General features: G+C 29.6%; 12 protein-coding genes across 23 annotated transcripts in view; 6 read left to right on the forward strand and 6 right to left on the reverse strand.

Annotated features, from left to right (window-relative positions):
- Nucleotides 1-13,394: 13,394 nt before the first annotated feature.
- Nucleotides 13,395-19,430, reverse strand: LOC109809104 (homeobox-leucine zipper protein GLABRA 2). The gene is made up of 11 exons (XM_020372332.3): nucleotides 19,206-19,430; nucleotides 18,739-19,004; nucleotides 17,961-18,078; nucleotides 17,648-17,839; nucleotides 16,827-17,204; nucleotides 16,578-16,679; nucleotides 15,552-15,761; nucleotides 15,169-15,343; nucleotides 14,810-15,081; nucleotides 14,275-14,361; nucleotides 13,395-14,152 (listed from the first exon to the last, which is right to left on the reverse strand). Exons 1-11 carry the CDS (start codon nucleotides 19,278-19,280, stop codon nucleotides 13,772-13,774), a joined length of 2,256 nt encoding a protein of 751 aa, XP_020227921.1. The 5' UTR covers nucleotides 19,281-19,430; the 3' UTR covers nucleotides 13,395-13,771.
- Nucleotides 19,431-34,279: 14,849 nt separating this feature from the next.
- LOC109807519 (CURVATURE THYLAKOID protein) lies at nucleotides 34,280-37,655 on the forward strand. Of its 2 annotated transcripts, XM_020370057.3 has the most exons (7): nucleotides 34,280-34,419; nucleotides 34,557-34,664; nucleotides 35,370-35,464; nucleotides 35,564-35,650; nucleotides 36,806-36,868; nucleotides 36,977-37,014; nucleotides 37,356-37,655. In XM_020370057.3, exons 2-7 carry the CDS (start codon nucleotides 34,565-34,567, stop codon nucleotides 37,405-37,407), a joined length of 435 nt encoding a protein of 144 aa, XP_020225646.1. In that variant the 5' UTR covers nucleotides 34,280-34,419; nucleotides 34,557-34,564; the 3' UTR covers nucleotides 37,408-37,655. The 2 variants fall into 2 exon arrangements, with proteins under 2 accessions (XP_020225646.1, XP_082930856.1); XM_083074730.1 differs by lacking the exon at nucleotides 34,280-34,419 and having other exon boundaries at nucleotides 34,443-34,664.
- Nucleotides 37,656-41,212: 3,557 nt separating this feature from the next.
- Nucleotides 41,213-50,656, forward strand: SGB1 (Major facilitator superfamily protein). Of its 4 annotated transcripts, none has more exons than XM_083074736.1 (15): nucleotides 41,213-41,370; nucleotides 41,781-41,904; nucleotides 43,104-43,203; nucleotides 43,296-43,363; nucleotides 43,459-43,591; nucleotides 44,925-45,024; nucleotides 45,128-45,240; nucleotides 45,378-45,471; nucleotides 46,719-46,872; nucleotides 47,031-47,174; nucleotides 47,265-47,338; nucleotides 48,347-48,435; nucleotides 48,894-49,008; nucleotides 49,736-49,951; nucleotides 50,388-50,656. In XM_083074736.1, exons 2-14 carry the CDS (start codon nucleotides 41,838-41,840, stop codon nucleotides 49,922-49,924), a joined length of 1,440 nt encoding a protein of 479 aa, XP_082930862.1. In that variant the 5' UTR covers nucleotides 41,213-41,370; nucleotides 41,781-41,837; the 3' UTR covers nucleotides 49,925-49,951; nucleotides 50,388-50,656. The 4 variants fall into 4 exon arrangements, with proteins under 4 accessions (XP_082930862.1, XP_082930864.1, XP_082930861.1 ...); XM_083074738.1 differs by having other exon boundaries at nucleotides 41,220-41,370; nucleotides 41,784-41,904; XM_083074735.1 differs by lacking the exon at nucleotides 41,213-41,370 and adding an exon at nucleotides 41,531-41,551 and having other exon boundaries at nucleotides 41,784-41,904.
- Nucleotides 50,657-52,739: 2,083 nt separating this feature from the next.
- CCMH (cytochrome c biogenesis protein family) lies at nucleotides 52,740-54,918 on the forward strand. The gene is made up of 4 exons (XM_083074740.1): nucleotides 52,740-52,896; nucleotides 53,269-53,418; nucleotides 54,236-54,367; nucleotides 54,459-54,918. The coding sequence occupies exons 2-4, from the start codon at nucleotides 53,275-53,277 to the stop codon at nucleotides 54,660-54,662; spliced, it is 480 nt and encodes a 159-aa protein (XP_082930866.1). The 5' UTR covers nucleotides 52,740-52,896; nucleotides 53,269-53,274; the 3' UTR covers nucleotides 54,663-54,918.
- Nucleotides 54,919-56,638: 1,720 nt separating this feature from the next.
- On the forward strand, nucleotides 56,639-64,859 carry AAE13 (AMP-dependent synthetase and ligase family protein). 5 transcript variants are annotated; one of them, XM_083074731.1, is made up of 17 exons: nucleotides 56,652-57,010; nucleotides 57,695-57,864; nucleotides 58,567-58,719; nucleotides 59,297-59,486; nucleotides 60,299-60,387; nucleotides 60,633-60,701; nucleotides 60,856-60,909; nucleotides 61,044-61,151; nucleotides 61,286-61,384; nucleotides 61,540-61,632; nucleotides 61,752-61,829; nucleotides 62,219-62,326; nucleotides 62,683-62,773; nucleotides 63,121-63,194; nucleotides 63,470-63,649; nucleotides 64,365-64,418; nucleotides 64,521-64,859. In XM_083074731.1, the coding sequence occupies exons 1-17, from the start codon at nucleotides 56,866-56,868 to the stop codon at nucleotides 64,554-64,556; spliced, it is 1,791 nt and encodes a 596-aa protein (XP_082930857.1). In that variant the 5' UTR covers nucleotides 56,652-56,865; the 3' UTR covers nucleotides 64,557-64,859. The 5 variants fall into 5 exon arrangements, 4 of the variants coding, with proteins under 4 accessions (XP_082930860.1, XP_082930859.1, XP_082930857.1 ...); XM_083074732.1 differs by lacking the exon at nucleotides 56,652-57,010 and adding an exon at nucleotides 57,019-57,156; XR_014433819.1 differs by lacking the exons at nucleotides 63,121-63,194; nucleotides 64,521-64,859 and having other exon boundaries at nucleotides 56,644-57,010; nucleotides 64,365-64,422.
- A 1,755-nt stretch (nucleotides 64,860-66,614) lies between these two features.
- RIN1 (P-loop containing nucleoside triphosphate hydrolases superfamily protein) lies at nucleotides 66,615-70,451 on the forward strand. The gene is made up of 12 exons (XM_020373394.3): nucleotides 66,615-66,792; nucleotides 66,871-67,059; nucleotides 67,145-67,276; nucleotides 67,383-67,532; nucleotides 67,691-67,846; nucleotides 68,424-68,558; nucleotides 68,848-68,913; nucleotides 68,996-69,102; nucleotides 69,509-69,608; nucleotides 69,704-69,795; nucleotides 69,866-69,935; nucleotides 70,039-70,451. The coding sequence occupies exons 1-12, from the start codon at nucleotides 66,703-66,705 to the stop codon at nucleotides 70,126-70,128; spliced, it is 1,377 nt and encodes a 458-aa protein (XP_020228983.2). The 5' UTR covers nucleotides 66,615-66,702; the 3' UTR covers nucleotides 70,129-70,451.
- Nucleotides 70,452-76,931: 6,480 nt separating this feature from the next.
- LOC145957708 (uncharacterized) lies at nucleotides 76,932-78,572 on the forward strand (the record flags this gene model as incomplete). The annotated part of the gene is made up of 3 exons (XM_083074127.1): nucleotides 76,932-77,147; nucleotides 77,259-77,401; nucleotides 77,529-78,572. Coding segments are annotated over 3 exons (522 nt in total), but the record flags the coding sequence as incomplete, so codon positions are not given.
- Nucleotides 78,573-82,150: 3,578 nt separating this feature from the next.
- LOC109808046 (protein NRT1/ PTR FAMILY 1.2) lies at nucleotides 82,151-85,769 on the reverse strand. Its single transcript, XM_020370861.3, has 5 exons — nucleotides 85,623-85,769; nucleotides 85,401-85,518; nucleotides 85,084-85,301; nucleotides 83,523-84,070; nucleotides 82,151-83,426 (listed from the first exon to the last, which is right to left on the reverse strand). Exons 1-5 carry the CDS (start codon nucleotides 85,677-85,679, stop codon nucleotides 82,469-82,471), a joined length of 1,899 nt encoding a protein of 632 aa, XP_020226450.2. The 5' UTR covers nucleotides 85,680-85,769; the 3' UTR covers nucleotides 82,151-82,468.
- Nucleotides 85,770-89,487: 3,718 nt separating this feature from the next.
- Nucleotides 89,488-93,046, reverse strand: LOC109807470 (protein NRT1/ PTR FAMILY 1.1). The gene is made up of 4 exons (XM_020369998.3): nucleotides 92,746-93,046; nucleotides 92,451-92,668; nucleotides 91,256-91,803; nucleotides 89,488-91,150 (listed from the first exon to the last, which is right to left on the reverse strand). Exons 1-4 carry the CDS (start codon nucleotides 92,855-92,857, stop codon nucleotides 90,193-90,195), a joined length of 1,836 nt encoding a protein of 611 aa, XP_020225587.1. The 5' UTR covers nucleotides 92,858-93,046; the 3' UTR covers nucleotides 89,488-90,192.
- Nucleotides 93,047-95,724: 2,678 nt separating this feature from the next.
- Nucleotides 95,725-98,646, reverse strand: LOC109808894 (Isochorismatase family protein). Its single transcript, XM_020372070.3, has 6 exons — nucleotides 98,430-98,646; nucleotides 98,206-98,344; nucleotides 98,009-98,122; nucleotides 97,175-97,409; nucleotides 96,980-97,096; nucleotides 95,725-96,115 (listed from the first exon to the last, which is right to left on the reverse strand). Exons 1-6 carry the CDS (start codon nucleotides 98,528-98,530, stop codon nucleotides 96,042-96,044), a joined length of 780 nt encoding a protein of 259 aa, XP_020227659.1. The 5' UTR covers nucleotides 98,531-98,646; the 3' UTR covers nucleotides 95,725-96,041.
- Nucleotides 98,647-115,343: 16,697 nt separating this feature from the next.
- LOC109808139 (transcription factor bHLH68) lies at nucleotides 115,344-118,624 on the reverse strand. Of its 4 annotated transcripts, none has more exons than XM_020371003.3 (10): nucleotides 118,419-118,624; nucleotides 118,175-118,325; nucleotides 117,677-118,010; nucleotides 117,472-117,546; nucleotides 117,195-117,260; nucleotides 116,874-116,939; nucleotides 116,669-116,725; nucleotides 116,458-116,508; nucleotides 116,171-116,215; nucleotides 115,344-115,819 (listed from the first exon to the last, which is right to left on the reverse strand). In XM_020371003.3, the coding sequence occupies exons 2-10, from the start codon at nucleotides 118,315-118,317 to the stop codon at nucleotides 115,691-115,693; spliced, it is 966 nt and encodes a 321-aa protein (XP_020226592.1). In that variant the 5' UTR covers nucleotides 118,318-118,325; nucleotides 118,419-118,624; the 3' UTR covers nucleotides 115,344-115,690. The 4 variants fall into 4 exon arrangements, with proteins under 4 accessions (XP_020226592.1, XP_020226591.1, XP_020226593.1 ...); XM_020371002.3 differs by having other exon boundaries at nucleotides 118,175-118,320; nucleotides 118,419-118,623; XM_020371004.3 differs by having other exon boundaries at nucleotides 116,458-116,502; nucleotides 118,175-118,620.
- A 20,859-nt stretch (nucleotides 118,625-139,483) lies between these two features.
- Nucleotides 139,484-144,179, reverse strand: part of TED3 (Pex2/Pex12 N-terminal domain-containing protein / zinc finger (C3HC4-type RING finger) family protein) — a 4,965-nt gene continuing 269 nt past the window's right edge. The window contains exons 2-8 of the mRNA XM_020369396.3: nucleotides 143,872-143,985; nucleotides 143,608-143,761; nucleotides 142,906-143,042; nucleotides 142,691-142,791; nucleotides 141,563-141,680; nucleotides 140,038-140,204; nucleotides 139,484-139,838 (exon numbers count right to left, since the gene is read on the reverse strand). Of these exons, the coding sequence (XP_020224985.1) occupies nucleotides 139,724-139,838; nucleotides 140,038-140,204; nucleotides 141,563-141,680; nucleotides 142,691-142,791; nucleotides 142,906-143,042; nucleotides 143,608-143,761; nucleotides 143,872-143,985 (906 nt within the window). The 3' untranslated portion in view covers nucleotides 139,484-139,723. The remainder of the gene's footprint in view (nucleotides 139,839-140,037; nucleotides 140,205-141,562; nucleotides 141,681-142,690; nucleotides 142,792-142,905; nucleotides 143,043-143,607; nucleotides 143,762-143,871; nucleotides 143,986-144,179) is intronic.

Genomic DNA, 144,179 nt, shown 5'->3' on the forward strand with positions numbered 1-144,179 from the left:
TTTTCACAGAAAATAGTAATTCCAAATATTAATCTTTTTACCTTTATTTTAATTTTTATTGATAAATTAAGAAAATGTTATCACCTTTTATCACTTTCATATTTCCTAATTATTTATTTTCTTTATAATTTAATACTTGTTGTAAAGTGTGCATGTGTATTCACTATACTCTATTGTACATTTGTACTGAGCAACTGTGAGGTTAAATTCTTATATGGTTAAACATTGTCCGTTGTATTCTGTTAGTGCCTACTTTCGTCGAAATAGTTTCCATTTTAATGTCTACGTAATTTGTGCGGTTGAAATGTACAAGATCTGTGATATTAATTAAGTGTTGAAATGTGTTGTAAAAAAAATTTTCTCGAAATTTACAAGAATAAGAATTACGCAGACATTAATTTGTACGGTTAATATTACAACATCTGTATATTTTACGTTTTTGTAAATATAATAACTTTTATTTTTAATTAGTTCCAATTAATTTTTTTTTCTGTGATTTCTTATTCTTGTAATATTTGTCATTACTTTATTGGAAAATTGTAAAACCCCATTTTTTTATATAAAATATGGTATAAGTATTTTATTAATAACTGATATTTTATTTTATTAATAGGGATCATTAAATATTTGTTTTAATTATGTAATATATTTTAGAATATATTACATGATTTTTATTAAAAATTGTAACGATCTATCATGATCCCTACACTAAACGGCATAACTATTAACTTAAAATCATATACTAGAATGAATACAACATCGCACGGCATAACTATTAACTTAAAATCATATACTAGAATGAATACAACAATAATCCTATAATCCTACATATGTAAATATATATATAACTTAAAATCATATACTAAAATGAATACAACATCGCACGGCATAACTATTAACTTAAAAATACTAGAATGAATACAACAATAATCCTACATATGTAAATATATATATAACTTAAAATCATATACTAGAATGAATACAACATCGCACGACATAACTATTAACTTAAAAATACTCGAATGAATACATCCTACATATGTAAATATATATATAACTTAAAATCATATACTAGAATGAATACAACATCGCACGACATAACTATTAACTTAAAAATACTCGAATGAATACAAGTGTGTGTGTATGTGTGTGTGTCACATATGTGTGACATATGTAAATATATATTTTGTGTGTGTGTGTGACATATATATGTAAATATATATTTTGTGTGTGTGTGTGTGTGACATATGTAAATATATATTTTGTGTGTGTGTGTGACATATATATGTAAATATATATTTTGTGTGTGTGTGTGTGTGTGTCCTCCACAGAAACATTCCAGTCATATCTCTGTCCTGCTCTCATATCATGTATGATTATTGTAGTCCAAATCACATGAAAATATGTAAGGGTAAGCTAGGAAAAAGAAACAACACAACACACACACACACATATATATATATACAATAATATTGGAACATCACATCATTATCTCATCTTCGACAACACAACAACAATAGTATCACAACATACAACACATATCAACATAAGACAACTTTGAATCAACACAATAATACATTTCATCACAGTTTAACACAACATATTAACAACACAATCATCTCAACACATCATATGCTCAACACAACAACAATATGCATCATCACACATTTCAACTAGGAGATCTCTTATAACACAGGGTGAGCGGTTTAAGTGGTTTGATCCTATCGAACCGACAACATAAGGTGATCTTTTTGGGCTTACTAGATCAACAGTAAATTGGATATAAATCCACAATACAACAATTCAGTTTCTCAGATGTTACCACTTAAACAAGGAAGTATAGTACTAATGTCAGGATAGAACAACTGTGTACCAGCCTATTACGACATTAGTTAGCTTAACCAAGCCTCCTATGGGATTAGCCCACTGACTATTTTTCAAATACTACAATCTTCCGATACTCGATTAGGAACTAAGTTTCCGACTTCGTACTTTACTCGGTTAATCACTTGTAATTAGTATAGCTTGACCTAATTCTTATATTGTGATCACTTCATATATGTGTCCCTCGGCTTTGCCCACACACGGTACCAACAAAGTCCTAGAGGAGAAACAACACAATATCCACTTCAAGGGTCAACTTCCCAAGAAAGGTTTTTCAAAAAATTGAGCTCTTGGAGCACCACAACACAATATCCACACAATAGGATATATAACTTTCAAAAATATCTTTTCTAGTCCTAAGTGATCAACACAACTCAACAACACAGATCAACAACACAACAACTCATTATAATCTTCAACACAACAACTCAATCAACACAAAACTTTTCAACTCATATAATTATCATCACAATTCATTTACACTATGATCAACATGCCTCTCAACAACATATCAACATTATTCATATAGAATCCTACCATAGCTACACAACTTCACATTATGTCAACTTACTGTTGAGATTTCCGTTGAAACACTTTTGTTAATATTTGTAAATTCGTTTAATTCTATCAACGGTCTCAAACACGGCAAGTATACCGGCCGTTCAAGTAGTAAAAATATCGTATCCACAGGGATTAGAAGGTAATATAAGCATTTATTGACTATTCGTGACTAAAGAATAATTCCAATTTCATAGTTTGTGCAGTGAATTCAAAGTTGTGACTATTGGAATGAAAGCTGTAAATAAATATTGTTTTGTGAGTGGAAAAGGTAAGGAATGGTATTGTGGTATTGTGAGGTTGTGGGGGTCAGATTTCACCAAACGTAACACTAATGTATCCTTAATCTCTTGTTGAATTTATTGCTTAGTCAACCCATAAGTTTACTCAAACCTAATCCCTTAGAGCAAGAGCCTAGATGTGGATATTGAATATCAATCCCTTGAGTACCCAATATCTACATCCGCATTACGGGCTAGGGTTTAAGACTACTAATGGGCTAAGCTCCATTCCTAGATACATTTCCCACTAGGCATTTGTTTCAGAGCTAGTTTCAAGGGTTATTTTCCAATACCCAATGGAACCTATATCATGCAATGAGATTAAATCCAAAGCAAGCATTAAGAATAGAAACAAACACAACAACGAATAAAACAACATGTATATATATCATTAAAACCGTAAAGATTACAATAGAGTACGTTGGTTACATCTAACCCCACAAAATGGGTGAAACCACTCAACAAAGAGGGCAAATACAAAATAGAGATGGAAGAGGAAGTGAAGAACCGAAGGAAAGATCCGCACACGGACGATCCCAAGCCCTGGGAATCCCTTCCGCAGCTCCTGGAGGCGCCCAATGTGTGAATGAGGGAGAAACCCTCGAAAATGGCTTCAAATACGAGCCTGGGAGGTCAGATTAGGGTTCTGCGCCCGGCGCATAAGTTGTCGCGCCCGGCGCAATTACTTTTTACGCCCCGGCGCAGTGTCTTCCAGAGACTTTCAAGCATTCTCTGCCTTAGAGCGAGCCCGGCGCAATTCTCTATTAAGCCCGGCGCAATTCGTTCCAGAGAGTATTTAGGTACTCTCTGCCTCGATCACGCCCGGCGTGGTGGAGTCTCGCGCCCGGCGCATGTACAACTTCCAAAAGTCCACTGCTCTGTTCTTCTCAAGCCCGGCGCAGCGTCATCTTACGCCCGGCGCAGACACTCTGCTCTGCTCCTTGGCTCCTTGTGTTTCCAATCCAAAAGATCTTCAATCCTCAAATCTCTAGCTCAATACCTGTACAAAAAATGAGGTGGATTAAGGTATTGTTAGATGAATTTGGGTTAGTTATATCTGCATACAAAATGAACCAAAAAGAGAACAATTATATTGCAATGGTTCAAAGGATGAGTGGAATTTGTTCAATAAGCCTCATCCAAAAAGAGGTAAAATTGAGACTTAACAACTCCCCCAAACTTAGAACCTTGCTTGTCCTCAAGCAAAAGGTAATTAATCTAGCAGATAACAACCAATGCAAGTGAGTCAATTTCTACATCCTAGTTCACTTGTATCTTCTTTTCGCAAGCATGAACCTCAGATGAATTTCCAATCACAATTATTGCAATAGAACATGACAAGGTGCAAACAAAGGTTTCAAAAGAGATCAAAGAGCTGAGAAGAGTAATGACTATCTGTGTATGCATCCTCACTAGGAAAATGTTTCTCTCTATGCACACTAGTGTATCAGGGTGAGTGTTTCTCTCTAGTCTACTACTCACGCCACATAATTCAACTTTGCTCTTCGTTTCCAAATGAAACCAGTGGTAAAACAAATGCAGACACTTATCACAAGGTCTTTATTAGGGCAATCTGGGTCAAGCAGGGTCAAGCGGTAGCAGTTTTATGGTTTTTCAAGGATTGAAGGTGCTATAGCTTAAGAGAGCAAATAAGATTTTACAATGATGTCCCTCTCCATACCCCATTACAACAAGTTGGCACATGCCCTTTACCTGATCCAAGCCATTAGCCTTTATGAGATGCATATTTACATTTTTGCATCTTAATATTTTTGTTTTTGTTTTGCTTTGTTTTTCTCTTTTTTTTTTTTTTATTATTTATTTTGTTTTGTAATGGCTGACCACATACTTTCTTCTTCCCAAAATTTCCCATTCTTCAACTCCCCCAAACTTATTTGATGTCATCAGTTTGCTCTCTTAACCAAAGCAAGGGTTATGGTTAATTTTTCATGGTTTGGGACAAGTGGAAGGTGTGGTGTTTAGGCTTAGAAAGGTATGGGTCAAGTGAAGAGTGGAGATGGCTTTTTGGCTTAGATGGTTAACAAAAGATGGAAATGTGAATGCCTTGATCATAAAAGTGCACAACATAAGCAAACCACCAGGGAAACTCAAGCAAAGTCTATCATGCAACCTAAGTGTAGTTCACTCATAGGTATTTAGGCTCACACCTCACCCGGCTATGCATGCACAACTATCAAACTCAACTCAGTTCTATGATCAACATTGAAACCTGTATGCAACTAGTTATGAACTAAAGATCTAATGTGACTTGAAAATGTCTAAGGTACACACACCATAAACATCAAGCAAACTATAATCCAGAATCGATCACAAGCAGAACAAGTATCAACAAGATTAAAAACCATGCTAAGGCAGACTATTCACAAAAAGAACCAACAGAGTAATCATCAAAAAGACTATATATAAAAACAGTTAAATACTGAAAATAAAAGACAGAAAAGTAAATTGCAATAACAAAGGTAAACTAAGGTAGGATCCATCTGCTTCCATCTATGGGGTCTGGTCATCATCATCTCCAAGAGCTGCTCCACCATCATCAACTCCATCAACCTCAGCAGCTCCACTCCCCCAAACTTAGGAGCCTGGTCCCCAGGCCAACCAGTATACGCCTGAAAGTCCTGGTAACCAGAAGTGATTGCAGAGTGTACTCATGAAAGAACATGGTGAGCACAAAATTTATACACAGTGATGACCAAGCAAATATAGCAAAAATGGAGAATATCCTTAGACCAAAATTAAGCACAACATGCATGCACACGGAAATGAACTATAACAATGCAACATAAAGCACACAAACATACAACATACAACAGAACATAAAGAAACATGATTGAAAACAGATAAATATAGGCTGTCAAGAATGTGGTGCGCCGGGCTTAACACAGATGCGCCGGGCTTAATATCAGTAAAAATCAACGAGGTTTCAAAATCTGATATCGCGCCGGGCGTGCGTTAAACGCGCCCGGCGTGGTGGGTTCCAGAGACCACAATTCGAGTCTTGTGCTGGGCGCGAGGTGAAGCGCGCCGGGCGCATAACCCTGATATGGTCAGTTTTGCCTAAATTTACTTTGAGATAAGGCCTGATTTCCACCTAGATACAGAGTTACCTCTTCCTCACACTCCCAACAAGATGTACCCTATATTTACCCACTCAAGCATGATTCTAACAATCAACATCTAACACAAAATAATACATACCACAAACCAACATATAACACAAACAACGTGTACACAAAACAATCATGCATAACAAACATTAACACTAAAATCTACAACAGAATGAAAGGACAAACACATAAACAAAGTCAGATCTCTGGGTTGCCTCCCAGGAAGCGCTTGTTTACTGTCCCGAGCCTGACGGTGACCAACTTGAAGTGCTCTGATTCTCCTTCTCCTCTTGTTGCTCTTGTTCCTTTTTGCCCCGTGTGCAATCTCATGATTGCTCAACAATCACTCAGAAGGATTGGTGAATCCAATTTGAGCAGTACCTTGCATACAAGAGAAAGCTGAAGACTAGAGTACACAGGTTAGCTCCAACAATTCATTGCTAACAAAGAATAACAAAAACAGTAAAGGATTAAATCACAAATAGCTATAAATACTAAATTGCCATTCTAATCCCCGGCAACGGCGCCAAAAACTTGTTGAGATTTCCGTTGAAACACTTTTGTTAATATTTGTAAATTCGTTTAATTCTATCAACGGTCTCAAACACGGCAAGTATACCGGCCGTTCAAGTAGTAAAAATATCGTATCCACAGGGATTAGAAGGTAATATAAGCATTTATTGACTATTCGTGACTAAAGAATAATTCCAATTTCATAGTTTGTGCAGTGAATTCAAAGTTGTGACTATTGGAATGAAAGCTGTAAATAAATATTGTTTTGTGAGTGGAAAAGGTAAGGAATGGTATTGTGGTATTGTGAGGTTGTGGGGGTCAGATTTCACCAAACGTAACACTAATGTATCCTTAATCTCTTGTTGAATTTATTGCTTAGTCAACCCATAAGTTTACTCAAACCTAATCCCTTAGAGCAAGAGCCTAGATGTGGATATTGAATATCAATCCCTTGAGTACCCAATATCTACATCCGCATTACGGGCTAGGGTTTAAGACTACTAATGGGCTAAGCTCCATTCCTAGATACATTTCCCACTAGGCATTTGTTTCAGAGCTAGTTTCAAGGGTTATTTTCCAATACCCAATGGAACCTATATCATGCAATGAGATTAAATCCAAAGCAAGCATTAAGAATAGAAACAAACACAACAACGAATAAAACAACATGTATATATATCATTAAAACCGTAAAGATTACAATAGAGTACGTTGGTTACATCTAACCCCACAAAATGGGTGAAACCACTCAACAAAGAGGGCAAATACAAAATAGAGATGGAAGAGGAAGTGAAGAACCGAAGGAAAGATCCGCACACGGACGATCCCAAGCCCTGGGAATCCCTTCCGCAGCTCCTGGAGGCGCCCAATGTGTGAATGAGGGAGAAACCCTCGAAAATGGCTTCAAATACGAGCCTGGGAGGTCAGATTAGGGTTCTGCGCCCGGCGCATAAGTTGTCGCGCCCGGCGCAATTACTTTTTACGCCCCGGCGCAGTGTCTTCCAGAGACTTTCAAGCATTCTCTGCCTTAGAGCGAGCCCGGCGCAATTCTCTATTAAGCCCGGCGCAATTCGTTCCAGAGAGTATTTAGGTACTCTCTGCCTCGATCACGCCCGGCGTGGTGGAGTCTCACGCCCGGCGCATGTACAACTTCCAAAAGTCCACTGCTCTGTTCTTCTCAAGCCCGGCGCAGCGTCATCTTACGCCCGGCGCAGACACTCTGCTCTGCTCCTTGGCTCCTTGTGTTTCCAATCCAAAAGATCTTCAATCCTCAAATCTCTAGCTCAATACCTGTACAAAAAATGAGGTGGATTAAGGTATTGTTAGATGAATTTGGGTTAGTTATATCTGCATACAAAATGAACCAAAAAGAGAACAATTATATTGCAATGGTTCAAAGGATGAGTGGAATTTGTTCAATAAGCCTCATCCAAAAAGAGGTAAAATTGAGACTTAACACTTACACAACATAAATAACATATATCTTTAACGCACTCACATCTTAAGAAAATAACATCATAAATCAACTTAAGCAACTAAAATAATTTTCAACTTAACCAAATCACTTATTGTGAAATGACAACCTTCATATAAAATAGTACATAGGAAGTTCTACTACTCATGTCATACTCATCCTTATCTTATATGAAAGACAAGAAGATTTTCTACAACTTTCATGAAAAACTCGGGTCCTAATTCCATCATCTACCATGTTAAAAATTGTAAAAACTGCAACAATTACATAAATGCTAACAACTTGACCTTTGCTCACTAAAAAGGTCATAACTGAAGTTCTAAACCTCCTTTTTAGGTGACTCTAACGCCATTGGAAAGCTAACTTTAAAGGATACAACTTTTATGAATCAAACTACATTTTCTTGCACCAATTCCATATAAAACAAGTCTAGCTTCCCTCACCTTGATTTCAAGCTCTTCAAGGAAGAAGAAGAAGAGAATGGAGAACTTCATGTTACTCCGAGGTGGAAGAAAATAAGGAAAAGGAAAGGGCTCCGAGCTCCAGCAACTCAAGTTTCACAACTACATTGCAGATTCAATTCCAAGTCTCAAAGATCTTCCCTTAAAAACCTGAGAAAAGAAAGAGAGAAATGTTTTGATTCTGGAAGTTCCTCTCCCCCTTAAGTCAAGACCTCACAAAAATAGTATAATATTTTGTTAAAAAAGGAAGAGATATTTACGATAATTTTGGTTAGTAAGTTTTAACTGTTAAAGGGAGGTTAGGTTTTTTTTAAGAGAAATTTTCTAACCAAATTCTTTTTACACTTCTATTTCATGTACGCACTTCAGAATTCGAGGAGAAGTAAAAGCATGAAGGAGATCACTTAAAGTCATGCACCCGTCGTCTAAAGTTTATCCAAGTAAGGCGGGGGTGAGGAACCTCACTCTGGGTGTGGGTTTGTATGTCGAGTAATACGGTTGAATCCTAATATTGTGTTTGTTGTATGCTTATGTATAAGGATTTTTTCCAATTGTATCTATTTTACTTCTTGTTCTCCTTGTATGTTCTAATCAATGTGAATTGTATGTATGTGTTAGTAATTTTCAAAATTGGATTATAAATTGTATGTTTTGATGTTCTTGTGGGTTCTTATGAGAACCCTGAAGGAATGCATTGCGAGTTGTATGAAGAGATTGTCTAAGTATGTAACTGTAAGCATAAATTATGTTGTTTAGAATGTTTATCACGTGGTTTGGAAAGCTTTTACGGATTAAATTGTGCATTTTGGTGAACTGGTGTGTGTCTCTTAATTTCTACATTTTCTTATGTGCATGTTGTTTCTGATACATTGTCGGGTGCCACTTGGGGCACGTTGGGCATTGTCGAGGTTGAGAGTAAAGTTTTTTCTTGAGGTCTCTCACGTTGGGCGTGGGATGAACCTCATCGGGTGCGAAAGCGGAAACTCCAAGGGTTTCTTGTGATGCTTTTGTCGAGCGTGAACCGGCTCATGCTGGATGTGGACACTTTAGAGAGATCTTAGTGGTGTTCTCGCTAGGCATGAACTCGATCATGTTGGGCGTGATTTAGACAGAGACCAGTGTGGTCCTCTAAAGGACTCGTACCAGGCGTGGGGCATGTGTCACTAGGTGTCGTCCTGCCTACAAATCCCTTGTTGAACTTTTGTTAAATTCAATGATATAATTCTTGTATTGTAATGAGGATGAGGATGTGAATGTATTGAATGAAGTCTATTTGTCATGCAACATATGCATAAAATATTTTTGAAGGGGCACGATATGGATAGAGATTAGTGTGGTCTTCTAAAGGACTCGCACCAAGCGTGGGGCGTGGGTCACTAGGCGTCATCCTGCCTACAAATCCCTTATTGAACTTTTGTTAAATTCAATGATATAATTCTTGTATTGTAATGAGGATGAGGATGTGAACGTATTGCATAGAGTCTATTTGTCATGCATCATATGCATAAAATATTTTTGAAAGGATAAAATATGGAATACACCGTCAACGAAGGTCCTTTGTGTAAAAACTTAGGAAACAACCTTGGGGATAACTTAGTTTGAAAGTCCTAGTCTTGTCCTTGTGAGCATGGGATGTCTTGTGTGGCTTAGTTATCCCAATCAGACCCTAGTAATATGTTCTTCTAGTGAGAGTGTATAGAGGGTGTGATCCGAAATATACTCCTAAACTACTGTAGTGTATTGTTAGCGACAATGCACAAGTATGATATTTTTATTAATGCCACATGCATGATAGCATATAGTCTATATCTATTGCATATGTATTATAATTATATTTGTTATTGTTTATGTTATGAATGAACTAACTATGAAGATAATGTGTAATTATGTATGTTATCTATTATTGTATGTGTTTGGCTAGCCAACTTGCATTTCTGCACTGTGAGTTAGAGTGAAATGTTTCTCATTCTCTTTTATTTTGTTGTTTCCTTGTGGTTGTCACAGGTGGTCATTAGCATGATGTTGAGAATGTTGGTGATGAGGTGTAGTCCTCAATGTTGGATTGCTCTGATAGGATATGTGACATCAGGGAGTAGTTAAGACTAGTTAATTAGGATTTGATTCTTGCCATTTACTAGAGTAATTTAGGGGGGTGTATTGGTTTAGGATTTCGTAGGATTTTAAAAGACTTTTTTTGAGTAAAAAAGTCCATTGGTATTCAATCAGGATTTTATGTCACTTAAAAACAATCCAGTGGTATTCAATCTGGATTTTCAAGATTTTTTAAAGAGTCCATTAAAATCTACTGGTATTCATTTGAGATTTTTTACAACTTAAAAACAATCCATTGGTATTCAAAAATATAAGGATTTTAAAGGATTGTTGTGTGAGAGGGATTTTGAAGGACTTTCTAGTGTTATCTATAAATACCAGATTCATAAAACAATCCCATCCAAACCCAATGGATTTTGAAGGATTGTTTGAAGTGATTTTTCAAGTGTTACAATAATTTTCAAGTGAGTTTTTCATCTTTTTTTTCTATGCTCCTGTCTTCTCCATTTTTTCTCAACTAATAATACTATACTATTATTCATTGCTCATATATAATATTGTAGTACTGTTCTCATCTCATTCTCCTATTTTGTGAAACTCTGATATGTAAATGATAGTGTCATTGACTTGCTCTATTTTTCTGTTCGTTCTCTTTAATTGACTTGCTTTATTTTATTCTATGTAGTTGAATTTGTTCCTTTATATAACAAAAAAAAATGCTTGAAATTTTAACTTTTAAGTGGTAATTTTTTTTATAACATACGTCAAGAAGAAAAAAAAGGTGAAAGATGAAATTGATATCATAATCTCTAAATATATATATATATATATATATATATAAGATGAATTTGTTAGGGTTTCTGTGAGTAGAATGAGATGAAAATGGATCTTAGTTGGGGGAAGAACCCTCTCAGCATAAAAATTGCGAACTCTCTCATTCCCTTGAATTTGTTACTCTTATCCCTCCTTTTATGACTCAACAATTATTTTATTTTTTTTACTATGAATTTTTCTTTTTATTTTTATATTGTGAATTTAAGATTTTTTTTATATTTTTAAAAAAGAAAATTAACATAAGACATTGCAGTATCTAATTTTTTAGGGTTTAGGATTTATGCCTTCATTAGCTTATTTTTAAAAAAATAAAATATTGTTAAAATATTTGTTAGAATAATTTACATTTATAAATATCGTTAAAAATTATCATATAATATATAACTAAAATAAATAAATAAATAAATAAATATATATATATATATATATATATATATATATTCTCTATATCTAAATACTCCCATTTATATAAAAAGATTATATATCTAAATATTTTCTCAGTATCGAATATACTAATTTTTTTTATATAAAAAATTATCTTTTGTTTCTATATTTTCGTTTTTTTTATAATGATTGAGATATTTGATCCATTTGGATAGCCAAAATATATTCGATCTTGTATAATTGGTGTGCTTCTAAAAATAATAATATAATTTTATTGATTCTGTCTCTTATCCATAATTATTTATATAACTGATTTTCAACATATATTATTTTAGTAATTCAAATGGGAGATTCACATGGAAATAATAAAGAAAAAGGAAAAGAGAAAGAAAACTATGAAGCTTGGACCAAGGAGGATTCCGATGAATTGTTACAATTGATAGTGGATGCTATAAAAAGATGATAGAATATTATGGAGAATTATTATTATTATTTATCTAGACATTATTGTTTTTTTTAATTATTTTATCTTTGACTCTTTTTAAATTTGAATATATGAATTTTTTTTTAAATCTTATCAAATGTCAAAACTCCACAAAATCCCACAGAATCCATTAAAATCCTGATTTAAAAGTCTTGTAGAATCCATTAAAATCCTGATTTTAAATCTTGTAGAATCCTGCAAAATCTTAAAAGTCATGAAAATCCTGCAAAGTCTTTTAAAATCCGCAAGATTTTTTTTCACTAAAAAAGTCCTTTAAAATCCTAATCCAATACACCCCCCTTAATTTCTATTTTCATTGTAATTTGTTATTTTTGCTAAGTTTAGTTTATGTTAAAATATTCTTTCTACATGTATAAATTTTGAGTTTTTTTTATATTTTTTATATTGAGGTATTTCAATTTTATATTACAATATATATTATGATCCATGCGAGATAGGGGGTATTACAAAAGTTATTATATTTTGCAAGACCTTCATAATATGAATTTGGTTAAATTATATTTTTAGTCTCTCTATATTTTTAAGATTTAATTTAGTCTCATTATTTTTAAATGGTTCAATTTGATCCTTTAATTTTTTAAAAATGTACAATGTTGTCTTTCCATCCAAATTAATACTAACAACGTTATTAAAATTAGGTGAAAGAATAATATTGAACAACCATTAATATCAATTTGGACGGAAAGAAAACATTAAAAATTTTATTAAAAAAAATAGATGATCAAATTGGACCATTTAAAAATGATTATACTAAATTGAATATTAAAATAAATAGAGGGACTAAAAATAAAATTTAGTCTATAAATTCTTAAAAGTAAAAATTCTTATATTTATAAGGACTAACAAAAATGTTATATTTTGCAAAGATGAAAACAAAAATGTTATATTTACATGAACGTGATGAACGTAAAACATGTTGCTATCGACAGGCCAGGTTTACATAAGAAACTAAACTGGTAACCACATAGATAAAAAAAAATAAAAATAAAAATAAAAATTCCGGAATTAAAATATAATCACTATATTTACACATATACCTCAAACATATTTAAGACTTATTTTTCAGGGCAAGACAGAAACTAATTGTTAGCAGTTAAAAAAAATTCTTTTAGAGGGGGAGTTAATTTATTGTTGGTTCAGGACGTATTTTCTCATTTCTTTTTCTTCGGTTTTCATCTTTGTTTGTAGAATTAAAATATCCTCTCTTTTTTTCTTATTATCCTATATGTCTTGTTTTGTTTAATTTTTAAAATATGTGAAACATAAAATATAACTCATATGATGTTTCATTTTTTTCAAGTAATAAGTTACCAAACTATATGAGCCAATAAAATCATCATATAGAAGGCCTTAATATTAATAAATTGTAACCTTGTACATAATGCTCGATTTCTAGGTTGCAAAACCTTTTTGTTTCTCTAAATGCAGGTATACATTTATTTAATTCCTGCAAATTCTATTTCCTATTGTAAATTATAAGTGATACTAATCCATAATAAGGGGTAGAAAAACATTCTATTTAGAGGTGATGAAAATTCACGGATGTGTTTTCCATGTAAAGCAAAGTCCATCCATGAATTTTGCCTCCTAATTTCAAAGGAACACAAAATTCATCCCAACTGTAAAAGGTGTAAAAAGCCTACAACTGTAGCAGCAAATCAAAGCCTGTATATCTATCTGATTACCTTTTATCTGGACTAATCATCCTCACACTGTAAACTAGTTCTAATATTTTTTAACGTACAAGAGATAAGATTATTGGCGGATTCGACAGACTCCACTATCAACTTGGTTGTTGTAGAAGGGTTGGCAAGGATCTGAAATGCCATTGTAAGTAAAGACCCTCCTTCTGTGTACTTTTCTTCTTGCCTTGATGTAATCACAAATGGCCTTGCCTCAATACCATCAGGAACAATTGAGAATCCTGAAGGCAATACAGTAAGATTGCTTGAATCACATCCTGTCAACACAGATTTGATACCAGCAATGTCCACAGGAGTATATACCACCATTGACTCATAAGCACTTGTGCAGCTATCTTGCAATATCCACACACTGTTCCCTTTTGATTGTATTTTCTGCCAAGTGAGAAGAATAAGCCACTTAACTAAGAACCATGTTTTAAATGCATTTTACACACAAATTGATTGAGTTTTGACTATTCAAACATTCAAAAAAGGGAGTTAGTAGAACAACTTACTTGTATATTTACAACATTGCCTCGGTCTTTTCCTTTAGCTAAATTAGCAATGGACTTCACTGACCCACCACTGGACTTGCTATCCCACTGTCACGAATATAATTGTCAACAGTTAACACATTGTCCCCATTCGCTATAAGTGCTCACCAAACTGGCTAAAGAGATGCCATATATAGATTCATGATTGTAAAGGGTTCAAGTTTTAATTAGATCTATCAACAAAGATTATTTCCTATTAATTTTTATATAGTAAAAAAGTTTTTATATCGACAAAAAAGGCCTCATATATTAAAAAAAAGACATTACATATATTTTGCATTTAAAAAAATCTCTCTCAAAATTTACAATAGGCCTTATTTATTATTGGACCAACTTTTTATAGATTCTTTAAATTCTATAGGGACGAGATGTATCTGTAGAATAGATGACACAAGGTGGTGGATCCACTTTGGTGGGACTTAGCAACTTTGTATCTTCCAATATGCTTATAGCTAAAGTAGCATTAATTAAACAAAGGGATGCAGAAGAGTTGTACCTTACTTCGATGAGCTTCATCTCTCAAGAAATCAAACAGAACATTGGGAGAAACAGGAAGCCACACAGAAGTAACGGCTGATAGGATAACCCCAAGAGGTTCACCAGGGTCATTCAAGTTCTTTCTAGAGCTAATTCTTATATCTTCTCCTGTTTTACTTGTGACCTTGGTCCATGTATGGAAACTTGATGCACCAACTGCATGGCAGAAACTCCACGTCATTCTTTGTGCCAACTTCAAAATGCTTTTCCTCCCAGCCATCGTGGCAACACCTAGCATGTCATCATAAATCATATATAAGAGGACTTTAACTCATCAAAGCCTCCAACAGATACCTTGGATTGGAATTCATTGCTCACCAGTTGAATCCTTCATGGGAACATTTGTTGCCATGTAAAAAACTAGACGTTCGCATTGAACTTGTAGTGTTGCCATCCAGTGCCTTGCCCCAAAAGCTAGACCGCTGTTGACAATGGCTCGATACAATGCGTGAATTGAGCTCTTTTGGCACTCAATGTGCTCCACCCATATCACCTAAAACCAAAAGCAATATCAATATATATTTATGCAAAACTTAAGGAAGGTACGGAAGAGATATGCATTAAATGTAAAATTTACGTTATCAAATACAATTTTAATTCGAATTAAATAGCGACACTAATTACATAAAATAAAGTTTTTATCATATATAGAGAGAGAGAGACTGGAATACACACAAAATGTTAAAAACTTTTGTTCATACCTTGCAATGGCCATTTGACTTATCCTCAATAATACAACCAGATGGGCGTTTTCTACATTTCACCAGGAATGCATCAATGTTGTCTTCTACCTTGTCTATGGATACATCAATAATTGCCCACTTTTCAGCACTCAACTGTTTGCAGCACCTCACAAAATACACTTCTCTTGTGGGCACCATAGGAGTGAGCATTTGCAGCTCAGCAAACATCTGCAGCAATAATTACACAGCTCATGGTTAGAGATTACTTGAGACTTTTCATGTCATACAAAAGCTCATGCCTTGTGTGTACTTTGATGGAGAAAGTCTCATTGTCCACATCTAATTACGGACTTGAACAGTGTCATGTTTGTCTTGCTATTTTTTTTTATTTTATGGAATTTGTTTTGCTATCTTAATGTAATGAATAGGGAACAAAGCATAATTCTACAACCAATGCAGTGGCAGGATATGCCTGCTGGGAGATGAAGATTTTTTTCTAGAGATAAAGAGATGGAGAGAGAGAGAATTCCAGCTGGGTACGTTGGATCCGGCATTGGGAAGTGTGGGGAAAGTGCCAAGAGTTGGTAAATGATGTTCGATCTTTTCTATGTATTCTTTTAAGCTTTTTTGAGTCCTTATCAACACTTTCTGAGATACAAATAAAAGGCTATGTTTAAAGGCACGGAAAAAGGCATCAATGCACTTACATTTCCACATTTCCCGAAGGAAGACTAATGCAGGGTTATAATAAAACCTTAATTTCTTTTAAGCAAGATTATTATCATAATCCAAATGCAGTGAAGTATTTTTGTTTTTTATCTTAAACTTCTGTATCAGTAATGTCACTTTAAAGAGAAAATGACATCTTTTTGTCGAGCTTAATTGTCAAGGTTGGTTGGACCACCTGAATGAATAAAAAAGATCCACGTTCTAACACGAGGCCAAAATATGAATATGTGGTTAAAGATAAACGAGACATTTCTTTTGTACGTATATGTAGTAGTGTGACTACCTAACACAGCGTAATATTCATCTTCCCCTTACCAATTGCACTGCACCGTTCCTGTTTGAGCCTTCTCCATTGCATATAACATCAACAGTTGCTGCCTTTGATATTAAGCACGGAAACATCTCCTTCCATTGATTCTGCAAGAACCAAGTTAAAAATTGTCACCCCCTTAGATATATAATAAGAGAATAAAATTTATATTTGAAGCAATCATCATGTGGTGCAAGATTTTAACCTATATATGAGACATAATTTATACACACTTGAACGTGTTTTACTCTTACCACATCAAGAAAACATTGGACAAGTCGTGAGAGATCCGCAAAAACAACCTCGGATTCTCTTGAGGCTTCGATAAATGTGTTTGGCCTTTCACTGCAAGAATTTTCAACTTCGAACTCCTTCACATATTCATCGTAGTTGAGTATTTCGCGACTTGTCTCAACGCTACGAAGCCATAATGGTTCCCCCATGTTTGCCATCTTTATGAGTTCTTCCGTTGCTCGGTTTACTGTATCCATTATCCTTGATTTCTCCAGCCCGAAAATTCCGTTATAGAAATCCAAAGAGCTTCTATTCTCTTCCTCGTCATGGCCAGCAGAAGATGAAGGAGACGTTGTCCTTGGTGAGTATTTCCCTAATGCTGTTCTCAGCTTCTCTACCTAAAAGGATCAATTAATTATAGTCATAGTGTACACACACAACTCTATTAAATATACTCTTATTTTTTTAATCTCCATTTTCCTTGTATTTACATTTAGTTCTATATAGCAAGTAGTAACACACTTTCTGATACAATTAAAATTTAGGAAAAAAATTTAAATACACTATTATAGTACTTTTATCCAATTATGATTGGATTTATATATATCTATAATACGTATTGATATATAATGTAATTATTTATTATGTGTATTACTGAAATTCTTAACAACATCTATGGTATTGAGTATAAGTTTTATCTTAAGATTTATCAAAATCCATATTATAATACAAGTGAGTTTCATTAAATATGAAGTGAGACTCACAAAATCAGGTGATTCTCAATAAACATTAACTAATAATAAAAAAAATGTTGAAAATAATGCATCAAAAGGATATTTACCTCAATTTTGAGTTTGGCATTTTCGATGAGAAGATGTTTTTCTGTGGACATGGAGCCATGTAGGTTAGCCGTTACGGTGCTACAATTGGGGCAGGAAGAGTTGTTTATGGTCTCCCGCATGGACTTATTTTCTGCCCTTAGGCTCTCTAATTCCGTCTTCAATAATGAATTTTCATGGCGCTCTTGTATTGTCTGCAAAAGGCAACAACAGTGTTGAATATATATTTTCTAAATTGCCAAGTGCCAGCAGAAATCAATGTTTATTTATAATTTATTTTGCAGGGCTAATAATTAGGGAAATAAATCTAGATACCTTGATTTGTGTTCGACGATTTTGGAACCAAAACTTAACTTGCCTCGAAGAAAGGCCAAGTTGCTTGCTGAGTTGTTGCCTCTGATTTTCATCAGGATGCGGTGATTCCTTGAAAAGCCTACCATAGTACATTATTCATGTCAGTCATCAGCTTTTTTGCTGTTTCATCTTCCACTACAAGCTTCATCTCAGAATGAGTGATCCAACCACAAATGGAGTTTAATGATGCAATGCAACAAACATCCTTAAATAACATAAAGTAATCAAGCGAAAGAGAGGGCAAAGTGCTTTGTATTAATTGGCATAAGATAACAAACTAATTAACCGACAAAGCAAGAGCAGTTAAAAATTTTAAGCTTTAGCTTTAATCTTCTTACATATGATATTGATCGTAAATTTTTCCTATGACAATTGCCAGTAGTACGGCATTCATACAAGTTATATAAATGCTTTAAACCCCACTTATAATTCGGCATGCAAATTATTTAACTTTGGAAAAAAACCATTTCGTTGGTTTATATATATCACCACAAATTAGTACTAATTAGTTAACACCTATTTCACCGAGGTGTGTCCATACATAAAATCATCTCACAAGTTATAGACTCAGTCTTGGTCGCTTTGATTGAAGCAAAAAAAAAAGTTATAATTAATAAGAAAAGCTGCATTTTAAAAAGAAAAAGTGAAAGAAAGTTATCATGCTCACCCTCACAAGTCACACCCATAATTGAATACCAAATTAATACGTAGATATGGCAAATAGAGAGAGTTTACGTACGCCTCCATTTCTCTGATCTGTTCAGGAGTGTGTCTGTTAAACTTCTTCCTCTTCTTCTTTCTTCTCTTATCATCATCTTTGTCGTCTTTGTCGTTATCTTCAATCTCATGAACACCTTCTCCATCAAAATCTTCTTCTGACCTGGATCTCACCGGTGCTGAGTTGTCGCTGCTAAACTCAACAGTGCCCTCTCGCCGGAGCTCATCGCCGACCACCTCCATGGCGGACGTCTCCGCCGCCGCCTCAGCATGCCGGAAAATTCCAGCCTTCGATACCCAATAAAAAAGAATAAGAAACACAGAATTCAATCATAACAAAGACAAACTAAAACCAAAAGGAATAAAAAAGAAGCATGTTTATTGATAGTATACATAGTATATAGTATATAGTATATTGTGGTACATATATGATATAATTAAGAAAGAGTAGTAGTGAATAATAAGGAGTTGATTGGTTAATATACTTACAAGGCTAAGAGAGAGAGCTGGAGAGGGAAAAAAGTCTTTGGTGTGAGGTGGTTTGTTGGACATGTTGACGGCCATTGACAACCACGTTTGCTGTTCTTGATGATGTTCTTTAAGGAGCGAAAATGGCGAAGGTTTTTTCTTGATTTTCTTTTTTAATTTTTTTGAAGAGTGAAAATGATGTTGTTTTAAGGACCCATTCTCATGTTGCACGCTCTGATTATTTTTTTTAAAAGTCTATGACTACAATTCATGGAAATAGAGATAAATATAAAGTGTTAAATGCTGGCATAATTTATTACAGTAATAGAAATAGTACTATTTGATGAAATATGTATTTATTGTATTGGATTATTCCTTGAATTATTAATACTTTCATTAATTCTATTGGTAATGTAAATAAAACTTAAATGTCATTACTAATTAATGTTAAATAACTTAAATTTTTTATTGCTATTAATGAGTTAATTAATATTTTTCTTATTCAAGAGATTACATATAGTGTTTTTTAAGAGTTTAATAAATATTCTTTTGTACTTTATTGTAAGAAGAAAAAAAATGATTTTATGCATAGAAAGGTTAAAATATTTTTTATTATTTTATTTTTTAGTCTAAATAATTTAAAATAGATATATTTAATTTTTATATTTGTATCAAGTGTGAGATTATACAATTGAAAATGACTTAAAGGAATTAATTTGTACAAATGTGATATTATACAATTGAGAATGAATTAAAAGAATTAATTTGTACTACTTATATCAATAAAATACATCTATTTTTCAATAACTTATTATAAAAGAACTTCATAATTAAATGTGTTTAACTTTGAGCAATTTAGGGATGGATGATTTTCTAGAAAAAATTTCAAAAAGTGTGTGAGTGGAGATAAAATACAGTAAAAAGTCTTAAGTCAATTTGTGGGAACAATCATTAATCCTAAAGATAGTCAAACATATAAAAAAGAACTATTCATATATGGTTATGACTGGTGGTAAAATGTTTTAACCAATAAATAGTTTTGTAAAGTATCGTGAAATAGAGCCGCTGAGATGTCAAATTTGAGGGATATTATAATGCTTATCTTTTTCAATCTTTTACAATTTCTATAGTTTAAGATAAATATTTTTAGTTCATATATTTGGAGGTTTTTAATCATTTTAGTCTCTATGGTTAATTTTTTTTGTAGTTATTTATTTTTTGTTGACATAATAGAAGTTTTCAATTTTAAGAGGGTAAAAAAACATGTTTCAACAATGGATGTTGTAGGTGAAGTACCTAATTTAGAGTAACTCCAATAAAATATATAAAATCAACATCAAGCACACAAAGTTGAATTAATATCTCTGTCATGTCAACACGAAAGAGACAACATTATAAAAATTAATGACAGAGACTAAAAAATTAAAAATTTGCAAGTATAGGGATTAAAAAGATCTATCTTAAACTATAATAACTAAAATGATTGAAAGAGGTAAATAAAGGGATTAAAAATGTCTATTTTAAACTATAAGAACTAAAAAGTAAAGTAAGTAAAATTATAAAAACTAAAAAAGTATTTTAGTCTTAAAGAAGTTAATGATCTGTATTAAATTTTATTAATCTCATAATATTTTTTTTAAACTATCTTCATTATATATATAAAAAAGAAGTAGTGCAACTAAAAAATGATGCATTAAATTAATAAGAGAAATTTTAGAAAAAATATCATCAAAGGAGATAAAAGTTGATAAAATTTACTTATATTTAAGAATAATTTTTTTTCTTATAATAGAAAATAAAATGAGTAGTTAGATCCTTAAACGTACCAAAGAAATTCAATTATCTAGTCATATATATAGAAAAAAAACCTTATCTAAAGAAATAAAATTCACTGCAACAATTTATGTACAAATAAATTAGTCTTTACCTATCAGGATATTCTTAATTTTAAAAAAATAATTAATATATTCTTATCTAATTTGATTTTTATTTATTATAATTATCTTTCAATTCAATTTTAATATTTTTAAAATTTTAAAATAATTATCAATGCATAAAAATAATATTATACTACAATATAAATTATTTTTCATAAATCTAAAATATAATTTATGTGTTTAAAATATTTATTTATATAATTTTAAATATAAATTATATATTAAAACATAATAATTACTAGTATTTTAGCATGTACAATGCATAAACATGTTTATTGTATATAAGTAGAATTTATAATAAAAAAATTATATATATATATATATATATATACAAAGATTATGTTTGAATATATAAATTATATTTAAAATTAGTAAATATAAATATTTTTTAACATATGAATTATATTTTAGATTTATGATAAATAATTTGTATTGTAAAAAAATATTTTATTTATTGATAATTTATTTTAAAATATTAATATTTAATTTATAAATAATTATTGAATATAAAAATTAAATTAGATAAGAAGTTAAAAAAATTCTACCAATCTTCTCGTTTAAGAAAAATCCTTAAAATCACTTTCATGCAAAATAGAAGTTCATGTTTAATATATAAGAATTAATTTAATATATAATTTATTATAAATTTTAGTTACATATAATAAATATTTAGAATGTGTACTCCCTATTGTTTATTGAAATAATAAATTTTAATTGATTCTATTACTAAATTTGGTGTGACTCGTTAAATGAATATAGAACTCAAAATTTGGATTTTTTTATTATAAACTTTAGTTAATAATGAAAAGTGTTAGAGATATAATCCCTAATATTCATACTAAAATTTTAGTAGACTTTACAAGTTAAGGTCTTTAATAAAAATTATGAATAAATATTAACGTAAAATTAACATGGAAATTCTGTTAAAAAATTTAGATTATAACTAAATATTTAAGACACTTAGTTAGTTGAAAAAAAAATTTGTGCAAGAATTTTTTTTAATAAATTTATTATTGGTGTGAAATATTTATTGACTTTATTAATTTTTAATATATATGATGAAATTTTGTTAATCACTTTTTTGTGTAATTTCTATTTCCAACTATTTTTTATATACATAAATCGAACTTGATATCTTATTTAAAGAATGAGAAATTAATACTATTTATACTAATAACTTGTTTCTCATTTCATTTGATTTTATTTAATATTTAAAATTTTATAAAAACGACAATCAAATTAAAACAAATAAAAATCACTAAAATGTCAAACAAAATAGAACAAATAAATATTAGGAAGAAAAACATTACATTAAAAATATAGAACTTATTTAATGCACTATCTAATTTATTAAAGTTTTCTAGTTTTATTTACAAACATGCATATGTAAAAATAAATTTTCTTAATTACATTTTCATTTCCTAAAGTATAATAGTTGTATAATTTAAATTTTAGTTTTCTTAATTTTAGTTCCTTGAATATTGTAGTTGTGCAACTTTGACCTCTCAATTTTTAATTTAATAATTTTAATTGTTAAAGTACTACAATTGTATAATTTATCTCTCAAGTATCACAATTATATAATATTTTACATATATTTAAGTTACATATTTTAGTAATAACAAATATATGTCATTTAATACACGAAGAATAAAAATTATAATAAATATAACTTAAATGAGTTAAAAATTGTATAATTAATTACGATATTTGAGTAACTAAAATCATATAATTACGATACTTGAGAGATAAAATTACTTAATTAAATTTTGGAGACTAAAATAACACAATTGTGTTATTAAAATTGATCAATTAAAATTTTAAGGATCAAAATCACACAATTAAAATAATAAAAAAATAAAGATATAATTAAGTGAAATAAATATTAAATGCATCTTATTAAACAATTTTACATACATTAAAATATATAACACTAAATAACCTTTTGTGTTAGAATAATGTTAGTATTAGGATAATGACGATAACAGTCAAAAACAAAAATTAACTCCTCGTCTTGAGTTTCATTGAGTATTGGATGAAACTTTATATCCATCTCAGACTTGCTTCATGAATATCAATTAAGTGAGTATTTACAAATTCTTAAAAAACTATAGAAACTAAGGGGGGTGTATTGGTTTAGGATTTCGTAGGATTTTAAAAGACTTTTTTTGAGTAAAAAAGTCCATTGGTATTCAATCAGGATTTTATGTCACTTAAAAACAATCCAGTGGTATTCAATCTGGATTTTCAAGATTTTTTAAAGAGTCCATTAAAATCCACTGGTATTCATTTGAGATTTTTTACAACTTAAAAACAATCCATTGGTATTCAAAAATATAAGGATTTTAAAGGATTCTTGTGTGAGAGGGATTTTGAAGGACTTTTTAGTGTTATCTATAAATACCAGATTCATAAAACAATCCCATCCAAACCCAACGGATTTTGAAGGATTGTTTGAAGTGATTTTTCAAGTGTTTCAATAATTTTCAAGTGAGTTTTTCATCTTTTTTTTTTTCTATGCTCCTGTCTTCTCCATTTTTTCTCTACTAATAATACTACACTATTGTTCATTGCTCATATATAATATTATAGTACTGTTCTCATCTCATTCTCCTATTTTGTGAAACTCTGTTATGTAAATGATAGTGTCATTGACTTGCTCTATTTTTCTGTTCGTTCTCTTTAATTGAGTTGCTTTATTTTATTCTATGTAGTTGAATTTGTTCCTTTATATAACAAAAAAAATGCTTGAAATTTCAACTTTTAAGTGATAATTTTTTTATAACACACGTCAAGAAAAGAAAAAGGTGAAAGATGAAATTGATATCATAATCTCTAAATATATATATATATATATATATATATATATATATATATAAGATGAATTTGTTAGGGTTTCTGTGAGTAGAATGAGATGAAAATGGATCTTAGTTGGGGGAAGAACCCTCTCAGCATAAAAACTGCGAACTCTCTCATTCCCTTGAATTTGTTACTCTTATCCCTCCTTTTATGACTCAACAATTATTTTATTTCTTTTACTATGAATTTTTATTTTTATTTTTATATTGTGAAATTAAGATTTTTTTTATATTTTTTTTAAAAAGAAAATTAACATAAGGCATTGAAGTATCTAATTTTTTAGGGTTTAGGATTTATGCCTTCATTAGCTTATTTTAAAAAAAATGAAATATTGTTAAAATATTTGTTAGAATAATTTACATTTATAAATATCGTTAAAAATTATCATATAATATATAACTAAAATAATATATATATATATATATATTTTTTTTTTTTCTTTTCTATATCTAAATACTTCCGTTTATATAAAAAGATTATATATCTAAATATTTTCTCAGTATTGAATATACTGATTTTTTTTTATATAAAAAATTATCTTTTGTTTCTATATTTTTGTTTTTACATTTTTTTTATAATGATTGAGATAGTTGATCCATTTGGATAGCCAAGATATATTCGATCTTGTATAATTGGTGTGCTTCTAAAAATAATAATATAATTTTATTGATTTTGTCTCTTTATATAACTAGTTTTCAACATATATTATTTTAGTAATTCAAATGGGAGATTCACATGGAAATAATAAAGAAAAAAGAAAAGAGAAAGAAAACTATGAAGCTTGAACCAAGGAGGATTCCGATGAATTGTTACAATTGATAGTGGATGCTATAAAAAGATGATAGAATATTATGGAGAATTATTATTATTATTTATCTAGACATTATTGTTTTTTTTTATTATTTTTATCTTTGACTCTTTTTAAATTTGAATGCATGAATTTTTTTTTAAATCTTATCAAATTTTAAAACTTCACAAAATCCCACAGAATCCATTAAAATCCTGATTTAAAAGTCTTGTAGAATCCATTAAAATCCTGATTTTAAATCTTGTAGAATCCTGCAAAATCTTAAAAGTCATGAAAATCCTGCAAAGTCTTTTAAAATCCGCAGGATTTTTTTTCACTAAAAAAGTCCTTTAAAATCCTAATCCAATACACCCTCCTAAGAAATATCCTTATAAGTATTTATTGATATTTCTTTAAAATATAATGTAAAATTTTAAATAAAAGATAAAAGCATTTATATATAATAAAAGTATTTAAGTAATTTTAAATTACTAGTATATGCAAGTTTCACATTAATAAGCAAAATATAGAAGAAAAATGTATTTATTTTACCTATACATAAATGTTCTGAGCTATATAGATTGATTGGGGGTAGAAATGAGATAAAACGAAGTAAAGAAATTAGGTAATAGAAGTGAAAGATGATGTGATACAAAAATAAATATAAACAAGTTGTATGTATGATGAATTTTTTTTTATTCCCACACACACATATATATATATATATATATAACTTTTTTAACTCTTTTATTCGTAAAATTATTATATAAATATTTGAAATTTCTCTTCCATTAATTGGTGTTTTGGAGAGTGAGGGGGTTGGGTGGGAAGAGAGATATAGGACAGTTGAATTTTCTCTCAAAAGAAAAATGGACAGGTGAATTTAAGAATATAAAAACAAAAAAGAGGAACTGGGCTAAGGAATTTTTAATCATCTACTTTTTGTTCTTGTTTTTGGTCTGTTTTTGTTGGCTAGTGAGACAGTTAAAGGAAATGGCTTGGCTGGTAGGATTGATGGTTAGATATGTGCCAACTAACCTTACCACTTGCTTGCTTGGTAGAGGGAGAGAAAGCAGAGGAATGGGAGGGGAATAATACATGGAAATTAATTTAATAAAAAATTAGGTAAAAAAATTGAGTGAAATAAAATAAAATTTATAATTAATTAGTAGAATAAAATTAAGTGAAAAATAGATCTCGATTGATATTTTAAAATTGAAATTTGTTAAGTTAGAATTTATGTATAAATAAATAATATATAAAATTATCATTTTAACCTTTGATGCATTAATATTTTTTTTTGTGTGTAGATAATGTATTAGAGTGATAGCTAATTGGAAATATAGTACTCATACACAACATATTTGAATATGAGGTGTCCATAATGAAAATATAATCTTGTGTATTAGAATATGATTTCTTTCATTTTCAAATATATGAGGTACCATAATGAAATATAATCTTGCATATTTGAATAAGAGGTACCATAATCGGGTAAAAATTAGTAAATATTAATGGATAATTGAACAAAAGAGAGGAACATTAATATTTATAAATTGAATTTCTCTCAAATCTTCTCATTTTTAAGGTAATTATTATTGGTCTCACATAAATTCCATTTAAATTTCTTTCTTTTCCTCTTATCAAGCAGGGTTAATGTTATCCTTTGCATAAAAATTCATACTAATAATAAAAAATAATATTTATTCTATATAATTTTCAATTATTTTATCTTTATAATTTATATTATATTTTGTTTTCTTTTTATAATTTTAAAGAATCACTTCCAATTATTAATAATTAACTATTAATTAATTTTAATTAATTTTATTGTTTAAAAATGTACAAAAATATAGTGCTGTTACAACAACAATAATTATTATTATTCTTAAAAATAATGGGAGAAACAAAAAAGTTGATGCTTAAGTAGTTGGATTGAATTTATGGGCGGTTTTGATAGAGTATCTAAAAGGATAGGGTTGTCTGGCTCAATCTCATTCCTCCACCCACCTTTGCTGCCTAATGACAAAGGATTTAAGGGTTGCTTGCTTTTAGCTTTCTTTAGTTAGGTGTAGTGGAAAATAGGTGCAAGGAGGAGGATAGAGGATGAAAGCGAAGAGAAGTTAACTTTTCAAGTATGTTCATAATAAAAGTGTATAAAAGTTTTGGTAAATTTTCATATTTTTTAATCCTTACAAATGTGAGAAGAATTAAGGAGAAAATCTCCTCTTATATATTTTTGTCCTTTCAAACATTTTTTTTTATTGAAGAACAATTGAGTAATTTAATTTATAATATTAATTTCATTTTTTTTATTTAATTTAATATAAATTAATTAAAAATTATTATTTTTTCTTTATTTCTCTCCTACTTTCTTCTTATTAAATAACTTTTAACTTTTAATTATTTTATTTTGTAAGGACTTTTTTTTTGTAAGTTTGTGAGTTTTATTAATAATTGTTGTTTTATTAAATTATATGTTGTTGTGCTTAGTTAATTAGTTGTTGAAGAACTCTAAAGATTTAATAATCTTAATGAGTTATGTTGTTTGGGGAGTTGCTTTAATTAGATGTCAAGTTGATAAGTCCTAAGAAAGTATATAAGGTTTTCTTTAAGACTTAAGTTTCATAAGTTCAATCTTAATAAAACTTAAAAAAAAAAAGTTAGAAAGAGGAACTCTGAAATTCTAAAATTCTGCTTTCTTCTTCCCAGCTTTCAAGACAGTGTAGAAGATATTGGTAGCATTGCCGAGTAAATATTCAATCTTGAAGAGCTTTGAATCAAAGACCTCGGGAGGATTGGTGCAAAGTTCTTTTGAGGGTCTTGACTTTCTTCTTCCTTCTTTTGTGTTCTCTTGAAAGTTTAAAGGTAAAGGAAGTTAGAACTCATTTCCTTGTTGATCTATGATGTGTGTGTTGCTTGAAATTCATTGAATTCATGATTGTGGTGATTTTTGAGATGGTAAATTGAAAGTTGTGAGTTTTGGTGTTTTGAGAGCATTGAGAAAATTTTTGGTGGATCTTGCTTTGCAATGGTTCCATATGGATTTTATTGTTATATTTTAATTTTGAATTTCCTACTGTGTCCATATGTGATGTTGTGTTTTGCATGCTTGAATTTTTCTGAGTTTCAAGTGGTTTAGGTCAAAATGTGAATCTACCAAGTGCAGAATTCATCATTGCATTGGGAGCAACTTCAAGGCATCAAATGTGATGTAGGTCAAAGACTCTTTATCTCGCTCTTGTTGGGCTTGGGTTTGGTAGCGTTAAACGTAAGTTTAAAGAGAGCTCTTTGACTTAGTCACACTGGGTGTGGGTTAAATGGCACCAAGCATGAATGTCATTGGAGCTTTCTGACTTGGTGAAACCAAATCCTAATTAAATGGTGTCAGACATGATCAAGACCGAAGCTCTCTACCTGAATGATGTTGGGCGTTAGTGGAGTGACGTCAAGTATGAGTCAAGTTGAGGCTCTCTACTTAAAAACAAGGTCAAGCATGGATTTAACCATGCCAAGTGTGATTGCCATAAGGCCTCTCTATCTCATTCACGTCAGGGACAAGTAGATTGGCATCAAGCATGGGTGAGTCAAAAACTCTTTATCTCATTCACATTTGGCGCAAGGAGAATGGCACTAGGTGTGGGTTGCCTATGTTGATTTTTGTTAAGCGTATAAACATCGTATGAGTAAGTAAAAGTGTTTACATGTTGTATGTTGTTGTATGATATTAGTTCTTTATAAATTGGTCAAGGATGATGTATAAATGATTAAACTATTGAAAGTTGTAAGTTGAGTTGCATGGTGGTGTTGAAAATGCTTAAGAAATTATGTTGAGTTATGTTGATTGACTTAAGAATAGAGGAGATGTTGGTTTTTAAAAGTTTATTATCTCATTATGAGGATATCTCTATGACTAGTTGTCGAAAACCTTTCTTAAGAAGTTGACTCTTGAAGTGAATTGTTGAATCTCCTCTATCACCATAGTTGATGTGGTATGGGTGTCAGGTCTACGTGATTGAATCACATGACAACCACCAAAATCAATCTTAGGGTAGGGAAAAGAAAAAGATTTAAGAAGTTGAAAAAGAAAATTGTCTTCCTCAGGTTTCAAAGTTTTTCTCTCTAGACTTTTTCTAACTTTCTCAAGAAAATGGATTTATGAGATCCACTTCTTTAGAAAAATCTTATATACCTTTCTATACAAATCAAACTTGATCTTTGCTTAGAGACATTCCTAAATGACTAAAACTTTTTAGGATTTTTTTCTTAGAATTCTCAACAAATAAACAATAATCACAACATATAAATCAATAAAATCTACAGTCATTAGTAAAAATGTAACGTGTTACAATAACTACCAAAATTGGAATGGATCAATCGATTCCATCAGTTTGATTGGAAATTAGCCTGTGTTGATCAATTCGATAACTTGAAAAAATCAATAAATTTCATAATTGGTCAAATCAATCTAGAATTTGTGTAAAAAATCATATTGAAATGGTACCATTCAAAAAGATATATATTTTTTAATTTTAAAATGTAATTAAAATATTTTATACTGAATAAAAACATATATGATAAAGATTATAAATTGAAATAAATTATTTTATCAATTTCCTTACAAAGAATAATTTAGTCATTTATTTAATTTTTAAAATTCTATATCTTGATATTTTTCAATTTTATTGTACATTAAGTTGGCATTTTTTATTTTAAATGTAAATATATTATTGTTAATGGGCATTATTATATTATATTAAATTTAAACTTATATACTATATTTGAAATTTTATGTTTATTTTGAATACAAAAATTTTATTTAAATTTGTAATTCTATTAAATCATAATATTATATTTATTTAATTATTTTTATTTTTTATTAATATTAATTTGACCATGTTTCAATCACAGTTGAATCATTGAACTTTAAACCAGTGCCTTGATTGGTTTAATTTTGAAAACATTGGTCCTTAGTATTATGTGATTATTTTTAACTACTATTGTGTTTATTATATGGTCCAATGATCATCTCTAGTGACATCTATATTTATATTTAATATCATCTTAGTATGCGATAATTATAAAAAAAATTAAAATAAATATTATTTATTCACCTTAAAATGAATATTAGATAAAAAATAAATATTTTAGGTTTTAGAGTGGTGAAAATAAAAAAAAAAATTATAGGAACTAAAATAAAAATTTACTCATTTTTTTTAAAGATTAAAAATAATGATTTCAAATTTTAGAAGAATGAAAAGTAAAGAAAAAATTTATAAGAACTAAAATTAAAACACAATCATTTTGATGGGGAAAAATATTTTATTTTATTTTTTTATATATGAGAATCTTATTCAAAGGGAATAAAATCAGATAAACAAAATTCTTATTCTATAACATAGTTATATATTATATAAAATGTAAATTTAAAATCACTAATCAAATTAAAATATTTTGTGTCATTTGTCCAATAATAAACTATTAAAATTTGGACTCACGTTACATGTGATTAAATTTACTTTAACATTCTTTTAGTCTTGCTGCAGATTATTTGATTTGATTTTACTCATTGTGGGATCGTTGTTTATCTTAAACCATTTATTATTTGTCCTCCGAATACTATTGCTGCAAGTGGGTTAAGACTTAAGTGTAACCAAGTGCGAAAATTAAAATTAGTATAAATTTTTATTATTAACTGAGATTTTTGCAAAACTTATAAAGATACTATTTTATATAGTTTATATTGAGTTTTTTTTTTCTCTTCTTATTACGATACGTCTCAAAAGGAAAAATCAGGCTAATACAATTTTGTAAAACTCTTAAAACTAAAACTAATTTTACAACATACAAAAATTGAGAAAACATTGTTTTGATTATATATGTTTTAAAGTGCTTTTACTTTTAAGGAAGATTAAAAACCTTGGAAAAAAATAGAGTAAATATTACCTACATAGAAAAATGATATGGGTGTTTGGATTCTATTTTTAAACGTAACTTTTTCTTGTCTAAATGTAAATTTACGTAAAAATTCTTATTTGTTACTTCCAGTTAAATGTAATTTTTCACGTCTTGACTCTAATACAAACACACACGAAATTTATACGAGTCACGTAAAATTTTATATAATAATAGAAAAATGCTTTAAAAATACATCAGAGAGTATGCTGTCAATCAAGAGGTTAAACTCATGGTTGAACAATGCACTTAAATTGTTTTAAATCTTCTAGTAAAAAAAAAATTTAATTTCTTTTATCCAAAATAGAAAGTGCATTAAAAGCATAATAGAGTATGTTGTTAATCAAGAGATTTAACTCAATTGGTAGATGAGTGTACATTGTTATATAGTACTATTTTTCCAATTAATGTTAAATAATATTTAATAATGTTAAATATTTTAATAAGTTGAAAATAATAGTAATATATTTTATGATTTAAGTATTTTTATATTCTTAAATATTTTATAAGGTAAAATTGATAAAGAGACAGTTCCGTATTTAAATTTTTGGTGTATTTGCAATTCAATTCAAACCGAAGTCGTTGTAGTAGTTGGGACTTGGCAACTGTAAGTAGATCACTGGAAGCATCATGTGATTCGCGCACAAACCTAATACTTCAGAGTTCAGATCAGTATTAACTTTTTTTTCATAATTAATTTTTGTTTGTTTGTGAAATTGGAAATCGATATCTAAGAACAACAATAGAATTATTTTTTCTATCATTTTTTCTATGTTATTAAAACTAGGCTTAAATATTTTTTTTCGCTTCCGTAAAATAGGAGACTTTTGCTTCTTGTCCTTTTTAATTATTTTCAGTAAAAAAAAATTATTTTATTTTTATCCTTGTCGTTAAATTGATCATTAAATGTCTTAAGAAAGAGGTACAACTGCTTCCATTTGTTTTTACTAATTTAGACTTTATAAAATCTGACTTCTCTTATATTTTATGTTCTCTTATTTGAATTTATATATGTTAAAGATAGATAAAAATTCATAATTTTACTGAAATCTTAAGAAAAGTTAGTGATTGATTTTAGTCTTATTCAAAATTATGTGTAACATCCTAATTTCTTTCACAACATTTGTTAATAAACCATAATGTTTTTTATTTAAATTTTCTATGCGTGTTAAGCTTATATTTTCTTATTTATTCTTAATTAAAATAAAATAAAATAAAATAAGTAATATTCTAACTTTGATTATAGAAATAAAAGGTATTTATATATATATATATATATATATTTTGATAAGTAAAATAAATTAAGGAGAATACAAGGGATACCCCAACCCATTACAAAATACAAAGTCACCTAAACAAAATCCAACGTAATCCATACAAAACGTATTTTTATATTCTAAATGTTTTATTTGACTTTTAAAAAAATATATATAAAAAATGTGAAATTTAAAATTTTTACAATGTAATATTCTTTGTATAAATTTACTGTTTTAAAATAAATAAATAATAATATAATGAAAAGAAATTAACAAGTGGTTTCAGGAACCTACCATTAGATCATCAAGCATCTCTTGGAACGATCACGTAAAATATATATATATATATATATATATATATTTTTTTTTTTCTTACCTGAACAATCAAATGACAGGTGATATAAGAATATAATCATTTCGTTGTAGATAATGATGTGGAGGAAAATTGTAAATTTAATGAAATCAATTGTATTTCACTTCGATGAATTAAAATTTAACTAAAACATAGTTAATATAATTAAATTTAAGTAAAAGTAATTATAACTTGAATTAAAAATAAATTAAAACTAAAATATTTGTGTCTATAAATAAGCACGGAACCTTCAAAGCAATAAAATGAAAAACTTACAAACTTCATATGGTATATAAGCGATGAATTGTACTTTTATCTTTCACTCGAGTATATCTTTTATTTTTAGAGAAATTACTTTTCTCTTCACTAAACCTCTTAAGATAGAAGGAGAAGATATCTATGATTTTTAAAAGAATATATATAATCATAATTATTTGATAAAATATTATAATTTTATTTTATTTGTTTATTTTATGTTATCTAACTATTATTAATATATTATTTAGTTATTTTTATTTTCTTTATTATCTTACATGTGTTGTTTGTAAATATTTTATTTAATTTTTTTCTAATTAAATAAAATAATTTTAAATTTATTTAAATTATTTCTTAAATAATATTATATTATATTAGTCGTATATACATTATAGATTATAAAAAAAAGCTAATTTTGTCTTTACTTATAATTATTCTTTTATTTAACTTTTTTCCTTTCTCTTCCATGTGACTGCTATAGAAAATGGAAAAGAAAAAATATATAGATTTATAATAATAATAATAATATAATCATGATGAATAATTAATTGTTATTGCTATTAATTAACTACTACAATAATGTTATGGGTAATAAACATTTGAATTCATGGATAAGACATGAGTTTGTAGATGAAAGTTTTGATTTTGAAAATTTAAATGAGTATATATATGATAAAGTGAGTGATCCTTGTATTATTATGACTATGGTAAAATTTATTTATCTTGACTTATCACTATAAAACTTTATTTAAATTCAATCATAAGATATATTTAAAAATTAAGTATATATTTATTATAAAAAAGATAATTTAGTGTATAATTATACAATTATTTTTTTTATCGACTTATATGATATTTGTTCTCACTTCTTTTATATTTCTTGTTTCCTTTAGTATACTTATATAAAAAATTAATTAAAATAAATAGTTGCTTCAAATCTTAAACCTTTCATGACATTTGTGCACCTTATATTTCTAGAACTACAATGGTCAGTGGATAAAAAAAAAAGAGACAAACAATACCGAAATACAGGTATCATCAAGATAAAAAAAAAAAAAAAAAAAAACAACATAGGATGGGGTACGAATTATCAAGCCTTAATTTAGGTAGAAATTAATTTGGTTTCAAACAAACTCTTGGATTTTAATATTGTGAATAAAAGATGTGATTAAAAAATAGCCTCTACTAAAGATAATTAACTATTTTTTTTAAAAAAAATTAGTTATTAATAAAATTAATAGATACTTCACTTCAAAATATATATAATTATAAAAGAAAACAGAATAGGAGTAGAGAAAACAATAAATAAAAGAGATAAATCCTCTAGTATTTATCAAATTGATTTTCTGTCCTTTTATAATTTTATTGTTTGAATTTGGTCTCTCAAAATACAAATATGATATATAGCTACGATTTGTATAATTATATTAATTATGTATAATATAAATATTTATATAAGCGACAAGGAATTTTTTAAAAAAGTATGTATAAAAATTTAAAAATTATTTTAAATTATATAAATGAAACTATCAGTAAAAAAGGTAATTAAGCCTTAATTAATTAAGGATTTCCAAACAAGTGCCTGATTCATGGTTTCTTATTGTATCTTTTTTTGATGTATAGTTTCTTAATGTATCCATGTATATTGCACAACGATATGGACCAACCTTACCTTTCTAGTTTGTATAGAAGTTTAGAAAATAAATAAATAAAAGGGAGTTAGTCTTATTTTAATTTTTGTGGCGCACACTCCTTGCATTGAAACATTCTGTGGCTCTGTGTGTCTCAGTCTCACTCATCCTTTGCATCAGTAGAGACTAGAGAGTAATACAAGGTAACATCAAACTTCTTTTTCTCAATCTCAGTTTTGATTTCTGTCATCCCATTATCATTGGAGAAAATCTTAACCCAAATTTAGTCTCTTTTATTATCATTTTAATTCAATTATTATTTCTGCTGCCACAACTTTAGGGCTGCAAATGGCTTCCACTGTTGCAAGCTTGCCTTCACCATTGTTGCTCCCTGCTAGAAAATCACAATCAGGGAACTTCTCAACTTTCCCTGTTTCTCTTCTTTCAGGTGACCCTTCTCTTTCCCCCCCTTTTTTTATGGTTTACTTTCAAAGTTGAGATTTTTGTTCCCATAGACACTGTATGAAATGAAACTATAGCATAAAAAAATGGTTTTTTGACTTCAGTAGCGTTTTTTTTTTTTTTTTTAAGTTTTTAAGCATTGTTGATTACTTGATTTAAGTCAAAGTGAGTAGTCTTGGAGACATTGAGCCGTCAGTTCAGTTTCAAAGTGAACATTTTGATATGTCGAAGGTAATCCTAACAACCGAAGAGAAAATAGTTATGTTGTCCTCTGCATAGTTGTTGTGCCGAAATGATGTAATTACGAATGTTGAACTTTAAAATCACCAGCATGGTATTTGGCACTTGTCTGTCTCTAGAAATTAAAAATTTAACAGAAGGTCTTAGTATATGTGATTTTTATGTACTTTTGGCATGATTTATGCACTCTGGCAGTATGTAAAATTCATGAGATTTTTGCACTAGGTTGGTTCTATTAAAAAAGTCGTTGTTGTATCATGGATGTGATTTGTATACTTTTCATCCACAAAAGCTAAATTTTGAGAACTACATTGGCTTACTATTATATGGGGCAATTGTGACTATATCCAGGGCCTTATAAAACCATTGCTATAACTTCTGCTGATTTGTGATAAAAGGTTTGTACCTCTTATGTTCCTGATTCTTGATTTTCATTCTGCTCACTTCACAGGGAGACGAAAGCATGTTTCATTTATTGTGAAGGCTTCTGGAGAAAGTTCTGAATCTTCAACTACCCTTACTGTTTTTAAGTCTGTTCAGAATGTTGTGAGTTTCTCTTCCCACTCCCATCATTCTTGTCATTCTTTCAAAGAGTCACAAAAAGGTACAGTATGTCTAATTTGCTGCTTGTTGATTTTAAAACAGTGGGAAACACCTGAGGACCGATTGGGACTTGTTGGTTTGGGATTTGCAGCCATAGCAGCGTTTTGGGCATCAACAAATTTTATTGCGGTAATCTTCGCTGCTTTCAGTGTTTTGGAAATGAATACTTGATAGTAGATTTTTTGCTGAACTATTGACGTATGGGCTATGAGCCTATGAGGATGCACAAATTTGATACATTGTATTGGATATGATACATATCTGATAGTTATATAACATTTCTTAAAATGTATAGAATATAGTAGCACTAGTATGTACAGGATACGTTTAAAATTTGATAAGGCATTATAAGGTTTAATTAATCATTTGGTCGCTAAACTTGTCCACACTTTGTGTTTAGTCCTTATACCTAGAAACTCTAAATTTTAATCCCTATACAAGTATTTTATTTTATTTTCATTTTTATGTTTTAGTTGTTATACCTCTACTTTGTGACAATTTTACACTGCTAGGAAACTAACAAGAAGGTCTAAACATAAAAAAAAACTGTCGAATGAGAACTTAAACATAGAATTTTTAGGTACAGGGACTAAAGTGCAAAGGTGAGACAAAGTTTAGTGTAGGGACCAAATGATTAATTAAACCAATATATAATTGTCAACATTACTAAAATAAAAATAAAAGTTATAGATCATTCTCATCATAAATCACTTGCTTATTGCTTACAAGTAAAAATAGTGTCAATCTCATTCCCTTCTTGAAGATCACATCCATAAAGAGAAGTAGAGAACAACATCCATTTTGGTTCATCAAGATTCAAGAGACAATGTTTCTATATTTCTATCTTCTGTACACTTTTATGTTTCATATTTTGCTGTATCAAAGTTTCATAACCTTTTTTAAAGACTTGGATGCTTCATAGATATTTATTGGTGAAGTGGCCTGAAGTATCAGTTTTGAATTATTCAGTACGGATATGTGAAGCAAATGCAAGTACAACTGTATAAGTGCTTCATAGTGTATGGCCTGACATGGCCACTGCCAGAAACAAATTGATCTGGTGGTAGAAGAACAAATCCATTGGGGCTATCACAGTTTGATCCATAAATAAATTGTTATTTATTAAGGATTTGGAAACTTCTTTTAAGTGAAAACTGCTTCAAAATGACATTCCTTCTTGCTTTCTTGATTTGGCTGTTGACTCTGCACATATTTTTGCTACGAATAAATTTTATCCCAATTCTTCCACCCTACTGATTTTGTTTTTTTCATTTTTGTATGTAGGCCATTGACAAATTGCCACTTTTCCCAACTGTACTGGAATTAATTGGAATATTTTACTCAGTGGTAAGTGCTGTACTGTGCTGCATACTTGATTTTTTTTTTTGTTTTTGGTGTAATTTCAAATATTTATTTTCAATTGGCGAATACTTCAAACTTCTCTTTCTATTTCAGTGGTTTACTTATCGCTATCTCGTATTCAAGCCTGACCGGTAAGCATTTTGGTCCCTTTTATTCTGATTTCCTTGAGTTTGTTTGATATTAACTACATCATACCTTTGATTTCACAATTGAAGTGAGGAAAGTAAAAGAAAATTTACGGTGAATGGTTAATTTACTTCAAAAGATCTATTAACCACTTGAATGATCTGTTGTAAAGTGGGTAATGATTAGCTACCTTGTAAAGAGATTAATCTTATGTAACTAATGAAACTTCTTTTTTCTTCATAAATAAGACCATTACTGATTCTTTTCAAGAAAAATCCCATTAAAAAGGTTTAGCTTTTAGTGCACTCAGTTTTCTAGCAACTTCACTTGAATTTTCTTATAACAGGGAAGAGCTTTTTCAAATCTTGAACAAGGCAGCATCAGATATCTTGGGCTAATAAGATGTGCAGCCAAAATGCTATTCTAGATTGTGATTTGAAGTACAGATTCTCTGCGGCAATAGTTCTTTTGTGTTGGGAGAAGTGGGTGAAAGAAGGGAGAGGGGAAAGGGGCTATGCTTGTCTTTACTCCTATCGTAAATGTAAGACTACTACATTACATCCATGAATTAAAGCTTACTTTTTTTGGGTTGACTTCTTTGTATACAATTATAATGAAGTTCCCTTGAGCATTTGGATGCAGTTAATAGCACATCTATTAAGAATAAATCTAGCCTAAGTAACTGATAACTTAGAAATGCCAGAAAACATAACTTCAGCTTTGTTGTGATATCAATGGCAAAGTTAAAGTAAATTGAAGAATAACATGCTCTTTCTCCGGATAATATTTCGCCAAGCTCGTCATTGAAATATGTTTATCTTGCCCTGGCAGTAGTTATCCAAAATCACCCTTGTTCGTTGTATTTGTATTCTTATAATGAAATAAGAGGAATACTGACGCTTTCTTTAATAATATATTTACTATTAGTTGAAATATATTAGAAATCATAAATTTGTGTTGAGTCTCACTTTGATTTAGTGGTGAAACTCATTGAAATTTGTGATTTTCAGTTAATAGTAAAAAGTGGTAGAGAGAGAATTAGTGAGTTTTATTAACAACAATCATAAAATAATTTGTATAATGCTTTGTGATATTTTGTTTAGTCAATCTCTTTAGTTCATATTCAAGCTTCATAAGGGCCCAGGAATGTTTTGATTGAGATCAACAAAGGAATCCATTCTCTTTTTTTTTTTCCCTCTTTTTTTTGTTTTATTTATTTATTTATTTTTGGGATTTTATCTGATGTCTTAAAGAAACATGAAAAGAGAAGGGTGCAAATATTGAATGTTCCATCTTATGTGTATCATTCTTTGAATCATTTATCATGTTGTACCTTTGTGGTATCGGACACGCTTCAAACTCTTTCCTGCATTTGTCAATATAAAAGCACAAAGTAGTCAATCAATTAACTACGCAAGCACAGATGGATGAATGGACTGCTTGACAGTCAATTGAGGTGTTGCCAATTTGCCAACCCATGTTCATAATTAAGCTAAAAATAAAATAAAATCGAATGTTCTTATTCACATATTGTCATCATCCACCGAGGTGATTTGGTTAAGGTGTGCTCTGCCTAAAAAAAATTGTCAATTGTCAATACCCACCCTCATCATGTCAAACCTGTTTCTTTAACCATTTTTTTAATTAATGCCGTTGTGCCTGATAAATGCTTATGTAATTTTCTCTTCGCACTAGTAAAATATACTTATATATATATATATATTTATTTATTTTTATTCATCAGAATTACAATGCTACACTAGAGTTTAAATTTAAAATTTTGTGCACACTATTTCAAAATTTCACCTCTAAGTTGAAATTAGTGGACCAGTGGTTCATTTATACTTTTATATACTAACAATCAGTCACGGATCTAAAAATTTAAAGTAGTGGGAATAATATTTATTTATATATTTATAGGGCTAAAAAGTTTATATATTACTTTTAAAAGTATAAATATATATTATAATTATTTTTTACAAGTTTTTATATCTATGGTTACGACTAAAACTAGGTTAAACTAGATTATTTATAATTTAGTAGGTGTGAATTTAACCTTAAATAAAAATACATGTCCTAAGTATGATTTATTTATCTATCATAAACATTTTTTTTAATGTTTGGTTAGAACTACAATATCAAATATCCACTTTATAATAATTTAACACTAATAAAAAATAAAATAAAAATGTTAAATTTTATAAAAATCAAATTTAATTTATTTATGATATAAACATGTTTTTAATATCTATTATAAACTTTTAAATGATAATTTTAAAAAAATATTTTATAATAAAAATTATAAATAGAACAGAAATCTTACGAATTTTACTAATTTGATTTTTTAATCAGTGTACAATAAATAGAAAGTACTAAAGATAAATATGCATGCTACAAATTTTATTTTATCAAAAATTAATTTTTTAATATATTATATTATATATGTGAGCATTAATATATATATATATATATATATATATATATTAATTAATTAAATTTTTAAAAAATTGATTCGTTATTAAGGAGTATTATTTGTCATATATAAGAACTAATCACCTTCAAAAATTTGAAAAATATCAAATAAATAGATATCTCCTCCAAATTTAAATTTTATATATATGATAATTTAAATATATATAAATTTATTTTATTAGAATATAAATTTTATTTTTTAAAATATATTATTTTTGAATAAAAAAATATTATATAAAATTGTAAAATGGTAGTGTGGATAAGTGTTCCCACGATACTGCACCTATCTCTGCTAACAATAAAGGAAATATATTTTTTTGGTATGTACAATTTATTTTATCCTTTTATCTTTGTAATTACTTGTTTTAATTTTTTAATGTAGTTTCTTTTTTTCTTCTTTTTACTTCATTATAAACATTCGCATGCACTCTTTTAAGAATCGATTCACAATAGTATTTATTTTAAACAGAGACAGACGTGTAATGTTTTTTCTCTCTAGTAAATAAATAAAAGGAGTTTAGGTGTAGTAAAATTGATAGATATTTCAAGATTTTATTTATTTTATTTTATAAATCACATGTATTTTTTTTTTCAAGAATAATTATGTTCAAAATTATTTAAATATATTCTTTTGAATATATAACATAATTACACATCTCAAACTCAAATTAGAGATAATTGACTAGTTTAGAACATTTTTTTTTTTTACGTGAGATAGAACAATCCTTGCTAATTGTTCTAACTTCTAGACGGTCGGTAGATACAAAATTCTTTTTAGGCACTTGAAGGAGATTTTGTTCGTGAAATAAAAATACACAACGAGGGACCTCGGTAGTTAAGTGGATCTGTTAGATTATACTGTAAGTTTGATTTTTAATTCTTACTAGTATCTAGCATCCGCATAGAAAATGTTTATTTTTATATAATTATAATTTATAATTTATAATAATTTTTTAAATATATAAATTGTATTATAATTATTATTTATAATCGATAAATATTTTATAATTAAGGCCAAAAAATAATTATAAAAATATTTGCATATTATCTATTAACAGTCTTTTATACGAGTAACATGAATCAAAGTGGCATCTTATTATATACGAGTCTATTCCTTGTTTAATTGGACCAACTTTTATTGGTATACACTTTCTCAATTCACAAGTCACAAACACTTATAATATATGGTAAATTTAGATAAATGGTTCATAAATCATGCTTATGTTATTATTTTTTTTAGTAAAACCCAAAGTAAAGGACACGGTATCAGTTATCATTTATTTTTGTCTTTCCTTTCAGAGTATATACTACAAGGAGTGTGATTATTTTTCCTAGTTGAAAATTGAAATGATAGTTAAATAGTTTAGTGTCATTTGTTTTTTTGATAAAATACTAGTTTAATGATATTAAAATGTCTTTGATAGACGAAGTTTGGTCTACAGTGTAGCATTGAGTAACATTAGGCATGCATACATTGATTAAAGTGGAAAAAGCTTCCCCACTTTTGAGAAAAAATAATAACATTTCCTTTGGTTTAGGGCTTAGGGGCTATACACATAAATGAAACGTAATTCAATGCTACCCAAATTTTCATTTCCTTTTAGATCTTCTGTGTAGTGCATTACAGCAGAAATTGGCACGTGTCAAAAAAAAAATAGAGAGATAGCATAACATACATAGCGTGTATATTTATTTATCATCATGTGTATGCGAAATCTATGGTAGGTTTATATTATATTGACCAAGACTGCGTCACGTACTGACACGTGCCTTGGTCTTCAACTGCCATATGACACACTTCACTCTCCTTTTCTCATTCATTCATTTGCATCTCTGCCAACCTCTGCTCTTCAAAAGCCATTCCAAATTCTTCATCTCTCGGCAACAAGGTACTCTCTCTCTCTCTCTCTTTTTATTATTTTTTATTTTTCCTGTGTCGTTTTGTGTATGATTGCATTTTGAGTTTCCAGTTTTCTTGTGATTGTGGTGGCGAGTGTGAGAGAGAAGCCTCTTGATTTCTGTGATTCCCTTCAAATAAATCCCTTTCATCGTCATTCAAAATTAATGAGGGTGAGATTTCGGTTCCCCCTATTTTACGGGAATGACAATGTGCATGGAAATATAATGTGCCATGCGATAGAAAACGAAGCTCCGGGGTTCTCACTTGTCAGATCTGAGAATTTATTTTCCCAATTTTTTGTTGCTGAGATTGGTGTCTTGATGTTGTTGCCAATGCCATGTGCTGCAATGCAAGTGATGAGTTCTTTGATCGGGTTTTGTTTTTGTTGTGATGATGCAGTAGTCTGTGAAAAGGTGCTCCCTGGCGAGCTTTGGAGAAGTTTTCTATCGTTTCGCCATGAGGGGAAGGCAGCGAGTAGCATCCAGAGAACAGATGCTTGGGCATGATAAAGATGAAAATTTAGGTACCTTCTTTTTTGTTGTATATGCCTTTTATTATTTTTTGGTTAATGTCAGGGACTAAAGCTTAACTTTTATACATGTCTAACGACTAAATCTTACAATTTTCCCATATAGGAACCAAATGAATGGTTTAACAATATTATTATTTTTATGATTAAACTAAGTAGTTTCATTTTATTATTTAAAATTTGGGTTTACTGATTTTGTATTTGAGTGATTCCACGACCATGAGTTATCAGAGATATAAAATGTACTATTGCCTATGGGAATTGGATATAGCACCTGAGACTGAACTCAACTCTGAATGGAAAAATGGAAATGACTACTTTAAATCGATTTATACCTTCTAAAGAATCTAAGTTAGTGTCAGGTGTATTTTATTTATTTATTTATTTTTTTGGAAAGGGAGTTTGTGAGAGTTGTTTATTTCAAAGAATAGACTGGATCCAACTAAACTGCACTTTTTCCATCAATAGTTTCTTCATTACATATATTACATAGTCATATATGTTTTCATGCGCATTTCTTGAATCTTTCTCGTGAATATGTATATTTTAAAGGGCAGTGCACATACTGAATGCCAAACCTCGAATATTGATTTCTGTAGCATATGCTTAAAAATAGAGTACACATTTTAAAAATCCATTTAATTTATGAGCTTGCGAAATATGGTTTGACATTGAGAGAATAATCTTGCATGTATATATGTTAGGATACTTGGTTTGGGCCTAAGCCCAATAAACTGTCTGAATAGGGAAGTTAGGGGGAATGGAGGGAAAAGGGTAATCATTCTGTTAATCTGTTCATTTGCTGTTAGAACCTTGAGAGGTTGGGCACAAAGAGAGTCACCTTTTCTCTAAGGAGCATTGGCTCTGAGATTAATGGGGCTGCTTCTGTAACAGCTTTTGTTTTTCAATCAATGATACAATTTTTTCTGTTTCTCTTGAATTGGGTTCCTATTGTACACTTATACACATTACAAAACATGGTCAATCATGCCTTGTATAATTGAGAAAGTTAAAAAGTCAACCAACAATGAGCTTGTCTCTTCTACTATATGTAGTTTCAAATTCTTATTTTTCTTTTGAAGGGAGAGAAAATGACAAAGAAGTGTTTTTTTTTTTAAATAATTTTTTTAATATCCAATTGGAGAAACGGGTTTGTAATGATATTACTAACAGAAGTATTGCACTCCTCACAGCTTCAGTGCGCCTACCGAATGTCAAACCTTCTTGGCAGCGCTCTTTGCGGCATGTAGCAGTGGCTTCTCTTTCTTCATTCTTGTATGGATACCATATTGGGTATGGTCTTCTACACTGTAGCTTGATCCACATTCATTCTTCTTGTGTATGTACGAAATTATCTAATTTTCTTATTGCTATTGCCAATGCAGAGTAGTCAATGAAACCTTAGAGAGCATTTCTATAGATCTTGGCTTTAGTGGAAATACAATGGCTGAAGGTACTTCATCTTAATATTATGAAAAATATTAATGTCTTTATTATGTCTTACATCTAAATATTTATTTACTTCCTTTTATTTTTATTTTGATGAAGGTCTTGTAGTAAGTATATGTTTAGGAGGTGCTTTTGTTGGATCTATGTTTAGTGGATGGATTGCAGATGGTGTTGGACGCAAAAGAAGTTTCCAGTTGTGCGCATTACCGATGATCATTGGGGCTGGAATGAGGTATCAGCTGCATAAATTTTAAATTAATCTCTCTTTCATTATTTGTATCACTTTGCATTCTTGTGCCATAAAATTTGCATATTATTTCTGTAAAGGATGTACAAAAGCTACGTTGTTCACTACAAATATATATATATATATATATATATATGTGTGTGTGTGTGTGTGTGTATAATGGAGTGAAGTAAGTCTTTGTAGACTTATTCCCCTCAATAATTCATGTTCTATATCAAATTTCCATGATATAATCATTGAGTTAAAAGTTATTTATACATAGATTAAGTTTGCAAATTTTTAAAAAATTTAAAAATCTTATGATACTTTGTTATATAGATTCAAATCAACATATAAATGTTTTTATGATTATCTGTTAATTTGAATTAATGAAATGAAGTATCATATAGTTTTCAAATTTTTTAATAATTTGCAGATTTGATCTATGCATAAATTTTTTTTAATTCAATGGTTAAATCACTAAAATTTGATGTAGAACATGAGTTATTAAGTGTAGTAAGTCTACCAAGAGTTACTCTTGGAGTAAGTGGGTCCCTTCTTATATATATATATAATGGTTGCTTTTTTGGAGGACAATAATTTCTTCTAACTGGTTTAGTTTTTATGAGTTTGGACTCCCTAGGTAGCAAGGATGAGGTGCCCAGGGGTTAAGATGGGAATTTAAGTTGTAATTACTCTACATCCATGGCAAGCAGGACATAGGAGTGTGGAAATAAGGTGTTAAATCTATTAAGGGGAATGATAAAAAGCTGTGAGTGGAAGAGGTGCACTAGGCAATCATTCAGTGGAATTGGGGCCTATGGGGTTAGGGCAGAGAGGATGCAGACCCTTGAAGTTCTGCAGTATTTTTTATCTTTGCTTTTCAGTTTTTTAGTGTGATCAAGAGGGATTTTTTTTCCCATTTTAAGGATTTATTATCCATAGTTTGTATTTTTAACATCAGTTCATATTATGAGGTTTCCTGTCTGTCTTAGTTTGAATTTTCATTTTCCAGTTACAGTTGGTAGACAATTTTTAAGTAGAACTCTGAACAAATCAGGAAAAGTAGAAAAAAATGAGAAATCACTTTTCAAGTTTCATAATCATCATTACAAAACAATGAAGTCCCTTTCTCATGCTTCTTTTTTGTGTTTATATTGTCCATGCCCTCATGCTAATTGTTTTTCAAATCAATGTAAACATATTTCCATGGTGTTTTCTATACAAAACAGAAGATAATGCAAGAGAAAAAGGGGGTTGAAATGAAAAAGAGTGGAAAAAAATCATCATACTAAAACAACAGATAGAGCTATAAACTTACTATTCACAACTTTTGCAGTGCAACGTCAAAATCCCTGTGGGGCATGCTTTTGGGAAGGTTATTTGTTGGTACTGGAATGGGACTTGGCCCACCTGTTGTAGCTCTTTATGTGGCTGAGGTATATCCGATGATATCATCATTGTTGTTTCTCTATAGTTTGAGATCATTATATTTTTCAATAGAGGTCTTTTCAGTTAACTTAAATTCACTAGCATTTATAGGTCTCACCTCCAGCTGTGCGGGGTGCTTTTGGGGGCCTCACTCAAATTGCAACGTGCCTTGGACTCATGGGTTCTCTCTTTATTGGAATCCCAGCCAAGGAAATAGTGGGTTGGTATGGAATGTTAAATAGGCTTGGTTAAGTTCATGAACATATGTTTATTGCAGCATTATAGGCCATTTCATTTTTCAGTTACTATTTTTACACTTATTTTTTTAAAGTAGTATTTTATGTTGATATTATGTGCACAGGTGGCGGATTTGTTTCTGGGTATCTATCATTCCTGCTACAATGCTTGCCATTTTTATGGAGATCTGTGCAGAGAGTCCTCATTGGCTTTTCAAGGTTATCTAATCTTTGTGTGATTAAAACTAATAAAAACCTTCAATTACTAACTAAAACTATATAATTTAATGTATTTACTTTCAACTATTCTGGATCCTTTTTAGAGGCTTATTGCTTGAGTATAAAATTTTTGTTCTTAATCATGGCTTATAGATATGTAAGTGTGGACTTGATCTTTGTTATGATATATAAAGTTTAATGCTGGTGAGATATACCTATACTTTAGAGGGAGACAGGTAATAGAACCTACCATGTATTATTTTATCTTTTTATTTTTTATTTTTTTAAATTTGATTATGAAGAATATTTTTGAAGTGCTGTTTCTTTTATGCCCCTTCTACAAACAATATTACAAAATGATGGAGAAATTAATAAGGATGTCACACACAAGATACAAGTGGTATTGTTAAAATGGAGAAAGACATTGGGGGTTATTTATGATCATAAAGTACCTATCAAGCTCAAAGGGAAGTTTTAACGTAATGCTATATGTCCAACTATATTCTATGATAGTTATTGATGGGCTTTAAAGGGACAAGAGAAAAAGTGGGAGTAGCAAACATGAGAATGTCAAGATGGATGTGTGACCATAGAAGAAAGGACATGATATGGAAGAACTATATATGAGGAGATATTGGTGTGACATCAATTGAGGAAAAGATGACAAAATATTAAGGTGGTTCAGACACAGACAAAGAGGGCTATTGGGAACATAAGGAGAGTAAATTGCATGGTTTTTAATCATGTGAAAAGGGGGGAAGTGAAAGACCAAAAAAGACATTGGAAGAAATTGTTAAGAGAGATCTCATGATGAATAATATATCTAAGGATTTGGTTTTTGACTAAGCTCAATGGCGTTTTGTGATCTATGTAATTGATTTCACCAAGTGGGATAAGGTTTTTGTTGATGGTGGTGCTACTGAAAGGCTCTATTGCTAAGTGCCTTTTGTTTGACTATGTTGTTTCATTTGCTTTATGACATAAAAAATGAGATTTCTCTTCCCTTATGACTAATACATGAAGATTTCTGAGTTGCTTTGTCCCAATGATTAATTCCCTTTTTAAAATAATAAATAGATATATTCTTCTTGATATCTATTTGAAACTTATTATTGACTTATTGAATATTTTATTTTATAAGAAGAATACCAAGGTTCTTATCCTTCCAAACTATATTTATTTCCTTTTTCTTATTGATTTAGGTTATATTTCCACACAGGCACTTATATTTCTTTGATTTTGTTCAGAGCGGAAGAACCATTGAAGCTGAAGCTGAATTTGAGAAGCTCTTGGGAGGAGTACATGTGAAACCTGCAATGACTGAACTGTCAAAGTCTGACAGAGGTGATGGGACTGATTCAGTAAAACTTTCAGAATTAATCTGTGGCCGCCATTTCAGAGGTACATAACTACATATCATAATTTTTATTCTTCGGAATAGTAGTGTATTGTTTAGATTATTGCTTAATCATATCATAATTTCTAAAATCATTTCTATTTCCAATTCTATATAATTGTGTCTTATTGATAGTTGCTAAATCACTAAATGCATTTTGCAGTGTTGTTCATTGGATCTACGCTTTTTGCGTTGCAGCAGCTATCTGGCATAAATGCTGTTTTCTATTTCTCTTCAACTGTCTTTGAAAGTTTTGGTGTACCATCTGATATTGCAAACACATGTGTGGGAATTTGCAATTTATTGGGTATCTGCTTGCTTAACTCTTGTTTTTGTTTATTTGTTGAATTGTAATTGCTGTTTATTTCACTCAATCTTGTTGTGTATGCCTCTTCAGGGTCAATTATTGCAATGATTCTGATGGATAAACTTGGAAGGAAAGTGCTTCTCCTGGGTAGCTTTTTGGGCATGGTAGGAATAAAAAATGAAAATTCTGACTTTGCGGAATTAACCTCTTTTAAACTTGAATATTACTTGAACAAAATTTCATTAGACATTTTGTTAGAAAGTTCGAACTAAACTGTAATTGTCTATTATTCAATAATTGTTTCCATTTACTGGGTGCCATAATGAATTAACTTCCACTGGATTTAGGAAGTCACCATAATCATTTAGCAGCCAAACAATGTTTTTGGACACCAGATTACTAAGTTTCAAACCTCCCTCCTTAGGCCTGCAACATACCTTCCATTTGACAAGGCTAGTAAAAGTGGATAGACAATAAACTGGAATGCTGGACCAAGAAGCCTGAATAAAAGCTACTTATGTTATGGGAAATGGAATCGTTTTTCTGATAGTTTTATGGGGTTTAGTTAGGGTGTGCTTGGTAGCCAATTAATGGGAAGGTAAAAGGTTAAAAGAGTGAAATTCTTTATTGTATTAGAATAGAATGACAAAATATATGCAAGAGGAGAGTATCTACATCATGATTTCAGCACTGAAATGCAGTACCCAGAAGTTAGTATTGATTCTATAATCTATATTTGCATAGCTAATAAAAGAAAGACCAGCAATCCTAGCTTAGTTAGACTGGTCAGGACAAATACACACATAAAATTCATATCAATTGCTATCAACAAGATTAGGGCTTAATTGTTTAACTGGATTCTCCTGTAAATTTCATTGAAAATTGACAATCCACCCAAAATTATTATGCTCAATATATAGCCATTTTCTGCCTATTCACTGGTCACTAGTTTATTTTCCCTTTTAGAAAGCTCACCTAGTGTATGGCTTCACTTTAGCACTTCCCTATCTTGGGTTTTCCTACAATCGTCAGGGAAGAAATATAAGCAATTTGATAGTAGGAACTTACCTATGATGCTGTTTAAGAATTGAATTTATTACATTGTCTACTAATTTTCATAAGTTACTTGACGAGAATTGTATTATCTGATCTTTACCTATTTTCTTGTTTAGGGGTTATCAATGGGTTTACAAGTCATTGCTGCAAGTTCTTTTGCATCAGGATTTGGAGCAATGTATCTATCTGTTGGTGGGATGTTACTGTAAGTGGTCAGAAAGCTTCAACTTGATTTTGTTGGGAGGGGTATTGTGGGGCATACACCCCTCTAATAATGGTATTCAGTCGATGGTTTTTTGAAATTCACTTGCGTCCTTGGTTTGCCACTGCATTGGATGTGCAAGTAAATATATGTATTAGCAAGTGGTTAACATGGATTTCAATCTCATTTATCTGGAGAATCACATGGCAATGAATCTAATATGACTTTTCAAATATTAATTAACTATATTTTGAAAATATTTGCATTCTTAACTTTGAAATGGACTGCAGACTGCTGCATAGATTGTTGGATACTGTACTTATGAATCTGAACTTCCTTCATTCCTTTGTATTCACTATTCACTGCCAAATTACTGAACAAATTACAAATCTTTACGAAATTGTTTGTTCATGTTTCATGAATCATGATATATGTTGCTAAATGTGAAATGGAGAACACAGGTTTGTGCTGTCATTTGCTCTTGGTGCTGGTCCAGTTCCTTGTCTCATCATTTCTGAAATACTACCTGGCAATATCAGAGCGAAGGCAATGGCAATTTGCCTGGCTGTGCATTGGGTAATGGCCTTTTCATTTTTTCATCTTTAATGCTTCCTTAAGTTATTCAATTTCATCTTAACTTTTCCAAATTATTTAACTCATTTTGGCACACTTATGAACTTGGAATATACTAAAATATTTGTTATTATTGCGAAATCTTTTACCATGTTTAACTCATAGTGCTGGTAAATATTTTATGATGTTCACATTTTAAAACTAATTTATGTTTCAATATTTGAATGATATATGTGCTTATATTCTAGGAAGGTTCCTTTAGGTCTGCAAGTTAACCTTAGGTAACAGTCAACAGATAACCAGTAACTTGACATGGTATCTGAGTCAGGTTATTAAGAAAGTTATTGATTTGAAAAATCTTGATAACCCCCTCAATAATCAATAATATTATTGCCGGTCTTTCATGGTGCTCATGCCAGATTGCTAGTACAGTTGGGGATGGCTGTGCGTGTTGGCTATATGCAGTTTAGTGTTTTATAACATTTATATTACACATGTTGATTGCGATGTATGAGATTAAAATTTGAGCTCTGAATATTATATATTCATTAGAATTAGTTAGATCTTTTCTCTAGTTATCTTGATATATGTTGAATAGTAGGCTCTACATCAAATAAAATATCCATGCTTGGAGGAAATTTTTGCCTTTCAAATCAAATCAGTGTCAATTAGTTTGTCTCCTTTTTCGATGTTATAATGTTCTCTGAGATTATAAACATTTCTTTAACAGGTGATAAACTTCTTCGTGGGTCTATTTTTTTTGCGCATGCTGGAGATAATTGGGGCACAACTCTTGTATAGTAGTTTTGGTATATTTTGTTTGATAGCTGTGATCTTTGTGAAGAAATATATTCTGGAAACAAAAGGGAAGTCACTTCAGGAAATTGAAATTGCACTTCTTGCGCAAGAAGCCACCTAAATGAACTGAAGCAATCATATGGACAAGGTATGGGCATGTTTTCATTTGTTGAATGAGTTATGGAAACATTTTCGGTCAGAAGTAAAAAAAAAAAAAAAAAAAAACCTTCTTTCACATACTATTTGCATTAACTTAAAAATTAAAAGTATATAAATGAAATTTCTTTCCCTCGGATTCTTCTCTGTGGTCTTTAAGTTGATCAACATGCTAATCAAAAGTTTTACATCCTTTTTTCATTCCCTTATACCCTTTCCCTTTTAAGGCTTACCATGAATCTCTCCTAGAATTTGTTTTTTCTAGAATCCATTATTTCTGGTTGAATTTTGTCATTAATCTTATGCTCAATCATGAGCAATCGAATTCTGGAAATAGTAGCGGAACAGAATATATAATTCAAATGATTTATATTGTTAATGTGGCTATATTAATCGACCTGTAATTTCCTTATCTTACTGATTTGCAGGAAAATCGTGCTCTGAAAGCATGTGATCAAGTTTTGAGAGCCTTTGATCATCTCATGCTAAACTTGGGGGTCTTTCTTCCACTGCTCGCTAAAAGGCATTTGTAAATTTTAGAGGCTTTTTATTTTTTTACTCAAAATTGGTGAACACATTATTGCCATTGATACTTTCTGGGCAATGTAATTGATAATTACATAATTGATATTACAGTTTTTGACTTCACAAGAATATGATATGATAAAAGTGGATCAAACTAATGGATTTTATTACAGGAAGAATCGCATGCACTCTGTTCAAGAGTCTCCTAATAACTTATAACTGTATTTTGATTAAACTCTCCTGCCTATTATAATATAATGATCAGATAAACATACAAGCTTTATCTATTTATCTTTCTAGATATGTAGCAGTGATAAATTTAAATAAATGTAGGCATTGAGTTATTAAAATGTAATAAAATGATAAAGCTGAGGGTATTGAGTTATTTGATTTGAATAAACGAATTTTTACTGACTTGTTTTGAAAAAAATGTCCCTATATTAATTGAAAAATTGAAACTAGAAAGTCACTATGAAAGAAAGTATCAATGAATTCAAGCAGTAATGTACGGATTCTTTTATATATAGTTTAAACTATAAGAAAAATAAAAAATGTATATAATTAATTCAAGTAAATGAATACAAAAAAAAAATAAGTAGTACTCTTTTTATACTTATATATAAATATAAAAATGCTTAATTTTTTTAATTGAAATATACAAATTTTAATCAATTTTATTTTATTTTATTTAATGTTCTTATCTCAAAAAATATCTTTAAGTTAATAAATGGAAATATTATCTATGATAATTGTGATTAAAATTATTTTAAAATATATAGTGTATGTTTTATATGAAATTATGAAAAATAAATAAATAAAATTAATTTTTTAATTTATGTGAAATTTTTTTGCTTCTGTATAAATTTTGAGGGAGTATAAATTTAAGAAGACCACAAGTAATGAGATGATTGAGAAAGGTTTCAAACTTTGGTTGAAGAAGGGTTTACTCCAACATTAGAACGAGTCTACTTAGGGATGATAAATAAACTCGTATTTATGGGTAATACCTGAATTCGTCCCAACTTTAATAAAAAATATTCGATTTGATTGGGTATGGGTACGGGGTAAAACTCAATATATTGACTATGAGTACGAGTACAGGTATATACTTACTGCCCCGTCTCCGTACCTGTTCCCGTTCCCATTCCCGTCTTCATTCCTGGTTTAATATCCACTCTCGACTTAATTGTATTAAAGAATTTTAATATTTAATTATGTGTGATTATTTATTATAATGTGAATCATTTATAGTTGTTTAATTATTATGAAGTCTTTTGACTAAAATATGAGATAAAGAAACAACTTAATTATAATAATGAAAAAATAATTTAAAAATATTATAATTTTTTTTGTAAATTTTTTTTTTGATGGGTATATGTACGGATATACCCGATACCTGACGGGAATGAAAATGAGATGAAAATTATAACCTAACAGGTACAGGTACAAGAATGAAGATGGATTTAAGCTGCGAGAACAGAGACAGGTATCATGAAACCCATACCCAACCCGTCATGTTGCTATCCCTAAACCTACCGGTTAATCTAATCATCTACGGATTAAGTTAAGTTGTCCAACTTTTTTTATTTTATTAATTTTAATTATAGGAAATTTTTTTTAACCCTTTTAGAACCCGACTCATCCTAATTGAAATCAATATTCACTGATTTGGTAACTGTAACTCTCACTTTTGTAAGTCACTAATTCGTTTTTACTTCACTCATTAAACTTAAAGTGTATTTGTTTCATTTTACAGTATTTTTGGTTATATATATATATATATATATATATATATATATATATATATATATATTTATATATATATTATGTTAATTGCATTACAAATTTCATTATGCTCATATAACATTCAGGAAAAGGAAAATTCTCATATATTTATGTTTAAGAAAGGAGGTGAGTAAGTTTAATTTTCATGATGTGATGGTTATTTTATTTTTATTTTTATTTTTATTCATTTGAATTTTCTATGCACCCACTTTTAAAAGATGAAATTATTAGAAAATTTGAACTTGGTTACTTAATTTTTTGAAAACGATGAAATGTTATTTTTTTTTTCTTCTTCTAATTTAGACTAACAAGATTATTATTTTTTTTTACAAGTGACACACATAAAAAAAAAAAAAGTAATGATCCGTGAACTAATTCAAACAATAATCATGTTGTGTACAAGAAAATATTAACATTGATGAGAGAATATCCTTTCAATAATAAAAAAATCAAATTAAATAAAAAAGAAAAGAATAATTTGGATCTGGTTGATGGATGGGTTCTCTATAATAAGTTGTGCCTGCGTGGCTTATTTTTGTAGAACTGAAAACGCCACCGCAAAATCTAATCGAAGCCTTGAATCGAAGGATCACAACTTGCGCTTTTTTTTTTTCATCAATTTTTTCTGTGAGTTTCTACGTTAAACCCATTTCACAGTTATCTATATGCAATCAATTCATATATTAAATAAAATTCACAGTCTAAATACTTTTTGCGAGTAACTGTTTTCTCCGACAAAATAAATGAATGAATGGAGGCTTGTCTTATTAGTTATGGTTTAGATTGATGTTAATTGCTTGTGTTCTTTTACTTTCATAATTGTTGGATGTTAAAGCTAAATCATCATGATTCGTTTTATGCTTGGTTGTTCTTGTCATGGTTTTGCCTCGCAGCTGTTTGATGAAATGTGTGATTGAAACAAAAGTTTCATTATCTCTACAGCTCTGCACACTATTTTTTTTTTCCTAAAAAATGTTTTAATGGTACTTGTCTGGGTAGGTTTGAATGGCGAGTGAGGATGATGCAGTGAAGAAGGCACTGATAGTAGATACTCGGGCGAGAAACATTAGTCACAATGTGAGGTGCACGGAGTGTGGGAGTCAATCCATTGAAGATTCTCAGACAGACATTGCCATTTTGCTCAGGAAGGTACCTTCCTGCACTCCACTTTTACTTTCTCACATGGCTGTTGTTATTACTTTTTCCCACACTGCTAACTCAAACATGATTTTGTTAATTTATTTATTTCTTGTTTCATTCAGCTACTTGTTTGGAATTCAAAATTTCAAATGGATTCTAGACTTGAAATAATTAAGAAAAGGGACTGAGATGAATTTTGCACGGGCGGGGGGCTCTAAATATTTAGATTGTTGTTTTATGTATGTGACTTAAAAAATAACATCCGAATCCTTTTTGATGTAGTTTCTAGTATGAGTTATCAAATATCAATGCATCATTTGGATATATTACTTGTTAATCCACTTTCCCTTGTAATTGAACTAAAATCTTTATGGAGTTATGCATATTCTTAGTTACTCATATAATTTATCTTCCTTCATGCCTATGTTGGCTTTCTGTAAATTAAACCCCCTCCCCCCCCCACATCTCTGAGTAGTGAGTACTGATTTGTGGTTTAATTGGATACACATTTTTTCGGTTTGTAAAGCTTCACTGGCTAAAATGAAAGCCTTTTGTTTTTTATACCATTCATTGTTGTTGATTTGAATTTCTGTCTTGTGGGGGGGTTTCCGGGTGTGTGAAATAACTTATTTTCGTATACTTGTAAAACATAGATTTTAAAATTTTTGAAGTTTCTTGCCTACTTTTATGCCTGTTTTCCATTCATTTCTGCTCAGAACTTCTTTAAATTTAAAAAATAACCATGTCTGCCAGCAGTTTCTGCCTTTCTGGAAGTGTGTTCCTTGGTGCTATTATGTAAATCCTAAACACACGTTCTGTTTTCCAGTTAATTCGTGATGAAATTCGATCTGGAAAGAGTGATAAGGAGATCTACAAAAAGCTTGAGGACGATTTTGGAGAGACTGTACTCTATACTCCCAAGTTTGACATGCAAACAGCAGCTTTGTGGTTATCACCGGTAAATTTTAGGATCGAAAACACTTGATTTGTATTTTTTGCTTGTGCAGTTTAAATTTGAGCTGATTCCATTTATATGTTCTTTCAAATAGATCCTATTTGCAGGTGCAGCTGCAGGGATATGGGCTTACAACAAGCATAAACAAAAGGCTAATGTCCATCTCATGGCTTTGAACCTTGTTAGAGGTGTTCCATTGACCCCAACAGAGAAGGAAACAATGCTTGATATTCTTACGCCACCTCCTTCACAGGGAGTTGCGACACCCTCCTGGTGGATGAGATGGCGAGGTCAATGATCACGTTGACTATCTACTATTATGGCTTTAAACCTTGTGGGAAACTCGGTCTTGGCTTCAATATACTACGAAGATAGTGAACTTGAAGAGAACCTTCCATATGGTACATGTTTGTGACTAGAAGTAGGTTTCATAAATTTTCAAGCCTGGTATTTTAGTACCTCTTTTAGATAGAATCGATTTTAAAACGATGAACATAATCGTAATCTGTATAAATTAATAACCTTTGGGTAAAACATGTTTTAGTTCTCTAAAATTTTTGAAATTCGGTTTTAATCTCTAAAAAAAACTTTATACTATTTTGTTTGTCCATTTAATTTGAAAATGTATCAGTTTAACTGGTCAAAGTGGTATATTTCTAGATTAGAACAATCATGCCCTTTTTTTTTCTCTGTTTTTTTTTTGTCGTCAACGCCTCAGCTGGGTACAGATACACATGCCAAGTAAAAATGAGCTGGATTTTATCGCTTAATTTCCAATTTTCCATACCAATCTATAAAGTCTTCCGTAATCGAGACTTGACATCCACGATTCTGGCATTAAGATATATTTCGAAGGTTAATATATGATGTCTTTTCAAAAGATTCTCCCCTTTTGAAGTTCAATTGATTGTGGAATCACAAGAAGATTTACGTCAAGAAGTTATTTTTCCACACGATTTCTTAAAGAAGATGGTTTGACACTGAGTTGGAGCATGACATGTTAATAGCAATCGACAAATAAACCCTATGACCTGCTTTCTAACATGGGATTATTTAATAATGATCATAGTATTATCCACCCTAACACTTGTACCATGACGTGGTGGATATGCATTGAAACAATATTTGGTACGCCATTGTTTTGGGGTCAGACATTTGATACCCTTCGAGTACTCGAGAAGTTACATTAGCAGGCTTGACAAATGTTTAAAAAAGGGTATCAAATATCGATTGTGCATGTTAAAATGTTTTTTAATTCTAAAAAAGGGTATCAAATATCAAACATGAGCCGAAGCTTCTCGTCACTATCTCGTAGTAGAAGTTGAGTAATCAAATACGGATATCGATTCAGCTGTCTAATCTGAAACTTTTTTGAGTGTTTGGAAAAAACAAACAAGAAAACACTAAATAAGTGGAACGTGTCAAAACTTGGAAAAATATGTTGAAAGTCCTACCGATATTAAAAAAATACAAGACCAAATCTTACGGGTCAAACAATACCTAGGTATGACCCACTGCTATTTTAATTATTTAATTCAATAAATGCCGTTGGGCTCGTTTCCGATTAAACGCGTCGGTATAATGAAATACGTATATGTGTCTTGTTTTATGCTCATCCTTATATATATTTTAATGGTATCTCCCTTTTATAACAAAGTGACGCCTTTTGAGATTATTAAAAGGAAGGACGATATATAAAGAAAGCACGAAACTTATATGCTTTTTAATAGCCACTGTTTCTATTGTTGTCAATTTTGATTTGAAGGAGTACTTTTGTAACAAGTACATTCTTGTTTTAAAGACTAAATACAAATATATAATTTTTAATTCTGATACAAATAATTCATGTAAAATTATATATAAGCTTTGTCTAAAAGAAAATTTACATTTTTTTTTGTTTTACTAAGTTTTTTTTTTGACGTAAAGTATATATTAATTTTATTGATGATTAATATTTGCTAAAAAAAATGTAGTTGATTTATTTTTAGTAGACTCTTTTCTTAATCATATATATATATATATATATATATATATATATATATATATATATATATATATTTTCTACGAATAAGGCTGGAATGCAAGACATTATTTAAAAAAAAAAATCAATTTGACTTGAACAAAAACTAAAAAATGCAGTAAGAAAAATCCTGCCACAGAAGAAAAAATCTTGTTTTTGTAGTTGTACTTATCCCTGCCACAAAATAAGCCTATCTTCAAAAAGGCGTAACATATGGAATAACGTTCACAACTAATAGCCTAATAACCAACCAATCATTCGTCTAGAACAGAACCCTCCTTATAGTTGAGTAATACTAATACTATTGGAATTGGAATTGAAGAGGGCATGCACAAGAACACACATACATTGACCGAGAGAAACAGAAGCAGACAAATTAATTAAGGTGAAAGAGAGGAACGTGCAAATTAGAAGCACGCAGTTTCCACCTAACTCCACCGCTGAATTGGTTGGTTTGGTTTGCAATATATCTGCCACCTAAATGAGTCGCTCATTCAAGGCTTTCAACAAACACCTCACTCTTCTTCCTCTCCATCATCAACGCACTCCTTCCCATGCCTTCCTAGCTTCTCTCCCTCTCCTTTCCTACCCCAAGTCCTCTTTCTCTCTGTTTCGTCCACTTTCATGTGAGTTTTACGCACCCTTCTCTCTCTTTAATCACTTTTCTGCTTTTTGGGCTCCTTTCTCCTCGGATCACCTTTTTATTTCATCTGGGTTATTCGGCTTGTCATAAAAATTCTATTTTGGGGTTCGCTTGCTGCCGCATGCACAAGTAAAGGCTGTGCTTTCTCTTTCTCTTTTATATTAATCGACTTTGACTGGAATGTAGTGTATTCTGGGTGTGAAGTAATTTTGTTGCCCGAAACTGTTCTTTGCTTGCTACTCTGTTTTCTTCTAGCTATTGGCTATCATCATGCATTTGCACACACAATTTGGAATTTTTTTAGAGATTACTATGATGCATCTAATTTAACTGTAGAGGTAGCGTTTGGGTTTTATAGCCCGTAATTTGCTGACATCATGCATTAGTACACTCGATTTGGAAATTTGTTTTAAGAAAATACCTAAGGATGGTGATTATTATGACAGTTTGTAAGAGATGTACTCTGTAAAAATGATGTTGTCATTGATTTGTTATGATGATCTTATGATAACCACATTGCTGGGCTGGGAAGTTTAGAAGGGCCATCTTGGTTCTGAGCAGTTATCTGTTTATTGGGTGATTACTAAGAAAAAAAACCAAATAGATATTCTGGTTTTTCAGTTTTCGTAATGTGAAAGTTATTTGACTGTTTCTTCCTTTTATTTAGCATCTGCACCTGCTACATTAATGGAGGTGGTCAAAGCAATTGCTAAGCAAGAACCTACAGTTCATGAAAGTGTTGCTATCAGAGCTGATCAGAAGAGTTATAGTTACAAGCAACTCATTTCGTCAGCACAGAAGATATCTAATCTTTTGTGTGGCGGTGATGTGCAAGTGGTGAGTTACTCCTTAGAATTCCCTTTCTATTGTTATTGCTAGATGAAATAGTGCATAACTATTAGGTAGCATCTGACCAATATGATGAGTTGAAGAAGCTCATAAAAACTTAATCTGTAAAAATAGCTATGCTATTTTTTTTTTTCAAATATAAAAGATATAAGTTTCAAGGAAAATACAACACAGTAAGGGGTACAGCATGCAGGAGCATAAAAGGTGAAAACTTTCTGAGAACAAAATGATTACTAAGAATGCAGCAATGCTGCTCTATCTCTCTGCATGTAAAAGTTAGCAACTAGCAACCCCATTGAAACAAGCAGGGACAGAAGCCTGAGAACATAAAAAAGAAGCCAAAATTACAACCATATTGCATGCATAAGAGCAAAGAGGCACTCTGAAAGATGCATTCTGGTTAAAGTAAATGCAATAAATAATAACATAAACTAAACACAGCAAAATAGTTAAGGCAATTTTGTTCTTGGCAAAACCTTCATGCTGAACCATAGAAAACAGCTTGAAAGTTGGAGACACTATATTCTCAGTAAGAAAACCCACTTTCTTTTAATTACATTTTGATCGCCTGCTAAGGATTGGAGATTAATAAAATTCTTAATCTGTTGCTTGGCATTCATACGTAGTACTGCATTCATGAATATGTTCGAAATAATCATTAAGTAAATTCTTAGTGGTATCAAAATCCAGGGAAATCTCAGTGGAGCTCGAATAGGAATTGTAGCCAAACCCTCTGCTGAATTTGTTGCTGGAATACTTGGGATTTGGCTTAGTGGAGGTGTTGCTGTTCCGCTTGCAATCAGCTATCCAGAAGTAGAGCTCCTATATGTGATTCATAATTCGGTATGCTTTGGAATCCCTTTTCTTGTGTTTGTTTAACATTTAGATGGCTTGCAAACTTCATGAATCTAGAACCTCCTAAATCTGCCCTCGACTTTGTCTCCGTATCTTTTATTTGAACTTTCAAATAGCTGATTTATCCATAGATGCTTACCTTTTGTGAAATGAAATGGCTGAAATACGCTATGTAAGTATACCTTATATATTATAAATTGCATTTTATTGGATGTTGAGTTCAACATCAATAAACTATTGAATGAGGAATCTGCTATTCATATGTCCCATGACAAAATAATCCATGATGCTTTTGGATTAGTTTTTATACTTCTGTGTCTATAATTTATTATGTCTCACTGGTTGCTTCTGCAAGTATGTCCATTCTCAAGGAACAAAATGCTTATTAGACAGGTTGGAAGAGTTGAGTATGATTATTGTGATATAGATTGAATCACATCTATCTTAGGAAAAATAGTTGGTTATATGTTAACTAGCAGATTAGTTAAACCATCATTACCTTTGTGCTTTACTTCTGCTTTGTGGATTAAATCTTAATAGAAATTTGATGATAATTTGGCTGTAGGATGTATCTGCAATACTGAGTACTGAAGATCATAGTGAATTAATGCAAAGCGTAGCCAATAAAAGCTCTTCTCAGTTTTTCCATCTTCCACCTGTTCTCAACAAGTCTTTAGAGAAAAGCAGAGATGAACATTCACAGAATGGGGAAAATGGCACTGACAGAATTTTCTTAGATAATATTGGAAAATTGAGTAAGAAAATCACTGTTTCAACTTTTATAAATGAATTATATATATACATAATGAAATAATTCATGTTTTACATCAAATTTCAACGATCCAATCGTTAAATTTAAAATTCTCAATGCATAGATCAAATTTGCAAATTTTTAAAAAATTCGAAAACTATTTGATACTTCATTTCATTAATTCAAATTGACGGATAATCATAAAATTATTTTATACATTAATTTGAATTTATGAAATGAAATTTCAAATGATTTTCAATTTTTTTTTTTAAATTTGCAGATTTGATTTATGTATTAAGAATTTTAAGTTCAACGGTTTGATCGTTGAAATTTGATGTAGAACATGAGTTATTGAACGAATTAAGTTTAGCTAGACTTACTCTTGAAGTAAACGGATACCTCCTCATATATATATATATATATATATAATTTGAAAACTATTTGATACTTTTTTATATAAATTCAAATTAATGTATAAAATTGCTTTTATAATTATCCGTCAATTTGAATTAATGAAATGAAATATCCATCAAATAGTTTTCAAATTTGTTAAAAATTTGCATACTTGATCTATACATTAAACTTTCAATTCAATAGTTGGATTGTTAAAATTTGATGTAAAATATGAGTTATTTAGTAAAGTATAGGTAGATTTACTCTTGGAGAAAGTGGATATCTTCTCCCTCTTTGTCTATCTATCTATATATATATATATATATATATGTATGTATGTATGTATATATATGGATATAGTTGAATCTTTTGCTAGCAATTTGTTGACATTTCTTTCTTTGTTTTCCATATCCATCAACATAGGTGAGGATCCAGCACTGATTTTATACACTAGTGGGACTACAGGTAAACCTAAGGGAGTTGTTCATACACACAAAAGCATCTTTTCCCAGGTATGCTCTATGATTACCTCTAGTTACATTTATTACTTTGAATTGACAGTTTCATTTCATCTAGTAAAATGAAATCCTCTTCCCGAACACTAGTTCTATATGACAGTGCAAATTGTTTTGGTGTGACCATCAAATCTTGCACAAATTATGATTTAATTTTAATCTAAATGCAATTTAATCCCCACTGACATGAGCATGTCAGTCCATTCCTATTCTAACTTTTGTCAATTTTGTCTTGATTTTAGGTCCAAACTTTGACAAAAGCGTGGGAGTACACATCTGCTGACCAGTTTCTGCATTGTCTACCACTACATCATATCCATGATTCATGAAAGCTTTTGTGTATACATTGTTCAATATTTTTCCAATAATGTACAACATACTAATATTATCATCTTTAGTATGTTTGCTGAAAATGTGATTTGGGATATCTCTTATTTTTTGTCAATCCTTGACATATATGATATACATGTTCACGGGCTTTTCAATGGTCTAATGGCCCCTCTCTATGCAGGTTCCACGGTAATACACTCTCTTCATTTATGCTTCCAAAGAAAAGACAACTAGAAAAAATGTTATGTTTAAGTGGCTTCAAAATAGATAGTATCCATTTTAAATAATTTTTTATGGCTAAGAATCTAATTATCTTGTTGAAGGTTGAGTTTTTGCCAAAATTTAGTGTGAGGGGAGTTTGGCAGAGATGGCGTGAGTCATATCCAACTGAGGGTTCTAAGGCTGACGATGCTATTACTGTGTTCACTGGAGTAAGTATTATTCTTAATTTCAGTTGTTCAGTTTGTTCATTTAAAATTAATTTGAAAACTATCAACAGTATTTTCCATGATTAAAAAACTCGTCTTAGTTGATCTGATTATGATTAATCCCTTTGTAAATGAAGGTTCCAACAATCTATGCCCGATTGATACAAGGTTATCATGCAATGGATCATGAGCTACAAGCTGCTTCGGCATCTGCTGCAAAGAACTTGCGACTTATGGTAAGGGAAAGAGGCACTATGGCATGAGAAAAAATGGGAATTTTCCATGCATGGACATGCCTGCAATTTATGTTGCGTGTTCTCCTGCATTAGTGCTTAATGTTGACTATTAATTCAATCTGGGAAATCTGATATATTGTCATGTTATCATCCAGATGTGTGGGTCCTCTGCGCTTCCTCAACCTGTTATGCAAGAATGGGAAGCCATCACTGGGCATCGCTTATTGGAACGATATGGCATGACTGAAGTAAGTAAACTTTAGTTTATGACCTTCAACTTTGCAGGGAATCATATATGTATTTTACTATTTTTCTTATTAAATTTATAATTATTTTTGTATGAATCTTATTATGTTAATGTTTCTAGTTTGTTATGGCATTGTCAAATCCATTGAAAGGTGAGCGCAAGCCAGGAACCGTTGGCAAACCATTTCCTGGTATACAGGTTAGTTGAGCTTGCACTTTTAAATGCTGCTTGTCATAGAATGTGGGATATTTTTTAATTCTCCCATTCCACTGTTGGCATAATCTGTTTACATGATCATATAGTCTAAACAACATTGTTGGAGATTTTAGTAACTAATGGTCTGGGCACAAGGTTCAATTTCTGGTTAAGGAAACCAATTTTTTTTCTTTTTTCTAACAACAGGCAATAAAGTGATATATGAATGAAACTTAAAGGACACATGTGAAAGAAGTTTTACCTTGACATACTAGGAACAGTTGTTTTACTATGAACCTTAAGGCAGGAGTTGTCTCAAGTGTAATGGACGCTCAGTTTGAAAGATAATATCACATGGAATTTTTACGGATGTATTTTTGTCTGCTTGACAGATCAAGATTATTGCAGATGAAGATGCCGGTGTGAATGAAAGTACTGGAACCGGTGAGCTTTGTGTAAAAAGCCCTTCATTGTTTAAAGAATATTGGAAGCTTCCTGAGGTACTTTCAAAATGTTAAATTCTTCTATTTAGTGATTCTGAAACCATCATTTAGTAATAATTATTATCTGTTGTTTTTGACTTTTTATGCACCAAACCGTTCATCATTGATTTATGATGCAATACATGATTGTGTACATCACGATACAATACCCTATTTCCCTGTTATTGTCCACCACTATCCAGAGGCTGCACTTCCTGTTATCTGAGAAACAGTTATTTGAGCAACTGCTAAAGATTGAGCACAATAAAAGGAGTAGAATATTATTTCAGTTACTGAAAGTCCAAGATTCCAAAGATAGAGAATGGTAAAAGAAATATAATATATAATTCTTAGAAATTACTATTTCCATGCAGGTGACGAAGGAATCATTTACTGATGATGGATTCTTTAAGACCGGAGATGCAGTTACTACAGATGAAGATGGATATTACATCATTCTAGGACGTAAGGAAATTTATACTTCTCTGTGCATGCTGTCATATGTTTCTAGGAATTATCCTTGAGCCAGGGCTTTCCATTTTCCAAAATGAATCTCAATACAAAAGATAAAAATGCTTAAATTGTTACAGCTGTTTGTCAGAAACGTTGTTCCTAAACTGCTGATAGCTTGGACATTTGGTTTTGCCCAATATTTGAACATGCATGAGAAGTCAACTATTTCGTCTTGATTAACTTAGTATAAACATAAGGATCCCTACACCTGAGCCTGAGCATATCAGTGTTAAAGTTAGATTGTGATGGCGATAAAACTAAAAGTAACATTGTGACATTCTCTATTTGTTGTTTATCAGGTACTAATGCTGATATAATCAAGGCTGGTGGCTATAAGCTGTCTGCATTAGAAATTGAATCAGTAATAATAGAGGCAAGTGACTACTGACTACCATTTTCTCATTGTGGTTGTTAGTTGTTGCTAGAACGACCCTCACAAATTGCAAATATTAATTTGTTAAAAATTAATTGGATTGAGACTATAGCATCATCATTAGCTGGAATTGAAATATCAGCTAGGTCGGGATCACAATTTGTATCGATTATACAAATTGTTGGAATTTTCAAAGTTATACATTTTGTTTCCATGGAAAGAGCTGAATATAAGGAATGGTATATGAATATTCACAATTAGAAAATTTTTTGCAGCATCCAGCTGTAGCGGAATGTTGCGTTTTAGGCTTACCAGACAAAGACTATGGAGAGATTGTTGGTGCAATCATTGTGCCACAGGTTGATGTTAAACGGAAGCGAGATCAAGAGTCAAAGCCTGTTTTAAGCCTAGAAGAATTGTCCACGTGGGCCAAAGACAGAATTGCACCTTACAAGGTATGGCACTATGACCATTGTTTATACCTCTGGTCTCTGCGTTTGTATAAGATAGATCGGGTAAGAGTTAGTGGTGAAAACAGCAAATCTTAACCCTTTATGTAAAAATTAGATGGTTAAGCTAAACTCTTTTCACTCTTACCACCCCTGTATATATGCATTCGTTTATGGGATTAACCTTTCACTTTTTTATACTCAAAACCATATATAAGCTGCCACTAAAAATGCAAGTGCGGAGTGCTAACCCGTGGAAAAAGTTCATCAACATGATATTTTGAGTCTTTCATGTACAAGTCCATGGCAGTCATGATAATTATTGGAGAGAAAAAAAATTAGGGGGAAAGAAGTAGAAGATAAGAAAAAATGATGACAAAAAGAGTAGATTTTAAAGTTATTTGAATTAAGAGGAGAATAAAAAAGAAAGTTTAGTTTTCTCTTCATTTTTTGACTAGATAGAAAAACTTGATTAGGAAATTATAAATTTTCTATCTTTCACTCTTCCATTTTCTTGGCTCATGAGATTACAAAATTATACAAAATTTAATACATTTTATTTCTTTTTGGGCTATTTATCATACTAATCAAACAATTGAAAAACACCATTTTTCTTTGTTTTCTACTTTTCTCGATGGTGTTTTCTTTACTACTAATTTCTTGGGTTTAAAACAAAAGCATAAAAGTATTATCTTTTGATAATTTGTTTATGTCTTGTTAGATTCCTACTCAACTAATCGTGTGGGACTCACTCCCTCGCAATGCCATGGGGAAGGTAACTTACTTTTGCTTCTACCTAGTCCTAATAGACATAATTTCTTTTTTCACCCTTTAGGAAGGAAAGTTAATTTTTTTTTATTTCCCTGTGAAATTCCAGGTAAATAAAAAAGAGCTGAAGAAGCTGCTGATTTGAGAACAGTGAACATCATATGAAAAATATTTACTCATTTATCAAGTTAATTATTGAAACTAGTTTTAAGATGGTGGCAATCTGAAATCAAATTGCACCAATTATTGTATTATTTAAATAGAAAGCTTTATATTGTGGCATTTATCAAGTTCAATAAGTTTTAGCATATTGTTAGCGGAAGATAAAGGAGAAAATATAGCATAAGTTTAACATTTTAGCTTTATGAAGGTGATTGATTAAATGTTTGTAATGAAAAACATATATTTATTATTACATTAGTAATGAAAATGTTTAATATTTATTTCATTTAGTAATTAAAAATATTTAATACAATTTATTTCAGCCAATGCTTTTTCTTTTTCTTTTTTGAGGGGGGATGGGGTTGACAAGTTGACGATTCACACTTCCACAGTTTGGTGGCGAAGAAATATTGTAGAAAAAGTAAAAATTCAAACATAATCGATTATTGTTGTAATTTTATAGTTAAACGAAATTTATGTGAGATTTATTAAATAGTGAGACTTGCCGAAAAAAATTATTTTTATTGGAAGAGATAAAGTTTAATTTGAAAGGAATTGTTCTACTGGCTGAATATTGTTAGTACACCAAAAAAAAGGAGTGAGATTTACATTATTGAAAGTGTCCGACTTATTAATAATTTATTAATGTGCTTATTTTAATATAAATGAAATTTATTATATCATATCATTTTTAAATAATTTATAATACGGATTTTGTTATAATGATGAAATCTTATTAATAATTCATACTTTTATAATTTTTTATTTACACTTGCTTTTTGATAATTTAAAAAATAAATATAATTAATATAATTAAATATTAATTTTATTAAATATAATAAATAATATTTTAACATATAAAAATTAATATTAAATTTATACAATTAATTTAATGCATATAAAAAATATTAAAAATAAAGAAATTATATAATCATTAGAGATATATAATGATAATAGGTGACTAGTTTTTAATTTATGAGAGATGAAAGATTGATGATGTATAAATTTTTATTTATTTATTTGTGGAAGTAATTTGTGCTCTATATAGTTTGTTGAAAGAATCAAGATTAGAAAATATTAATTTTTAATTCATAAATAACATTATTTATTTTTAAGTAATTTATTGTGCTATATTATTACACTCTAATGAAAGTTGTTAATAAATACAACTGTTTATTCATAACATATATCATAACCATTCTTTATTGAAGATACTTTAAGATTTATAGTAATATTATCTATTAATAGAGTTAAAAGAATAATTATGATACTACAAGAGCTCTTATATCATGTTGAAAACAAAAAATATAGAAAAGAAAACCCAAATAAATAATAAAAATTGTATAATATTATTTTTGAGTCTATCTCTCTTTTTAATAAATAAAGTAATAAAAAGAGATAAACATAAAAAAATAATATTGTATAAATTATTGTTTAATTTTTATTGTAAGTTAAATATTAATCTTGTTATTTATTTTTGGATATATATTTATGGAGAAGGAGTATTATATCATTTATATGTTCCTGTTCAGCGAATCAACTAACAATTAATCAACAATGTCAACTAACAGGTTAACAAATTGGAACTACCTATTTTAATAAATTAAACATTTTTTTACACCAATACATCAATCATTTAACCTTCAATATCTGTGAAGAAGACTTTGCATTACAAGCTTTGCTTAGTTCACCAGAAAACAATGCCTTGATTCAGAGCCAAAATTTTCGACCATTAAAAACAATGCTGGCAACACTTAATCCTTTATTTATCTTTAATAAAGAAATTTTACATGTAATAAAGAAGCTTTTTTAAACATATTTGATCAGCAATATTCACATCTGATTCATCCAATAATAATGAGAGAAAAAATGTTGAAAATACCAATATCCTCCATTCTTCCATTGATTGCGAGCGACTCTTTCTACTTTCTCACGTTTCGCCTTTGGGCTCGGCCCAAAAAATAAAGAATGAGGGGTTTGTGTATCTGGGCTTGGGTTAACCGAGGGCCCAGTGAATTCATCTTCTCCTTCCCTTGTGTTTTGTGTTTGTACTTCGTAGTGTTTGATTTGAAGCGCGTTCTTCTTTTTCAGTGTCCGCTGCTGCAGAGTGAAGAAGGCAAAGAAGAGAAATGGAGAAGATGAAAATAGAAGAGGTTCAGTCAACAACGAAGAAGCAGCGTGTTGCCACGCACACCCACATTAAAGGCCTAGGTCTCGAGGTTCGTTCTCTTCCACTTCTGAGCTAGGTTTTCATCTTCCCTTTGCAAAACTTGAACCCTAGTTTGATGATTGTTCAGGCGAGTGGAAAAGCGTTGCCTTTTGCTGCAGGGTTTGTGGGTCAAGTTGAGGCAAGAGAAGCATCAGGTCTCGTCGTCGACATGATACGGCAGAAGAAAATGGCCGGCCGGGCACTTCTTTTCGCCGGACCGCCCGGAACCGGCAAGACTGCATTAGCCCTCGGAATAAGCCAGGAGCTTGGCACCAAGGTTTCTCTTCCAAGTCTCATTCATGTGTTGTTTTTGTTTCTCTTTCTGTTTTGTGGCCGAAAATAAAGTATATGCCACTCTGCAGGTTCCATTTTGCCCTATGGTTGGCTCTGAAGTTTACTCCTCAGAAGTCAAGAAGACTGAGGTTCTCATGGAAAATTTTAGGCGGGCTATTGGTCTGCGAATCAAGGAAAACAAGGAAGTATATGAAGGAGAGGTGAGTTCATGGCTATTCTCTTGTTGAAATTGGGCTGTGATTGTGCCTTGTACAATTTACATGCTGTTGTTGTTGTTGATGATGATGTTTAGCTGGTCTTGTTTAGGTCACTGAGCTCTCTCCGGAAGAAACCGAGAGTGTGACGGGTGGTTATGGTAAAAGTATTAGCCATGTGATTATTGGGTTGAAGACGGTGAAAGGAACCAAGCAACTTAAGTTGGATCCCACTATATATGATGCCTTGATTAAGGAAAAGGTGAGCTCTTTAGTTTTGTTTTGCTCTGTGTCTGTGTGAAAGAGATTATAAGTTTCTTTTCTTTATTTTGAACGAAGCTGTTTTAGTTTTAAAGCTATATAATATTTATGTTGGCAGTTCTGATGCATTTTTTACTTGGGATTTCTGCCACCGTGCAGGTAGCTGTTGGGGATGTTATATACATTGAAGCAAATAGTGGGGCTGTAAAAAGAGTTGGTCGTAGTGATGCTTTTGCTACAGAGTTTGACCTTGAAGCAGAAGAGTATGTTCCACTTCCTAAGGGAGAGGTTCACAAGAAAAAGGAGATTGTTCAGGTATTTAATTTCAAGACCAATTTTATATTTATGCAATGCCTCTAAGATTTGCTAATTTAGTATAATTATTAAATTTAATCCCTGAATTTTCTGTATGAGAAGCTTATATTGATGTCAACTTTCATTTCTGAATTTAACTTTTTTTCTCAATAACATCAATTCTATTGTTCTACTTTGAGTTGATACGTGAGTGGTTGAAACAGCCTAGTCAGTAGTCACCAAGCCAGTCATCGATCCAACCTGTTGAACTGGCAAGTCTGGTCTTGTTTTTATAGTCATGGTTGTGATTGTCAAATTTGGTTGCAATTATTAAATTGAAGCCATGTCACTATGGGGGCAGGCAAAACTTAATCAAGATTCCTGTGGACATCAGAATTTTTTAATTCTAGATTTCAATTTAGAGGAGATAAATCTTTTTAACTATTTTGTTGTCGGAATACTCAAATTTTTGGATAGCAGATTTTAATAGAAATGGTCAGAGGCTTGTACTAGTGTACTATGTAAAAATGTGTTTTAGACATTGACTATATTGTATATTTCTAATTTCCTATTGTGATTTGGATTGTTGTCCTTGAAGGATGTAACCCTACATGATCTGGATGCTGCCAATGCACGACCTCAAGGGGGACAAGATATTCTGTCTCTTATGGGTCAGATGATGAAACCCAGGAAAACAGAAATCACTGACAAGTTGAGACAAGAAATTAACAAGGTATTGTTATAACTTTTGATACATGTTTGTAGTTTCTTATTTAATTAGTTGTGACTTGTGTGGAAAATCATGGATCTAAAAATTAAGCTTTTGTGTTGGCAATTTCTTCAAATGTTTTCAATTAGCTGTGGGCATATTACTTATTCCTTCTGATACTTTGCTTAATAAATAAATTGAAATTAGTGATTGATAAAGTCATACTTGTTAGTTGTGACCAGTAAAAAACCAAAGGAAAAAGAAAAGTAGGGATAAATTAAAACAAGAGTGTAACTGTTTTTGTTGGTGACAGGTTGTCAACCGATATATTGATGAAGGTGTGGCTGAGCTTGTCCCTGGAGTTCTATTTATTGATGAGGTGACTGTCTGCAACTTACTCACCTTCTAATGTCCACAATGCTATTGCGTCTAATTAATCAAGTTTTAATGCTTCTTTGCAGGTTCATATGCTAGATATGGAGTGTTTTTCATATTTGAATCGTGCTTTAGAGAGCTCCCTATCTCCAATAGTAATTTTTGCTACTAATAGGGGAATATGCAATGTAAGGTATGGTTAAACTAATGTTGCTTTCAAACGAGTTTTGGTCCAGTGTTAAATTTTGGGGGTACCAAATGAATGCAATGTGATAATTGGTACAGCCATTCTTGGTGTGTCATAGCAGGCATCACCATTGTTCTTATTTTGTTAAGTGTTCGTGATTATCTCCTTAATATTGAGTTTAACTCTTGGTCACATGACTTAAGTGCTCGTTATTAGGAAAAAAAAAATGAAAGTAACCTCTGTCGAAGTGGATCCTTATTGATGTTTAGGGTTTATAGTGCATACTTAATTGGCATTCATCAATATAAACTTTAAGTCAATGGTCATATTGATTAGTTGTTTGATTGATATGGTTCCATTTTCATTAATTCATCATGTATAATTTGAGGGTTGTTGCCTGCTTTTTAAACAGAGGGACTGATATGACCAGTCCTCACGGCATACCTGTTGACCTGTTGGATCGTTTGGTGATCATTCGAACCCAAACGTATGGTCCTGCTGAAATGATACAGGTAGTATTTCCTTCATCTTTCTTTTGAATGGATTTTCAAGATTTAAATTGTTATGCATTTGGATATACAAACATACACACTTGTCTGTGGAACAGATTCTAGCCATTCGTGCTCAAGTTGAGGAATTAGTTGTGGATGAGGAAAGTTTAGCTTTCCTTGGGGAGATTGGACAACGGTCTTCTTTAAGGTCTGCATTCTAGATTAGCTATTCTTCTATGCTTTTCTTTCTTATGTTACTTACACTAGTTGCTTATCAGGCATGCAGTTCAGCTGTTATCACCTGCCAGCATTGTTGCAAAAATGAATGGCCGAGACAACATCTGCAAGGTATTTTGAAATTGAACTATTTGATGTTAGGCACTTGAAATAATGTTGTCTGCTACGTACTTATATTCAACTCAATGCGTTATTATTATTGTCAAATTTATAGGCGGATCTTGATGAAGTTTGTTCGCTATATTTGGATGCCAAATCATCGGCCAAGTTACTTCAAGAGCAGCAGGAGAAATACATTTCATAATATTATTTTCAAACTGTTGCGATGGCTGGTGTGATAGGGTTTGAATTGCAACTGATTTTCTTGTTGCTTCTCTACTGCTCCTGCATGATCGAGATAATTGGTTCAAAGAATACATCTGAATATTATCGATGGTAGCAAGAACATGAGATAAAGGACTTCTTGGCTCGTTGGATAACAGTGACATGGTTAAAGTGTGCTACAATTTGTTGCTGAATTCATTGTAGGATTATTTTTCATGACATTTTGACGACTGAAAACGAAAAGGCAACTTGGAGATGTAATGAGGCTGTTTGTTTCCCATATATGTTATCGTTTTTTTTTTTTTTTTGCATTTAAATTTAGTTCTGTTGATAATGGACTTAATCGTCTTTCTTTTTATCCCTCTATTCTACAACTTTCTAATTAATGTAGGTTTAATACATCATTTGTATTTGTCGAATTGTGATATTAATTATCCCATGACAGAAGTGCAGGTGAGTTAAGTCACAATCAATACATGGCGCTTGGATTATTATGGTTAAATAAAATGAGTTACATTTTGACTATCATGAACCAACGACATCTATGCACGGCCAACATCTTAATTTTGATGATAATAAAGTGATGAACTTAAGTAACTATATCTAAGTCATTTCAGGAAGTATGTGTCCAAAATGTAGAAGGAAGACATAAAAATATTTTATTAAATAAATTCTTTTAGAAACGCGTAAAAATGAGATATGTAACACAGTAATTACTAATTAGGATAGTTAGTCTCAACGTCCAATGTTCAATATGTTGTGATAAGTGTCTGCGTCTTGTGGGTGTCAAAAAGTCCAAAGTTTGTTTGAAAGTTTTGCATCTTTACAAGTCATATTCAAACAGAGCTTAACTAATAAGTGCGTTGATAATTTGTGATTATACTTTATTACTTTTTTTGTAATTGTGCGCAAAATGGTATAGTAAGTTTGAACTAAGTATAACATTTAAAAAAGGAAAATCAACTACAAAGAGAATTATCAGCATATACAAAAGTGCATTTAGAAGTTTTTGCCCTTTGTTTCATTTCCTTATCATGACAAAACATTTATGTAGCTTTGAAGTACCTGAACACAAGTATTGAAAATCATCTTTTCAATAATCACAAACAAAGGTTTTCACTAACAAATATATCTTTGAAGTCTACAAATATGAGAAGATTTGAAGAGAATAAAACTTCTTGTAAATATTGTAAGAAACACTTTCTAGTTGTGCCAAAAACTCTCCAAGTATATAAGTTTTGTATATCATTGTTCATTGGATGATTAGAGAATAGCTTATATTTTCAATGTACCTAAAATTACATATATTCTTCATGAGAGTCAGTTGTACTTTATACCTTATTGTTGTAAGTTTGAAGATGCTAGTTAAAGAATATTGCAACGTGTTGTTGTGAGTTGGCCAAAAGTGGCATAGAGAATACTTGTTGTAATCAGAAGTGGTTGTAAAAAAAAATACTTGTTTGTAAAAGTTTCCAAGTTAGTTAAACTTTTAAAGTTTGAAGGTAATTGAACGTAACTTAGATTGAGTGAACCAATATAAAAATATCTTGTATTTTTTTACTATCCTTTTTGTCTCATACTCTTTGCACGAACTAGTTTATAAACTTATATTTATCCATTTGCAAAAAGCTTTTAAAATCCATTCACAAACATTCAACCCTCCTTTTATGTGTTCATTTAACCTTCATTATAGTTTTTGACCTAGTAATAAGTGTTCAATCTAACAATTGGTATTAAAGTTGAAGTCACGGGTTCAATTCCTAGTTGGAACAATTGTTAAGGGGAGATTGTTTATCAAGTTGTATCATCAATTATTCCATTACGGAGGCCTAAGTAAGTCAAGTCACCATTGACATATGACACTTAGACTGTTATGATTAGATAGAAAGAGTTGGACCTTAACTATCAATTATAACTTTTGATCTAGTAATAATTTAGTCCTTAAACTTTTTAAAAAAATTTAATTAAGTCCCTAAACTAAAAGAAATATATAATTGAATTCTTCTTTTTATATATATATTTTTTAATTTAGCCATGGGTGTTAGAATTTTTTACAATCCATAAAATTTTATAAATTTGTATCAACTTTTAATCTCTACACGTTAAAATCCTTTCACAATCTCTCTAATAATAAAAATTCGAAAATAGTAGGCATCCATATGTAATTAAAAAAAATTAAGATACGGATACCTAATATAAGTTATTTTATTCCTAATGCAATCATTAATGCATCATTAAAAAAATTAAAAGAACATTTAGATACAAACTAATACCAGTTTCTTTAATTTTTTTTAATTATAATAATTATTCAATTAACATGTTACCTAATTTTTGTTCCTAAATTATATATGAAAACCTTCTTTTAAAATATAATTTCTAAATTATGTAAATAGTTAAATCACCAAATTATTTTTAGCAAGAAATTACTGAAAACAACCTTACTATATCTATATCTATCTATCTATATATATATATATAAATAGATAGATACTTTGTGTGTGTTAATCTTAAGTAGTAGCTAGATTTATGTCTCTATCACTAGTGGTTGAACTATTAAGTGTAAGGATTATGATAGGCCGTTACAATTATCAACCGAGTGAATGATATTGAATTTAAAATACTTTAGTATAATTAAAAATATTTTTTAAGATTTTATAATGAATATTCTTTAGCATCGTTAAGTTCAATACTTTAAGTATATAACAAAAAAGAGAGGTTAAAAACTATAAATTATACATTTTAATATAAAAGTGATAGTAATTGTATAATATTCATATCTTTAAGTGGTAAAAGTATAATTTACTTTACATTTAAACATATGAAGAGAAAATAGTGTAATATTTGTATCTCTCAATGGAGAGAAGTGTAATTTACAATGTTTTCAAAACAGGACCAGTTATTGAATTAGTCTAGACACTAGTTCAAGGTTCAATGGTTTAACCATAGTTGAATTATGATCTAACAGTATTAATAAAATAATAATAATAATTATTATTATTATCAATAAAAAATAATATTATAATTTTATAACACTAAATGTTAAAATAAAATATTATTTATATATTCTTAACATTTTTTTTTGGTAAAATAGGGGGCTAAAGCCCAATCAAATAATCATTAAATTGAAAGAAAAATAGAATTATCTGCTAATAACAAGTGATAAATAAAAGACAGAAGAGACTCGTAAACAAAAAAGTCCTCCTCTAAAAACATCCTGCGTTTAGCAAGAATGTCCGCAACTAAATTAACTTCTCTTAGAATATGGTAACATGAAAATAAGGAGAATTGATTACTCAGCTCTTTTATCTCTTGAACAAGGTCAAAATATGGGTGAGAACCAAAACAACCTTCATTAACAAGCCTCACTGTAGTGGAAGAATCCGACTCAATTATCACCTGATGACCCAAATTCCTATTAACTAGAATGCGCAATCCATGTAGAATGGCCCATAGCTCCGATTTAAGGATAGAGCACATACCTAACTTCCCTGTGAATTCCACCACGAACCTGCCATCTGAGTCCCGAATCACTCCCCCACAAGAGGCCATATTCTCTCTAGACACAGCCCCATCACAATTTTTAGTTTCAAGATACCTTCAGGAGGTTTCATCCAATTGAGTCTAGAGCTATAATTAACTTCCCCAACTTGTGATTGTTGATTAAGACCATATGTGGTAGCAGATATCATTCGATCATTTATTTCAGCTACTACTTGATTAGCTGTGATGGATTGGCCTTGAAAAATGGCTCTGTTTCGGCGGTGCCATAATGAATCCAACGTAATAGCAAATCTATAGTTCCACCCAGGAGGGGAACGATTAGAGTTTGATAAGTTCTTCAACAACCAGGGTTTCAAATTATCTTGATCCGCAAGCGTCCAAGATGAATCTCTACACGACTTGGACCACACTTCTTGGGCAATCCCCGAGCACATGTAGACTATCTTCCTCACCTTGTAAGCAGATACTGCACAATGGATTCATTTTCATTGTACGTTGAGCACGACAAGAGTTTGTCAATAAACTTCCATGTGCTACTCTCCATAGGAATACACAAACCATTTCAGGGCCCTTCCACTTCCAAATAGTTTTAAACAAGGGGGATCTAGGGGGAAGGTAAAGATTTGCAGCAACACCATAAGCTGATTTAATTGTAAACTCTCCATCCAAGGTCTGATTCCAAATCACCCTATCCATTCCAGCATCATCTGATGGAGGAGATTGACTTTGAATAGCTATCCATAACTCATGAGGGATCCATGACTCAATCTGCGAAAGCTCCCATTCCCCTTGCTCGTTTGTGTATTCTTTGACTGATAATAGGTCAACTAGGGGAATATCCACCAAGGCTTTTTGAAGAAGAGGAGAGTTTCCAGATAGCCAATTATCTAACCAAAAGTTAACTCTTCGACCATTACCTACTCTCCACCGCAACTGATGGATCACCAAATTCCATGAATCACATATGCCTTGCCATAAGTTAGACATTTTGGGTCTCCTCTCGACTTTTGGGATAATGTCATTTAAACATTTATACTTAGCTCTGATAACCTTCACCCATAGTTTGTGAGGCTCTGTTATCAAACTCCAACAATTTTTCATCATGAATGATGTATTGACATCACGCATCCGTCTCAAACCAAGCCCCCATGTTCCTTTGGTAGACATAATTTCTGCCACCCAATGGCATGATGTCTCTTGTGATCTACATTATCTCCCCACAGGAAGTTACGACATATACGGTCAGCCTCATCACACAACAAGCGAGGGAGCTGAACAATTTGCATTGTATAAGAAGGGAGCGCTGCTATAACTGATTTGGTAAGTGTAAGCCTCCCTGCAAAGGAAAGATTTCTAGCCTTCCAACCACTCATCCTTTGATGAAGTCTGTCTATAATACCTTGATAGGAAGTCGTACTCACCCTACTATGATGAGTAGGGATACCTAGGTACTTACCTAAGTCTTCTGTTTGTTGGAAACCAAGTTTAAATTATACACGTAAAATTCTAAATTATATATAATATAATACCTAAGTTTAAATTTTAATAAAATATAACAATGTCCAATAATAATAAGTTTACATCTATACCTATTAATAAAAGGGATTAGAGTATATAACTACTTTTGGTATTCACTTTTTAGTGGATTATTATATCCCTCAAATGTATTTTTTTTTATATCTTATCTAAATAACTATCATAATCTTCTAATATCATGTCTATGTATAATTATTAGAGATACGAAGTGTCTTAACCCCTCCAATCTAAAATTATAAAAAATAAAGATATTAAAATTATAAATTAACATAAATTATTAAATTATATTTTTGAGACAAGTATTAAAAATAAATTATTCTAATTTTTAATTTTTTTATTGAATATTATTTTTATTAAAAATATTTAAAATTAAATTTCAAAAAAAAAAGTTAATTGGATCGATTCAAATTAATTTGATTAGTTTTCTATCGATTTTGGACTGATTATATTAATTTTTGACCGTTCAATGTAAAATAGTTTTCTGGCCAAATCGAACCGATTGAGGACTGATATCCAATTGTATCGATCCGACCAACTAATTTGATCTGATTTTTTCACAATAGTGATAATTTATGTTAACGATATGAAGTTAAATAAAAAATTATATATTTTAATATAATAAAAAATAACTGTGTAATACTTTTATTTCTTACGAGAGAGTAATATAATTTATTTGTCTATTTTTTATATTAAGTTCTAATGAAGAGTAATTTAAAAAATATTTTTTTACATATGATTAGTAAATAAGTAATATTAAATAATTTTCTTAATTAAGTATGAATCAATGTTTATTTCCTTCTCATATTTTAGTATGGAAAGATAAATAAGTTATGTTATTTTGATCACTAGTCAATTTATATTTAAAAGGTTTAATTATCATATTGGTCTCTATAATTTGATAAATTTTACATTTTAGTTTTTATATATATTATTTTTGTTCTGTTTAGTCTTTATTATCTATTTTTTATAAGGACTAAAAGAAAAAAGTTTATTGCAATTATAGAGACTAGAAGAGAAAAACTATATAATTGTAAAGACTATAAGATAAAATTTATGCAATTATAGAGACTAAAAAGAAAATAAAGTATCATATATAATGAATAAAATGAAATGCTTTTAACTATAAGGACTAAAAGGTAAAATTTATAAAATTATATTAAAAGTAATTGAAGATTTGTGTGTTTAAACTTAAAAAGGGAACATTTCTAAACAAGTACTTTAAAAAAATAATTATTTAAAAAATAAACAAGAGTTGCTTCTTAAAAATGATAGAAAATTCCTCATTTATAAATAAAAGAAGAGCTTAAACAAATATATTAAAAAAGTAAAAATACGATACTTATTTTGTTAAAAAAATACTTTTATACGAAATTTTTTTTGAACAAACACACCCTGAACTGTTTGAAATTCTTCTTTAACAACAATTATGTCCGTACGATGCATCTTGCGGTCTAGAAAATTGGAGTTATCAAAAGTTAAAACCAGAATGAATTAAGTATTGTGACTTTGTCATAAACCAAGGTTGAGTGATCAGTTGCCACCCATATAATACAACATGAAGAAAGAGTAATGAAACGAAACTCATAAAATTTTAGTTTTCCTCTGGTTAATTTGTATGCATGGTTCTTGGACAATAACAGAACATCCAGAACATATCACCTTTAATTTTACGAAATTATTTTGCAAAGTGAGTTATCTCATTCTTGGTTTATAAATATATATATATATATATATTAATTTAATCATATTTTCTCGTCGTATAGATCTATAGATCTTTTACTATGGCTGACAAAGAAATGGAAGATTAATTCTTGTCTGGAATTGACCCAGCAATGGATAAAAAGCCTGTCAGTTGGGACTTCTGGTCAGGAGTTTGACACTTTAACCACAAGGGGTATCCAGATAGTAAGGTCACACAAAGGTTTTCTACTATGCCACTTCATCATACACAATGGCTTGTTGGTAATTAAGTAACAATAATCTCATCCGATTGAGTTCAACCATTTATCTTTCACTTTCATTTAAACCTTTTTTTGTTTATTATGTCCATCACTATTGTTTATATGCCAGCAGGATGAAAATGAAAATTGGCATGTGAGTGCTATAGCAATATTAGTTGACATGCTTGGCGGTTGTGCCTCATACACCTTTAAATCAGTTCCCCAGGTCACACTATTGGTAGCAGTATCTCATACTACTCAACTGCAAAGGTTCAGGTAGTTTTCTCTTCATGTTGACATCTCAATATCTTTGGTGTTTGTGAGCACATTTGTACCCTTGATGAGTCCAATTGTTTCACTTACCAAAGGCTTTTGTCATGTCTAATTTATATTTTAATAATAGGAAAGAGGTTGAATTTGAGGCAAAAGTTATAGGAGAGAAGGATGATTTGACTTCTGTGATTGTGGAGGTTAGGAAAAAGCAGAATGGAGATTTGGTTGCTCTAGGAAAGCTGTGGACGGCAGCACCTGGAGGGAATATAAGGCACCAAGCCAGTAAACTCTAACTGCTTGATGTTAAATACAAGATCCTAAACGAGTAAATTCAGTGATTCCTTTATATTTCTTTTTTGTTGTTCATGGAGACTTTCCTTTGCTCCTACCATGTTTGAATCAACCAATTGGCATGTAATAGTAGTAGCAATTTTTGTGATCTGATCGATCAATTTCTTATTTGTGACCCCTCTTATATATAATTATATATAATGGCTAGTTCATTTTTCCTAGTCTTGAAATTCAAATTTTTCCTAGTCTTGAACTTCAAACTTTGGTTGCAATTAATACACACCTATAAAATACAGGTATTTCAATTTATTTCATGTATCTATATGTGATATGATATTTTTGTTGATACATATAAAGTATCTCACCTATAAAAGTATTATAAAATTTTTATTCAATCTCGACACTTTCGAATACTTTACTAATATTTATTAGTGAGATATATGATAAAAAATTTAAATTTATAAACAAAATTTATAAAATATTCATCACAGTTAAATAAGACATATAAATATATTTAATATAAAAACATATAAATATTAATAAGACATATAAATATGTTTAATATAAAAACATATAAATATTAATAAGACATATAAATATTTTTAATATAGAAACATATAAATATTAACCCTTAATGAACTATTAATAAAAATTGTCTTTTACGTAGATAACTGTAAAAAAGAAATAAGATTCTTAATATTATTTTTATTTGTAAATAATAAAAAATAATTTATGATGAAATAATTTATAATTTATAATTTTTAGTAATGTATAATAAATATGTTCTTAATTTAGATTTGTAAAATAACGATTATATATTTATATATTAAATGTTTATAAATTTTGATTAAAATTACAATTACATATTTAATATATTTCATAAATATTGATATATATGATGACACATATCTTTTATATATATATATATATATATATATATATATATATATATATCATATTTTATGGACGGATTCATCTACGATATTTTTTATAATTAAATAAAAATAATAAAAAATTAATCATATAAAGTAGAAAAAATGGTCTAATATTTTAAAATAACTGTATCACTGTATTGAATACGTGTTATTAGTTGACTGTATATACACACCGGTAACTATTACTATTGTTATGCATTAGGAGGTTACCATATACATATATACATGTCTCCATGTTGGTGAGATATTGTCCGCTTTGCACCAAACTCTCACGGTTTTGCTTTTGAACATCACTCAAAAGACCTCTCAACCAATGGAAACAATTGTGTGTATATAAATCCATGTCCATCTTCTTGTTTGAACGATATGGGACTTTGTTTGCATCCCAACAATTACGTTGTTTAATGACTTGTGACGGATCCATAAATTTTAGATAATGAGAGCAATACTTATTGATATATTTGTAGTATTAAAATTTTTACATATATAACTTTTAAAAGCATATATATATATATATATATATCATAATTATTTTTTACAAGTTTTTATATTTACGATTACAAATAAAGATGAAAATAAATTAGGTTAGACTAAATTTTATTATAATTTAATAGGTTTGAACCTAACTTTCTTTAAAAGTATATATCCTATGTATGACTTATTTATCTATCATATAAATTTTTTAAATGTTTGGTTAGAACTACAATCCTAAAGGCCTACTTTATAATAATTTAAAACTATTAAAAATATAAAATAAATATGTTAAATTTTTTAAAAATCAAGTTTAATTTATTTATGATATAAACATGTTTTTAATATCTAATATATACTTTTAGATGATAATTTATTTTAAAATATATTTTATAATAACAATTCTAAATGGAACATAAATCTTCTGATTTTTCTTATTTTGATTTTTTTAATCAACATATACAATAAATAGAAAATACAGGTAAACATGCATACTGCAAATTTTACTTTATCAAAAATTAATTTTTTAATATATTACATTATATATATGTGAGTATTAAGATATATATATATATATATATATATATATATATATATATATATTATAATTAAGAGAAGAGTTATAATTTTATTATTTTTTTATCAAATTATTTCATAAAAATATTATCCATTTTGAATCTAAGAGCTTTCACAGTTTTACTTTTCATTATCAGCTAAAATGCCTTTCCCCAATAGAGTATGTATATCTTATAAAGGCTTATTTCTTCTCTTATTTTATTGATATGAGACATTGTTTATATTCTAACAATCATTTTCTCAAACAAGAGACTTAACATTTTATTTAGTAGAAACTATCTTTATATATATCATTTTATGACTTATCAATTTTAGGATTATTTTTTTCAGTATTTATTTGAAGGGATATTTTATATCAATAATCATTTTATGACTTATCACTTTTTGTTATGGTTCTGATACCACCGTTAGGAGACGTTTGATACACAAGATAAGATATTTTTAAATTCATGGAATCTTAAAGCGAAAATTTTAGTTTCTCATGTTTGGTAGTTATTTTTTAAACAAAGAGATTTTTAGGAATATAGTTTTTCGAAAGTCATTTTTATCCCACTTTCCTATAAAAACATTCTCATAGGGGGTGAAAATCCAACTTTTTTGAGTTAAAGAGAAAATTATATATATATATATATATATATATATATATACCACATTATCTCTTTTTAAAACAAAAAAAATATCTCTCTCCTTCTATTTTTTTTTCTCCGTTTTGCTCTCTCACTTTCACTCTCCCTCTTTATTCTTCTCTCCCTCTCCCTCCCTGTCTCTCTCACTCTCACTCCCCCTTTTCCTTTCTCCCTTTGCATATATCTATTTCTCTCTCTTTTTTGTATCTCATTATTTCTTGATTTTATCAATTTTAATAATATTATTAAAATCTATTTTGTTTCTACACTTTAATAGTATTTGTTAACACTTTTTATTATTATTTTTATTTGAATGAAATAAAATAATATATTTTTATTCTTCTTAATTATAATGTAGAATTTTTCTTTCTTTTTTTAATGTTGAGTTCTGTATTTAAATAATTTTAATAAATTTTCAACTTTTTAAAATAGTTTAATATCATATTTGTAATAAGATTTGAATATATATATATATATATATATATATATAATGAGTTTATTTTAATAAAGGATATTTTTGTAAAAAAATGTTTATAAATCCAGGAATATAGTATTGTAACCAAACATGAAAATTTTTAATTCTCGAGAATCATGTATGAATATTCCCAAGAACTTTATGAGTAACCAAACATATTTTAGTTATTTTCAAGCACTTCCTTAGGGTTATTTCTATCTATAATTATTTGAGGGGATATTTTATATCAAGAATCATTTTATGACTTATCACTTTTTTGTTATAACTTATTGGTTGTTACTAGATTATGAGGTTGTTTCTCACAACTCCACAATGGTTAGGGTTATTTTTATCGGTACTTATTTGAGGGGATATTTTATATCGAGAATCATTTTATGAATTATCACTTTTTGTTATAACTTGTTGGTTGTCACTAAGTTATAAGGTTATTTCACAAATAATTTTACAATGATGGGATATTATGTGTTTTGGACCTAAGCTCTCACAATTTTGTTTTTTATTATCATCTAAAAGGTTTCTCAATCAATGGAGTAAGCATATGCTTTATAAAAGTTTATTTCTCCTCTTGTTTTATTGATGTGCAACCTTATTTGTATTCTAACAATCCTTTCCTTAAATAAGGAACTTAACCTTTCATTCAGCAAAATATGTGTTTGCATATCATTTTATGACTCATGACTTATCACTTTTTGTTATAACTGCTTTCATTTAATGGAATTTGTTTGTATATCATTTTATGACTTATCACTTTTTGTTATAATTTATTAGTTGTCACTAAATCCAACCTGCATTATAATTTATTGGTTGTCACCAAGGTTGTCAATCTTGAAAGTTTATGTAATCTCGTTGAGATCCCATAAATCCAAATCATAAATTCATAAGAGTTTACTTAATATAAAAAATATGTTTTAATACTTATAAATAACATAACTCAATATTTCAACTCCATATTAAAGTAAAATAGCAAATTAAAATATTAAAGTAGCAATATTTAGTAGCAAATAATACAAAATTTCACAAAAGACACAAGTTTTTAAAATAACAAATAAAAAACCAAAAAAATACCAATTTTTTTGCTTTTAATAACAAAGGGAACGAGATTGGGTTGCTCAAAAACAAGTTCATTTTTGTCGGTATTTATTTGAAATGATATTTTAATTTTTTATGAAATTATTTCACGCACAACTCTATAATAGTGAGATATTATTTGCTTTGCTATCACACAAAAGATCTTTCAACCAATGAAGTATGCATATACTTTATAAAAGTTTATTTATTCTTTTATTTGATCGGATGTAAGAACTTTTTTATATCTCAAGAGAGAGTACTCTCATAATAATTTATGTTACTCTCAGAATAATTTATGTTGCTTGCCACATTTTAGAGTAACAATTTTACTATGGAGCAAATATGCATCTAAACATACCAACATAGTTGACACAAACACATTAATAACCCGTTGATATCTTCAACTACTACTAATCAAAACATTGAAACTGTAAATATGGTTATCCAAGTAGTGTATGTCCCTACAAAGTTCAACATCTCAACTAGGCCATCATCGGGTCTTCCTGCATGGATCCATCATTTTCCTTTTCATCGCAAACCTATAATTCAGCCATCTCTTCCTCCTTTGAGTCATTGTTTCCACTAATCTTGAATACCTTTTCAACAGGATCCCCATTCATTGCAAAATCTAGTTAACTCTTTTATCATTTGAGCCAATTTCTTCACTAACAAGGGATGCCTTGTCAGGCTGGCTCATATTGCCCAATTGAGTTAATTTTTTCTCGTTTGAACTATTTTCATGAGACACCTTAGCTAGTTGATCAACTGTGGGTCCATAAGCCCAACTGCATACTAGATAATACAGTATATTAAGAGCACTCATACCAGAAAGAACCCAGTAGTACTTGTCATAACGACCCTTGTTAATGTTATCTAAAACCCATCCTTCGTTTCCTCCTCTTGAAGTAACCTTTTCCACAATGCTGAATACCAAACTAGATAACACATTTCCTGCAGCCATTCCAAGTCCAAAAAGAGAAGAAGCGATACCTGACATAGTTCTAGGAAACTCAGTGTAATAGAACTCATTTTGGCCAATTGCATTGAATGCTTCAGCCATGCCATTCAAACAAAGTTGAGGAACAAGCCACATTGCAGACATATTCAACACTGCATGTCCGTCATCAATATGCCCCTCACTAATTGCTCTCCTTCGCCTTGTAGCCTCAACAATTGCTGCAGTTACCAAGTGGAGAAAAGAGAAAACCAACCCAATTCCCATTCTTGTCTTGGCACTGATCCTGACCGGTTTGCCTCTTAGTTTTGATGCTAGAGGAATAATCACACGATCATAAAGAGCTACCCATATAAATATTGTAAGTACCAAGACTACGGCAAAAGAACCCGCTGGAAATTCAAAGTGTGGAGTGATATGTCTGTTGAGGGATTTAGCTTGCAGTATTCCAAACGAGCCTCCAATGTTAAGTGACACCATGATCCCCGTAGACCACAAGGGAATAACTTTAATAATAGCTTTTAGTTCTTCCACTTGATCTATTGTGCACAAACTCCACGGATTTGAGGCTGATCCATCAGAGGCTACATCTTTTTCTTGATCTTTAATGATGCAAGCTTTATTCAGAAACCTAGAAAACAAAGCATTGCCAAAAGTTAAGTATTTTTTTCATCCACTGAATAAGCAAAACATGATCAGTGCTTAATGATAATGTGATCCAACTAACCTTAGTTTATGAGTTGGCACAACAAAATCAGAGTCCTTGTTGCGATGGTACATTCCAACTGAGTTCCTTGGTGGTAAAGGAAGTTTCCTGTTCTTGTAGGCCGCAACTATTACTCGCGCAAAGCCAGTGATCAAGCTGCCTTGTACTTTATTCTTTACATAAAGTGGAGAAGCAAGAAAGAAGGAGATAATGGACAAGAACATAAGTGCTGCTGGAACTCCAAAACCCACTTTCCATCCAAGATTATCTTGGATGTATACTATTACTGTGAGGGCAATTATGACAGAAACAGCTGTAGAAGCATAGTACCAGCTGAAGAATATTTCCAAGGCCCTTTGATTGTTGGGGTTATCTTTTCTGCTCACCTGGTCTGCACCAAATGCGATGGAGCATGAAAGGCCACCATTTCCGATGGACATGAGAGCAAAGGAAGAGATTAACATTGTCATTTGCCCAGATGTTGCTTGTTTACATCTTTCTGTTAAAGGGTTGCAAGGAGGAGGCCTAGCCTGAGGGAACATAGCTGTTAGCCACAAGAGTGCCATTCCCTGTTAACAAAATAAAAATGCTTTATTAAAATCATTTCATTTTACCTCGACTAAAGGAAGTCCTGTGGAAGGAATGACTCATCCTTTGTTGGATATCCTATTGACTAATGAAAATGTCATAATAATATATAAATAATAATAATCTTTAGTAAGTAAATTTATAAAATTGAATTACACTCATAATTCATTATTTTAAGATATTATTAGAATCTGGGTGTGATGCATGAATCTATAGGTTATGGGCTCACAACTATACTCTATATTAACCATACCACTTGACAATATGGGATCTCCAACATCCTTTAGACACTTCAATATTATATAAAGAAAGTATTTTCTAGTCGCTGATAAAGTTGCACCATTCGTTCTTGTTTCATCAGTAAAAGAGTAAACAAAACTCAGATCATGTACAACTGACTTGGCCCCTACTCCTAGCCCGGAACTAAGTTCAACTAACTAACTACTTCACAGATCATTCCAATAACCAGTGAAATTTCAGGACTAGCATATGCCGTGAGTTTTGTTCATAATTGATGAGCAACAGAACTAAATAATTCTTAATTTTTTCTGTAAAAATATTTTCTTCCTTGTAGATCTATGTAATATTTAGAAGACATGGACCTTAGATGGCTCTTTCGCCTTGTATCATATCTCCAATGGATTATGGTTCTTTTCAAACATAATCAGAGGTTTTATATCTAATCGACATTCGACAGAATGCAATGATCGCTTTAATAAACTCTTATACTATATTATAAATGTGAATTTAACTTTACAAAATGATAATTTTCTCCGAATATATACTCAATTTTGGGTGTATCACTTATGGACTGAAATCTTAAAAAAAAACCAATGAGTAAAGAGAGTATCAATTCCATACTACTCAACGCTTGTGAGAATAATTGAACGGAGAGAGGACAAGTGAAGGTCCTAAAACTGAAGACAAGAATTGTGAATTCAAACGTGAAAAGGCAGAAAGGAATCTGAAAAGAAAGTAGGAGAGGGAATATTACCAGGAAAGTGATGGTGGAACCCAATCCAACAGCGAGGAATCGACCGAGACAGGAATCAGCAATGAAGGCACCGATGAGTGGTGTTAGATTGCTTGTTGCGGAGGATAACAGAAGCACTTGTGTTGCTTTGGCCAAATGAAACTTGTAACTCCCCATCAAATACAGTATCATGTTTGGCAGAAGGCCAATTGTTGCCACCCTTGCAAGTGCTTCATTTGCTGCAACAACACACAACACACAACCAAAACCAAAAACTATAACATCATAGAATCACTCACCAAACCCATGTTCTCTTTGTGAGGTGGAACAAAGTTTACCTATGATGAAAGGCATGGTAACAATACCACCCTTTTTCCTTTGTGGTTGTGGAGTGTGTTCAGAAGCCATTTCCACTTCACTTGAACAAAGTTCCACTTCCTTCTTCATTTTTGCCTCCTTCATAATGCAGACAAAAACAAACACAGAGCAAGGGACCTCTTAAAGCTATTTAATAATCATATGAAGATCAATTAGAACATATTTGATACAAGAATGCGCACCATCACCATGTGTGTGTGTCTCTCTCTCTTTTTTTTTTTTTTGTTTATAACAACCATGTGTGTCTCTGTTACAACATATTAATTATACTTATAGGAAACATATTATATGATCTCACTGTCTCGCGATATATACAAGGTTTGGGTGCGTTATTAATATTGTTAATTACTTCTTTGCTCGTATAAATGCAAGAGTTATAAAATCATTTATAATGTTTTTTCTACTCTTTTGAGAAAAATAACTTTTAATCTGTTTTATTTTACTGTGTCAAAACAAGTTTGATTGATGCAATTTGCAGTGAAGGTGCACTATAGCAGCCGAATTGACAAATATTGGGAATCAGTGAGAAGCATGTAATAATAGCATCCAATCATTGGGAATCATATTTTGAGTTTTCGGCTTATCCTTTTTGGTTTCACACTGCACGCCTCGAATAGGACCAATAACACGGGGACACAACTTAGCAATTGCATGCAACATTTTTTTTTTATTTTTAAAAAACTACAGTATCTCCTGGGATTTAATTAATTCATAATTTTTTATTTAATAAATACTACCATGTCTTAAATTAGTAAGGCACATAATTAAATTCATAACTTTTACTTCTTTTCTAAATCAGCCCTAAATTAATAAGACAGTGTGTTTCAAATTTTTTCTATTATAAGAAAAAAAAAAAGAAACTATTTGTAGTATTTAGATCCTATAATAATGATCGGGTAGTATTTAACATTTATAATAAATTTATATTTGATATATTAAATCAATTTATAGTTAAATCATTAGAGTTGATTTAGTAGTAAAGAATTAGAGTAGTATATACACGAATTTAAAATTAAAATCTAATATTACCTAATTTTCATGGATAAAAAGGAAATTAATCTATAACTAATCTTTATGATATTTTAATGGTTAGAGTTGAGGTAGATATATAAAGATTTAGTTTTCATCTTATCATCACGTAATATTTTATATGGATAAAAAAAATGAATTAATTCATGACTTTACGTACTGTATTTATTTTTATTGTGTTTTGTATGTTAATTTTTGTACATTCCTTTTTAAGATGCGAATAATTCTTGTTTAGACTATCCAAAAATTGTCTCTCTGGCAAGGGTCTTTATTATGAGCTCAAGTATTCGTTTAGGATAGTTTATTTCACAGAAAATAATCATTTTTACATATTTTTTCAATAAGCTGGAAAAAAAATGTTTCTTTAAAATTAAACACGTTCTAAAATTGTAATAAATTCGGTGTCTATCTTTATGTATAAAATCTTTTTTTTCCCTATCATTTGTGTATGTGAGTGTAAGTGAAATTAATTTAAGTACATATTTTAATTATTTATAAGAATTAAAATTAATTTCACTTACTTTAAGACGAGCCGGCCCTATATCAAATAAAACAAAGAGAAACCGACCCTCAATTAATCATCAATTAGCTTGTCCCGAATGTTGTTAACTCGATTAACTATTTAATAACCTTGGTTAATTTTAAAAAATATTATAAAGGCTTGAGTTCTGCTTTAAATTTAAATATAATTAAGTTAATTTCAATTTAAAAATTTTAAAATAATTTTAAATTAAATTATATTAATGCTACAGCAAAAATAATTTATAATATAAAATTACTAGAAAAAGAGAAGAAGTCTAGTTTGGCTAAAACTTTATGAAAATGACATGAAACTATGAAAGCACCTTTGTAACTTAGCCAGTGTTTTGGAATCCTGTGATCATCCTTACTTTCTTCTATAGTTTAGTTTCGATTTGAAAAGCAAATTCATAGTGCGTTACACTTGTGCATTCATCTTCATCAAAATGCTCACTCTATTCCTAATAAAGTTAAAGATGGGTATGAAATATACGGGACAGAAACCCCACAATTATTGACCTGTGAACAGTTTGAAATTATTATTTTTATAAGCACCAAATATATTTTAATCCAAGATAAATTTATTTTTAGTCTCAAATTTAAAATTAACTTTTTAATTTTTATAATTTTAAAAAAAAATTATCTTAATTTTTATATTTAAATTTTGTTAATTTTTTTTTAAACATTATCGTGTAAAATCTACCTACTCGTGTTCTTATTAGTGAAAATATTATATAAAACTCAAGTGATCATACATAATTATTTTAATATGTGTTATAAAAGAAAGAAAAAACAAAGAAAATAAATAAAATAATGTGAGATGGAGAAAAGTATCTAATTGGTGTATAATATTTTATTAGTACATGTGGTAGCCGAACAATTACATAAAAAGAAAATAATACATAACAAAAATATAAATGATAATGATTGATTGATAGTGAATATTGACATCCACTAGTCGAGTCACTAATTATTATTCATAACAATATGTTATTTTTAGATATATTATTAGTGAATTGAGAGATTAAAGATAATAATTTTAAATTTGAGAGATAAAAAATAATTTTTCTCTAAATATGAAAGACTAAAAATATATTTAAGTCTTTTCATAATAATAATAATTATTATTACTATTCTAATTGTTATTAATTATTTTTATTATTAAATTTTAATTTAGAAGAGATATAATGTGATATTTGTATTAATCTAAAATTTTACTCAATTTATTTTATTATGATTTTATGTTAATAATTGTTTAATATATTATAATAATATTAAAAATATAAATTTAATTATTATCTGTTTGAGTATAGGGTCCGTTTGTTTATTTATTTATCTTAAATAAACATTGTTTTAATAAAATAACAAGCATTTTTTATACATACTTTTTGATGTGCTCTCACACACACACACACACACACACACACACATATATATATATATATATATATATATATATATATATATATATATATATTTGTAAAAAAGGAAAGAGTTTTCTGATATTCTTTAGAATTATTTGATTTTTTTACATCCGCAATCAACAAATTGTTAATAATGGAATGATTCTATAATAATTAGGACGAGTCTAGTAGGAAGATATTGAAAACTTCATTTGAGCAAAACTTTGGAGAAAGCAAAACTTCTTAAAAGAGGAAGATATGCAATCATGATTGGGATTTGTGACATATATTTTTAGAAAGCGTTCATTCACCTACCCTACTAGACCAAAATAGCAAAGATCCTGAAGAAAGAAAAAGTTAAGGCCTGAGAGTGAAAGGGTAGACTTTAGGATAATGACGAAGAATATTCATTGGAACCTTCATGTAACAACATCACTGCAAATTTTTTGTCTTCTATGTCTATAAATGATATCAGACAATATTAATAATTCTAATAAATTTGCATTTCAGTCTTTAAGTTGGTAAAACAGTAAGGTATTTAGATAGTTTGTACGAGATTATAGTTCAAATTTCATTCTCATACATTTAAAAAAATGTATTATATATATATACTAATATTAACTTAGTACTTTTTAAGAAATTACTTATTTTAGAAATAAAGTAATAATTTTTTTTCAATTAAATATAAAAAAATTATGTTGAGATACATATTAAAGAAATTGTCATTTAAATGCATTTTTCTATATCATATTATCAACTTATAATAAACAAATGACAATATAAAATAAACTCTCATTTGTTTTTTCTGATATAAAAGAATTAAAAGTAGTAACTAATTTTACCAAACACTTTATCAACTACTTTTATTAAACTTCTAATTTAATAATATAACTTTGACAATTTTCAATTAGTTAGAAAATTATTTTTCAATTTTTAATTAACTTTTCAACTAGTTCTTTGAAATATAACATATATTCTATTCTTAATAGACTTGGTATATTTATTAATAATTTTTAATATAATAATTAAATCGTTGAAATTTTATGTAAAGCACAAGTTAGTGAATGAAATACCTCTATTAAAAACTATTCTTGAATTAAATAATATGAATGAGTAACTAAGATATTCTTTTATAATCGGTAAGTCAACATGCATTTGAGAGATGTCCTTTGCAATCCTTATTTCGTTTAGTCTAGTACAAAAATCAGCTGGCGGTTTCAGTTGCCGAACACTTAAGTATAACAGAAAGAAACCAATGGAACATGGTTCATCTATTTCAGTTATCACCAAAATAATACTGTATGGATGAGCCACAAGGAATAAAGGATGCGGCTCCTACACAAGAACCTTTTGTTTGTCTTTGGTGAACCCTGACTGAGAATTCAGAGGAAATAACATTCTTATTTATTGGAAACACAAACTCATCTCAATCACCCACAGTTTATGTGATGAAGTTCTTAAAATTTCTTCACTTACCTATGATACCGTATCAATCAGACCCTTAGTACTAGACTGGGATGTGCAAAAAAATCCAAATGGAACCGATCTAAATCCAGATAATAAAAATCAATCTGTTTTGAGGGGAAAAAAAAAACTAAACCAATCTGTTTTATAAAAATAATTTGATTAACCAAGTGGATTGATTCGGTTTAATTTGATTTCATTAAAAAATCAAACCATGAGTATATAGTGAATAAGCAAATTACACCGAACCAATCCAAATTAAAATAAAAAAGATCTATTTTTAGAAAATTCAAACTAAATCACTTTATAAAAACCGGTTTAGTTAATTGAACCATTTTTATAAAATAGATCCCTTCGGTTCAGTTTGGATTTTTGAAACATCTGATCTATGAACAACCCTAATCCTCGATTCAATTAATGGTAATTCTTCCTCATTCGAACCATTTTCTTCAGTTACCTTTGATTCCTGATCAACAGTAGGTCCATAAGCCCAGCTGCATACTAGATAATACAGTATATTAACAACACTGAGTGTGGCAAGAAGCCAATAGTACTTGTCAAAACGACCCTTGTTAATGTTATCTGAAACCCATCCATCTTTTCCCCCTCTTGAACTAACCTTTTCCACAAAACTGAATACCAAAGAAGACAACACATACCCAAATGCCATTCCCAGTCCAAAAAGGGAAGAAGCAATGCTTGACATAGTCTTTGGAAACTCGGTATAATAGAACTCATTTTGGCCTATTGCATTGAATGCTTCAGCTATGCCACCCAAGCAAAGCTGAGGAAAAAGCCACATTGCAGACATATTCAACACAGCATGTGTGTCATTAATATGGCCCTCACTAATTGCTCTCCTTCGCCTTGTAGTCTCAACAATTGCTGCAGTTACCAAGTGGAGAAAAGAGAAAAACAACCCAAGTCCCATTCTTCTCTTGGCACTGATCCTAACTGGTTTGCCTCTGAGCTTTGAGGCTAGAGGAATAATGACACGGTCATAAAGAGCTATCCATATAAATATTGTAAATATCATGATCACACTTAAAGAACCTGCTGGAACTTCGAAATTTGGAGTAATATGTCTGTTAAGGGATTTAGCTTGAAGCAATCCAAAGGAGCCTCCAATGTTAAGAAACATCATGATCCCTGTAGACCACAGGGGAATAACTTTAACAATAGCTTTTAGTTCTTCTACTTGATCAACTGTGCAGAGACTCCATGGATTTGAGGCTGAACCATCAGAGGCTATCTCCTTTTCTGGGTCCTTAATGAAGCAAGCTTTATTCAGAAACCTAGAAAACACAACATCACCAGAAGTTCAGCATTATTTCATCCCATGAGTAAGCAAAAGATAAAAATGAGTCAATGATGGATGGTAGTGTTGATATGTTTTCAACCTTAGTTTATCATTTGGAACAACTAGATCAGAGTCTTTGTTATGATGATACATTCCATCCGAGATCTTATGTGGTAATGTAAGTTTCCTGTTCTTATAGGCTACAACAATCACACGAGCAAATCCAGTGAGCAAGCTGCTGTGTGTTTTATTCTTTACATAAAGCGGAGAAGCCAGAAGGAAGAAAAAAGTGGAAAAGAACATAAGAGCTGCAGGAACTCCAAAACCCAATTTCCATCCAAGATGATCTTGAATATATACTATTCCGGTGAAGGCAATTATGACTGATATGGCAGAGGAAGCATAGTACCAGCTGAAGAATATCTCCAAGGTCCTTTGATTATTGGGGTTATCTTTCCTATTCACCTGGTCTGCACCAAATGCCAGGGAACATGAAAGGCCACCATTTCCAATGGACATGAGAGCAAGGGAAGAGATTAACATTGCCATTTGCCCAGCTGTTGCTGATTCACATCTTTCAGTTTCAGAATTGCAAGGAGGAGGCCGTGCCTGTGGGATCATGGCTGTTAGCCACAAGAGTGCCATTCCCTGTTACGAACAAGTTGAGTTTTTTTTTAAAAAAAAATACAGAATTATTCTGAGATCAAAACAATTAATGGCTAATTTGAATGCTTGTAACCCAATGGACTGACTATTTTTCCCCAAAATAGAAAAGCACATTAAAAATGTTCGAGAAAATTACATCAACATCCTCAGAAGTTTCGTGATATTACACATAACACCTCTACTTTTTTAACGATTATGGTGACATTCATAATAGGGGAGACGTTGCAATGTTTTTCAAACAATGTAGAGGGTTAATATAATATTTAAGGAGTATCAGTGTAATATTTTTCAAACAATTAAGTAGGGTTAGTGTAGGGATAGAAAAATCAAGGAGTTTATCTGCAATCTCATTAAATCTCATGGTGTTAGTGTAACTTACTCAAAATGTTAAGGTTAAATTACTCCCTCAGTTCCTATAGTTATCTTTAGATCCTAATTCCCACCACGAGAAAATTGTAAGTTTTAGTCTTTATTAATATATAAAATTTAATTTTTGGTCTCTACCCTTAACACTAAGAAAACTTTTTGACAGCACAACGACTTTATAACAGTGATAAACTATTACAAAAAAAAAACTTTGTAAAAACTAAAACTTGCAATTTAGGGAATAAATGGGCTATTACACCTACCAGGAAAGTGATGAAGGAACCTAAAGCAACAGCAAGGAAGCGACCCAAATAAGAATCAGCAATGAAGGCACCAGGGAGAGGCATGAAATTGGTAGTTGCAACAGATAAGAGCAGTATCTTGGTAGCTTTGGGTAGATGAAGATTGTAGTTCCCCATCAAGTACAGTATCATATTGGGCAGAAGCCCCAAAGTTGCCACCCTAGCAAGTGCTTCATTTGCTGTTCATTCACAAAAAGTCAACACCCCAAACAAAGTTAAATAAAAGAGGAAGTGATTTTGAGGGAGGCAAAGAAACCTATGATGAAAGGCATGGTAAGGAGGCCACCCTTAGCACAGCTTTGGGGATGAGAAGTAATGTGGGAAGCCATTTTGGGTTGAAGTGGACAAAGCTCTACCTCCCTCTCCATTGATCAGCTACTGTTACTGCCTTCTTCTACCTTTCTCCTAATGCTACTAGAAACACATTGATTGTATAAATCAAATTATACACGTCTCATTCTGAATCTGAACCCTCTGCTTCTCCCATTATTAAATAAAATATATCACAGGCTTTCAATTATAGTATTGTTTTGTCGCAAATGCTTTCCATTTTTTTTTTTTTAAAGTCGATCTCAATAATTTTATAAGAAAAAGTGTGAGATGTAGTAAATGATGTAATGTTGATAAGTATAAGAAAAATGTATAAAGTTAATTCCAAGGTAAAAAGTCACGCGTCTCATTTATATACTTATCATTATATATATTATTAAAATAAAATCAACAGCTATGATATATAAAAGTTTCTCACTTTTATGTGTAGTTTCTCACTTTAAAATTTAATGTTATATTAGATATGATACACACAATACAATAATATTAAAAAAAATTAATATGTATTTATAAAATATTTCGTTGTTTAAGTATTATTTTAACACATCTCATATAAATTCATTGTTATATCATATCCCATATGAGATATTATATTTTTTTTTCACTTTTAATTCGATTAACGTATTTTTAAAAGTAAAATTAATTCTACTCAAATGAACTAAATAAAATTCCATTAGCAGCCACCAACCATCTACTCAAGCTATAAGCTGCAACTTGTCATAAAATCACCTTGTTCTTCTATAAAAGCAATTTAAAATCAACTATTTTTTATATATCTTGAGGAGATTAGTATGGTGAGAAAAAAAAAAAAAAAGTTTCACATCATTTTCAATTTGAAAAATACCGATTATACTCTTTAACATATTTTATTACAGACTAAAATTTATTAAAAATTATATAAAATCATTAATGAAACTCATTTTACAGAGCATGTAGCAATAAGACCAAGTAATGCTGTATCACATAGGTTCACTTCATGTTACAGTTTAACATGCCAAAGAGACCAACCAACACCTTTGAGTTGCAAGGTCATAGATCAAGCTTTGAATTCGCTCCATTCTTGTAATATTGGGGTCGCAACTCCAATATTTTTCATGTCAATCAGATTGGCTGAAATCATCGAAAATGTTGGTCATCATGTAAAAAATTGTCTTCACAAATTTCAATAGCATATCCTCCACTCCTCGAACATGAACACTTGTATGATACTATATTTCTCTCATAGAAAATAACGAATTGACATTGAAAAAAAAAAATCATATAAAGTTCATGGCAATTGCAAGGCTTCTAAGAAATTGAAAAATGCATATATTATGTATACCTTGATGAACATGAGGTGTGGCTGCTGCTGTAGCATCAACAATAACAGTAACAGATTGATAGTCCAATGCGACAGCATCAAAGACAGTTTGCCTGACACAGTTTGGAGTTTTTATTCATAAATGAATATTAATTTATTGTATTTTTTATTTATTATATATTTATTAATATAGATATAATAATAATAATAATAATAAAAAGCATGGCGTTTCAAAACGGCCCGTTCTAAAACCAGAACGGCCCGTTCTAAAATCAGAACGGTCCGTTCTAAAATCAGAACGGGCCGTTCTGGTTTCAGGTTTTTTTCAAGAATTTTGGCATCCACGTGGCATCCACGTAGCATCCACGTGGCCAATAGTTAACTTCATCTAAATCATTTGGACGGAAGTCCCAAATTGCACTAATTTAAGTTATTAGGAACCAAATTAAGACAAAAAATTAAAGTAGAACTAAATTAAAACAAAAAAATATTGTAAGGAACCAAAAGAGGTATTTAACCTTTATTATATATAGTTAATAATATCCAAGTTCAATTTGATTAGTCCGTTTGTTTAACAAAGTATGATGCTTGCTGCCCCTAAATTGTACATATCATAATGTTCAGCGATTTTTTTGTAAAAAAAGTAAAATTAATTCTATGGCGATTAATTAAAATTAAAATTAAAATTAATTTCGAAAGGACTAAAAAACTTAACTTAGAAAATAAATATAATTAATTTTAGTGTTCGGAGCCTCCTAAATATTTAAAATATATTTATATTTGTTTTTTAAAATTACTATATATTGATAATTAATGTTATGAAAGACACTTTAAATATGTGGCTTAAGAATATATTTAATATTTTCACATAACTATAGGAGCATATTTCTTGTAAATTTACTACGTTTTACATGTTCCAATACGATTCACGCATATCATAGATTTACAGATTATGATTTAGGCATATTTCAAGTGTCATGTATAGAAGCCAAAAATACATTTTTAGCTAATATTATTTATTGTTCACCATCCAATTTCAACCGATACCACACCAGATCAAGATTAGACCAAGACCCAATATTATGATTGCCACGTCACCACATTCACCCACAACTTTTTGAGACCTTTAGAACGATAAAAAAAAATAAAAAAAATAACGTTCTATAAAGACAGTAATTAATAAATTGTTTTTAAACATTGAAGACAAATGCTTAAAAAAAAAAAAACAACAACAACAATAATGAAGACAAATGCTAAATCAATACAATTTTTAAAACTAATTTGAAGGTTTACTTTTGAAATATCTTCAAGAAACGCTCCTAATTCCTAAATTCCAAAGATGGCATTCTTCAAGAAACGCTACTAAAAAAACACTTGCGAACTACAGAACAATTTAGTGATGGCATCCTTTAATTTTATTATTATTATTATTAATTATTAATAAGGAGGTAATAACACTTCTCCATCCAATCAACCCCTAAGAGTAAAATAGTATATCTAATCGCAACTTGTTACTTAAGTTAGAGATCAAATTCGATTTTTGATTAAGAAACAATAAAATATAAATGTCAAACTACTTAAGTATTATGCTAAGGACATGATATATGTGACTCACCTGAATGTGTTGCATGGATGACCATAATTTTGAAGAATAAATTTGAGCTTAGTTTAGCTACCAGGACTTTTCAATTTTGGTGTACATTGGACAAAAAATTATGTTAATAGTGGACACAACACAACCAAGTGAAGTAAGTACACAAACAGCCATGCAAATCATTATATTATGTTGTGCAGCAACCAAGTAGTACAGTAGTATACGTAGGTTCGCTTCACTATACTGTTTAACCTGCGAAAGACATCAACACCTTTGAGTCTTGGAATTGAACACCGGAATGTGCAAAAAGTAGCATGGTTCATGTATTTCAAGCTTTGGGTTCGCTCCATTCTTGTAATGTTGGGGTTGCAACTCCAATATTTTTCATGTCAGACAAATTGGCTGGAAACCACCGAAATATTGGTCATAAAGCCATCAAATGAACTTACGATTACAATTTCAAAAAACAGAAGCAGTTTACCTGCTTTGGGCGTATCCGCAAAAAATTAATAAAACCTTTTGGTACATAAAATAGAAATGGATTTAAAGAAGTGTGGTATATGATGATAGCATTAAATATGTCCCCGAATCCCCGAGCAACCATGTTAACTTCATCTAGATTTATTTTGCAAAATCTTATATTTAACCTATGCATAAATTAATTTTAGCTTATACACAAACTTATTTTTTTTTGTATTTTCTTCATCTTTAAGCACTTATAGAGAAGTTTATCTAAACAAATCCTTAAGAATTTTTTTTTTATATGACAATATGTTCCTCTCATAGAAAATTGACATCTAAAAAAGTATTTTCATGAAAAATCCTCTCCAGAAATCAGACTGACTTGCTCAAAGGTATTGTTGCTACATTAGGGATTTGCAAAGTCAGATAGCTTCTTCATCTCTAATAATTGCACAACTTATAAAGTGATCAAGCTCTAGTACTTGCACGCCAAACTAACTAATTGCACAACTTGTGAAGAGACCAAACTCTAGTACTCATACGCCAAACTAACTAATAGCAAAACAACTTTACGTATATCAGAGTTCTATATCTCTCTGCAGAGTTCTTGGACATATGAGTGATTAATATAAGTGCAAATAATAGATACTATTCCTGAGACAACAACAACAAAATTTTTTAAAACAAAGACATTAAGATATTATCTACTTAAATATCTAATGCAGAGAAGGTCTTGTCTAAGAAGGTTATTCAAATAAAGTTCCTGATAATTGCAAGGCTTTTGAGAAATTGAAAAACACATACCAAGGTGAATGTCAGGTGTGGCAGCTGCGGTAGCATCAACAATAACAGTTACAGGTTGATAGTCCAATGCTACAGCATCATAGACAGTTTGCCTAATACAGTTAGGGGTTTGAACACCTACAGATTAAGCTATATGAAGTCAATACATAAATATAAAACAGTAGGAAAGTTCACATTATTACAACTATTACTCACCAGTGACAACCAGACTTTTAATTCCTGCTCCTTGAAGGACCGAATGAAGGTGTGTAGCGAAGAATGCACTAAACCTGGTCTTGACAAGTTTATAATCCCCTTCTTTAATTACCAAGCCATCCACTAGTTCTGCACCTTCACTTCCTTCAGATGTTGGACCAACTTTCCCCTCTGTATATAGATGCCGGCGAAAGAGCTCAACATCTCTTCCCAAGGGATCATGTTCCCGTACCACCTGGAAACATTTTAAGAGACAGAATTCAACAATTGTGGAACTATTTTCTTGAATGTCAACAGAGTGAGATGTTCAAGTGTTCGATGGACAAACTTTCAGAAAATAGAAATGCGTTCATGGAACAAAAGCCTTGAAATGTGCTCAGGGAACAAACAAATTTTAGAAAACTACATATTTTATAAACAAATAGCAATGCACATTTCAGAGTATGTACAAACAAAATCTAAAAATTGAGAACCCTGGGGAATTATGAAACTAAAAGAAACTTGGGCTATGTTTGGATAAAAGCTGGGAAAGTACTTTTACAAATTTCAATGCACAAAATGAAGAACATTTTGTTGCTTAGGGAGTAACCGTACTAATGGGCTTTCAAACATGCACTTAATAAATACATTTTTTATATTCTTTCCCTAGTTTGGAACAATACTTTTCCTAGCAACTTCACCATGCTCGGAGGCTCCCATCAAGCAAACAAGTAACTCATATCAAACTTTATTTAGTTTCATAGAAAGTAAATATCCATTTACATTTGAATCATTTCCTGAACATGAAAGATCATTGTGCATAGAGAAGGAATAGCAGAGAAAGAGTGTTATTACCCAAACTACGAGAATTCCACGCTGCCTGGCAACTTCCACAGCCTTAATCACATTTGGGACAATTTCTTTCCCTCCTTTTACTAGCATGGGACCCCCATCTTCTATAAAATCTTTCTGCAATATCACAAACCCAAAAATCCTTAATTTGTCCGAAAACATTGTGACAAGGAGGAGGAGCAACATTGGACAGTAAGGACCTGCATGTCGATCACGAGAAGGGCCGTGCGGTTCCAATCTGGCATTTCCAAAGGGTAAGTTCCAGCAAGCGCAGATTTTGAGCGCAGTGACAAGGGTTTGGGCCAATTGGGTCGGTGATTATGTACGGTGTTGGACCCACTGCACAAGAAGTTGAACACATGAACATGAACCCCAATTAAGTAGGGAGAGAAGGCAAAAATAAATGGAGATAAGAAAAAATTACCGAAAGCTAAAATCGGGGTTGAGAAATGGAGGGGGTGAAAGATTGAAGTGTGGTGGATTATGTGGCAATCTCACAAAAGTGGAACAACCTGCCATGTTCATAACTCATGCTTCTCTTTCTACTACCTGTATCTGCAAACGGATATCTTCAAACACTTCCATATATTTTCTCGGTGAAGGTGAAGCCCATGGATTGTTGTTTCACACTCTAAAATCTAAATTCATACTTATTTTAATTTAATTTTCACTTTTATTTTTAACCCTTTTTAATAAATAAAACTTATATATATGTATATATATATTACATGTATGATGTAACCTCCAGCAATCGTAATCAATCCCAACCAACAAATTTTTTATCCGAATATTTAATACAAATACACGTCACTTAAATTTGACCTCTATTAATTTTTTTTTATTTTTTATTTATTACTTTAATGGCAAAGGCATAATCAAGGATACACTACTAGAGTCATGACTAGAAGGATTTCGAAGGATTGGGTCAATGCTGTAAGTATCTTCTAAGTTTGACTATTTTGGACTTTGTATTATGGGTTTAGTAGTGTAAGATTTTGGATTTTATTTTCTTTTGGCCCTTGTAATTTGGACTAAGTAGTGTAATTTTTATTTGGTCATGTATTTGGACTACTAAATAGGATAGAAGCCCAGATAAAAATAGTCTTACATTTAAATGTAATTTAGGAGTCATTTAAAGTACATTTGATGTTTCATGTGACCCGTCAAGGGTGACACACATGACATGTACCAAATGCAACTTTAAATGCTGGCCTTTTAGTCGAAATAAAAAAATAAAATAAAAAATACACAAAACAAAAATAAAAAATAACTATTTATCATAATAGGTGGTTTTTGCCACGTAGGGGCCACGCTGGCACAGAAGGCGCATCTATCCATGCACTTTTTGTTGTGCGTTAGTTTTGTATTAAATGCGCAAGGGGGACATGCGATTTTAATGCACAGCAGATGGCGCACATACCCCTGCACCTTTTTCACCTGTTACAATAATTGTGGTTATAATAAATGCGCAAAGATATTATCCTAAATAAGCATGATCGTAATTTTTTAGGTTCGTTCCTGGAGTATCCACCGCCGACAGCAGTGACTAATCTCCTCGCTACGTTGGAGGCACCTCAAAGGGTGGGATAGTTGGCCCCAAGATTTAACGCGGCTGCATACACAACACAGGATTCGAACCCCTGACTTTGCTTAAGCGTGGATCAACTCCTACCGCTGAACCACACGCATGATCGTAATTTAAATTTACTTGTTGATTAAGTTAATTTAAAATAGAATATTTATTGTCTATTTGTTTACCTGTATAGTTGCTGCAGTACATGTTTTCATGAAAGGAAAAGGTAGGATAAAAGGAAAAACATAGTACATGTAATTAGTTTGGTTTGGATGGTTATCTGTACACATTCTGAACATGATGGATAAAAAGAAAAATCTTTCTTTTTCCCTCCACATCTTTGCTCAACCATAAATCAAAACTAATCTTCCGTAGCTTCGAAATGGTTGTAAATATTTGATTTAAGTAATTTTTAAACCAAAAAATGTTATTTATACTATATAATATAATCTTTTATTTTTAACATTTTGAATTTATTTTTTAATATAAAAATCAATATTATTATTCATTCCAAATTAATATCAGTAACATTTAGGAATGACAAATAAATCTGAATTTTTGATAATGTTCAAATTCATTCTGACTTTGACAAGAAATATCTAATTTTATCGAGTGTAAATAAACGTAATATTTGACTTTTTTTAGAAACTTAATTTATTTTTTTAGAATTTATTTGATATTTATATAATTTATATTCTATTTTAAATTTATTTCAAATAAAACTTAATTAATGTACTTTTATAATTGTCACTTCACATTGAAAGTTTTTTTTTATAATATTTTTTGTAAAAAGTATTTAATTAATTGTTTAGTGATATAGGTATACTTGGTACTTGAAAAAGACGACAATGAGACACAAATTTATTTTCATGAGGTGTGGAGACAAAAATATGTGTAGAATATGAGAACAAAAATGAATACAAAGATATTGAAACTTGTACTCGTCACACTTTATTGTCATTCCTATTGATATTAATGATATTGAAAATAAAGAAATAATATTTAACATTCTTTTAAAATTAGAAATCCAAATTAAATAATTTAAAATAGAGGAGTCAAATTAAATTATGTAAATTTAAAGTACTAAATTGAATAATTTTTGATAAAATATTTTATTTCTATATATCTGTAACATATATTTATTTTTAAATTGTTTTAAATGTTTTTAATTACTGTAGCTTTTTTTTTTATTGGTTTTTGATTAATTTGATTGATTCTTACCGATTTTAAGATGAGTCAAATTTTTATAATTAAGTACTTTGAAGTAAAAAAAATTACAAAAAATAAAATGATTAAAAGAGAAAAGAATATCTAATAAAATAAAATATTAAGTAGGCAATTTATTTTAAAAAATCTCCGGATAACAAAAAATAAATAATTATTTAGATGAAAGAAATGGTAACAAATAAGAAATAAAATGACACTTTTGATTTTTTTTATATGTAAAATGGTTTTTCTATTTTAAAATTATTTAACTTGGTCTTTTAATTTAAAAAAATGTTGAATTTTTTCATTTCATCAACTTCACTAACGTGTTAATGTAAAAGAATATGACAATATTATTTTTTATAAATTAGAAAAATAAATTAAATATTTTAAAAATAGTAAAAGAAAATTGAATAATATATAAATGAAAAGAGGGGAACTATAATTTAACCTAAATTTTTATCAGTATGCCACCATGACATGCTAAATTCCACTCTGTCTTTTCTTCTGTGAGCCACCAAACTTGTTACCCCTGCGCATTTATTATAACTACCCTACGCATTTATTATAACTACACTTATTGTGACAAGTGAAGAAGGCGCATGGGGTACGTGCGCCATCTGCTGTGCATTAAACACACCCGTCCCCCCTGCGCATTTAATACAAAACTGATGCACAACAGAAGACGCAGGGGGTAGGTGCGCCTTCTGTGCCAGCGTGGCTCCTACGTGGCAAAAATCACCTATTCTGGTAAATAGTTATTTTTTATATTTTATTTCGTGTATTTTTTTTATTATTATTTTATTTCGGCTAAAAAGCCTCAAATGCTTCTCAAATTACATCTAAACACAAAATCCTCTTTTTCAAGATACAAGAGCACATGGTAGCACACGGGGAACATTGGTCCCATACCAAACTTGAATTCAAAAATCAATTTTAGCGCCTAGGATTCAAGTATAATCATTAAGGCCTCCTTTGTATGTAAAATCATTACTTTGGATCATATGTGAGAATCATATTTAGGTTTCTCTCTCAAAATATGGAAACAAGTAGCTTAGCGAATTTAGTCTCCTTAAGTTCTTTCAACAAGGAAACCTTCCTTGTGTGTTAGTGCATTTGTTATTCCTTTGTTAGGGAGACGTTGAGTGTGTTTCTTCCTCTTCTTTCATCAATCTCATTCAATCAAAAGTTTGGTGTCGTAACCAAGATCACGACGGGATGACGCTAACATTTATTTTTCAATGGAGTCGCCACCAATATTTTATTTTAAGGGAAAAACACTGAAAAACCCTTTAAAAGATAATCTTTAAAATTAAAGTTGGGTTCGGGAGTCGATTACGTGTAGGGAAGGTATTACCATCCTACAATGCCTGTAAAAATAGTACATTTAATTAATTGCGCAAAATTATATAAATTTATAAATATTTAATTTACTCCTTAGAAATGTGTATACATATATTTTTTTAAAAATGTGAGATGCCTTTTTTTTATATTTTTTTTATTAGAAAATTATAGGGGTTTGGGTTAGCAAATGGCTAATCAATAAACCCTTCCAATAATATGAAAGATAGAATTGCTATTCAATCAATGTTATTGATTTTTATTTGTTGATACTAAATTATGCTTAAAGCTTAGAACAATGAATAATTATTCTATTAACTTTTATGATTTACATGATATTAAAGGGTAGAAGTGCTACTCAATTAATATCATTAACCATAAAAATAAGTATACATGAATATTTTTATCTAAAAAAATAGATTTTGCATAAAGATTCAAGTTAGCAAATGGCTAATCAATAAGTCCCTCCAATAACGTTAAAAATAGATGTGTTACTTAATTAACGTTATTGGTTGCAACATCTTTATTCTTTAAAAAGAAATTTTGTACAGGAGAGTTTAAGCTAGCAAATGACTAGTCATTAAACCCCTAGAACCAAATAATGTTAAAGATAAAAATGTTATTCAATTAACATTATTATTTGTTATATAATAAATACTTTTTAAACAATCATTTTAAAAACAATAAATCATATTCACTATATACAAGCAATTATTAAATAATAAACTAAAATAAAAATAAAATAAAAAATAAAAAATAAAAAATAAAATAAATAAAATAAATAATAAAAAAAGAAATGATACCAAATGAGATGCTTGAACTTGTTGAATCTTTGAATATAACGATCTATTAGGCGCTTTTTTGCGACCTAACACACTACAATATTCCTCACAAAATCTCAAGAAATACAAAGGAGGGAGAAAGAGAAATTTCGAGCTCTAAGGAGTCTTGGACGAAATTTTCTGGGAGACCCTGAAAACTGTGCCGGAGTTATCTATTTATAGATGTCAGACCTGACCAGAACAACCATTCAGTTGTGAGCTAAAGTTGAATCTGGAATGGCCCGTTCCAGATAAAGATTTTAGGAACGGCCCGTTCTAAAATACGGAATTGGCCGTTCCAGATCAAGGATTTTAGGTCCTTTTAGTGCCTTGGAACGACCCGTTTCCATTTTGGAACGATCCGTTCTCAATTAGGAATTTAACTCTTTTTTAGTAACTTAGAACGACCCGTTCCAATTTTGGAACGGCCCGTTCTAAATTAGGGTTTTAGGTCTTTGTAGTAACTTGGAACGACTCGTTTCGATTTTGGAACGGCCCGTTTTGGGCTCCTAAAATCCACTTGTTTGGGCCTCAAGCTTCCTTGTTGTCATGCGGTGTTGCCCGCATGCTTGGGGAGCTGCTCCTCTTCATGGTAGACGTCCATTTTATCGCTTTTGTAGATCTGGATAAAATTGGTTATTCACAATTCTTGGAACAAGCCCCAAGGTGATGTGTGGTTCATTGGTGTTCAAGAAGAGTGAATTTGGCTGTGTTCATTTAGGAAATCCATCAAACTTAGAACTAAAAGGGAATAAATTGAGTTTGTTCAATAAAATAAAGTTGTAAAATAATTTAATTAAAGATCAATATTGAAATTCAAATACAATTTAACAAAAAAAAAAGAGAGACTAAAATTAAGATCTTAGAGACAGAGAGAAATTGCATTATAAAAAACTTGAATTAGTTCAACTACTTTGTGTGATTTAAGATATCACAGACTAGTTTATGACTTTATGATTAACCAAAAGAAGATCTTTCATTTCTCCTCCACTTGTTTTTTCACTTTAAATGTTTGGATAATAACAAGACTAATTTATAAAAATCTAGCATGATTTTCTTCTTGTAAAAATCTGCATGTTCAACATAAGAATGTCTTTCTCACATAGATACAAGGTAATGCAAAGAAGCAAAAGCATGAATATCATCCCTAACAATCTCTACGTCTATAGTAAATACTAAGTACTCTAAAACTATACATTTTACTATCATAAAATATAATTTTTCAAAATTTAGCACAAGATTAGTTTCAATGCACCTATGTAACATCCTAGGAAAACTCTCTAAACATATATCAAATGAAAATTCAAGTTTAAGCTCTAAGGATAGAGGTTGTACAATGGATGGTAATGGAGACTCTTCTATTGATTGAACATCCACTATTATAAATACATTTGCTAGTGAATCATCTGATGATACTATAACATCTATTATACTTGCAATAATAATACTAATCTGTGCACACATAACACATAGTAGAATCATCACAAGTACAATTAGAGTCAATAATGACAAACTTAGTTATGATGTTAAAAATGTCATATTCATGTTTAGATATAAGGTCAACAATCTCACACATAAATCAATCAATAACAATAAAATATAATCAAGATCATTAATGTCACTCCTCAAGGCACACATAAATGAACGTACTAACTATATACTATAGTTGATTGACACTTATAGTCAACTAATCAACCTATATTTGCAAATTTTGAGATGCAACATTCAACTCTTGTTGAAACTTAATGTTATTCATGGAAAAATCTTGCTAAAACTTTGCAATCATCTAATTTATGATATCCTCAAATGTGACTTCACTACTTTGTACAGGTGGTGGTTGTATATAATCTTTAGTAGGACCCTTGTGAGGGTGTATTCAGTTAGAACTATATCTCTCATAGTATGAATTATGATAATGTTACTATGGAGGATCATAATATTATTATGGAGGTTCATATTGTTGACCAAAGTATGGATCAAAATATTTTTGTTGTAGAGGATCATAATAAGTTCCAACACCATTGGAGAAATTTTTTTAGACCAAAGCAAAAACTCTGAAAAGTGTTTGAGAGCAAATATTACACAAAATCAAAAAACTCAACAAAAATGATTGGAATTTGGGTCAGTATATACAAAAGCAATTTCACAAAGTATTGGAAGGCATGATAAAATCAAGACTTCAGTAAATCACACAAAAATCTAAAAAGGTTTAGAGGTCGCCTCACTATCAAAATTCTTATAAGTGTCCCAAGTTTCATTTAATATTGCAACTATGACATTGACAAAATTATTTCATTTTTCAATGGTGCTCTTATTTATATTGAATGATCAAACATAATATAAAACATTTCTCATATTTGTTACTTTATCTATCATTTTCTTTTTCACTTTTTGGACAGTTTTTTTTTTCACTTTTGATTTTTTTTTCACTTTTCGTATTATTTTTTCACTTCTATGGAGAAAAAATTCTTTCATTTTCATTTTTGCACCGTTTTTCCACTTTTGGTTAGAAAATATGTTCTTAAAATTTCTTTATTTGACCGTGTCTTTTAGACCATTACAAAAAATATTTTTATAATTTATTTTCTTGACTTTGTCTTCGAGATCAATTGTATGTAAATAAATTTTACAATGTATAAACAATACAAAAATTCTATCAAATACATAATATAAAGAATATGATTAGAGATACAATATGATTCTAGATAAAATAATTAACCTTAAAATATGAATTTGAAAAATATGAATTTGAAAAATATGACTTTTTTTTAAAAATTTATTCATAACTTTGTCTTGCAAGTTGTAACATTAAAGAAGACCATAAATTAAGTTATAAATTATGATATAGAAACAATAGAGAAAAAAGAAGAAAAGGTATATAGATAACATACATAAATAATTAAGGAAATGAGAGTTTTTTTTTGTATTATTTTCAATAATGAGATAGCTTATTTATATGCACAAATAATTATAAATAAGATAATAATATTAAGGTGAAATATAAATAGTAATAATAGATGTTCACTGTTAAATATTCATAACAATAAATAATTTTTTTAAATTTTTTAATGAAAAAAATTTACTTTTAATTTTATTTTGGTTAGACTGCAACAAATTTATATTATATATATAATATAATTTTCACTCCTTTAGTTAAAAAGATAAAACTTGTTATTTTTACTATCACTAGTTATAAAATTAAGGAATAATATAAAATATTTATATTATAAGGCACATATTGAAGTGCCAATTATTAGAGACAATAAATATGTAAGCATTGTTTGAAGGTGAGCAAATTATTGGCCATGAAACCGCTTGCATGTTCTACGGAGTGATCGCCACGGAGCTGTTGGCAGGAAATCTCTTACAGCGTTGTGAAATTTGGGAGAAAACGTGAAAGCTGACATGTGTGATTCATGCATTCCCAGAAAGAAGAGTTTGTCCAACGTTGCCTTCTTGAATTGCTAACGAACAGTTAATGAGGAGTTGTTGGCAAATTTGAGCAGTGATTCAAGTTGATGATGACGTTTTTGTTGGAAGAAGACGGGAAGAGAGGATCATTTTGCAGATGTTGTACTTGGTGCTTGAAAGCTTCTTTCTTGATCTTGAATATATGTAGTGCGTGTTTGGTTTTCATTTTGTAAAACAATTTTTTCTTCTAACTCCAAGTTCACTAATAAAAAAGGGATAATTTATATTGACCATTTTAAGTTTTTTATATTAGAAAAAGGTCCGACGTTAATCTGGGAGACGTAAATTTGCGTTGGTTGTGATGACCGACGTAAATTTACGTCGGACATTCTTAAGAGTCGACGTAAAAAAGTTGTAAACAAAAAAAAAAACATAACGAGTGTTAGCAGAACGGGTCGTTCTGCTAGGAGAACGGGCCGTTCTGCTAGGAAAATGGGTCGTTCTGTCTGAAAAACGGGCCGTTTTGATTGCAGAACGGGCCATTCTGATTGCAGAACGGGCCATTCCATATGCAAAATCAAAATCCTTTGCACGAAACAAACTTACAAACTTAAGAATCAGGCGAGTTACATACCTTACCTATAGATGCTCCATATCCTAAATAATCATAGCTAAAAGCATAGCACTAAATTGAAAGAAACTAAATAAACATAAAAAAAATATATCATGCATGAGTTTAGACTTTAGAAACAAAGTAAAAAAACAAGAAATTTTGGTGTTGGTGTGTTACTTCTGACAAAACCAAAACCGAAGAAAGAAAGTGAAGAGTGGCAGAAAATAAATCCAACCTATGTGGTTGAGCTTCTTTCTCTCACACCGTTTCACATATCTCTTGTTTTCAAATACTGACGTGCGCGAGAAGATTAATGGACCTTTTTACGTCGGACATAAGGGGGTCCAACGTAAAATGTAAAATCTATACGTCAGACGTATCTTGTGTCCGAAGTAGATTTTACATTTTACGTCGGATTCCTTTATGTCCGACGTAAAAAAGTTCACAAAAATTATAAAAATACCACCACATCTTTTTTACGTCAATTTTTTGTATGTCGGAAGACAAAGAAATAACGTAAAAGACTGATTTTCCTAATGATTCAACAATAATTTTATGTGAAAACTATTATTTGTTACTTCCAATTAAACGTGAAAAATCACGTTTCCACTTCAATGCAAATAGCACGTAGTCAATTGGATCCTAGAACTCCGAAAACAATTTCAGTCATGATAAAACCTCATGCTTAATGGAGGAGTTAAATTAAATAAAATAAATAATTAATTAATTTATTATATTCTAACTCATTTTCTTTTCTCCAAATTATCTGATTCATAAAAACAATTCCATTCATAACATTTTTATTTTAAAAAATGTTATTTGATAAAATCTAAGATTTCTTGCCGTCAATCTTGAAATTTTTTAATTTAGATTGAAATAGTTATCAAACTTATATTTTTATTAAATAATTTGTAATTTCAAAATCTTTCAGTTGATCTATTGACTTGTATAAAAGTATAAAAAAATCATATTTAAATTTAAATTCAAAAATTTGCACAATACTATTAATAATTAATAATAAATTACATATGTCCATAGTTAATTGTAAGCAAACTACTTAGTTAGCCAATTGATTATGTTTTTTTCACAAAACACCTTATTTTTAGACTTCATTTTATATCTTAATGGAGAGGAAGTGAGAGGGCGCAAGTGCACACTATGAAAAACATGATTCGTTTAAGTATGAAGCAAACAAAGTCTTAACTTTAGGTGTCTTTAAAAAAAATTATATTAATATTATATAATTTTTTAATGTCAATAATTTAAATGTCACTTTTGATATTCTTAAACATTCATTTTAAAATGACTATTTCTAAAAAAAAAATATACAAATTAATATAATGATTTTTAAGACCTATGTCTAATTTTTCTTTTAATTTTTTTATTAAAAGATATTGTTAATAATTTAAAAAAATCTACTTTAAGATTTATTTTAAGACTAACAATGTGTTGAAATAACCTTAATGAAAAGTTTTGAGTCAAGATTGGAAATGGAGAGAGTGAAAGAAATAGGATAAGGATAGGAAAAAGGAATAGATATTGGAGAGTTCAAGAAAATAGAAAGCAACCATAGCTGAAATGGACTATAGATCAAATGGGTAAGAGAAGAATGCTACCAATACATAGTTTTTTTTTTTTTTTTTTATCAGCTTTTGAACTCTCGATCAAAATAAACTTATTTGATATACGTATTTTAAAAATTTATAGTGTAAATTAGATTTAACAATAAATAAGAAAATTAAAAAAATTAACTAAAACTTAGTAATATTATTTATAATATAATGTTAAAGTTATAACTAAAAAGAATAAATGACATAGTAATATAAATACTAAAACTTATATAGAAGTTCCTAGAATCGTGGGTGGAGATTAAAAATGCAATTTATGCAAGAAAAATATAATGTAAAGATTGCATTTAATATATACAAATACAATAACATGTTGTACATGCATAATCAAAATCAAAGTTATACATATAAAGTTATTTCATTGATGAGACCATGACATACTTATCGGCTCGCTTAGCTTAATGAGTAAGTAGGCTTAGTATAATGAGTAAGTAACAACCAAGTATGCTCTCAAAGATAAAAGACAATTATTAATAGAAACTACGAATAATTTGAATTTAATTTTCCTAGAGAAAGATAATAATTTAATTTTTCTAAGATAAAAAATATACGCGAAGAACAAATAAGAAACAATTTTTTTTATGATTAATTAAAGTTTTGAGACTAATTAATACACTTGTTGAAAGATGAATATTTATTTTGTGTATGTTGATGATATCCGAAGAAAATTAGTGATTACTTTTATCATTATAACATAAGTGTTTGGAAAAAAAATTTATATTTTTTTGCACTTACAATATTAGAAGGAAATTAGTTATTACTTTTATATATCGGTATAAAATAAGTGTTTTATTATATTTTTAGTTAGCTATATATATTTAATTTTTTTTTCTATTAATTTTTTTCTATTTATTTGTTGTTCTGCTCATAGGGTTAGGGGGGTCTTTATATATTGCAACAAGACCATCTATTGCATTATATTGATTCTTAATTCATAATAAAATATTATGTTTCTTTTTTTATTTTTTTATTATTAATATCAATATGATATCAGAGTTATCTAGATTCACTCTAAAAAAAGGTTATTCATAGTTAATATACACATCAAATCCAATGATATATTAATAAAAAAAAAGTCATTATTATTTATACACATATTAAGTTTAATAATACTTGTCGTAAATGTATATTTTAATAATACTTGTCGTAAGAATGTATATTGAAAAAAACTCAAGCTTATATCAATTAAAGATATTATATAGAAAGAGTTTATAAGTGAAAAATAACATTGACCTTAATTATAAATTGATTTTGTAAATTGAATTAGATACATAACTGACATTTTAAGAATTTTTTATAATAAATATTTCATATTAATACTATAGTTAAAAATATTAGAGCTTTAAAACTAATTAAGTTTCATTAATCATATGCAAGAAATTGTTATTAATTCAACTTAGTTCTTTATTTTTAAAAGTAAAAAATTTAGATATGTTCTTATTCAACTTTGTAGTTTTTTTTATAATTTTTTTTATTGGTAGGTAAAAAAGATTATAACGGTAGTAACATAGAGTTTCCTAGTTTTATAAAAATATAAGAAAGAACACGATTTTAAAAAACTAAAAGTAGAAAATCAAAACAATTTAGAGATGTTCTTGTTTTTATTTTAAAAACATAAAAAAGTGCTACTAATTTTGAAAATAGTATTAAAAATTACTCTTATCATTTTTTTGTTATTTTATTTAATTTTAATTTTAAAAGATAAAACAACTTTAAAAATTAAACAAGAAAACAAACAGATTCTAAGAATGTATTGAAATTAATTAATTAATTTTAAAATTAGTTTAGTATGCAATATTCCCTCTTTTTCCTTGCATGTGCTTCTTCTCCTAGGTTGGTTTGGATACACGAAGGCTAGAGATGAAGACAAACAGAAAGCAACATGGTCCGAGCACTACTCAATTATTTAAAAAAACATGGGGTATAGATCGAGATTCACCATAACCTGCTTTTGTAATTCTCTTCTTTATAATTTAACCCATATCATTCTTCTTCTTTTGTCTCATTATAAGGTATAAGCTATAATGTATGCACGTGTAATATTTTTTATTTTCAGATTTCATTAAAGATTAATTAAATTATAATTTATTATTCTAATACATGCATTTTATCATAACTTTTACTCTACAACAAATGTTATATATAATAACATAAAAAAAAGAATCATTATAAATATAATATATATATATATATATATATAAATAAAAGTATATTTGATATATATTAATAACCATTTTTAGTGTTATTTTAAATGGAATTTAAAAATATATATTATATCACTATAATTTATACTTACATTTTTTTAATAATATATCAATATGTATTATATTTATAGTATATATAAAATTAATTTTTAATAATAAGTAATTTATTACTATACGATGTACGTGAATACAAAACAATTGATTTTTAGTGTTTGCATATAAATTATATAAAATAACATATAGATCTGACGAGAACCATCTTGCTATAATTATGATAACTAACCCTAATTGTTATATATATATATATATATATATATATATATATATATATATATATATATATATATATATATATATATATATATATATATATATATATATATATATATATAGATAGATAAATAGATAGATAGTTGATCTCCAGTGAGATAATATTTTTGTTATTTTTTATAAGTAAATAATGTTATCGAAAGCTTGTTAATTAAAACCTAAGCATATTCAGCACAAACACTATGTAAAATGCCTAATGACATCTAGATGCTAATTAACATCCACAGTGAGAGAGGGGGAGAGAGGGAGAGAGAGAGTGGGTGAGAGAGAAAGAGAGAAAAGAAAAGAAAAAGTATAAATGTTATATTTATACTTGATATATACGTTATGATAAAGAGAGAAAAATCACAAATATTATTAATTAATGAAGCATTTGATATTAAATAATGTTTATATATCTTTTCTCTATATCTAGTATTTACGTATTTGATTCCCGCTTGAGCAATTAAGATCATTCCACTGTATAATTTTAAACTCTCGTTACTACCCAATATTCGTGAAAATGGATGTTTATTTATAAGTTTTTCTTTTTAGGATATATAATAAGTTAAACTTAATATATCTATTTCAATGTATATTTTTGTATTCCTGTTTATTAACATACAGTTCTGAAAATTGACCGACGGATTGGTCAGACTGAAAAATTTATGAACCAATATAGTAACTATCCAAATCAAATAAAGCATAGAAACCAACATAAAAATCACTCAAGAACAGCAAAACTGATAATAAAAAGTTAAAAACGAACAATGAAACCGGTTTTTTTTTTTTTGAAAAGACTGTATAAAAAATGATTTAGATTGGGCAAATAAAAAAATACTTAATACAACATTACTTTGATTTTTTCTTTAAAAATGAAAAAAATAATTTAAAACATTTGCTATTTTCTTTTTTATTCCAGATGCAATTTGATCACTACTAGAAATATACCATTTACCCAAGAATTTTCATGCGAAAAAATATTTGTAGAAAATTATTGCAAAAATTATTGCAAATATAAATCTCCAATAAATTATTACAAATATTTTTATAATTTTAAATTTGCAGAAAATTCTTGCAAATTTTACTACAAAAATATTAATTATATGAATTTTTTGTTGCAAATAAAAATTTCTAAAAAAATTTGCAGGATTTTTTTTATTTTCCTACAAATTTTTGTTTTAAATATAAATTTGCAAGTAATTTGTTTTTTTGTGAGTAGTATTTCCTGCCAATTTTTTTATTTATGATTATTTTTATTAATTTAAAAATTGAAAATATTTTTGACTCCTCCGTAAACGTAAACACATTTCCATCTTCCTTCACTGTACTGATTGCATTCACCTTCGCAACATAGAAATGTTATTTTCAGCACTAAAACTGATAGGAAACAGATACTGGTTGGGATTTTCTTTAACAAATGTTTGTTTTAATAGCATTAGAATATTAAAAAAAATTATAAAAAATTACTTGCAATTTTTCCTAGGAAATTTACTTGTGAATTTGAAATTTTGCAGAAAATTTACCTACAAAATTTTAATTTTGCAGAAAATTTACTTGGGAAATTTTAATTTTGCAAGAAATTTACTTGCAAATTTTAATTTTCGTGAAAAATTTCTTGCAAAAATTTTGTGGATTTTAAGATTTGTAGAATATTTTTTGCAAATTTTTTAAGAATTTTTTTTCCACAAGAAAGTTTGCTGCCATTTTTTTTTTGCAAGAAAGTTTTCTATAGATTTTTTTTTAGTAAAAATCATAAGAATTTTTTTTGCGAATTTTGAAATTGGCAAGAAACAATTATCCACGAAGGTATTAGCTGCGAAAATAAATTTGTAGAAAAATTCGTAAAAAACTTATTTCCTACAAATTTTAATGAAAAATTCCTAGGAAAATCCTTAAGTAATAGAAAAAATTCTAGTAGTGGATATTCTTCATGAACATTGATGTGTATTATTGAAACTTAGATCTAAGTGTTATGATATATTTAATTTGAATTTTTGTGTATACTAATGCTGATAATTTATAAAATTTCATTTTATTTTTTAATATTATTTTATAAATAAAATTAGGATATTATTTTTATTATTATTCTACGTATTATTTAATTACTTATTTTATTAAATTAACCAGAAAAATTTAAATCACTATCTTAATCGATTAACAATAACAATAATAGATCTGAATTTAAAAACATTGGTTTAACATCAATTCATTTCTTTATATATTTTACTCTTCCTTTCTTTTTTAACAACGGAAAGCATATTAAGAGGGACATGCTAGAAAACAAATGATACAATCACATTCAAACTTTTAACTTTTGCTTTTTCTCATATAACTAATATATTTATATACATAAAAAAAAATTATAATCTACAACTTTCCATCGGAGTACGTCATCGTACAAAAGTATAGTCCAATAATTAAATTTCCATAATGGACTAATCACTTAACTAATTCATTGTTTAATATTAATCAGCATGGCCATCATTAATTCTATATATATAAATAACTTGTTAGTGGATAAAAGGTAATCACCAGTCATTACCCCATTGGCTTTACATTTCAAAGTGGAATTAAGGCAGCATATGCAAACGCAAATCCTAACTTCACATTTGCCAAAGACAAATTCATTAAAGAAGTACTAGCCAGTGGGTATGTGTATATATAATTATTTATACATATATAGAATAATTTTATTGTTTGAGATGATGCAATGTGTAGCGTAAGTGTGATGAAAGTGCCAGTTGGGGTTAGGGCACTCGGAGGGAGCGTGGAGAAATGGGGCATAGGGCACTTGAGTAGTTCAACTAAAAGGTGGTCCAAAAATGACCTCAGAGATGAGTTTATTTTTCTTTATAAAGTGTGAATTAATTAATGATATATTTCTACATATAAGAGAAATTATTTTTATTTCCTTCTAAAACATAGATAATTGAAATTAGTTTTGCCCCTCCAACACAGTCTTCACCGTAAACATAAATAGAGAAACAAAGTCTCATAATGAACTCAATTAATTATTAAATATGACGACTCTTGATAATTGGTAGAATGAGTTCATATACGTACATAAAGTTCTCATCAGTTAACCATATATCTATTTACATGAATGCCATCTTTTTTTTTTTTTTTATAAAAAGTATTTAGATCAAGACAAGGTTTAACCTCATATAAGATTAAAGTTAATCACTATTTTTTTTTTAAAAAAAATTTCTAATAAAATTACAGATTCACATTAATGTGAAATGTTGACATCCATCTAGTTGTTTATATTTTAACTATATGTTATAAGTTTGAGCTCATTTCCATTAGATAACAAATTAACATATATTAATTGCTACGATCATGAGTTATTGAGTACTTATATACAATAACGTACTTACTTTCTCTGTTCCAACAACATATATGCATAATGTTTCTGACATATAATTTGAAATGAGAGAGAGAGAGACCTTCCAACAAAAAGGAAAATAATATGATTAACGTGACTGAATTTGTAAAAGTATTTATGATCATCATAATGCATGAGCCACTCACATACATGCGTGCATATTAATTTTCGTCAGTTCGAAGCTTGAGACATTGCTGATTTTTCCATTCGATACATGCATGTGTATTGTCCTAATTTCTGATTTGTCTGAAGAATACCGTAAAGCTTATACCATTCAAAATACAAAAGATAGTGGAAACTACATTCTTGTAAGGATGGACGTACAAAATGATGTATCCGCAAAAATACGTCATGACACCTATATTATTTATAATAACCTACAGTGATAGTAGCTACAAATTATCGTCTATAAAATGATACTGAGCATTTTATTATTTTCACCAGGGTAATAAAAATTCCATTTATTAGTTCTAAATTTTCATTATCAGCTGGATCAAATTTGTTTCAATAGAGGTGACAATTAAAATGACCATAATCATTAATTCTCCTTTTTAATTATTATGTGTATTTGATTCGCAATCATCACAAGAATCGTGTTATTCACTGTCTCTTTTCCATCAAGTACTCTTCTTAATCTCTTCTGTTCACGTTGCAAGCACTCTCCTGTCATGCTTGTTTTAATTTAGTACGCGTCCATATATCTTATCAGTAACATAATTATAAGATCGTCATATGCTTGAGTTCTTGTACTCTTTCAAACACTAGATTTTTTATGAAAAACAAATGTAAAGATCATGAAGACGGAGATGGGAGGGAACAAAGTTCGTAGATATTGCAATCCTAATTAAACAAACATAGAGAGAAATGCTAATTAATTATCAATAATGATCCTTCAGAACTAAAGAAGGAATAATTGGAAGCATAGAAAACGGATGTTTAGAAAAACTAAAATTACAGATTAATTAATGTTTTGACAACACTTATTAATAACTTATTGAGTTAACCTAATAATTAGATTAGAGACAGTACATAATGGATAAGATTTTTGAGTTGGGTAAATCATGAATGCTATATAGCATCGTGAGCAATCAGCCTTTTCATTATTACAGATTGACTGCTCACGATGTTATATCATCCATAAATTTTTTCCAAAAAGGATTGCTTGCTGCATTGCGCTTATATGTTAAAATCTTAAAATCCACTGCCGTATGCAGGTGTCCAGTAATCAGCTCCATTTTCATTTCCAACATGTTGGGTGCAAGACACAGGAACCAAGCACAACCCTCTACTCCTCAAGTCCTTTGGCTTATCTTTTGCATCCTGATCAATTATTAATTAACAAATAAATGATTAGATGGTAATTTATTTTTTAACCAAATGAAAAATGAATGTCACAAGGGTCAGTTCAGTTGATTGAGCAGATTGTGTATACTAAATTCAATTCTTGTGGAAAAAAAAAATATATTATCTTTGATATTAATTAATGCAAAGCCTGGATAGTTTTGCCTAGACATGCATGCATGTTCTGCACAATTATGCAACTAATGCTGATAATGATAATAATGATTAGGATGAGCCTTACAAGATATCCAAGATAATAATGAGTAAATGAAAGACATAATAATATACTAAACTCAGCGTGGTACACCTTTGCATAAAAAGAAAGAATACCTGGTTTGGAGCTCCCTTTCTTTTCAGGCCATTGTCATTCAACAGCTAGATGGAAATAAAAAGGGGGAAAAAAAGTATTAATAATTTCACTTCTCTCTCCAAGCTTTTTGACTTCAAATGAGAAATGCAGCCTCGCATTATACTTTTCAATAGCTTTAAAAAGATGTTATAAAAAGCTGAGAAGCCTTGTTATTTTTTTATGGCTTTTTCCCTGATTAAATATTGTCATAATTACAAAGAGACTCCTAATTTGATTGTAATGAATTGATGGATCCAATAAAGCATACCTGACCGGGGTCCTCAGGAAATACAGAATTTCTTTCTCCATGTACCTGTTGCTTAAAAAGAAAATAAAGAGAAGAGGAAACTTTCCCCTCAATTATATGGTATAGTAGGTATATTTTTGTCCTACTCAAATATATGTAGGTATGTCATATTTATGAGAGTTAACAAAGAAAGAGAAAGAGAGAGAGAAGGCTTTGGGAAGTGAGTACTTACAGACTGTGGATTCCTCATGTTTTTTGATCCATTGCCCAAGTAAGGAGAACTGAGTGCCTGAAGAAAAGAGAAAAGAAAAACTAAAGAATGTTATAGAGAGAAACTAACATTAATATCGGTGACACTTTAACTGCATGCTCTATCATATCTGACCAGTGATCACTAAATATTTTGCAGCGTATAAAATATGAGGGAGAAACATCACCTCAATTTGACTCTGAAGGAATCTTATGTATCCAATGGCTTCTAACAAGACAGAAGCCGTGTCAGTCTGCAAAAGTGAAACACACCACAACCACAACACCGGTCATCTGTCTCTTTTAAGGTTAAAAATGATAAATCAGAAAGAAAAAATTATAAACAGTAATCGGATATCATAAAAGAACGGAAAACAACTGTTCATGGGGTCTCCTTAAACAAACACTAAAACCAAACAAACACACAAGGCGCTTGTGAGTAATTATATATTTTGTATTTTGTGAGTGTTTTGTTGTGTTCGTAGTAATTGGAGTGGTTTGTTTATTACCTTTCCGAATGGGGAAACTAGCTGGTGAAGTGCTGTTATTCTATCACCTAGCTTCTCCTTTCTCACCTGATTAATTTAACAGATTTCATATTTATATATAGTTGTCAGTATACATGAATTCATATGTTTTTTCTCTCTTTCAACGATCATGCATATTTACCTGCAGAAACAGAAAGAATATTACAGTTTTAGAGAGTGAGACAATCAAGAAAGACAACACACAACAACCAAACACTCAGTAAATAGTGAAAGTGAGGCAGTAAATAAGAGAAGTCACCTTGAGAGGTGGTTGGCTTGAAGATGGCTGACTCTTAGTCTTCTTATAAACTCCACCACTGGCTGCGCTATTACACTAAAAGAGAAGAAGAGACAGATCATGAAAAATAGTTTTGAAGAAATAATAAATAATAATCTATGCATGTATAAATTAGGTGAAAGCCTAGATGAGAGAATAAAAGAAGGAATAATAATAATAATATTACCTCGGATGTGTGATCTGGTAGTTGGTTCTTCCTATAATCTGTCTTGTTATAAGTGAAATCCAATAAATTATTACTACTCAAGCTAGCAACACTAGACCTAGGGGAAGAAGAAACTGGCACCATGTTATGTGACCAAGGTGCTCCAGAAACCTGAAACTCCTGATCATGTCCATGGTGATGATATAAGTTTCCACTTTGGGAAACCTCTTGCTTTATTACATCAACCATAGGAGATATGGGGGATGGATTAAGCATATGTTCATCCCAGCCATCCAACTTTTTTGATTGAAAATGACTGAATGCAACTCTCTCTTCCTCTCCTGGCAAACCAGTGCTGCAAAACAAACAGAACCAAGAAATTTTTACATCGACAATAAAAGCAAAGTAGATGACTAAGGTAAAGTATTTAAGCTGGTTTGCAGAATATCAAACAGTATTTTAAAAAGAGGAAGCCAACACTGAAGGCATGCACAGATAAAAGAGAGAGAGGGTGCTTACAAGAGAAGTTGGCTCAATGACTGAGGGGGTTCTGGGTTTTGTGTGGAAGAATTAAAAGGAATTGAAGAAGATCCAAGCACGTACTGGGGAGGGATCAAAGATGGTGGATGCATAGTCCACCAGTTAGGGTTCCCAGCCATCATTTGCTGAACTATAGAAAAATCTTTGTAAGGAATTAATAATACTCTTGAAATGAAATATTTAATCTGCTTTCCCTTATACTTTCTTTTTCCTCTTTCACTACCTTTGTGATATTTCCTTGTATGAGCAACCAAACAAGGCTTTGGCTAAAGCTTAGAGTGTTGTGTTTTGCTTTCTTACTAGCTGTTGAAGAAACTTAAAGTTATGGGGTCTCAGTATTTTATAGAGTTGGGGTTGAGAAACTTTGCATATGTTACTTTTTCTTTCATTTATTCAGTATTCCTTTTTATTATAAAGTGGAACGCAAAAGCTGGTGGCCAGTGTTTTAAGGCTATAAATTAATGGTTGCTCAGACTCATTTCCTTAATTTGGGGGTTGCATTGCACCTTGGGATTGTTTTGGGGCTAGCTAGGGTTGAGGTAGGGCATAATAGTAGTGAGATCAATGTCAGATGCTTTATTTATTCCCTTCACCAATAATTCACTTTAACAAACAAACTACAGAATCTAAGAACCTTATTAAAATAACAAGACCAAACCACAAAATTAATTGCTACATTACACGCTCTTGCAATTACAAATACAAAAGGCCATGCCGTTGGTATAAATTTTTGTGCAACTGTTAGAAATCAGAAATGTTTAATAATGTAAATTATAACAATTATTTGAATGAAAGTAGATTCAGAAATTAGGTACTGTTATTTGACATCGGCGTTTTTAACTATTATTCTTCGTAACAAATATTTTTATGGTTCAATATTATATTCTTAATCTTCTTTTACCTCTTTCGATTTTTTTATTTATTTATAAAGTCAATACTTTGGTAAAATAAATTACTAATAATTAAAAATAATTTTGTACCACACTATAAATTATTTGTCATAAATAAAATATAATTTTTATGATAAAATATTTATTTATTATAAATTTTAATTATATAAAATACAAATTTACGATGTTACACATGTTAAAATACTATTCAAATATAATTAAAAATAAAATAAATAATTAATTGATAAAACACAATAAATTTTATTTATTTTTCTTTATTCGCAACTTCACGAAAACATATCCATGCCTTTTAGCATTTAATTTCAAGCCCAAATCATCAACATGTTGAAGATTCCAATCGGAGGACAAAACCATATACTAGAGGTTTTTTTAAAATTTAATTTAGCGATTTGATTTAATTTTTAAATTTATAAAACTATGTGATTTGGTATTGTTTTTGGATTAGAATATTAAACTACTATAAACTAAATTAAATCACATATATATATATATTCAAAATGCATGTATAAATAAAATTGTAAGCTATTAAAATGAGTTTTTTTCTCTAAATATATTTTATAATACTTAATTAAAATTTATTTTATAAATTCTAATTTATTAACTAAATTTTAGAATGGAAAGTTATGAATTATTTATAACGTTCAAAAATATTTATATATATATATAACTAACATATTTAATACGATAACTAAAATTATATTAAATAAATATTTTACTAAATAATATGATAAGAATTGATGTTAAATATATTAAATGACCGAAATTAACTCTTATATATTAAAAATAAATTATTATCTTGCGTGAGAGTATTTTTAGGGATTTTTTCTCAATGAGAAGATTTGTAAGAATTTTTTTAATGTCTTATCTAATTCAATTTTTATTTATCTTAATTATTAATGAATTAAATATTAATTTTAAAATTAATTATCAATAAATAAAAATAACTTTTTGTTATTATATAAATTATTTATTATAAATCTAAAATATAATTTATATATTTAAAAACATCTGTTTGTAAAAATTTTAAATAATTTTTTATTTCAAACATATTATATGTGTATATATGTAACACTAAATTTCGTGCTATTTGGATAGGTTTCTGGTGGGAAACCAAGTGAAGTTTTTGAGCTATCGTCTCTTTCCCTTCTTAGGCACACAAGCTCTTTAGGGAGGGAGTTTGTCGTTGGAAGCTTGGTGGTAGAGCTTAAAATCTTGGAAGGTCATTGTTATGGTGTACTGTAGAAATTATTATTAATAGATTTTAGTGTTGCATGCATTAGGACTCTTGTTGAATGCTTACTAGTATGATTAAATTGGATTGGGTGTTGAAATTTGTGACAAACCTAGGGTTCTTGGTGAAGGATGGAAGAAATCCATGATTTGGTTGCAATGGGGTGATTGCATGTGGCTTTTTGTGTTATTTCTAAATTGTAGGATGATAAAAGATGTTAAGTTCTGAACTACATGACTGAGAAATTGGTATGGATGAAAGGATTCAAAGTGGCATCTAGTTTTTTTATTTCTTTTAAAGTTGTTATGTTCATTCATTAATATGAAAGTTTTTGGGCTTGCTCGCTTAAATTTCCCATGCAGGTCTCTCTAAGCAAGTAGGTGTGACCAATTCAAGAATGGTTTTTGACTTGTCTTGTTTAGAGCGAATTATGATCGCTTAGAGCGAGTTTGATGGCTTGGAGTGAGAATTTACTTTCACTCAGAGCGAGTAGAGGTGGAAGTTAAGGGATAGTCCCTAACTTTGCTCACTTAAGGCGAATTAGGGAGCACTTTGAGAAAATTTGGTCGCTCAGAGCAAGGGTGGTGTCACTTGGAGCGACTAGAGTGAGACTCCAAGAGTGCTCTCTATTTGGGCTCGCTCCAAGCAAGTTTCAAGGCACTTAAAGCGAAATTGCATCACTCAGAGCTAGGATTAAGGGCATTTGAAGTGTCTGGACCCTCCTTTGTTTTGTAATATGGATGTTATACAAAGTAAGAATGAAGGTTAATTTAATATCTTGTATGTTGATTGTACTTTGATTTAGGACAATGTATGATGATGATTTAATTATTAATGATTAGTTGTTGTATAAAGTATGAAGATTGTAGTTCTATGTATGTTGATTGGATATGACATATATAGATGTTTGTGTGGTGTTAGATGATGATGAACATATGTATGTTGTATACTTGTACAATGTTGTTAATATTTATATGCATTGATTGGATGTGATGTATATAGATGATGTATGATGAGGTCTACATGTAGAAAATGCAGTATGGCAATAAAGCATGTTGGTTAACTTAGTACTTGAGAAAAGAAAAATGTTTTGAAAACTAAAGATCCCACGTAGGAAATCTTGGAGTGGTGTTCGGATAGGCCACTATTGGAAACCCTTCTTAAGTAGGTGTATCTCTTGGAGTGAGTTTCGAGGTGTGTTGATGTCTATTCCAAGTCCTTAGTTACTGGTTAAGTAAGGTAGGAGATCGAGGACTACAACCCTTAACCAATTACCTAAAAAGGTTGCATGACTCTTTAAGAATAATCAGTGATTGAATTTCATTTGTAACTTGGTAATGAATGCTAAGGTCATGGTAAGCCTATACCTAGTTGTATTATTCCTAATGGTAGAATCGGACTTTCCTAGTGTAAGTGAGGAGATTCAAGAAACTAAAGGAGGGATTGTTATCCCATTTTGTTATGATCGAGTCGACGTTTCGAGTGTGAAAATGATTAGATTGGTTCAGTAGGGTGGAGTCACTTAGATTACTCATGTTGTTAGGAGATCTTCATAAGCGAATGTGTAACGACACATTAGTTGAGGTGTTTGCATATGATGTATGTTGTGCCGTTTTCATATGCATTGATGAAAATCTTAGTTGATATGGTGTGGATAAGATGTATGTTTGCTTTGAATTGTTTAACTTTCATGTATGTTTTGCTATGATGTTGTATGTTATAGAATTATTTTTTATACTTACATGTTTTCATACTTTAGCTTACCCTTATGTTTCCATTGTGATTTGGATTGTAATGATCATATGTTATATAAGAGCAAATCAGGGCAAGGCTTGAAGAGTGATTGTTGGTGGGTAATGTTACCTTTGGTTGGTGTTGATGCTACTAGATGTAGCTTGTATAGTTGTACTTGACCAACACTATGACATAAGATTATTTTGGAATTAATATATATGTGTATATAACTTGTTTATATCAATACAAATATTCTACTTCTATATTCATTTATATATATATATATATATATATATATATATATATATATATATATATATATGTATGTATGTATGTATGTATATGAGACATATTCCCTCCTTTAATCTTGTATGTTTTAGTAATTTAGTTTTCACTACTAGAAATAGTGATTTTGTTTAATGTAATAGTCATGATGGATCGTTACAATATATATAATTCATTATAAATTTTAATTTTATATATAAAAAGAAATGTTTGTGCTTTGCATGGACTAATATATTAATATTTTAGTATTTATATATATATTTTTTTCATATGATCTTAAATAAATAACATAATATTGCATATTTTTAGTTGATTTTTAAATAAAAAATTTTATAAACTACAAAAGTTGAACCAAACCAAAGCACAAAATATTAATTTAGTTTTATTTGAATTTCATAATTAATTCAAACTAAACCAAACTGAATCGTTCTTATCTTATTTTGTTTGGTTGACTTTTACAATATGTTTAAATGAGGAATTTGAATTGAGTTATTTATTTTTTTTTTTTGAAGAATTTCAAATTAATGTCTTGGGATGAAATACTTTGTTTGAATAAAGAATTTATAAATAATTTAAATTCCAAACATTTGTAAAATATTCTTAAAAGATTAGAATTTGAAATTCTCCCAAAAAAGTAAGAATATGAAATTCTTCACTTTTTTTTCTTTCTTAACTCAATTTTTATGTCTCTCTTATCTCTTAATTATTGAATATTTCAAGATTATTTTTTAAATTATTAAATATTTCTAATATTAATTTTCAAAACTATTAATTATTTAAAATTATATAATCAATTTTACTCATGGTGAAAATCAAATTATCATATTTAAACTAATTTTAAAATTTAAGAAATTTAAATTGACTTATCCAAATAAAACATTTAAAGAATGATGAAAATTGAAATTAAAGTAATTCAAATTTCAAGAATTTTAAATTCCTTGAATTTTTAAAATTCTTCATACAAACACACCATTAAAGAATTTTATAAATGTTTGAATTTTAACTTCTTTGTAAATTCTTCATCCAAACAAGGTATTCCACTCTAAAATATTTAAAATTCTTTGAAAAAGAATACTCCATTAAAATTACTCATTCAAACATACTCTAAAATTCCTGAAGGAATTCTTGAAGGGATTAACCTATATAGGTTCGGATCATTAAGTGTAAGTCATTTTTCTCTTCTATCTAGGTTTTATAGGTTTGTACCCACATATTACAATCCCAGTTATTTTCATGGGTAAACCTTTTAATTATATTAAGGAGTGATTAATTGTCTACTCCTATTTATTTAAAAAAATTTGATAAGATAATTATGTTCATGTAAGGTTGGTATGTTTTGTCCAAATAAACTTATATCTATATCGAAAAAAATGAGACTAGATTGATGATTCGTCAATACCAAAACTTGGGGGGTTGATTTACATTTGAGTCCATTAATTCTAATTTAAATGAGCTTTTAGAGACCTTAATTTTTCTTGTTATTTTTACATGATTAACTAGTTTTAAAAATTCATTATTTAGATCTTAGAATGAAATAAAGATTTAAGATGAAATTTTAAAATATTATATAAATATGGGGTTTTCAAACTCACTCCAAGTAAAATGGAGCTTATAATAATCTCATGGTACATAATTGTACAAATAAGAAAATTATATGGTATCAATCGGTACATAAAAATTACTAAGTTAATGTAGTAGTAGAATACAAGATAATATATATATATATATATATATATATATATATATATATAATCCTAACTTTGAATCTTGTTCTTATTATTGTAATAGTTTTTATACTAATAAAAAATAATATTGAGATACTTAATTAATTGTACTTATACTGATAAGATTTAGTCTAGGTATAGAGTACTAAAGACTTCTTGAAAATTCTTGTCGAGGACTATATGAACAAATAATCCAAGAGTGTAATAGAGGTATGAATCAAATGTAATAAGATAGTTACTAGGCCTACATTTAAGACTTAGGTCTAACGAGGTTAGCATAAATAATGATATGTTAAGGAGACAAGATACTTTTAGATCATATTATTACAATAATTGCTTTGACTTGACTAATATTGAAGACTAACTTAAGCATTAGAGTGACTTTTGCAAGTACACTCCATTTTCCCTTCTCGTATAGGTAGGACCGAAGATAGTTGGCCCATCAAACAGAGAAAGTTGGGGACAATAATTGAATAATAACTAGAAGATTGAAGACATGAAGGACAAAGGCTATAGTATCAGAATGAAGGATGAAATGACCTTTGTACCCCTAGCAAGTACATTTTGGCACCCACTATAGCGCCTCATATTAAAGCATAACATAACCTCAGTGGAACATCGACAATCTAATGAATAAGCAAAATCAACAAATAAAGTCATCTTGATAGAACTCAAAAAGAGTTTGGGCTTGGCCAAAAGAGATTTGGTTGAGCAATTATCATAAGTATTATGGGTTTATAAATGCACTCTAATTTACTACAAAAGAGACACCTTTTTAGCTCACTTATGGGAATGACGTGATGATTCTAATAAAGGTAGGGGAACCTTAATTACATCATATATACTTCCAAGAGAGGCATAATGATAAAGAATGGAGAGTTAAGCTTAACTTAATAGAAGAAAATAAAAAGAAAACAATCATTACTGTCGAGGCATATAAAAGAAGAATGGAAAAGATATTCGATTTAGGGATTAAATTGAGGGAATTTTGTGAAGGAGATTTGGTATAGAGAGTAATACGAGAAGCAAAAAGGGATGCACAAGAAGGAAAATTGCCAGTTAATTAGGATGATAGAATTCAACAAAATTTGAAGAATAAAACTTATAAATTAGAATAATTAAATGGAAAGTTGATTCTAAGGACCTAGAATTCCACAATCTAAATATGTACTCTAGTTGAAACCCTTGTATTAATGGTGTACTCTTTTCTTCACTTGATTTTTTATCCCTATAAGAACGTGAAAGGGTTTTTCCTCGATGAGGTTTTTAATGAGACACCCCTAATATGAATAATAATAATAATACAAGGAAGTTTCTCAAACATATAAATTGTTTTGAGAATTTTTACAATAAGGCTTCCCTCCCGAATACACACTCGACTAAGGATGTGCCTATAAAATAATGATTCTAATTTATGATAAGATTTCCCTTTTGAAGACACACTCGACTAAGGATGTGCCTATAAAAAAATGGTCCTACTTCACTATAAGGCTTCCTTACCAAAGACACACTTGGCTAAAGATGTATCTATAAAGTTACGATTCTACTTTATGATAAGACTTCCCTTTCGAGGATACATTTGGCTAACGATATGCCTATACCACAATGATTCTACTTCACGACGAGGCCTCCTTACCAAAGATACACTCGACTAAGAATGTACCTAAAAAGTTCTTATTCTACTTAATGATAAGATTTCCTTTCCAAGGACACACTCGGCTAAAGATATCCTTATAAAGACTTCTCTTCCAAGAGCATATGAAGTTAAGGATTTGTTCTCGAGTTAAACAAAACTCATTAAAATGAAAGCCATATTCTCGAGAACATCTTCAATTAAGGATATGTTATTCATACCATGTTTTATATTATATTTTTCACTTAGAAAATTTTGTGCAAAAATTTTCTAAATAAAAAGAATTACTACTTTGTTGGTTGCATGCTTTGATCACAAATTTAACTTAGAAAAACTTTTGGTGCACAGATTTGCTAAGTTGTTACTATGTAGTCATAGTAAAAAAGGAATAACATAAAGTCAAAGTATAAACTAAAATGGTCTTTCATTTAAACCCAAAGGAAAATACATGATTGAAAAGGCACTATCGGCCAATGAAATAACATAAATGATCAAGGGGTAGAAGGAGCTTCATGTTGTTTAGAATTATCTTCATCATTAACCATTTCTTCTACAGCCTCTTCAGTGGAAGGTGATGTTTGGTGAAGAGAGAAAGGTGTAGTATCTTCAGTTGTAGCCTCTTTAGGAATATCATCTAAATCAAGATAATTTCCCTTGTAAAAAGTCAAATTGAAAGCTTGGGGAAACTTCTAGAAAGTACATGGCTTGATTAACGACATGCTTGAAACCTTTCTTACACTCATTATAAAATTTGTCCTCAACCTTGGCCTTATAAGCTTCATATCTAGCAACGATATTGTCCTTCATAGTGGTTAAGGATTTAAGATGCTATTCAAACTCTTTGACTAGTTTGGCATTTGCATCATTTGATTCCTTGAGTTGGTCTTTCAGCTTGTTGACCAACCTTTGAAGTCTTTGGCGATCAACCCCAATCTTCTCGTTCTCAACATGAACTTCTTGGTTGGTCAAGATAGTGATGACAAGAGTAGTATTTTAGTTTTGACCAAAGCTTGTTGGTTTTAACTATCAGATCCATAAACAAGGTTTAAGAAATTCTAAGTGATCATCCCATTAGCTCATATAAGTTCAGCCACTTAGTTAAGGAGTTTTCTTGGGCAAGAAATTTGCGACCCTTGATCTAAAGAATGCTTTTGTAAAAAAGCTCTTGGGTGTTAAAGGATGGGGAAAGAAAAGTATTAGTAGCAACAAGGGAAAAAATGGAATGAGTGCCTACATATGAAGATGACTTCTTTTATTTTAATATTCTTTATTTTTTGGCCTTGGTCTCCAAACGCTCAATGATTTTTTGTTTGTGACCTTTTTTTTCATCAGGACCTTTTCCATTGGATTTTTTTCTCAAACTCGAGAGATATAACATCCATAGGAGGATCCTGAGGAACTCTTGGTTGAATTGTATGGTCAACGACAACAACGACAACAACAACAATGACAACAACAACACATTCTTTACAAACTTGGAAAAATGAATCCCCCTTTGCACCAATAGTAGCCATTATATATACCTATAACAAGAAAAAAAAAGGAAAAAAATTCAACAATCAAAATATGACATTAATAAGTAACTTTAAAAAGCAAAGTGTGGAGAAAAGAGAAACACTAAAAGAAGGGCTAAATAGTGTTACTAAAAAACTCTCACTTTTTGTAGTGTAGTGAAGTAGTGATTGTAGAAGATATAAGAGGGCAAACGACGCAAAAATTAAAATTAAGGATTTATACTAGCTCATCTTAACTATTGAGACTACGTTCAATTCTTATCCAATCAGATCAAGTTTCACAATCTTATCAAGATTCAAGTATTCTTTACCGAGTTACTTTTGGCTCAATCCTAAGTATTCTTTGAATTGCATCTTCAAGTAATATATCCAAGTACTCTTTTTACACAAAGCCTTTTCAAACTTCAACACTGAGTATTCTTTTATGGTCAAGCCTCTCAAAGCTCAAACAAACAAGTATTCTTTTACAGACAAGTCTCTTCAAGTTCAAACTCAATAACTTAAAAGTTATAGAGGTTTACATGGTTGTTTTGTATTCTTGTCAAGACATGATACAATAAATTTACATACAAAAACTTTTCACAGAAAGAAAGAATATGACCAATTTCTATTGTAGTCACTTGATTATCATTATTTTCCTTCTAAGTTTCAAGCTTCCTTTTATAAGGCTTCAATGAAGATGATCGTTGCAAATCCTTGAGCTTCTCTCTCATGGCTTGCTTCGTTTGTCTCTACGATTTTCTTCTTGAGAAGATAAGTCTTTATTGGTGTAATAAATACTTACATTAAATGTTTTCACCAAATTATCACTTCTTATCAGATCAAAGTTGTTTTCACCTTTTAGCACCAAGTAGATAGAACCATTTGTGTGTCAGAACATTGCAGTGATGAAATAGATTTTAACTGTTGTTTTTCGTATTTGTAGAGATTTGTTTGTCCTTTTTCTGATGTAAAACATGTCTTTCTTTTTTTTTATAAAATATTGGTAATGATGAAGCATTTTTAAATTCAATTTGTTAAGAAATTATTCTCAGTTTCTTGTTCAGAGGTTGTAAATGATAAAGATTTAATGCATATCCTATTTTACGACTAAATATTCATCTTATTCATTAACAAAATTGTTTTAATGAATCTATCGTCTTGTATGTACCATGATTCATCTTACTAATGAATTGCATCTTAGTAGAAAATTTGTTTTATTAACAATAAAACTTAAGACCAAGGGGATCTAAGATTATCTTTTGACCTAACACAAAGTGTACCTTCAAAGTCTCTAATGGGTTCAAAAGATTTGTGTAAGTCAATTAAATGTCAACAAGAAAGATTCTAAGGTAAGATGTTCAAAAAAGGTAGGTCTGAAACCTCCTCGACAATAAGATAGCCAATAGGAAATTCATATACCAAAGCTAAACCCCAAGTCCAATATAAAGGAAAAAGTGGTTTTCCTTAGTTATCAAAAAAGTAAAAATGGTAGGAAGAATTAATTCCAATTATGAAAAAACCTACTTTAAAGTTTTTATAAGAAGAAGTATAAGGTTTTAAAATTTTTCGGTTGAGGAGATGAGCTAAGGATACCCATTTGACTTGCTTTCTAGGACGAAAATAATAATGATGAAGAAATAAAATGAAGTAGGTTTAACATGGGAATATTTTTAAAGATTCCAGAAAGCTTACATGATAGTCCAATTGTTCAGATAAAGCTGAGTAAGGGTGATGTTAACAATGCTAAGAACGTTGGTAATAGAAGAGTCAAAAGGAAGAGTAACACCAAGGTCTTAAAAAAGACAGTCATACATAAAAAAATGTTTATAATCTTGAGTGTTTTTTTGGGCAAAGATGTAATTTGGGCTAGGAGAGACATCAAGACATCAAGATATAATCTTGAGTGTTTTTTCACGGGTCCTTAGGTCATTAAAACAAGAATTATATGTAGCAATAACTTTATTGACCCATTCAAAATCAAGGACTATTTTGGATTTATTATTGTATTCAGTAGAATCAAGATCCAAATCTTCAGGTTGAGTTGAAGACTCAACAACATTATTAACAGGGATACTTTCATATGACGAGGATAAATTAGAAAAAGTTGAAGAGGTTGAACTATTAGAAGTAGAAGAAAAGTTGATCATGTTTACCTTTTTAAATAAAGTAGAAGATTTAGAAAGGGGAATGGAGGTTGTCGGCTTTAGAGTAAGAGAAGAATAGTAGTAGGTCTCAAAGCAAGAAAATTGGTAAAACTGAACTCCCATTTATAGTAGGGTAAAAGGATAATGTTAAAGATTATATCAGTTAGATCAACATTGAATCAACGAATGCCATTAAGAAACCCTTTGTATAATTGCAATTAGTAACGCCTCATTTTCTTAGAATAATGAATTTGAGTCTAATTCAACCCTACAAAACTGGCTTGTAAGTTGAGGATTTCTCTCCACTTATATACTAGTTAATTATCTAATCTCTAGTTAATGTGAGACTTGAATTTTTGGGTTTTTCACAATACACCCCCTCGCGTCTAGCACTATTAGACTTGGTACGCGGGTAAATGGTGGGTGACCTTTTTTTTAATGATCTATGATAGATTTGATATCATCTTAGAAAAGTGGATTTAAACCTAACTCAACCCTACAAAATCGACTTGTAAGGTGTCAATTGCTCTCCACTTATATACTAGTTAATTGCCTAATCTCTAGTCGATGTGGGACTTAGATTTTTAGATTTTTCCCAATACATCTCAAGAAAGAAAACAAAGAGACATAATGATTTATTGGGGAGACATTTCAAAATCGATGTTCTCAGAGGAATTAATAAGGTGTAACGTTTCCCAAGAATATTTGAAGTGACACATTAATCAGGTTTAGGGTTTAGGGTTTACGGTTTAGAATAATGAATTTGAGTCTAATTCAACCCTACAAAACTGGCTTGTAAGATGAGGATTTCTCTCCACTTATATACTAGTTAATTATCTAATCTCTAGTTAATGTGGGACTTGAATTTTTGGGTTTTTCACAATACACCCCCTCACGTCCAGCACTATTAGACTTGGTACGCGGGTAAATGGTGGGTGACCTTTTTTTAATGATCTATGATAGATTTGATATCATCTTAGAAAAGTGGATTTAAACCTAACTCAACCCTACAAAATCGACTTGTAAGGTGTCAATTTCTCTCCACTTATATACTAGTTAATTGACTAATCTCTAGTCGATGTGGGACTTAGATTTTTGGATTTTTTCCAATACATCTCAAGAAAGAAAACAAAGAGACATAATGATTTATTGGGGAGACATTTCAAAATCGATGTTCTCAGAGGAATTAATAAGGTGTAACGTTTCCCAAGAATATTTGAAGTGACACATTAATCAGGTTTTCTTTGATTTTATTTATAAAAATCTTGAAAGCCTAAGGACATATATACTGGTAGGATTTAGCTATGGTAGGATTTAGCTAAGGGGCAAATTGAGGACTCCTCAAATTCCTACCGAGGACTATATAAATAAATAGTCTAAGAGTGTAATAGAAGCACGAATCAAAGTTAATAAGATAATTATGAGACCTACCTGTAAGACTCAGACTCAATGAAGTTAGTATAAATAATTATGTGTTAAGGAGAAAGATATATTTTTACATCATATTTACTATAATATTAATTGTGTTGACTTGATTGAGATTAAAAACTTATTTAAGCATTATAATAACTTTTATATATACACTCTTTTTTCCCTTCTCGAATAGGCAAGACCAAAGACAATTACAATATAAATAATTAAATATTAGTATTTTAAAATAAATTATCAATAAATAATTTATTATAAATCTAAAATATAATTTATATGTTTAAAAATATCTATTTATACAAATTTTAAATATAATTTGTATATTTAAATATAATATTTATTATATATATAATTTATTATAAATTTTAATTATATATAATAAATATACATATTTATTACATAGGTTAAAATACTAGTTAAATAAAAAAATTAAAAAAATTGTCAAAAAAAATTCTTTAAAAATACTTTCGCAATATAGATTGAGATTCTTGTTTAATATTTATATATTGCTTCTTGAAATAATTTGATCTTTCTCGAAATACTAATTTTTAAAAATTCAATCGTTGAAAATGTTTAAATTATAATATAGAATTCTGATAACTGAGTTAACAAAAACATTCCATTATAATTTTTTGTCTAATATGCTGTGGAGCACGTGTACAAATGGCAACCAATTATAGCCTCCGTCCATGAAAACCTATATATTTCCGTCCCTGCTCTATATCTATACAGGTATCCTATTTTTCATTAACACCTAAGTGTTTCGGATATTTACATATATTTTATAAACATTTGTGTTATCTATTAAATTATTTTTAAAAAGTATAAAGAATCATGAAAAGAATAACAAAATTGCTTCTTAATTAGATTAGATTAAATTCTCATTTAAATAGAGCAAAGAATGTTTTATAATATGGTCCTTTCTGTTTTTAAATGTTGACTGTTATTTTTTATAATTACTGTTGAAGATTAATATGTTAATGATATTTTATTTCTCGCTAGTACTGTCATAATTTATTGTTTAAGATAATTGTCATTGAGTTCGCTATTTAATTTTGAGAGTTACCAATATTTAGCAATAATTGTCCAAATACTTTATGATATTCATTGAGTAAGTGATATTTTTGCTAGTTTTATATATTTATTTATAAGATTTTAAAGTTATTTTTTTTTGTATTATGGGTTAGAGACTTAGAATACCCCTTATACTCTAGAAATATATTTTTTTAATATATCTTTTCTTTGCTTAGTTAAAAAAAAATAGAGCAACGAATGTCTGCAAGACAAGTATACCTCAATTAATATTCATCCTGTCTGATTAATAAACAGGTAAAAAGAATGTCGAAATTGGCTCTCATTAAATTTTATCCACAAATTCTACCGACATAGTACATGGATAATTTAATGTTAATTAAGTGCGCAAGTTAGGGCCAATTTGCAATCGTTTGTATGGTTTGTTAACCATTAGGTATATGCTGCCTCATTCAAGATTAGCTTCAGCTTTTAACTTTCAATTGTCCCAATAATAATATTAGACAAAACTCAAAAGAAACCAGTCATTGATCTATACTAGGCATCAAAGTAGTGCTATCTGTACGGATGATCCATAAAGGAATGGGGTGAGATCATACTGTGTTTGATCATTCACAAAGAGAGATATTAAAATTTAACTCCATCTTATAAAATTAAAATTAGTTTATATCAATGAATTTAAGATAATTTCTTTACCATTTTAAAATACAAGTTTAGATCTAATTCAATTTTATAAGATTAATTTGTAAAGTAAAAGTTATCTTTTATTTATATATTATATTTTATATCATTATGTAAAACTTGTGTTTTAATTTCAGAGGGGAATATGATTAATGATATCATAAAATTACTATCATGTATTACTTAATTTATCTTGTGCTATAGAGAAAAGATTAGGGAAGCGATCTGCCAAATTCTCACCTATTCCTCATTATTCAGTGTTCATGAAAAACTTATATATAATATTACCTAAATACCCGGAAAAATATATTATTGTTTGGTTTACGTTTTATGATCATATAATTTTGTCTTTGAAACGTCCAAGGGATTAAGGACAAATTTTCCTGAGTATTTAATTTTTTTAGTCATTTATTCAAATAAAACTTTCTCATACGATGACGATGTCACCTTAATAATTATTGTGACTAACTAAACAAATTTTTCCATGTGATGGGTATTGTTATAATTTGAGACAAACACCACTCACCGAGTACCGACCAAAAAATCAGGGACTCTGTACACTATGATCCAAAAATGGGGAAAGAATGAGAAAGATTCAACATTAAGAAAATTACATTTACCAAACGCCAAAGATCAAGTTTTAGATCGATACTAGCACATGGCCTTGTACGTATATATACTTGCTTTTTGGTTCTATGCTTTATATATATGTCTACACTTCTTTCTTTGCCTTGCCAAACTCTTAATTAACAACATAAAGATATTTATTAACAACATTATCATGCTTCACGTTGATTTTAATTAGTAAATTAAATATTATTGTATTTTATATGTTTTTATCAACCAACACTCTTTAACATGATACATGTTTATTTAGGTTTTTTGCACTTCAATACTTAAACTTGGAGGACTATATACTATATTAGACTTATGTGTTCAATACTCTAAAATTATATACTCTTTAGACTCAAAATCAAGAATAAATTATTTCAATCAGAATATGTAGATTATGTGAATTAGCTATCAAATTAACTAACATAAAAATTCAATGATTTGACCTTGAGTATTATAGATATTTACGATAATTAAAATAATAATAATAATAATACCAAAATTTTTAGAAATTATCTTCCGAAAATATGAAATTTTAATATACTTGAATACAAGTATTAACCCTCCTCCTAAGATTACACTTTTTAATGTTTTGAAATTGAATTGTAACTAGATTCCACTAGAATAAGTTTTATATATGTACCGGAACAATTGTCAAATACGTTGAATACGAGCAATTTCTCACAAACGAAATTTAATTGAGTATTATTATAGTACTAAATAATTTTAACAAGTAATATAATAATATCAAACTGTTAGTGGTCCAAATCTCATAGTATAGGGAACTTGCTCAAGTGTTCATCTTTTGTAAGAAATAATTTTTGCTCACATTAAGAATCAATGAAAAGGAAAGATGATAACCTCATATATATATCCTAAAAGGAAGAAAAAAAGTTAGCCTCATCAGAAATATTTTCACTAGTGAAGAAAAGGTTATGAAATTTGAACATAGCACATGTCACATACATGAGTGATTATTAGAAGAGCGGATAAGAATTGGATGAGATGGATTCCTTTTGACCATTGGTCTTCCACTCAAGAATATTCAATAATTATAACCAGAAAGTTTATGCCTCTCCAACGGACCAGAAGCTATGTGATATCTATCAATCCCTTTTTAATCAATTCTGAACTTTTGGTTAATCATGCACGGAAACAACAAAAATCATAAAGAAAAAGGGCTCACACTGAGTTTGACATATTTTGATTTTGTTTCTTGTTTTCTCTTTTTGTGTTGTTCATCTCTCATATCACAAATTAAATTTTTAAGCTGAGTACCGATCATTATGACAGCAAATTTTCAAGTCAAAAGCACACTGCATCACTTACTATTATCATCGTACGTTTATTTGATTATTTTTCCTTTTATCTCTGTCATTTTATTTCATAATTAATTCATCACTTTTATTTTCTCAATCTCTCTTTTCTTTCTCTACCTATACACCACAAAATAGAATCAACAATTATTATTTTCCATGTGCCATCAGGTGGTTTCACTGTGAAGAAAATATTCTATAGTCAAAGGATTCGAGCCACAATCTTTATAGAAAAAAGATAATCCACATTAATTGAACTTTTAACTTTTTTTTCCCTCAACGTAAGATTCATGATAAACCTTATAAGGGTGATATGAAAAGGAACGAGACATCATGAGCATGATGCATTGTAAGAGATTAAAGACGCAATTCATATCCCGCAATTTAATTATTTGAGGTGACTTGAAACAACAGCTTTAAACATTCTTATCAGTTTGACCAAACATTAAAAAGAGACTTGAAGATGTGTATAATTGGATAAACTTTTCTAAAATTCTAACAAACAAAATAGAAATGAAAAATGGAAACATATTAAGTTAAAATTAGTTTACAAATAAATTAATTTGCAAAAATTTTCTCGTATAGTTTTTTTTCTATAATTTGTAAATAAGTTTATGTATAAAATTAATTTTAATTTATGAAAAAAAATTCTATAAGGATTTTTAAAAATATTTATTCAAACAAGCCCGATAATTACTATTGCCAAATAGCGAAGTAAGCCCGATAAATTAATTTTCTTCGTGTCCCATTTACTTATGTTTGTTTAGAAAGATTTAGAATGAACTGAATTAAGGATTAAATGAAAATGGAAATAAAAAATTAAAAAAAATGGTTGGTTGAGATGAAAATGTAAAGGAATAGAACAAATTGAGTGGTGCCAAGAAAAAATTAATATGTACTGGCTGGGAATGCATCAGGGTAGGGATGAGTTAGTACACAATGGAAATAAAAAAAAAAAATATATTAAAAAAAAAAAATTGGTTATAGTGGTTTCTTAAATTTAGTGACTATTGCGGATAGCAAATAAGATGCACTTCATATAACTATTTTATTTTAAATTCATTTATTGTTTTTACTTTGATTTTGTATGACTGGTTTACTTTAGTTTATTAACCATCTTAACTACTTTATATATGTTTCAATTTTATGTTATAGCTATTCATTTATGGAATTTGATCTATGAAGAATAAAAGTTAAAGTTATTAATCACGTTATAAAAAATAAAAATAAAAAAACAATGTTCCAATAGTAGAAACATCACATTGAATTGATAAATATTTTAATTTTTTATTCTTAATAATAAATTTTTAAAATCACAAAAGTCAAATCTAATTATTTTATTCAAATTTTATAAAACATTTAAATTAAGCCAAATTATATCGCATTAAATTTTTTGTTTAGTTTCATTGACTTTTAAGTCAAAAATTAAATCAAACTACACCACAAATACTCATATTAACCTTACCGAAGTGTTAATACTTTATTAACATCATAAAAAAATAAAATTTGAAATTTTTTAAAAAAATATTTAGTTGTATTTTAATTAAGGGATATGTATTGAATTGAGATTTTAAAAGACTATTTTTAATATGAAAATTTTTTGTGAATTTTAAAAGATTTTAAAAGTGTCATAACTTTTAATTTTTTTAAAAAATTTTAAAACAAATTTTAATCAAGAGTTTATAGTCAAGTTTTCATGGATTTTATCGGATTTTGGTAGATTTATATCATAAGATTTTAAAGAATTTTATGAATTTTACAAGAAAACATGAATTTGTAAAACACATTTAATACTACAAGAATTAATAAAAAAAAATATAACATAAATAATTAAGAAAAAAAGTAAAATCAACATAATTTTTTTTCTATCTTTTGATAAGTAATTGTCTTTATATTTTGATAAATAATTGATTCTAATGTTCTCTTAATTGATATTTCTCTACATATCTAAAGTTATACTAGTTCTCTATGTATTGACATATTTTTCTCATATTGACATATTCTGTTTATGCTCTTGAATCTGGTCAATATGTTCAAAATTATAATATTCATTAACTAATATTGTAACGCCCGATTTATAATATTGAATATATTTTTTCCTTAATAATATTGTCATAATTATATCATTAATAATATTTTTCACAAGGACAAAGAAAATTTTGTGAATTTATTACATGACATATCATTCTAAAAATATTTACAAATATGTACTATTTTACACATTTTTCATTTCTTCCATCTCTATTACAATAATTACATTAGTAGTGAAAATAAATTTACAATTTGACTAGTACGGTTGGCAGAAAGAAAAATATATGAATGTAATCATATGTCTTCAAAATGTAACAGAGTTGAAAACAACATCCACATCCCAATTCCATCCAAGGAAGACAGCAGTAATAACAACTGTAAAATGTCTTAGAATCGTAGGTACATCCGTTTATTTTGTAATATATTTAATTTGAAAAACAAAGAAAAGCGAGGAGTGAGAACAATACCCAATAAATATAATAATTCAAAAGAATATACAGAATTATTTATAATCAATATTGAACATATGTATATATAATCAGAATAAATTTATAAATAAAATTTGAATTATAATTGTAGTGACTAGTCAGGATAAATGAGCATCATCAATTCATTATAATATCAACCAATAAAAGGATATTTCACCTTAACTAACAAGAGGATATTTCACATTCATTTCTTACTCATTTAAATCTCCAAGGTCAAACCTCCAACTACAAATAATTTAAACTTTATCTTCTATGGCCATAGAATAATTTTTATCTTCATAAATACATGAAAAAATAACAGCAAGACGAGTCCAAGATATCAAAATTATATTATAATATATATTTACATTAAATAAATTTGAATAATATTTACGTAAAAAGAATATATTAAGAGTCTCAATCATATAAATGAAAATGACATTTATTATAAAATAATTAAAAACCATAAAATATGAACACCTTAATAATTATTATGGATAAAAATAATCATAGATTAAGCAAATAAATGAGGTTAGGAACACCTCACTAAATAAATATACATAAAATATAATGCAAATAAATAAATATAGTAGTATATAAAATTTTAAAGAGATAAAGTTCTCCTCCCCCTTACCTTAGAACATCAACTTATCTGCGAAAAATCTTCAAGATCATCTTCCTACTCACTTTTTCTTTCTCTCTCTCTCTCTTTCTCTCTCTAAGTTTTCACTTTAGTATGTTATAATTTTTCACAACCCCTCCTTCCTATTTATAGAAGTCTGGAGTAGCCAGAACGGCCCGTTCTAAATCCGGAACGGCCCGTTTTAAAACCAGAACGTCCCATTCTAGGGTTGATATTTACTCACAACGACCATAATTGGAACGCTCCGTTTCCAACTAAAATCTTTAGGCATTTTTTATAACTTGGAACGACCCGTTCCACTTTTTAGAACGGTCCATCTTGGGCTATCAAAATTTTATGAAAAAATATATTTTTTTTAATAATATTTATTATTTAATTGACATACTCATAATTAAAAACTTCCAAAATATTATATAAAAACTCCTTTAATTAATTATAAGAAAATAATCTTCATAAAAATAAATAATAATTAACTATTATATTAGTAGAAAATTTAGAATGTTACAAACGATAAAGATTCATCCACTAAATTAATTAAAAATTTATGAGAACGACATTCTTTATAAAAAAAAAAAAAGTTATATAATATTATACATGTTAATATCAATTCAACTTGTGTATTAAATAAAAATATAGACATTGACTTAAAAATTATAAAACTTGATTTAAAAATATCAAATATCTTTTTAATTATATTTGTTAAGAATGCGTGACGTAAACTTAACATATTTTTATTTTAAAAATCATTATCATAATTTGCAAAATCTTAAAAATGATATTACACACCTCAAAATGAAACTAAAAATTAATATCTAAAATCCACAATCCATTAAAAAATATTTATCTATTTACATATTTATTAATGCATAAAATTAGTATAAAAAGTTAAAATATATATATATTATTATATTAAAAAATATATTTACCTAGATATACTTTAAGTCTATTTTCCCCTATCAAAGCATCACTTAATAATTTAAAATTTAAAATCATAAAATGAACCCTTCTACTGTTAAGAACATACATAAGCATACATCCTAATTATTTTAATTAAATATTACCTAACTTTTCATATTAAAACAAATCTTAATTAAATATCACAAAAAAAATTATAATAATTTTTTAAAAAAATCTTTTAAAATCTCAATTTAATACACCCATGAAATTATCAAAAGATAAGATTGATGGCCTATAAGCAAACTACTATTTCAGTCAACCTAAATTTATTTGATTTTGACATTATGACCCCAAAGAATTTTTCACTTAACTATCACTCCCAATCTGAAAATTAATCTCAATTATATATGTAAAAACACCACAAAGGTAATAGAATCCACTTATAGCCTTTTTTATTATTTATTTCCATGTTAGTCAAAAAAATAGTTATTTCCATTTAATAACTTAGTAATACAAATTTAAACAATAATATAATTGGAACAAAAAGCCCACTAAAAATCCACTATGCAATAACTTAGTTAGAAAATATTCGGTAAATACTTAGTACCAATAATATAAGAGTTAATCATTCATATACGCCCAGTGTAAAAATTTTTACACTGACAACCAATCATATCTTTTAAAATTACTTATTTTATTATTATTTCATTAAATAAACAACTGACATGACACTATTAAAAGATATGATTGGTTGCCAGTGTAAAAAAACTTTACACTAACGGTGTATAAGTGATTAACTCATAATATAATAATAATAATAATAATTACATTATGATTTCACCCTTTGATCGAAATCAATTTAGTGCCAAACACCCTGTATATATTAATTTCATAGTAAACGGACAACTTAGGTCCTGGCCATTCTAATAGCATAGCTTTTGAGTTTTTATGAGAGCTAATCTTTTATATCCAACCATGACACATACAACATACAAGTTTAACTTAATAGACGGGAAAGAAATGTGAGACGTCACTGAATGATACATTGCTACAAGGGAAAAAAAATGCTTCCCACTTAGGTAAGTAAGTGATGCTATGAATATATTAGATTTGTTTCCCAATTAAATGTGAATAATATAATAAGGGAGAAAGCAAGAAAAGAATACCACCACAATTTCAGGTAGTATTTTATATGCTAATTAATTCTATAAGTAGATCAAATGCTCTCTAACACTAATAAGATTGTTTCTTAGCAACAATCAATCATTCTGTGAGGACACCACCATGCCGTTGCATAGCAACAACTGGCTCACTGCACCTGGAACACCTAAATGATGGAGCAGCAGCACATCGTGTCCGAAGACAATAGTAACAATATCTGCCACAAATAAATTGTGAACCATTGCTTAGTACTCTTATAATGAGAAACAGCTGAATTTGAAGCATGAATATAATACATAAAGTTGACATCTACGAGCACTCCATAGCCATAATTATAAACCCTCTGAATTAACAATAGGAAAGTTTCTAGCGGCAAAACAATAATGTGAAATGAGTACATATCTAGAGAGATGAACCTGTGCTGACAAGGTAGAGCAACAAAAGGAATGGTTGGAGTAGCCTGGCAAATGGGACATGCTGTGCCATCCTCGGCTGAACTTGATGATTTATCTTTAGAAAAAGGTCGTAGGAGATTTTTCACAGATGATGAATTAAGAAGAGGAAGAAGCAATAATAACATTTCCTGCCATCAGAAAATGACATAATTAGCTCCAAGGGATTATAAATTAAGAAGTGAAACATTCTTGCAAATTTACTTGCCATCAAAACCAGAGGGACACATCTAGTTTCAAGATAGCATGCAGCTGTCGTAAAATACCCAAAACAACTAATAGAATCTCTCAGGACGCAACAAACATTTTTAGTAATTGGAATAGACTGTTTGAGTTAATTTAATTAAGCACTTATTCAATAAGTTAATCAAAGGAAGGTTTATTTATATGTTTGATTGTGGTACTGGTTGAAATAAGCTAAAAAAAGCCCCAAACTATTCGGACACAGCCATCATAACCTTCGGTCTGGCCCTTCCTTATATGACAAACATATAACTAGTTCCCCTCCATTCTTAATCACTTCCAGCCTAATTAACTACTAACTATTCTTGGGCCCTCAAGTATAACCCTGAAGTGATTTAGGGGCCGCAAGGGTTCAGGCAGTGTTTTAAAACCCGGACCGACCCGGCCGGTCGGACCGGTTGGACCGGGAACCGGTGGTCCAGCCGGTTCGAATCTGAAGTTGGATCGGTTATGCAGTCGACCCGTTTCAAACCGGATTGAACCGGTCAATTTTCCGGTTCAACCGGTGAACCGGTGGGTCAAACCGGTTCAACCACTTTTTTTTTTATTTTTATTTTTAATTTTTTTAAGAGACCATAAATCACAAAAATAATAATAATAATTGAATCTTTTAATGAAAAAGCAAGGAGTCTTATAAATATAACAATGACTACTTGTTCTAATATATTTGTTTGCAATATATACAACTTAAATAACTTTTATAGTATATTATTAATTTTAAATTATATATTTAATAATGCAATATCTATGTAAATATTACATATATTATTTTGTGATATTAATTGCAAGCATATTATATATGTACATATTATTTATATTTTTAATTTGTATTAATATACCGTTTAACATGTAATTTTTTTATGTATTTTTTTACAAAATAAAAATAAAAATAATTTTAAATAAGATAGAAAAATTAAAATTTAAAATAAGATATGAATTTATTAAAATTTATAAGTATAAAATATATTTAATATAAATATTTTTTAATAAAAATCGAGTCATGCGGTTCAACTAGTGACCCACCGGTTCAACCTTTGACCCACTGACCCAGTACCTTAACCGGTTCGATGACCGGTCCGGTTTTTAAAACTATGGGTTCAGGTGTGGGGTCCTATCACATTCAGTCAGCTATGCCCATTTTCATATCCATTTGTCTTAAAGAGTAAATAAAGGAAAGATCTCATGTAACCCATATGATTCCACAAATTCAGTACAAATGAATTTAATGAAGGGGCGGAAGAAGTACCGAGAATTCATTCCAAACTAATTGCCTGTTCATATATTCAAAGCTAACAGCTCGATTCATATTTGGGCTCCCATATACAAGCCTAGCTCGTAAGGCTCTTTCAATAAGATTCCGATATCTGATTCACAATAGCACACAACAACAAGGTAAGTTTTGCAGAGCAAGTCAACCATCAGTTACTCTCATCCTAGAGAACCCCAATAAAAGTCCAACTAAATGAAAACAATTATATGCTGGGAATATATAGATAGATAACTTAAGAGGATCCATCGAACATTCAAACAGAATGAGCACACTCTTACACTATTCAATAATATTTTATTAAACAAGTTTATCCTAAAACTCACCATTAGATTAACATTTCTTATCACGTAAATAATATTTGCAAAATTATATAGATCAATCCAAAATTATTTGATATGTTACTAATGTAAATTGAAATTACACGTTTTATATACTTTTGAAATAGGTGTAAATAAGAATCATTTGATTATTTTCTTATATTTGTTCAACTTTCACAAGATTTGGCACAAATAAACTAGGTAATATAGTTATAATAGTTAAATTGATGAAAATCATATTTTATTCAAAATTATTAATGGTAAGAATAAGTGTAACTCCCTAGTATAAGTTGATTTGTCCTCACACACACACACACATAAGGCATATCAAGTGAGAACTCTTTTTATTATGAAAATTAAGAACGGTAAATCTAAATCATATAACAGTATATGGATGGTCAAGATTAAAGTTAGTTAGTGATTGACCACTTAAAAAGTAGTATGCATTTTTCTTTTAATCTTAACCATTCAAATATGATCTATATTTGTAGTTCTCATTTCTCACAATAAGATTTCTCATTTGATACACTCCCTATAATATATATATATATATATATATATATATATATATATATAAATATAATATTAGTGACATATCAAGCGAGAACTTTTAGTTATTGTGAGAAATGGGAATGATAAATCCAGCTCATACAACTATACATGAATGGTTAAAATAGTTAATTAGTAGCCATGTGACTACTTAAAAATGTCATGCACATTTATCTTTTAATCTTGACAATTCAGACACGTGTTGTGTGAATTGTTTGGAGTTGTTCAAAGGAATCACCTTCCCGTGCAAAGAAATATCAACAGGTTTCCAAATGAAGCAGCTCTATAAATTCCTTCTATCCGTTGTATCAAGGTCCATAAACGCCGTGCCAATGGTCTCTGGAAAAAGAAAAATTGAAAGTCGAACTAGAGATCAATTCAATTCAATCCACTTTGGTCTATAGACTTTCAAGATGGCAGTGTAAGCTTAAAAAGGCCAACTTAAAAAAATACCTGCTCAGTATCACCCCATCTACGAAAAGCAGAGAAGGATTGTAGGCGAGCCCATATATACTGACCACCAACAGTGGCAATACAATACCAAAGCTTCTGAGCAACAGTGAGTCCAGGTCCCTCCAGGCCTGTTCTGACTGCATAGAACGTATCACATAAATAAGAATGAGAAGTTAGCAGTTAGGATGAACATAGAACAACGATGAGCAATACTTCAATCATATACATGCACTGGTAACAGACCACCATAAAAAAAATGTACACTTTAATCTTCCCTGCTGTTGGTTTGTTAAAACAAGGAAACACCTCAAAAAATTATACAATTTAACACCTTTAGCAGTATTCTTTATGACCTTGATGCAGAATACAGATAATCATAAATGATGTTTATACTTATGGTTACTCCGAGAAGAAAAATGTACAACAAATACTTGAAAAACACTTTTGAACATGAGTGTCATGAAATTTCTTATTCAAAGGAATCAACAGGATATCATCGATTACACTTATTTCAGGGCACAATCATTCATGATGCTGGTAATTTCAACAATATCTGGTGTTTTCCACATAGTTGATTACATGTGTTTAATTTAACTCTTACAACTTACTGAAAATGAATTCGAATTGAGAACTATCTCACAACATTGAAGACATGCTTTCTCTAAATAGCACTACAGACAGATGAGCTTCAGACCTTCCTACCTTTATCTCTTGACTCTACCGCACGCTCATTTCTGTACCTCAGGTTCATGAGAGCAATGCCAGGGGTTGGCTTATCCACCCAAATTGAGAACCGCCAAATAAGGAACTCAAGGAAAGCATCAAGCTCCGCTTCATACTGAAATAACATTCCTGGCTAATCCCAAAAATCAAAAGAAATTTAAAGATGTTGAAGCAGTTCCAAATTGGTAGCAAAATACACATTCCTTTCACACAATACTAACTCAATTCCCTACATAAGCGTACCTTCATTAATGAAAACACTTTAACCAACTGTTCCTTCAACATGGCTGACATTTCAACGTCCAGTCTTGCTGCGTCAACTTGGTTAACTCTTGATATAGAAATTGGGATCGTTGACTGCAGAAAACCCCACATAGACAAAAAATAATATTTTTCATGACATTAGCGATTCTTGCAGAAATTCAGGTCGAACAAGAAAAACCCACCCCATGAAAAAAAAAAAAAAAAAAAAGTAATTTTGATCAGAAGGGGGAGAATATTAGCGAAAATAAAAAAGAGGCAGAAAGTAATAAGGGAATAGGGTGATGAAA

Source organism: Cajanus cajan, chromosome 5, assembly GCF_000230855.2.
Source record: "Cajanus cajan strain Asha chromosome 5, NIPB_CcT2T_4, whole genome shotgun sequence".
NCBI classification, from domain to species: domain Eukaryota; kingdom Viridiplantae; phylum Streptophyta; class Magnoliopsida; order Fabales; family Fabaceae; genus Cajanus; species Cajanus cajan.

Coding starts and splice junctions, on each gene's coding strand:
- LOC109808139 (XM_020371003.3), bottom strand. CDS start 118,317: ATGATGGCTGGGAACCCTAACTGGTGGACTATGCATCCACCATCTTTG. Junction 117,261..117,471: donor CAAGCCAACCACCTCTCAAG/GTGACTTCTCTT, acceptor TAAATTAATCAG/GTGAGAAAGGAGAAGCTAGG. Junction 116,216..116,457: donor TTCCTGAGGACCCCGGTCAG/GTATGCTTTATT, acceptor ATTTCCATCTAG/CTGTTGAATGACAATGGCCT.
- RIN1 (XM_020373394.3), top strand. CDS start 66,703: ATGGAGAAGATGAAAATAGAAGAGGTTCAGTCAACAACGAAGAAGCAG. Junction 68,559..68,847: donor TGAGACAAGAAATTAACAAG/GTATTGTTATAA, acceptor TGTTGGTGACAG/GTTGTCAACCGATATATTGA. Junction 69,796..69,865: donor GGACAACGGTCTTCTTTAAG/GTCTGCATTCTA, acceptor GTTGCTTATCAG/GCATGCAGTTCAGCTGTTAT.
- LOC109808894 (XM_020372070.3), bottom strand. CDS start 98,530: ATGAACATGGCAGGTTGTTCCACTTTTGTGAGATTGCCACATAATCCA. Junction 98,123..98,205: donor TTCTCGTGATCGACATGCAG/GTCCTTACTGTC, acceptor GTGATATTGCAG/AAAGATTTTATAGAAGATGG. Junction 97,410..98,008: donor GTGGAATTCTCGTAGTTTGG/GTAATAACACTC, acceptor AAATGTTTCCAG/GTGGTACGGGAACATGATCC.
- LOC109809104 (XM_020372332.3), bottom strand. CDS start 19,280: ATGGCCGTCAACATGTCCAACAAACCACCTCACACCAAAGACTTTTTT. Junction 19,005..19,205: donor CAGCTCTCTCTCTTAGCCTT/GTAAGTATATTA, acceptor TGGGTATCGAAG/GCTGGAATTTTCCGGCATGC. Junction 15,344..15,551: donor AGTCAAATGGCCATTGCAAG/GTATGAACAAAA, acceptor TTTTGGTTTTAG/GTGATATGGGTGGAGCACAT.
- CCMH (XM_083074740.1), top strand. CDS start 53,275: ATGGCGAGTGAGGATGATGCAGTGAAGAAGGCACTGATAGTAGATACT. Junction 53,419..54,235: donor TTGCCATTTTGCTCAGGAAG/GTACCTTCCTGC, acceptor TCTGTTTTCCAG/TTAATTCGTGATGAAATTCG. Junction 54,368..54,458: donor CAGCTTTGTGGTTATCACCG/GTAAATTTTAGG, acceptor TCTTTCAAATAG/ATCCTATTTGCAGGTGCAGC.
- LOC109808046 (XM_020370861.3), bottom strand. CDS start 85,679: ATGGTTGTTATAAACAAAAAAAAAAAAAAGAGAGAGAGACACACACAC. Junction 85,519..85,622: donor GACACACACACATGGTGATG/GTGCGCATTCTT, acceptor TGCATTATGAAG/GAGGCAAAAATGAAGAAGGA. Junction 85,302..85,400: donor TACCATGCCTTTCATCATAG/GTAAACTTTGTT, acceptor GTGTTGTTGCAG/CAAATGAAGCACTTGCAAGG.
- AAE13 (XM_083074731.1), top strand. CDS start 56,866: ATGAGTCGCTCATTCAAGGCTTTCAACAAACACCTCACTCTTCTTCCT. Junction 57,865..58,566: donor GTGGCGGTGATGTGCAAGTG/GTGAGTTACTCC, acceptor ATCAAAATCCAG/GGAAATCTCAGTGGAGCTCG. Junction 60,388..60,632: donor ACAAAAGCATCTTTTCCCAG/GTATGCTCTATG, acceptor TCTTGATTTTAG/GTCCAAACTTTGACAAAAGC.
- SGB1 (XM_083074735.1), top strand. Junction 43,204..43,295: donor TTGTATGGATACCATATTGG/GTATGGTCTTCT, acceptor TTGCCAATGCAG/AGTAGTCAATGAAACCTTAG. Junction 49,009..49,735: donor TTTGCCTGGCTGTGCATTGG/GTAATGGCCTTT, acceptor TTTCTTTAACAG/GTGATAAACTTCTTCGTGGG.
- LOC109807470 (XM_020369998.3), bottom strand. CDS start 92,857: ATGGAGAGGGAGGTAGAGCTTTGTCCACTTCAACCCAAAATGGCTTCC. Junction 92,669..92,745: donor TACCATGCCTTTCATCATAG/GTTTCTTTGCCT, acceptor GTGAATGAACAG/CAAATGAAGCACTTGCTAGG. Junction 91,151..91,255: donor GTTCCAAATGATAAACTAAG/GTTGAAAACATA, acceptor TGTGTTTTCTAG/GTTTCTGAATAAAGCTTGCT.
- LOC109807519 (XM_020370057.3), top strand. CDS start 34,565: ATGGCTTCCACTGTTGCAAGCTTGCCTTCACCATTGTTGCTCCCTGCT. Junction 36,869..36,976: donor TTGGAATATTTTACTCAGTG/GTAAGTGCTGTA, acceptor TTTCTATTTCAG/TGGTTTACTTATCGCTATCT. Junction 37,015..37,355: donor CTCGTATTCAAGCCTGACCG/GTAAGCATTTTG, acceptor TTCTTATAACAG/GGAAGAGCTTTTTCAAATCT.